Below are 144,179 nucleotides of genomic sequence, written 5' to 3'. Positions count from 1 at the left end.
TGACAAGTAGGAGTAAAGCTATGGAACAGGGCTCTTCATCCTCAAAAACTGACAACTGATGAGGGACAGGACAGAGGTCTATGAAATTCTGTAGTCATGACAAGCTGAATAAGGAACAACTGGTCTTTCCTAATAGGGACATCAAATAAATTATGAAGTCACATATTCAAAATAAATGACAGTATATACTTCCTTATCACAAGTCAAAATCAAGTGTGGAATTCCTTTTCACGGGATGCTGTGGATGCTACAAGTTTATGCAGGCTGAGTGATTAAAAGGGTTCACCAAGTGTAAGAAAAATCCATGAAGGATTCTTATATCCAAAATCACAACCTAAAAATCAGGAGCTCCATTAGCTGCAGGTTGGGGGGGGGCACACAAAAGAAGTATATTTATATGCTTGTCCTCGTACACTCCTTCCTACACAACTGCTACTCTTGGAAACTGAATAATGAGCTAGACAGATTTTTGGCGTGATCATACACAAGACGTATTACCAAACAAGTTCCAGTTCAGGACAAGCCAAATATTTTGTTTACAAAAGAAAGCACTATCTTGAAGCAGATTTATGCAACCCCTTTTAATATATTAATCTCTGTATGGACTGAACTGAAAAGGTAAAAACTTTCACAAAAGTATAGAATCATAGAATATCTCAAGTTGGAAGGGGCCTATAAGGATCAGCAAGTCCAACTCCCTGCTCCTCGCAGGACTATCTAAAACTAAACCATATGACTAAGAATGTTGTCCAGATGCTCCTTGAACTCTGACAGGCTTGGGGCTGTGACCACTTCCCGGGGAGCCTGTCCCAGCAACAAACCACACTCTCCATGAAGAACCTTTTCCTAATGCCCAACCTGAACTTCCCCTGACACAGTTTCATCCCATCTCCTCGTGTCCTGTCGCTGGTCTCCAGAGAGAGGAGATCAGCACCTCCCCCTCTGCTGCTCCCCTTGAGGAAGTTGTAGGCTGCAGTGAGGTCACCCCTTGCCCTTCTCTTCTCCAAGCTGAAAAACGTAAGTGACCTCAGCTGCTGCTCCTAAGTCTTGCCCTCGAGGCCTTTCACCATCTTGGTGAAAGTATATATGTATAAGTATATATGATTCAGATTCAGATTTAACTGTAGTTTTACAAATAGATGAACCCCATGAGTCATTTCTAGCATTCCCTCCAGTTTACTTTCAGTGCTGTTCTTAAAAGGAGGAATAGCATGAAGAAATGATAATATTAATTTGTATTAGCAACGGCTTCCAATGCACAGATCAGTCCGTATCAGTGCAGACAAGTCAGTTATTTGCTTAAGGCTTGTTTTTCACTTATTCCAGAACATAAATCAAGAGTAAAGTAATGCAAATACTGGATTCACACCAGATTTATACTACTGTGATTGAGATCAGAATCTGATACCTACACTATTTCCTGCTTTAGTCATACAATTTTAAATTTAAATAAACCCCCTACAATTTACAGAAGTGTTAGAAGATGACAGGTTTTGCCACAATGAAAAAGTTATTTGGTACATTCAATCCAGCAGCATGTCCCAAGAAGTAATTAATAACTGATGATTCAAAGTACAAAAGATAAACCGAAACTGCTTACTTTGCCCAGCAATCTGTTCTTTCACTTCAATTTCTAAGCATAGGGAAGATTATAAAAAATGATGCAATATGGTTAGCCCTGGTTTTTTTCCTCCTAGCCTTTCAAAAAAGCTCTTCTGACCTCATTCAGCATCCCATGTGTACTCCTGATTTAATACATCATTTAGGTTAGGTGGGTAGCTCTTACAGAGAAAAAAACTGTCTTCCTATGTATTTTTGCATACAATTACAATACCCTTCTGCTTAACTCATTAGTTCACCTATCCAACCAGGCAATGATTTCTGGGAGTGGAAAATAGGAAGAAACATTTCTTCCGATTTCTTCCCTGGTGATCAATGTATGCTTGAGAATCTTCATTTATTCCTTGGTTCATACAATCCTAGTTACCAATCATAAATTTATCTGAAATAAAAAATTACTGATTTATCTGACAACCATGAAAAAGACAAAAATGTCTGAAAATCCATTTATTTTCTGTGTAACTCAAAACCATTTAAATTCTCCTACTACTGCAGTACACCAAAATAACTTTGTGACCCTTTGATGCCTGTAATGCTACATGGTAATAAAAAAAGAAGGGTTGATCCAGTTTTACTACATTTTACTTCTTCAGATGTCTTATCAGAAGCTCTCTACTCCTCTTCCTGTATGGGCCCTATAAATCCAACTTGTTTATTCTTCTAAGTCTTTTGATGTTCCTGACAGGTTTCACTGATATTCTCTGAAATATTTAATATCCAATCAAGAGAAAATACTAAAAAACCGCCGTATTTTCCTAATGAAAACAAAATAAAAAAAATAGCAAAGACAACAACAAAAAGTCACTGTAATGCAGTACTTGGTAGGTAGGTTGGGAAATTCAGATCTGTCAGCATCTTTGTAAATATTTCCTATGACTTGTTTCAATCTTTTGCTTCGTACTTTGCAAAGCAAATATTTTAAGTACCACATAACCACATTTGTAAAAAAAGACTTAAGGATAGTCAATACCCATACTGCGTAAATTTGCAAGGTTTTAAAAAAAAACCCAAAACAGGTACAACCTGGGCTTTTTTTTTTTTTTTTAAGAAAGGATCCTTCTTTAGGATCAGTCTAAAAGATAAACTTGTGGAAACATTTTTCTTAGGGGTATACTCATTTAACCTTTGCTATCTAATTTTTAATCATAAAAAGGAAGAAGATAAACTACAGATTTTCAGTTGAGATTTTACAAAGAGAACATATGGGGAATACATATTCTGTATCTATATATATATGATATTTGCATAGATCTAATAAGCATAGATCAATTACTCTTCTCATTCCTCTAGCTCTCCTTCTTTCTTTTAGTGAGACCAACTCAAACAATTGGTAGAGACCTAAAATGTGGAGATACAAATAGACAGTACATCTAAAAATAAAATCTTTTGCCTTCAGTCTATGATTAAGATGATGAAAATGATCCATGTTGAGAAGAAGTTTTCTTGGTTGGCAGAGATCAAAGAGCACACAGTTCTCTCTAACATGCCATTTAAACCACAAAATTTAAAGGGTCCAAAACAATACTGCTTGAAGTATGCTGTATTTCTGTCCACTGTGGTCTGCAATACTAGTGTGCAGGGAGGCAATGTTGGGTACTGGAGAGCAATTCTGGAGAAAGACAAAAGAATGTTAATTTATTAATTATTTGGGAGATAGAGCCCTGCCCAAAGAGTTAATCTAAACAGCCTGTGTGAGTGTCAGATTGACTATGCCTCTAAAATTTTCCAATGTCCTACACAGTAACAAAAACATGCTTTTATAAGCAGCTACATATAATCAGTGCCCTTTACAGACAACACAAGCAAATGAACCTTCTACCTTAGCTTCTTCATCTGCAAAACAAAGATGTGAGAAGTTATCTACCTTTTGCAGTGTATTTCCCAAAGGGAAAAGTGAAAAATATCAGCATTCTCTATAGTTAAACTTCTATTTATGATAATACAATGTAGAAGCAGATTCAGCCATATAACAGGGACAATATAATCACAAAAAGTTCCAAGTTTAATGACAACCTCCTTGATGGAAAAGACTGAAAAGCATGCATTAAGAAAAGCCACAAAACTCAGGGTGAATTAACATTTTAGATGGCTCACATTCTTCCCAGTGAAAATTAGAAACACATCTGAAACAAATAATAAACAGGTTCTACTACTTTGCAGGTGTAAAGTATATTTAGAGCTTTCAGCCAAAGGAGGAATATCACCAACATTTCCAGCAACACAAGTGTATGTGTACATTACACAACCTGGACGTCTAAATAGTTTGATACCTTGAAGCTTACAATGTATACTGCACAAAAGGATTCCCCAGATATTGTCTTAATAACTAAAAATTCTCTCTGCAGTTCTCAAGACTTCTATTTCAGTATATATTTTGTCTGACTATGCAATATCCCCTATCACTTATTTGGTTAATTCAATCTGATACTTAAATAATATTTAACACATAAATAATGTTTAATACATAACAGGATCTACATAGAACAAAAGTTTATTTCTCGTACCACATGGCCATCTAGGCCAAGAAACTAAGCAACCATGGGACAAGAGGTAAGATCCTCACGTGGACAGAAAAGTATGTAATTAAATGGGAAACAAAAAAAGTTTTGATTTCACACTGGAGAGTCCACCATTGGATTCCTAAAGGAATTTGTGCTGGGACCCATACTGTTGAACATATTCCAAATGACCTTGGAAAAGGGACTGAACAGTGAGATTACAAAGTCTGTGGAGGATGATGATGACAAGTTATTTAAAACTGACTGTAAAGAACGACAGAAGGCCCTTATGATACTGGGTGAGTAGGCATTAAAATAGGCAATGGTATTTAACATAAATACAGGTAAAGTGATACATGTATGAAGTAATAATCCTAAATTCACACATAAAACAATGACCTGCATGTCACCCATAATTGTCCAAGAGTAAAACTTGGGATCATGACAGATTGAGCTAATGCTTTTTCAGAATTATCTCAGCACTGGTCAGTAAGGGCAATAAATTATTAGAAAAGGACTTGTGAACAAGGCAACAACCTCTATGCAACTGAAAAACTGTGGTCTGGCCTTCCCATTTCAAAAAGAACACAGTACAACTGAAAAGGTTCAGAAACCAGTTGCAGAGTTGGGTAACATGCAATCCCTCATGATTATAATCTTCTGCTAGATGTACATTCTGCCTAATTAAATTTGTATGTTCTATGGAACTCCAAGGACTGGGCTGCTTCTATCCCCTGCATGACCAAAGGAAGGTTATTCCCATTTTGTATGATGTTGAGCCAAATGCAATCAAATAATCAAAACCTTATTGGTTTAATTGACAGGGGACATATCACTGTAACACAGAGTTTGAGTGCTTACCACTCAGACCTCATGAAGCATCTTGAGTGAAACCACATCATCTTGGGAGTTGATAGTATATTCAGTGCAACTAGTCTCTACCCGACCTGACTAGACATCATCTAAAATGCGGAACAGCACTACTGCACAGCACGTACCCACAGTGAGAAAAATTCAAACATACTAAAACACTGGATGAGACATAAATTCTTTACTAAGGAAACGCATCATCTGCTTTTGCTAGTAACAGTCATATTCCAACTGGACTAGATTACATTCTCTGAACAAATATAATCTTGGCTATATCCTCAAATTCAATCACATGCCATTTTTTTTTTCAATCACCAAAGATATTTCATGGAAAACCTCTACATTATTCTATCACTTTGTAAAAATCTTCTTTTAATAACATCTCAGCCCGTTGCTATCAGAACAGCTAGAACACCTCTCTGAGCTGCTGGTCCCCTGATGCCCTTACCCCTGTGTGATAAAAGAGATTTCATTTTGTCAGCAGGCACCACATAAGTCGCAACTGTCACTAAGACAGTGTTGCAATGAAGTCCTGCTTGTCTACAAAGATTCTTTGGAGGATCACTGGGAGTGCTTATGTCTTCAGGCATATCTCTGCTAACAGAGGCTGGAGAGACACATACGGAGATATAGGTGTGACAAGAGGCACCCATCATGGGATTCTGTCAGTTATGCCCTCAGTGCAAGGAACACAGCCATAACAAGGTTGCATCCCATAGCCAGAAGGCAAGAAACTACTGAACCTCAGAAACTAGTGGTTGCAGGAAGGCCACTTGAGGGAATGAAGACTGTCATTCCAGGAAGGCGGGCTTTCAAAAGGTAGCGTCACTTAGCAATGAGAAGTCTCAAGGGGATAAATGTTCAATTTAAAAATTTTTAAGTCTGCTGAGATTACACTCTAAAACATTATGAGTGATTCAAAAAGTTTCTTTACTTTGTAAAAATGTTTTTATTACAGAGGAGGGAGTAGAATTCTGCTTAATAGTTGAACCAAACACTGGGAAAAAAACCACTCAGCCTTCTTCCACTAGAACTTAAAAGCAATAAACAATAACTAGTATCGTTTTCATAGTAAGGCAATGCATATGCCTCCCTGCCTCTTCTGATCTGATTAGTACTCTATAAAAACCACAGAGGAGATCCCCAGACAGAAGTCTGGGACTGATGAACCAAAACCCACTTATATATGAAACCCAAACAGAAAGAGAGTATTTTCTAGTATGTTCATTATCATCTTTAAAATCAACATACTATTTTAATCATCCAAGAAATCTGTATTGTATTCACCAGCTTCTATATATTGTTAGAAAAATGGTAATGGCATCATTCTCCTACTATTTCCATTAAAATAAATCAAAGGTTTTGCACATCACAGCTTCTGTTCTAATGTAGATCATTTGACTCTATTATCAGGATTTAAAACATTTACTTACATGATGCCCATTAAATAGAAAAGAAAGAAAACCCAAGAAGTTCAAAAATCACAGGTGATTACTCTTCTATCAATAGACACTCCACATTTCTTTGAATCACCTTAGCCTGTTTTTGTGCTACCATAGCAGAAAAAACACAGACTTTCTTAAATATTATAGAACTCCATTTAAAAATTATTCTCATGAAAGCAGTCTTCAACCTCCCAGAAATCTCACTACATGCATGCATGCAAAACCTGCATGATTGACAAGCTCACTGACCCTTACTAACACTCAACTGTGGAATAGGTCTGTTAGGGCTTGAAAAAACCCACACTGAAACAAATGGGATCGTTTCCATTAATTCCAGGGCCCTCTGGTTCAGACTAGTTAAGCATCAGTAGTAACAAACAAGGAATTTATACCCTACCAACTTCCCTGAATCTAACAAAGCTAAGTTAAGATTTAGAAACCATTTATGTGAACATATTGCTTGATCTTCCCTGCAGCACTGAAACAGCAGAAGAAAGGCAGACTTCAGCTAACAGGCACCCAAACACTTGATTCTTTATACAAGCATGCAGCCGGAAAGGGAAACACAAAGTTAAGAAATTAACTGTAACTTCACTGCAGTAAAACTCAGGAAGCCACCATATAACTTTTCTTTGTGGTCAGCGCTGCTTCCCACAACCACATCTTCTGAACTTTCCTCCAACAGCATTTTTCCAACTGTCCAATAGTTTCCTCCCTAAAGGAGGAAATTCTCAGGTCACATCAAAAGCCCTAGCCAACTGCATGCTATATAAATTATTGTTTGTCCACTAAAGCAATTAGAAACAGATGCCAATTTGATGCTGAACTTACTTAATTTTCAGTAAACTGAAAATAAAGAAAAGGCTCAGACCAGTTAAATGTTTAACTTCCATACATTTTTAATAAAAAGAAAATTAAACTGAAAACTAAGGGTTAATTCACATGAGGATGTACCTGACAAAATGAGACATTTTCTCTCCCTTCCAAAAATCTAGCCCAACCCTGGAGATATATTCTGGGCTTGGGGGACCCAAATTCATGCCCTGAGTTACTCCAATTGTTACAAACGGTTTTGAACTGTGATCTCACATCTTTCAGGAGAGATTTGTCCCCAACAGACTGTATGAAACTCTAGGATGGAAGTTTTCTCCATATTTCCATTTCACATCATACAATACATACAAATATTTTGAGTGACAACACACAAGATAAGCCCTGAAATTGATGATGGGATATCCAAATGGCTTTGGGTAATTTCAATTTCCACTCATACCAAATCTGTACTTAAAGCTTTGAATTTATATAAGAAAATAAGCAAATTTAGTGGGTACACCATTTGGAAGAGATTCTTAACTTTTAACTATCTTCTAAATTTTAATTCAATGATCTATACATTTTTCTAGCATCCACAGATCCAAACTATTCTGTAGGCACAGGATGGTTTCCATTTGCAAGCAGTCTGCTCTACAGTTTGAGTTGCAGGCAGTCTACAAATACATCCAGATGAGGGACTCTACACTACACCATAAAAACCAGAACAGTATGTGAAATAAATATCCAGATTTCCTTTAGTATTTCCCATTTTGGAAGTACCTGGATCTGGAGAGAACAGACAGAAGATGGCAGGAAGGTTTAATGTGGGAACATAAGAATATATAAATACATTTCAGCATATACCATATCTAGTGAAGGCCATTTTAGCAGTTTGAAAACTGTACTTTTCACATTGTTCAGCTGCACACATAATAAAAGCAGTACAAATCTGTGGACTGGGTCAGAAATTACACTGGTTTTCCATTCTATTCAAATGTCTTTGCTTTATGTTTTTGGATTAAACACTAACATGCTTTACTTTAAGATAAGAATTTTTTCTTCCTAAATATCGGAAATAATATATTGAACATGGTTCAAGTTTTTAATATATACACTAGAACACAATGGTTATAGCATTGAGAGCAGTGAAAGTACTACATTTTTCATTTCCACTGATGAATATTAAACCAAGTCTCTTCCACACACTCTGAAAATTGTGACTGTCTCTAATGTAGTAATATAATCTATACAGTCCCAAAAATCTTAAACCAGTCAGATGAATCAACTACTTACATGCAAGATAAGACTACATTTTCTAAGAAAATTTTATTGAGAAATAAAAAAGCAAAAGAACAAAAGGCATAGTTAATATTTTTACAATTAGGAGAAAGACTTAGACCTTATATATCTTCTATTGATAAACGTATGGTCTTCTTAAATGTCTCATTTGTTTGTCAACAGTATGGAAACACATGGCTGTTCTCCATACATTTATAACCAGAATTGGAGAGGAAGAAGGAGTATTTCTCTCCCCTATAGCTACAGAAGCATAAAAAGTCTTTGATGCAAGTAGATGATTTCACAGGCAAAACTATCACTTGCCCATGAACAGAAAAATTTGCACTGTGTTCCACATAGATGCATTAGAAATTTTGTAGATGGTGCTGTACTGGAAATTTATTTTTAGCATTTTATACAATGGAAACTTCATGACAAAAGTTACCTTTTGCTAAACCTGATTCTGTGAAGGATCGGTTTGATCCTCTGCGAATTGTCTTAGGTCTTTATTGGTAACTGCTGAACTTCAGCACATCTTAGTCAATGAACTGTCAAAATGAAATTAGAGATATCTTCCACAAAACACAGGAAATTTTTAAAGCTTCCTGATTATAATGGATAATGCTATAATTGTCTAGCCTATTCTTTCCTGGGATATATGATTTGAAGAAACTTCCTTGTATTTTCTCTGAATTAATTCCTATTTCCATGACTGGGATTTTGGGAAGAGATGGAGACATGGGAAGAGATGGAGAAACAGGCAGGAGAAAATGTTACAGATACTTGTCGTAAAACTCACAGTCATCATCATCCACAATTAAGCCAATTTTAGAGCTTACTCCATGTCTCAGAAAATACACATATTTTAAAGTCTTGATCAACACTTGCTCTATTAGATTTGTAGCTGTTTTACATTCATTGCAAATTTAGTCTTTCTGAGAGAAAATCTACAGGGAAATACAGAAAAAAATACTCTTTTACTATGGGAGAAGTTAAATATCAAAGTTTCAGTGTCTGACTTTAAAAGATGAACACCACTCTGAGCCCAAGCAGATTATTTAGACTGTTTTAAGGAAAGTATTTATAGGAGTATCTTGCTTGTGAACAGACTGGTTTTGCATAGACATTGTTTGTTGTACATTAACCTATCATCAGTAGTTATTTAGTGCTTCTTAGACTTTTGACTCCTTATGAAGCACCAAAGACAAAAAATCTCATAGAACTCAAAGCTAAAAGTTACAAGGTAGCTTTGAATAGCACTGTCTAATTAAGTAGCATTTTCCCTCTTCACAATAACACCACTAATACAGAGTTGAACAAGTTCTTCATGATTATTTCAAGGGCTACTGCATTGCTATGGACCGCTGTTGTTACTGATGGTCTGTACTACAGAAGACAGACAACTCTTCTCCCTACGCGAGTGAAAATGTTGCACATTTTTTGAAAAGGCTCAAAGAGCACCTTCCATCTACACTTTTACTTCCTCACACAGATAAGGTCAATTCATTTTTGCTTTCTTTCTCATTCTTTTAAAGCCAACAGTTTTTCCTTCATGCTTATAATCAATAAAATAAACAAAACATTCTACAGTGTTTCTAAATGATAGCTCAATAGTCAGTAGTAGCCCTTCAAAAATGAAGATTTTTCCATTTCAGTTATGTCTGTACAACCTTTGTCTTTGCTCATCCTTACTTATAAGGTATTTTTTTAAGTTGCACATGTGCTTGTAGGTCCGATGCCTTAATTAACATAAGTCTATGAAAATGTGCCAGAAGGAAAGACAAGCTTGCTACAGTCACTCTGAAATGCAGATGGCTCTGTGGGTTAACAAGACCTTTGCATATATGTACTTTTAACTGATCTATCTTTTTTTGAACTATGATGTATAGAGCAATTATTTCACCTCAACAAGGAAACTGGAAATGTCAAGGGCTCTTCCAGCCTATAGTGTGACAATGAATAACTGAAGAAATAAGGGGTTTTGCTACTTCACTGAGGAAAGACATTTTGTGACCTTTTGCTGCTTTATGGCAATAATGAGTTTTCTACAAAACTCTGAGTCTTTCTGTTACTTTGTTACAATAAAAACATTTGAGTAATAGCTGTGACCTTAACCTTGGAAGAATGAATAGAATACTGATCTTGAAGAAACAGATGAGCCCTGAGACTGTATAACTTCCTACCTTCATGCTGCTGTAGCAAACTCACCCAGCGAAGCTCACCTATCTTAATTCACTTAGTTGAATGCTGTGAACATATAGACCCACTATTATCCCTTCTGTTTTCAGTTTTCTCATACTAATGTTTGATTCCAAAGGGAAGATTTATACTAGAGTATCAAACTCCGTCTCTTACCTTTCAAAATGCATAATCTTCTTAATGTCAACAAAGTAAGCATATAAAAATACTCTCGTTCTTCTTTCAAAGCATTCACATTCATTTTACAACAGATTATATCTTTACAAAAAAACACACCACACAAACAATTGACTAACATCCAGAATTAGTCGTGACAGCAAAAAATCCCTGTGAACATCAACAGGGCAAAGCATTTATCCAGATTATCACATTCTTATACAACTACAGAATAAAAAATTTAAAGTTATTCTAAATAAGAACAAACTTATTAATACAGCCTACAAGGTCAAACTACAAAATGAGAGATAGTAAAAGGAAATGCTCAACTTTTGATGGAAAAATAAGAAAAAAAAATTAAAAATCTTATTTTTTCCAGGAAACAGATTTGAACTGAATGGAATATTGGCTTATTGGATGAGGGAAAGGCTGTGGATGTTGTTTACCTTGACTTTAGTAAGGCCTTTGACACCATTTCTCACAGCATTCTCCTGGTGAAACATGGCTTGGATGGGCACACACTTAGCTGTGTGAAAAACTGGCTGGATGGCCGGGCCCAAAGAGTTGTGGTGAACGGAGTTAAATCCAGTTGGCGGCCGGTCACGAGTGGTGTCCCCCAGGGCTCGGTTTTGGGGCCACTCCTGTTTAACATCTTTATTGATGATCTGGACGAGGGGATCGAGTGCACCCTCAGTAAGTTTGCAGATGACACCAAGTTGGGTGGGAGTGTTGATCTGCTCGAGGGTAGGGAGGCTCTGCAGAGAGATCTGGACAGGCTGGAGCGATGGGCTGAGGCCAACTGTAGGAGTTTCAATAAGGCCAAATGCCGGGTGCTGCACGTGGGCCACAACAACCCCCAGCAGCGCTACAGGCTTGGGGAGGAGTGGCTGGAGAGCTGCCAGTCAGAGAGGGACCTGGGGGTGTTGATTGACAGCCGGCTGAACAGGAGCCAGCAGTGTGCCCAGGTGGCCAAGAAGGCCAATGGCATCCTGGCTTGCATCAGAAATAGCGTGGCCAGCTGGGACAGGGAAGGGATCTTGCCCCTGTACTCGGCACTGGTGAGGCCACACCTCGATGACTGTGTTCAGTTTTGGGCCCCTCACTACAAAAAGGACATTGAATAACTCAAGCGTGTCCAGAGAAGGGCAACGAAGCTGGTGAAGGGTCTGGAGCACATGTCGTACGAGGAGCGGCTGAGGGAACTGGGGTTGTTTAGTCTGGAGAAGAGGAGGCTGAGGGGAGACCTCATCGCCCTCTACAACTACCTGAAAGGAGGTTGCAGAGAGCTGGGGATGAGTCTCTTTAACCAAGTAATAAGTGATAGGACAAGACAGAATGGCCTCAAGTAGTGCCAGGGAAGGTTTAGACTGGATATTAGGAAGCATTTCTTTACAGAACGGGTTGTTAGGCATTGGAATGGGCTGCCCAGGGAGGTGGTGGAGTCCCCATCCCTGGAGGTGTTTAAGAGTCGGGTCGACATAGTGCTGAGGGATATGGTGTAGTTGGGAACTGTCAATGTTAGGTTAATGGTTGGACTAGATGATCTTCAAGGTCTTTTCCAACCTAGACAATTCTGTGATTCTGTGAATAGTACTTATGAATTACTGAAGATATCAAAAGTCATGCTGAGATGGCCTTATACATGAAACACTGAAACCCCACTTGCATCGCTGTTGTTCAAGGTAAAGACATCTGAGCAGTGTATAACCTGAGTCTAACATCCTTTGCACAATTAAAATTTTACAGGTTTACAGCACAGAGATATCTCATATGAAAAATGTAATCTAACATTTATGTCAAGATCAGTATAAAAATATAAAATGTTAGTGTTATGTTCAAATAGGTATTGTATATGATGAAGCATAAAAAAGAAGTAGTACTGAGGGATTTCTGAATTCCAGTCATGATACTGGCATTAGATGCTTTATCAAGTGACTTAACATTTCTAAATTCTAAAAGAGATTATCTACATCCCAAAGGAAACATGGGGATTAATATTTATGAGACTCACCAAACGTGCAATCCCCATACACTTAGTATTGAATACTGCAGGGATGGACAGTTCACACCGAGATGCAGGTGGGCTAAAAGCCAAGACAATGTATAACCACAGGCCAAACTTCCCGTCAGCAAGAGCTACACCCCAGAAGCAGCAACAGCCAAAAAAACCCCACCACTTATCTCTGATGTGAATGGCAGCAGAGCTGGTTGGAACGCTGGCCTCCCATTAGGGAGTGAAGCTGAGCTCTGGCTAAAACTGCCAGACCAGCACGAAAAGCACTGCATGAAGCGGTTGAGGGCCATGCTCAGCTCCAGGGTCATGTTGGCAACTCTTGCCTTATAAACTTACAGGGGGTCATTGCAATTTATGATTTTCTTGTAATGAAAAGATGACAGAGTCCAGATGGTCAGCACGCATATGTATAAGGGTTTTGCAGAGAAATGGAAATTCAGAGAAGCAAATAACGTATCTGTCTTTTTTCCCATTCTTCACATTCTCCCATTCCAGCTGTTGCTATGTAAGCTCAGTCAGCTAACCATACTGGTCACCTTTCTGCACATCTTTGACACTGAGAGTGGATTCTGGGTCTTAGCCTGGCACAGACATGGAGTATATTTATCCCATTCGAAGTCCACACAGCACACTCATGCATACCTATATCTTCTGCTGCTACTGAGTAACTCCATTACCAGGGATTGTTTTTTCACTTTCTTTTTTTTAATAATTCTAAACCAGCTACATAATTCTAAACGAGCTACATCATCAGTAATAAAACTGAGGAAAAAATCACTTCTGGCGTGCAGTCTCAGAAATCATCTTTAACCTGGGCAAAATAAGTAATAAATGAAGCCTAAAGGAGCCTAGAGTGTATATTCCTTAAACAAGATGAATCATTTTTGTATATGTACCGATATAATATATAATGCTACAGCCATTATAATGCAATTTTAATGGCCATGAATGATACATCAGTTCCAGAACTGAAATGGTTTCTCTATTGTAATATATCATATGTTCATTCTGCATATAGCAGATCTAGTCCCTTATAAACAATCATTTATTTTGGCAATTAATAGTGCAATATATGAGCTAGTGCCTTTTTTCAAATGTCAAGGAGAGCAGTGTAAAGTTTGATTAGTTTTGCTCAAGGCAAATAAAAGTTTCGAGAAAAATCCAAAATGTTTTTACAAGTTCTCTGTCTTGGATGTCTGCCTCTATGAACAGATATCTTCAAAATAAATTGACTACAATTAGAAGTCTACAATTTTATTATGCCTTTGAAGTCTTAGTTTATGGTGAAGTCTGGAATTTTAAATGAAGGTAAAAGTTTTTTCAGCCTAAAACAACCCCACCCAACAACATATTTATTTTGAATACATCTTTAATTTAAAGAAATTAAAATTCTTTTTGAAGAGAAAGTGATGCTACACATGTAGTCTATAAGATCATGTGAAAGTCACTAAATTCATTAATAAATTTAGCAAGTGGAATTAAAAAATAATACAGTGTGTACTGACAGATTCTGATTAACAACTCTGAATTAAAGGGTATATTTCCTTTCACCATGTCATTTAGTCCTGATTCTCAAAATAAAATTGCCTTCTGTGGGATATAAAGTTTCAATACTGCTTCAAGATAGACCATGTAGCAATGACTGTGTGGTCGGAAATATGTTTGGTTTAGCAGTTAGGGGAATTTAGACTTAAATCCAGTTGGTTTTTAATTCAGCTGAATCACCAAAACTTGATGAAATGCCATAAGGCTGTCTAAAAGAAAACAGATCTTTCACAATGGAAGAGCTGACGTCACCCACACAGCTGCCAAACCATCAACAACTTGGCTTTTTTTATTAAAGACAAAGTCACAAAAATGGGGCAAAACAATTTTGTTTCTTTTTCTTTCCAATGCATGTAAATCAGATTTTTGGTTTATGCAACTTTTAAGTTACTTTATGCATTTTATATGGACTTTCTTAACCTATACATTACAGAGAAAATGATACTCTGTTTCAACATAATTTTAGCTTTCTGTTTTTAGTTCTCCTATTTTACCACCAAACTCTTAAAACTAACAGAAAATGGAAGACAGCAGATCTTTCATACCAATATCCTGCTTTTTTTATGTAATTGCAAACTCTCTAATAAATTAGAAATCTACACTGAGACCCAGCAATTGAGACATATATTCATCACTTTTGAAAATAACCAACAGGGTGATGAAGAAACAACTAGAAAGACAAAAGTGATGGCTTTTAGCAAGGAGGGTGAGGAGCAACCACCTCTGAGCAGCCTGGGTCCAGCTCCATCTGCAGAGTTCACCAGACTGGTTTAGCACGAGGTCCAACCACTGCGGTTCTCCACTCCTTCCCCCTGGGGCTCTGGCTCCAGGAGCAGCCAGAGAGAACTTGAAGGGTTGGCTCTCCCTCTCTGCCTCCCCATTTCCAACCGCACAGCCCTCCTCGCCCCTGCCTCTCCTCACCCCTGCCTTGTGCTGCCTCTGGCATCCATCAGCCCCTTCAATGAGCAGATTCAACTTACCTGACAGAGTAAAACCAAGGCAGCAAGTTGGATCCGTCCATGGAGGTATCTAAGAAGCACCAGCATGGACGCAAAGTAAGCATCAGGAGTAGGCAGCTGGGAATGGGGAGGGGAGGAAGCGAAGCACATCCCCAGCAGAAACCTACTGGATCACTTCATCACATATGAAACAGAAACCTCAGGGTTTAATTTCAGAGACAACAGAATCAGTCTCACCTGTCCCCCAAAATTCCTTCTAGTCCCATCCTTTGTGCCAAAATGAGCACTTGGTTATCCAACACACATCCAAAGAAATAAAAAAAAAAAAGGGTTATTAAATTCTGAACCAGTATCCTGACCTGGCTCACAGCCTGGCTCTGTCAGTGGTTTTGGTGACCTGCGAGAGAGGGGAGTGGTGGTGAGGCACTGCAGGAGGCAGGATTTCCTCTTTGGTAGCAGAAGCAACTCACACCAGCTTAAACTCCATGAAACTACTGCCTCTGGCTGAAGTTCCCTGGTGGCCTGAGCTGATCTTAGCTGCCAGGTCCTGTGGCCTGTTCCTCCATTGGCCACCAACCACAGACTCCCCCACCACTCCCAGTCATACAGCTACAGGGCAAGTTGATTCAGCCGGCTGATGTGGTGGAAACCTTCACTACTCTTTCCCCCTGCCACCCAGAATAGTCTGAAAGCTGATAAGGCAGAAGACTCATCTTGTCGCCATGTGATTTCCAGATGCAACCCAAGGGAAGGAGGAAGGATGGGAGAAAGGGAGAGGACAGGCTGGTAATCTTGGCAATAGCTCACCACCAGACTGGCTTTGCTACGAAGACCGCAACCCACTCCCTCCTCATCCCAGTTTTTGGAGATCCCACCCTGGTTTTTCGCTCCACTGACTCCTCCATTACACCACCACAATTGTTGTAGGTCTGCACTGCAAGCCAGATCAAGTTCATTGAGAGAAAAGATTGTTTTTAACCCCAACCACTCCACTGGGCTGCCACAGGTCAGAGGGAGCCTGCAGGCAAAGTCTGCTGTTAGAGACAGGGACCCCGTTAATAGCACTGAAGATGACAAATAAGAAATTTCAGTCTGAAACACTGCAATATGTTTCAGACCCTGGAAAGATTTATATTTGAATGAAGGAAGTCTGCCCTCTGAGAGAGGCTGATTACTTCAAAGAGTCAGTGAAATAAGACATGTCAACATGTTTTTTGTAAAATGAAACTGCAGACAAACTAGTTTACAGTGTCTTCCCTCTTATACTGTTTCGTACTAACAATAGGAGAGAAGTACAGTACTTTGACACAAGATTACTGCAGAGCTATAGTATTTACCACTGGACATGAGCTTCTGAAAAAGGGTAAGTAGATGATGATCGGTAGATTCATCAGATCTGCTGGAGTAACCCTGGCTGATGCTCAGAGCTTAGAAACCAGTGCTCACTCTGAGAACTTGAAAAGCTGTATGATGCTACCCCACAAGTGGTAAAGATGCAGGTCAAGGTCAGTTCTAACAGATCACAGCAGCAAAGATGTAGTTAGCTTAATCAAGACAGTACGTCCTACCTTTAACTTAACATTCTGTTGAATACTTGGCTGTAACAGTTGAATTGACACTAAATCAATTAATGCATTTTGCATAAGTTCTCCCCTAAGGAATGCTTATTTTGATGTAAAAAATCTGAACAGAACAAACCTCAGTTTTCCTACTTCAGTAAAAAAAAAAAATCAGTGAATTGCATGAGACATCCCACCGTTTATGCTACTTAAAATACATAGTACCAGTTCATTCAGACACAGATGAAGATAAATAAAAATATTATGTTGAAAGAACACATACATTATATGCAAAAGCATTCAAGAGTTCAGGAGCACTGAACCTGCACTGAATACAACAATAACTTAATGCCCTTTGTATGCACAACTACAACAGTACAGTGTCTTCCTTAATAATAATATGCTCAGAACTGCTACAACATCCTGGAAGTTTTTTTGATTATGTTTAACAGTACCTTAAAATTTAATTTCCTCTTTGCTCTTCCACAGTACTCTGCAACCCCAAAGATTTGGCTAATCTTCCAGTCATTATTTTACATTCTAATTCAATTTCTACAAAAAAGAAAGTATTGGTATAATAGGAATATTTCATCTGAAACAAGATGATTTAGGTGATGTGCTTTTTTAAGTGGACTAGGACAAGGGCAAGATGGGCATAAAGAAGGCCAAAGACTACAGAGGAGGTGAGAAAGAACCCAGCAAAACTTACTTACATATATTTTAGCACTGTAGGCAAAAGAGTACTCTGATCTCAGAACGATTAGGACAAAGAAACAATTAACAGTCAAAGAAAAAGCAAGCGTCCAGAGTGACACACAATTTATCCCCTTGGTAACAGGAATATTGTATGGGCAGTTTATTTTAAGACATTTTTTTTTAAAACATGAAGAGAGTCATGATTGTTGAAAATTTGGAAGTACTTACATATTCCAAGCTTTGTGCCTCCCTAATCTATCCATACCAACATCATTTATATTAATTCTAAACTTATTACTCAGTCTGCAAAAATGAAAAACAGACACTAAGTAGAAATCAGCTGAGTTACATACATATACAGTTACTCCTAATAACTTATATTGCTAAATAGAAATTTTAATCCTTATATGACAAAGCATAATTTCACTAGCTGGGTCAAAAACAAAGTCATAAATAATACAATGATTCATTCTGCAAAGCACAAAACCGTTCCAACTTCCAGTTAACTTATAAGAAATTGAGCACGTTATGACAATAGATGAAGTACAAAGAAAGCTGGATTTCTTGTCCCCAACAGTGGACTACAAATTAACATGTTCTGTTGCATTAGAAGTAGTATGTTAATTAAAAGAACAGTGATCTGAAAAAGCACAGTTTAATGTATATTTTGGCATGTAAAACAGTGATACCTCTTGTCAAACCTATAAGAAATACAATTACTTACTCTCAAATCCTTTAAGAATGGTATCATAAAATCAAAACTAGGAAAAATGTATGGCATACTAATTTAGAGGTCAACTCTACCTGTTCCTGACCAAAAGTGCTATTAAGGGAGAAAGCAAAACAAGTGGCACAAAGTAACTTGCCAGAATTATAGGCCTTTGCTGAGAAGAGACAGGGAAATCCTCTATGATGCATAAGGACATGTGGGTGAAGAGCAATGTTTTTGTTTTTAATGATTGCAGTTTTGAAAGGTACATAAAAGCACTGTAAATTTACAGGCATGCATACCCCTTCCACTGTTCACAATGCTTAAAACTCACATCTCATCCAGTATAAAAGTTCCACTTACAACAGCTTCTGCCCACCTGCCCTGCTCCCTGCCCCCATCTCACACGATGCACACAAAAAGTAAAGACATGCTTTATGTAGCAGTGAAGTATCATCAGCGCATGGCATCATGGAAGCAATCTGGGGAAGTATTTTCTGAGCTTAGGCTCCTGAAAACCTCCTCTGCTCATCCCCCTTCTATTTATATCAGGAGTTTGTCTACTCAAACGCTTCTGCTGAGCTCAGTCATGGCAGTTCCCACAAGGAAAAGATGGTCCCTGAAGTATGCCTGAGAATACCACATCAGGGCATAACGTCATACAGGAATGCTATGATTCACTGAGCATCCTTTAAATGGATGTTGGAGTAGCTACACCTTAATTCCATCAGCATGTCGGAACTACTTGCAGGCAGTGCTGTCCAGCCAGCACTAAATAGGCACAATGTTGCTCCTTCTGAGAAAAGCATCACAGAACGAGATGTGCATCGCAGAAGGCCACCTTACCCCTTTCTATCCAGTTACTACAGCACAACGTGAATCTGCGTGCAGGCCACAGATCACTGTCCCCACTGCATTAGTTTTCCTCTGCCTGGATTTATTTTTTTATTTAATGAAATACAGAAACACTTTAAAAACACTGGAAGGAACCTGTTCCAATATTCTGTATGAAAAAAATGTCTGCTTGAAAAGTTTGTAGTCCTTAGCAAACTAATAATATTGAATCATAAAACAGATGGTGCTTAAAGAGCTATAGAGTTGGCAAACTTAAGCTCCAATTCATGTGATTATGGCATTAAAGATCCAACCCACATGATTATGGAACAAAAGCAATCACAAGGCTTGGAACTTGTCTGCTTCTCACAAACTCAAGTTTTCTGTTTGCAAGGTCATATCATATAGATGTATTAAGATGTGTTAGGGTGAGCAGCTCATTGGGAGCTACCTGCCAATCTGGAGCACTGAAGACTGAGTTTCGTAGGGCTTTTTGGTGGTGTACTTCCCTGCGCACCTCAGGCACATGGATGCTCCTCAACATTTCCATGTCCCAAAGTACTTTATTCATTACTCAGCAGTGCTCCAGAGCTCTCTGAAACAGGAAGTGTGTGTTGGTCATGATTCGGTAAGTACTTAAAGCACCTGGGGGATGATGTTTCTGTATTTTAAAGCTATTTACTTAAAACAGAAGGCATGTGACTCTATTTTGTTTCACCTAGAAGGAAATCCTTCACTTAAGGAAAACAAGGAGTGTTCATAAGATAAACTATATGTTTAATAAGACATGAACAATCAGTAGCATACTCACATGGGAAGTCATCCACAAACATGGGGTCTATGTTATGCAGCAGTTCCACTCTGGGGGAAGGTCTTCCTTCACTAGGAGAGATTTCAAAATGAAATGTTAATTTCCTTTTAGAGCTCATTAGGATTCTGCACGTTTTATTTTAAGACTTTTTGTCATCCTAATACAGAATGAGCTCATAACCATAAACTAGCTGCTATCAACTTTAATTTGAATGCTCTTTTCCAGTCTAGTAGCAACAGCTTTTGTCCCTATCAGTCTTCCGTGCCTTCAGTGGTGTTCACTGCGATTATTCATAAGTTTACCAAAGCAGGGTTTTACAATAATCAACTTTAAAAATCAAATTTTGCAGTGTAAGCTGGCATGGCACTTGCTATGCTCTCTGCATACCTGAATGAATGCTGAAAGCATATTGGCTAGGTGCCTCAAAAGACACGAGAGGCATTGGCTACCACTCAAAGAACCCACCTTTGATTTGTAGTTGAGGTCACAAGAATTATTTAGATACTCTGAACATTTTTGTGAGAAAAAAAAAAAAATCACCCCTCTTTTTCTAGCCATTGGCTACATAGGGATGGTATGGAATGAGCCTCTAAACTTACCCATAAACTTTCTGAGTTAAGTAAATCTCAGTCCTAAAAAAATTAGTAAAAGAAATATACTTATGAAGGGCAACATGAGTAGGAAGACATAATTAGAAAAAACCTTGGCTACATCATGACACAATACTATTTTATTATTTCACAGCAAACCAAAACACATCTTTTCAGAAACTTCCAAATAACTTAAATTGTTTTCTTTTTTGTTAAGGTTCTTCATTTAAGACTCAAGAAGTCAACCATGGCCTCTAAACCACTTGACATTAAGAAAACAAAAAATCAGGTGATATAAAACTTAGCGGAAACCTCAGAAAGTACTGTTATTTTAATATGTAAAATATATAATTAAACAATATTTTCAGTAACAACTAATTAAAATGAATACCGTTCTATTCCATTTCTAAACCATTTCTGGAGGCTATGCATTTTGAATACAAAATTAACAAGGAGAATTGGATGAAAGATTCAATATGTTCAGATAATACAGTCTTGCAATTAATACAGGTGAAGTACAAGAATTAACCTACAGTGTTAGTAATTCAGTGTATATAAAACTGCCACAAAAATGTTTTTCCCAGAATGTGTGTGAAAGGTTAATTCCCTGCTCCACCCCTAGTCTCGATAGCAGTCATACTCTTAACTAAGGAATGCCTGGCCTTATTTAATCAAATTTTATCTTGGATTTAATAGACTCATACTGTCTCTAGGTACTCCATACAGCTATGGTCAAGTGTGCCTTTCACCATCTGTTCATAGGTAACAGTAACATGAACCAGTTAGTACAAGTTAAACTAGGATGCGAATGACTCTGCAGTAACTGCTTGGAGAGATATTCTTATTTTGCCGTTTCTGAGCTGCATCTACATTTTTCAGTATCCTTTCACAAGAAACCAAACACCAGACTTATGCAAAGTAATCTAGTATCTTCCATCAGGGCCAAATACAGAAGAAAGAAGTTAACTTACTCTTATGCATTTCCCCTGTTTATATATCCAGTATTCGTACAGTACCACAGTAGGTAGAAAGTCAGAACCAAGGATATTCATGCTGTTTGAGCAGACTAGTATTACTATCGTATCATTAAAGGTAATTTCCTTTATGGCTTTTAATCTGGAGGGTGGAAACTGTACACTGAACATGGCTATGAACATTGTTGCACAGCTGGTAGAACACAAAATATGAAGACTTCACCTGCATTAATTTAAGCTTTTCATGCTGTGGTTGTCATTTTTATTGAATCCATTTTTTTCTTGGGATAGAATATTGGTATTAATAACTTGGAAATGTGATTTATATATAATTGTGAGATACACCTCCTGAAGTTTACAGCATTATTGCATTAAGCTCAGTAGCACTACTAACTGGTAGTGAACTGCTTGTTCAGTTTGGGTGTTACTCCAGTAATGCTGTTGCAGGTTGCTGTTGAGGTCTTTAACCAGCATGTATTATTCACAAAACAATAGCCAGAGAAAAGAAGATGGCATTGTACATTGAAGAAAGCAGCTGCCTGACAGAAAAGGACATCAGGAAGACAGACACAACATCCTGGGGACAAGAAGTAGAGAATTTACACTTGTAGCAGAGTTCTCTTGCCCTGTGCCTAAACTCTGTCCTCCTTCCCATTTATGGAGCTCCATGCTGACCTTAGTCCCCTCAAAAGACACAGTCTTTGCATATTTTGCATCAGGAATATGGTCTAACCAACAGAGCTAGAATAAGAAAGCAGTAATATTCTCTAGAGGATCCTGCCTTTGTAATTTAGTAGCTTCCAGTGTAACCATATCTTACAATGCTCTAATTTTAGAATATTTATTTTTAGACTCAAATAATACATTGGTCCTCTCCCTAAAAATAAGGAACTTTTTCTTTTGTCTGGATATTATTCTACATGTCTGACTGACTATTTAATTGAGCAGTTAAAAGGTATTGTTCTCCAAAAAAAGTCCTGTGTGTAAGAACATCCTGATGAAAGTGTCCAGACTAACTTTAGAGTTGGTATGAGAATCAGCTAGTTTATGCTGAGAACATTGCTCTATCTTCTGCTTTGCAAAGTTTTTAAAACATACAGAAAGATCTACTACTCTTTAGTGAATGTAAACAAACATCTACATGCGATCTTTTACTTTTGTTGTTGTTGCTAAATAGGCAGAGGTGTCCTTGGGAAGGAATCCAAGGTTTTTCAGGGTAAATATGTTTACCTTGCACAAAAACATCCTCAGTGTCACTCAGCAAAATCTGACCCTTTATAACCTTGCCATATATTGTATTTCTTTGGGTCATATCTGTACATGCTTTCCAAAAATAATTATATTTCAGATATGCTGGAAATAAACATTACTCTCAGCTTTAGATTGCTCTTTCTTCAGCTTTAATTTATACCACAACAATGGAATTTTTTTTTCAAATGGGAGTTTAATTCCTTAAGTGAATGTAACCATTTGGTACACAAGAATTCAAGTTGATCTTGCCTCATTTACTTCATCCAATCAATTCTGATATTTTCAACATGACAAAAATATAAAAATGGAAGTTACCCTGCCAAATGAGTAAAACTTGAAAGCCTATGCTTGCTAACAAGCTCTGAAGAAATATCAGTTATTTCATATTAAAGTTATTCTGACTGCAGGGCATCGTTTTGTGACCCTCTGCACAGACCAAGGGCACTCATCCCGCCTGACCCTGAAGACATGCTGGCAGGCACTCCTTTGAGAGCAAAGGCTGCAGCTCTCACTGGGGCGTCTGCACCATCCACCCCAGCAGTGGCCGATGCCTCCACTCAGACGGAGCTGCTGAAGGGAGAGGCTGCAGCACAGACCTCGGACTGCAAGAAGGGCCTAGACCTTTCTCCTGGGGCAGGGATAGGCAGCAGGCTGCCTGCTGAAGGTGTGCCGAGCTGGAGGAGCTCCTGTAGCAGGCGGCTGAGCTGCAGGAGGCAGTAAGAAGGCTCTGTAGCGTCAGGGAGGCTGACAAGGAGTTAGATAGCTGGTTCCAAGTGCAAAACATCCAAAAACTCCCCCACCAGCACACACAGAAAGGAGGGGAACCAATAATGCAGAAGAATGGAAGCTTGCAACGGCAAGGACCTGCAGGAGCAAGAGACCTCCCTGGAAGCCTGAGGTTGCAGAACCAATTCACTGCTCTGCAGACTGAAGAGGAAAGACCCATCACATCAGGAGAGATGCTAGAGCTGAGTAAGGCAGCCTGGTCTACTCCCCGTATAACAACCAGTGCAACTAAGAAAAAGCAATGGGTGATAGTAGTAGGCAACTCTCTTCCAAGAGGTATGGAGGGACCCATATGCTGATCTGATGCACTGTCCAGAGAGGTGTTCTGCTTAATGGGGGCTTGAATCGTGACATCACCAAGAGACTACCAAGCCTTGTACAGTCCACTGACTATAATCTGCTGCTGTTGTTTAATTTGGACACCAATGATACAGTCAGGAGCAGTCTGAGGAGTATCAAGAAGGATTTCAGAGCCCTGGGATCAGCACTGAGGGACTCTGGAGTGCAGACAGTTTTTCCATCAATCTTCCTGGTCAAAGGGAAGTGGTTTGAAAGGGCCAGTTGAATCTGTCAAATCAACAAATGGTTACAGGACTAGTGCCACAGCCAGGGGTTCAGCTACTTAGACCATGGGATTCACTTTGAGAAACCTGGTCTACTGGGGGCTGATGGGGCCCATCTGTCAGAGAAGGGGAGAAGCCTCTTTGGTCATAGGCTTGCCAAGCTGGTGAAGAGGGCTTTAAACTAAAGTTGCCAGCAAAGGGAAACCTTGATCCAATCCACTCCTACCAGTTCGATGCTAGTGCGAGCAATAGATGCCCAGAGCCTGGAAAGGGATCATAGGTTAGTGGGAGAACACCTGAAGAGCAGCACAAAGGAATTCCAGCCAGTAAGCCAGCTTTACGCTAAGTTTAAATGCCTGTATGCAAATGCACATACAGTTAGAGCTAGAGTGCGCACGCCTGCAGGACTATGACCTTATTGGCATCACAGGGACATGGTGAGATGGCTCCTATGACTGCAGTGTTGGAATGGAAGGATCCAGGCTTTTTAAGAAGGACAGACAGGGGAGATGAGGAGAGGGGTCTCCCTCTATGTCAGTGACCAGTAGGAGTGCATGGAGCTCTGCCTGGGGATGGATGAGAAGCTGACTGAGAGCTTATGAGTCAGGATCAAAGGTGGGGCAGGGACAGGAGATACTACAGTGCGGGTGTGCTACAGGTCACCTGACCAGGAAGACCAAGCAGATGAGGCCCTCTATAGACAGATATGAGCAGGCTCATGTTCACAAACCCTGGTCCTCATGGGGACTTCAACCACACTGGTATCTGTTGGAGGGACAACACAGCAGGGCATAAGCAATCCAGGAGGTTCCTGGAATGTGTTGATAATGATTTCCTTCTCCAAGTGATAGAGGAACCAATGAGGAAATGTGTTATGCTGGACCTTGTTCTCACCAACAAGGGAGGGCTCATGGGGAGTGTGAAGGTCAAGGGCAGCCTTGGCTGCAGTGACCATGAAATGGTGGATGTCAAGACCCTTAGGGCAGCGAGGACGGTGCACAGCAAGCTCGCTACTCTGGACTTCAGGAGAGCAGGCTTTGGCCCCTTTAGGGATCTGCTTGACAGAGTACCATGGGTAAAGCCCCAGGGGGAGGAGGGGCCCAAAAACACTGGGTAATATTCAAGGATCACCTCCTCCAAGCTCAGGAGTGATGCATCCCAACAAGGAGGAAGTCAGGCAAAAATGCCAAGAGGCCCATATGGATGAACAAGGAGCTACTGGACAAACTCAAACACAAAAATGAAGCTTACAGAGGGTGGAAGCAAGGACAGGGACAAATACAGAGAAACTATGTGAGCTGCCAGGGATCAGGTTAGGAAGACCAAAGCCCTGACAGAATTAAATCTGCCCAGGAATGTCAAGGGCAACAAGAAAACTTCTATAGGTATGATGGTGATAAAAGGAAAACTAAGGAAAATGTGAGCCCTCTGTAGAAGGAAACAGGAGACCTGGTTACTCTGGATATGGAGAAGGCTGAGGTACTCAAGGACTTTTTTTCCTCAGTCTTCACTGGCAAGGGTTTCAGCCACACTGTCCAAGATGCAGAAGGCAAAGGTGGGGAGTGGAAGAATGAAGAATCGCCCACTGCAGGAGAGGATCAGATTTGAGGCCATCTAAGGAACCTGAAGGTGCACAAGTCCGTGGGACCTGATGAGATGCATCTGTGGGTCCTGAGGGAACTGGTAGATGAAGTGGCTAAGCCACTATCCATCATATTTGAGGAGTTGTGGCAGTTCGGTGAAGTTCCCAGTGATTGGAAACGGGGAAGCATAAGCTCCATTTTTAAAAAGGGAAAAAAGGAAGACCTGGGGAACTACAGGCTGATCAGTCTCACCTTTGTGTCCTACAAGATCATGGAGCAGATCCTCCTGGAAAATATGCTAAGGCACATGGAAAATAAGGAAGTGATTGATGACAGCCAACATGGCTTCATTAAGGGCAAATCATGCCTGACAAATTTGATGGCCTTCTATGACAGGGTTACAGCATTGGTGGATAAGGGAAGAGTAACTGACATCATCTGCCTGGACTTGTGCAAAGCATTTGACACTGTCCTGCATGACATTCTTGTCTCTAAATTAGGAGACATGGATTTGATGGATGGACCACTTGGTGGATAAGGAATTGGCTGGATGGTTGCGCTCAAAGAGTTGCGGTCAGTGGCTTGATGTCCAAGCGGAGAGCAGTGACAAGTGGTGTTCCTCAGGGGTCAGTGTTGGGACAGGTGCTGTTTAACATCTTTGTTGGCAACATGGACAGTGGGATCAAGTGCACCCTCAGTAAGTTTGCTGACAACACCAAGTCAAGTGGTGTGGTCAACACGCTGGATGGAAGGGATGGCATCCAGAGGGGCCTGGACAGGCTTGAGAGGTGGGCCTGTGCAAACCTCATGAAGTTCAACAAGGCCAAGTGCAAGGTTCTGCACGTGCATTGAGGCAATCCCAAGCACAAATACAGGCTGGTCGATGAGTGGATTGAGAGCAGCTCTGCGGAGAAGGACTTGGGGTTACTGGTGGATGAACAACTGAATATGAGTCAGCAATGTGCACTCAGAGCCCAGAAAGCCAACCGTACCCTGGGCTGCATCAAGAGAAGTGTGACTAGCAGGTCAAGGGAGGTGATTTTGCTCCTCTAGTCTGCTCTTGTGAGACCCCACCTGCAGTGCTGTTTTCCGCTCTGGGGCCCCAAACATAAGAAGGACATAGACCTGTTGGGGCGGGTCCAGAGGAGGGCCATGAGGATGATCAGGGGGTTGAAGCACCTCTCCTATGAGGACAGGCTGAGAGAGTTGGGGTTGTTCAGCCTGGAAAAGGCTCTGGGGAGACCTTATAGTGACCTTTGAGTACTGAAAGGGGGCCTACAGGAAAGCCAGAGAGGAACTTTTTACAAGGGCATGTAGTGATAAGAAAAGACTTAATGGCTTTCAACTGAAAGAGGGTAGATTTACATTAGATGTAAGGAATTTAGATTAGATGTAAGCAAGAAGTTCTTCACTGTGAGGGTGGTGAGGCACTGGAATAGGTTTCTCATAGAAGCCAGGTTGGATCCCAGGAAGCTGTCCCTGCCCATGGCAGGGGGGATGGAATCAGATGAACTTTAAGGTCCCTTCCAACTGAAACCATTCTATGATTTTATCCTGAATATCTCAGTGCCTATCATACTGCTTCATGTGCTCTACCATTTGGTTTTCCATTTTTCTGTTAATCCACAGTAAAATCCTCTTTCTGAGCACAGACATACTAGATATTCAGTACTGAAAACCAAAATATATCAAAACGATGTATCAACCAGGGCAAATTTCTACATAAGGAAAATTATTTTGCCTAGTGTCTCAATTTCAATAGAGTACCAAGCATCTGGAGAACAGATGTTTCTTAGAAACACAAGTGTTTTTTGAAATACTTGCTTGGAAAAATGAAGTACAGTTTAGATTCCTTGACTAGTTGCATTTTAGTATTTTTGTAAAATATATTGGTGATAATATCACTATATTTTCAGAAATAATTTCTAATATGTATATGGTTTTAGAGGTCCCAGATATATTGTAGTGTTACCCATGGTAATCTAAGGTATTAGAAAAGTGCCATCTACTATGATTTATGTAGAAGGTTTATACCTGAGATTGGAATGGTCTGATGGATATCCAAAAATGGGTTGGTACAGTGATACTATCCTAAGTTATTTTAAAAAAGAAGTTAGAGACATTAAAGGGAAAGTTAAATTTCATTCCAAAGATACTTGGAGGAAAATAAAGTTTAGGAACTACAGGTTACTGTAGAAAACTTTAGCAGAAAGGCCAAGATTGGTATGAACAGAGAACGTCTGGGAAGATCTGTGTGTGGAGACAACAGCATGAACACGCAGCAGCAAAAAGGCTCTCATAACAGCCTGTGTTAATGACATCCAGATTAGCAGGTCATCAAGGCCCCAAAACATCTAGGCCAGTTTCACAGGACAGGGACATCTGGAGACAAAACAGTGATGGCATCTGGTGACTCATAGAGGTGGGACAGGACAGAGAAGCAGCACCAAAAGTGTACATAAAGGCATAACCAGAACCTGTGCATGGTTATCAACCTAAGAAGAACACAGAAGATGCTAGAAGGACTTCACAGCTGGCATCCCTGGACATCTGCAGGTTCCTAACATATGGTTAGGATTAGATCCTGGGTCTAACATCTGGTCACAACCACCATGGTGCCTGGCTGCCAGACAGAAGCTTTGAAAAGCCCTTCCCTGGTGCCTAGCTGCTGGGCAGACTTCTTAGGCACACACCTGCTGGTGAGTGAGAGTGTCAGACCAAGAGTGCAAGTAAAACCTGCATTATTTCAGTTTCTATTTTAAGCATAACCACCTTCCTCTTCTTTTAGGTGTCTCATTGATACAGTGTTGCAGTGTTCCTACACTAATAGGTCAGCAGATCAATTTGGAAACGGAAGACAAGCTTTTGACTTCAAAGTCCCTGACAAAGAGCTCTAGTAGCATGCAAATTTTTACCTAAAAAAAGAAGTTCAAACAGTGAGAACAAGAACATTGCATTTTCTCAGTTTCATGCATTATATGAAAGAAACTTAAAAACATAGCTAGCTAAAAAGAATGCAAAAGAAGGTATTTTTGTCCACAAGAAACATGTGCTCCCGAACTTTATCTTTTCATGCCATTTGCTCCTAACCATTAACTTTTTTCTGGTTCTTCAAGTCAAAATTAAATAGAGAAGGCATGACATGAACAGTTGGATGCATGTGTGGTCTTCAGCACTTCTATTTACTACAAGAACTTAATGAGTGTCATGTTAATGCAATTCCTAATTTGGACTACCAATCATTTTAAAATCATGACAGAAAGTTCATTTTGGTTTAGGATTTCAGAATTTATGATTTCAAAATTTACATCTAATTTCTAGTATATAGCATATATCTATATAGCAAAGCTATATTAAAAAAATATATATATATTGTTATTTTCAAAATTATTTATATTACATAAATAACATATTAAGAACACATCCTTTGAATACTGATCATTTATGGACAGATATCAAATACGGGAATGGATCCAATATTTTTGTGACTTCTGAGAGTATCTGCATTGTCCCATATATTCTTTTGAATATCTAAATCAAGGTTGTAAATTCATAACTTTTTTCCTTTGGATTACACACAGAAGAAACTGTAGGCTCAGGATAAAAGTCCACAAAAAGAATCAAAAGAAGCATATGCAGCTATTGGTATTAGACTGCATTGAAAAAATACAGGTGTAACATGATGATTGGCTATTAATTTCCTTTTTTCAAATGAGGTAGAATCTTAGCAAATTATAATTTCACTCATTGTGAGCCATCTGTTCCAAGAAAAGCAACATATTTGAACCTTCCATCAGATGTCACCAAAAGAGCACTGTGCCTTTTTGTTTGCTATCCAATATTCAAGTGACCTTTTGAGTTATGATCGTGAAATTTAATACACTCATTTATCCTGATTACATGGGTAAATCATGTGAAATTTGACATTTTGGCTGCAAGGTCAGCCAAAGAGCAGCCTAACAATTCACAAAATCTGACGTTTTTCCTCTCTAGACAGAGGCCCTCCAGTTGGCACAACTGAAAACATTGGAGGTCACCTATTCCTTAACAATGCCAGTAAACGCTGCATTCAGTTCCTCCACAAAGAGTTAAGATACCAGTGCCAGGAGCGTGCAGGGCATGCACAGGTGTACCTATCTTTCCTCACATATAATCCTTCTGCTAAAGTAACCTGATCTGAGAAGATCAGCCCATGACAAAGAGTATCTGGTTGAAACTGAACCTGAAGAAGGCGGGAATTCTGCTGGTAGCAGGAAGAAATGTCTATGGTTTGGGAGTACTCCAGGATCTTGCTGATGCTAAGTTTTCCCACAGTAACACTGGCATGTAAAACATTTTACTTCCTCTGGCTGGACAGGAGTCTCCATTCCTTCCTGGCAGTTAATGGTCCCTGGCCTCAATTATACACATTGTTATCTTCTTCCACTTGGAAGAGAGCCATACAGTACACCTGGGCACAACTGCAAACTCCAGCTAGTACAGAAAATTACCCCACAGCTCCTCAGAAACAGAGGCAGCGTTAAGAAAGAAATCAAGCTTATCAGTTTCAAAGCGGGTAATCCTACTAAAGGTACAAACAAACCAATTCTGAACTCAAGATATGGGGTATGGCTTTTTGGGGGGTGGGTTTGGGTTTTTGTTTTTGTTTTTTACTTCAAGGTCTATATAGGGGGTGGAAGGTTCAGCTCTGCCTTCTTTAACTCTCAATTTCTCATCTCAGTCCCCAATCCAAACAACACTCCTGCTCACGCTTGTTTAGGAACTAACTCCTGTAATTCACAGTCTAGGATGCTAAGACACACAAACCTCACTGTTTACTGTTATGCACTATGTAGAAAATTGCAGAAAATTCAGCAATTGTTATATAAATAGCTGCATTTCTCCTGCAAGCTGGGGTGGGAACACTGAAAAGGTCACAAAAGGTCATAACTCACAGAATATAATATTGTTATGACTGCTATAAAAACAGAACAAAGACTATCAAAAGAAACAAAACACTAATTCTCAAATGAACAGCATGTAGAAACAGAATTGCTAGTCCTTCTATTTTGCTTTAGCAGTGTTAAACTTTCCATCCTAAACGATTCTTACACTAATTAAAACTACATTCAAAGACCTACTAAAATAACTATAACTTCCAAGAACACAGACAATAGAATTTAGCCCGTCAATTAATACATTAGATGTAACACAGAAGAGGAAGAAACAAAGGAATTTAAACCAATGTCACCATGCAATTTTTGCAAGGTTGGTCACAGAAGTATAAAATTCTGCAGAAACTCAGGTTTTAAGGACTTTGTAATCCATTTTAGTAGAATAAAAGAAAATTAGAATAAAGAAAATCTTTGAAAGATGAAGAACTGACTGAATATAACTCTTGATTGAAGATATAGCAAAGGGGCAACACCAGAGTTTCTTTTGATAGTTCCAGTGAAAAAAATCACCTTTACCAGATAATACCTATTTAATTTATTCTTTCACATTTTATTCTACTTACTCTGCTGAGTCCAACATTCAGATGTGTCCAGAGCCTCCAGTATCCAACATCTGTGATACAATTTTTATTATCCTTTTCCAGAGGAAAAATATATGGGATTTAACTAATTTTTCTTTTAATGCACAGAAGACGCTCCATTATCTGAAGTAATGGGGTTTGGGATATCCCAGTTAATCCAGACAGCATGAGAGGTGCACAGAGTCAGAGATAGCCCAGTAAAAGTCATTAGTTTGGTCTCAGTGTCAACCCAACTGACCTAAGCTGCCTCTTTTTTCCAGCCATTTAGGCATGTCTGTGATCCTTCCAGCATCTAAGCACTGCACTCCTAAGCGTTCCAGCTTGCTTAAATCAGGCACAACTCATGACCTCTCAGGAACCAAGTCAGGTCTACTTTTGTACTCAACCTCACAGGTTTTTTGAGACGCTGGACAGCATCATACGGACCTGTTCAAATGGTTACACTTTGAGCCAGCCTGACAGGTCCTGTACTGAGCTAATAAACCACCAAAGTGGAATCCATACTCAGTGAGTTTAATGTCTGCAAAGATTTCCCACATGTCCAATTCCAGATGCATACTGCAGAGACACCCAACTGGGCTCTGTAGAGAGCAGGCCGGGGTCCATAAAATTTACTAACTTGTACTCCATGCTGTGCAAAATCAGTTAACGTATTTCTGAAGCACAGAGCATTCTTGAAAAAGTATATCATATTTCTGCATTGTTGTGTCCATACTGATAAAATGAACATACCAAGTTAAAGCTGTATGGAGGTTTTGCATCTGTCACCGGCATTAAATTTGAAACCTGCATAATTGTCTCATGGGTAGCAAAGTTAACTGCACTTATACCTTCCCTGTATTTAAGGAAAGGAACACATAATATTTCCCTCCCCAGTTCCAGCTCTGTTCTTTGGCCTGATTAAATTCTTCTCGTACCAGAATGCTGACTCGGTGATTTGACATGCAAGTTACCTGATAGCTTTCCAAACATCAAAGCCATCCAAAGGCTTAGTGCCATTGGTATGTCCTCTAGCAAGGTGCACCAGCGTTGGCAGCCAGTCAGAGATATGGATGAGTTCATGACTTTCTACACCTTTTTGTTTCAGCAAAGGACTTGCAACAAAGCCTACTCCTCTCACTCCTCCTTCCCAGAGGGTCCATTTTCTTCCTCTCAGTGGCCAGTTATTCCCACCTGCCAAAGTCTGTCCTCCGTTATCTGGAAAACAAGTAATTAAAGGGAATTATTGGTAAGAAAGAAATAGAACAATCCTCCCTACAATATTTATTCATCCATTGGAAAAAATATTTTCACAACATAGGTGTGTCATGCAAGTACTTGCATAGTGCTGTTCAGTCGCATGTTCAGAGCATGTAACAAACATACTTTAATTCTTGTCAGTCTTACAAATTACTACAATGAAAAGTTACTGCTAGGCAGAAATGATACCATACTACAAGCCAATGATTTAGAAAGACTTTGTTAAGAACAACCTCTGACATTGATTCTAAATATCATTAGACATCCAAAGTTTCCAGAATCAAAGACTTTAAAATTTTAGTTCCAACGACTTTACAGACCACAAGAAGAGTTGCTATCAGTGCCATCTATTAGTACTCAGAATAGACTGTCTTCCAAAGCAGTATAGTATACTTAAAACAGAAAACTGTTATTCCAGTGTCAGAATAATACCTGTACTCCTAGTTTAGAACCATTTTTTCCTAGATTTTTAGGCAGCCACATTGATTTGTCATGTCGCACAAACCAGACAGTTTCTCAGGCAAAAGGAGAAAGCCCTAACAATATGAGTCGAAACTAGTTAAAATAGTTGAAGCAATTTGGAAATATACTGAACTTATTGTGTTGAGATGGTTACAGAAAAGCTGAACCATGACTACAGTAACTCAGAAGTATCTACATGAATCAGAGATAGCTCATGTAGCTCTTTTTTAACTCTCTCTGACCAAGCTTCTACACTTAGAATAAAATCCACATTCCCGAAGTTAACAGATTTAATGAGTCTTTGAAGTTACTTTTAGTACTGCTGTACAGTTGTTCTTGTTCAAACCAGTTGTAATGATCTCGGAAGAGTCACTGATGGCAATTCTTTAAAGTGTAATTTTTCTGTATTTTAATGAGGTTAAAATAATTTCAAATAGCAGTTGTTGAATTGGCATTCAGTATAATTTGACATGTTGATACTGTATTTTCTGATTAAAAACCAGGAATTTCAGGGAAGAAACAAGAAGTACATCTCCAACACCTTACAGAAGAACTTTACTGTAACCACACCACAACAAAATGATCTCCCTTCTGTTTCATTACTTAGGGATCAATATAAACCCCCACTGTGAACATCGTTCCACTGCATGCAGAAGACCCTTTCTGTTCTACTGAGGAATAAACTAGTGCATGCCTCTGTGAAGACATTAAAATGTGGAAGTCTAAGCTAAATGAAGTACTTGGAAAAAATACCATTATTTGAAAAGTGTAAGTGTTCTGTGGCCCAACTAGCTTCCAGTAGGGCTGCTTGTGTGTCTTGCACTCTTGCGTTAAAAATAAATAAAGAGCTTTATTGTCTTCAATATGAAATGCAAGCAACCAAATACTAGCTACCAATATTTCTCACACAACAGTGTTGAGCACTTAGATCTGAGAATTTAAGCAATTGCCAGTTACCACCACCCCCCCCCCCCCAAAAAAAAAAATCAGTTTCAACAATTCTTTCTACTCTTAGAGTAAACAGGAATTCCTGTCAGGAATACTCACAGGACAGGGCTTTCAGTAGCTTTTAGCATTTGCTGGCCTTAAAATAAAAGGTAACTTATCTACACTATACTAGAGCACAGCTTGGACATACAGTGGGATCAAACCTTAAGTACTTTAAATATCTTCTTCATATCACAGGCTACTTACTGTCCATATCAGTTTAATACCAGCACATGAGATTTCTTCTTAGTCCTAAATATCCGCAACAAAGTAGCAAGGAAATTATAGAAGTAGACTGTTTTTTTTGAAAAATAGATAAAGTGTGCATTTCCTGGTTACAGTCAAATCTTTGTTATACTTACTTTTTCTTTACTTTCTGTAGTTGAGTTGAAGACATTCACTTTCCGGTTTCATTAGAAAATAAATTACCTGAGACAAGGAGTCTATCTAACATATATCCTGTAAAAACTTGTGTGTAATATCAGCATTCAGATATAGTACACTAAGTTTAAAAAGCCACCCAGGCATTGCCATAGTGAGGGGATGCTTGGCTACATGGATCCTTAATCTGTGGACGTAGAGCCATTCTCATGTTCTCCCAAATAAGCTATTCCTTACTAACTCCTCACACTACTTTTACCTTCAGCAAAGTATCTCGGATATGGAACAAACTCCAAAGTCCATATGGAAACTCCCACTAGTTTAAAATACATACTTAATATCCACTTAGGTAAGAGACAAATAGGATCATTGTTGCTTCATTTTCTACGCTGGCTTCATATTCAATTCTCAATCCACTTCAAAACATATCTCCTGAATGATTTATCATCCATTTTTGCAACTGTTTCTCTCTGTGACTCATCCTAATATCTAATCTCAGCAGAGAGTCTCCAGAGCAAAGCTTTTGGAATCAAGGTACCTACAAGTAGAGGCCCTGGTTTATAACATTTCCTATTATTAAAGCTTCAGCCTTGCTACTTCAGCTGAAAATGCAAGCCTCCCCCAAGCACGATACTTCAATTATCTCTTTCCTGAAGACAAACATCAAACATGATTTTCATTAAAAATAATGGTGAAATCATCTGGAAAATGTAGTGAGCATATTTTTCCTATCTGTAAGAATCATTTTTGTAATTACATCTATATAATTTAGATTTCAGTAATATCCACAACGTATTATGTGAATCAGAAAAATCATAAAACAGCTCTTGTCCCTAAAGAAAGGATGAAAGGGGAGAGAATAAGGCTATACTTAGACATTAGAGTATTTAGCATAAGCATTACAGAGACAATTTATTCAGTTTTGTATGCTTTCTTAAATGGAAGCATCATACATTTTTAAAAACCTTTGTTGTTTGCTTGGTTTGGTTTGTTTTGATAGGTGTTTAGCTACCTTTATTTTCTCACAGTATTTTTATCACTTTCATCATTCTGTGTTATTTTAAGGAGGGGGGTACCAAAATGTCTTTTTTTTCCATTCTGATTGAGTTTTATTCTACAAGCTAAAATCTGTAACAATGAAAGCGAACACTGTGGAGAGACATTCTCACTGATACAAGAATGGACTGAAACAGAGTTTGTAGCAGGCACTACCACCACCAATGAAAAAATGCACAGACAACATATGCAGGGTAAATGGCAAAACGACAGAACAAAGGAGAGAAACAGAAGCATCCTGGCTACTTGAAAAGGTAGTTTCAGTCAAAGTGTGCACCCTTGAGCTAACATCAGTCTTGTTGACTATGGAGAAATCTGTATAATGTACTAATTGTATCATAAACACAAATGATACACTGCACTGATTTGGGAAGAGGTGTCATTCCTACTATGGAAGAGAAAGCAAAAATCCTAAAGAGAAAAGGAAGCACACTGACAGTTGTAAGCACTGGGAAGCCTGCAGCAGTGAAATCTGAGGGAACCACATAGTCACTGACAGAACGGTTTCTTAAGGGCTATAAATATTTCTGAGGGTCAAGAGTAGCATAACTATCTTTTAATTTTGTGTTGTCCTTCAGTATCCAAGGAGTAGGAATCTGACAAGATCTGAATGTATCTTAAAAAAAAAATAAATTGCCACACTGAATAATTTCATTGGAACTGGTACTAAGTAGGTCTAAACCCCCCACAAAACCAATGCAGTGCTTCCAAACCCAAAACACTATCACATTTTATGTTAGTTCTCCATACCAGTGTATCTGTGGGACATGCATCCTGATAAAATAGATTGATATAAAGGTCTCCAGATTAAATAACTTTTGTCTTCAAAATAGTCACGCACAGTACCCTAACCCCTTAAATACTTTTTGAAGTACTGGCAAAGTTGATCCTCAGTAAATACCATGCATTGCTATAGCAAAAAGAGAATTTTGAATTGAGAACTTCTGTCTTCTGTTTTGATTAAAATATCTACAACAAAATCAAATATTTTTCTTCTAACTCTAGCAACTACTCAAATATGCCTTCAAGAAAAAAATCATTTCTTATAGGACTATTTCTATATTCTTTCACTCTCATACACCTATTTACATCTAACCACTTTCTCACCCATCTTAAAATCCATACAACGCTGTTCTCATCAAGATACTTTGATGGAGCAAGTTAAAACAAGAAAAAGCTGTGGTGCTTCCCTCCCAAAAGACTTTGACTGAAAATAGGACACATTTCCCACACAGAAAATCAAATACAAGCCATTTTCAAAAAGAAGGTGACTGTCTTTTAAACTATTGTGGGTTTTTTGTTAAAGGTAATGAAGAGGAAGGGTGCTTTTTTAAAATTTATTTAATTTAATAAAAACCTTTCAACATAAGCAAAATAAAAGCAAAGTAAAGCTTGTGCATCTTGAATATATCTTAAAAAATGAAGGCCAATGTTTTCTTCTCACAAACATCTGCTTTTGTAATTAATGTTCATTGTCATATACATGAGAAAGAGTTTAATTTGTTAAATTTGTAATTTGTAAACTGTAAAAGACATTCTGCTGGAGTTCTTAAAGGAATCAATAAACAAAACTAAACAGAGAAGCCCTTCTGTTTCTCCCAAACACTTCTCTGAAGAGTTGCCAGCTGCCAAACAATTTGACTAGGGCAGTATATATATGCAGTGATGTGGGATGTAACTAGTAAACAGCTTAATGACTAAAACCTCTTTGAAGAGCAGTTGGACAATAAAAACCAGAATAAAACAATTCTGAGAGGAATAACTAATGAAGCAGGTGTGGATTCAAGTCTTCAGATGGACTCTTTTTTTATTGAACTATCCTAGAACTGAAGCAACAGTCTCCTTCATACCATGAAGATAACCCACACCGGCAATAGGTACTCACAACTACGGGAAAAGCTTCATTTGGGATTTATACCTCGTTAGACAACAGAAAACCAAAAAAGACAAAAGTGTTGACTTAAGAATGAACTTTAGCAAATGTCCTTCCCAGGATCATAAATATCTCTTGCCCTTGTGCATTCCTTGCCAAGACAAGTCCACAGTGGTTACTCAACTCGGGCAATATTAATAGCATTAATAGGTTTGTCTAAACTTCACACATCAGAGCTCACTCCTCTCACAAATTTCATTTAATTTGATCAACTGGCTTGAAAGTTATTGTTGGGAGAAGAAATTAGATGGAAATAAGTCCTGTAACACTGTATAAGGCCAGTTTTCTAAGAAAGTAAGCTTAATCTCCCCCAGTTGTATGCACAAAAATCATTATTGCCTATGTAGTGGAATGAAAAACTTATTAAAAAAGCTATAAAGGGATCTTTGTGTTTTACTTTTTGGATGGTGGGAAAAACACTGTAACAGAGTTTCCAAAGAGCACTTAAGTACAGTATGGCCAACATGCTAACTTTCTTCACCATGTAGACAAGTGGCCCAAGGGACCCCCTTTCTGTGACTTCTACTACCTGCACACACTATTTTAGCAGGTTCTGTTCATGATACTGCCTCATATTAATGCTCTAGAATAGAGGTACTATTTTCTCTGCAAATAGGCCAGAAACTGGTCTTCATTTTAAAGATTTTTCAATGGCTCTTACGTAGGATTTAACGACTTAACTAAAAATGGTAAATAATACATAAAATAATTTTGCATTTTTTTTTCAAAAGCAGCAGTGTGCCTTGTTGTACAGCTACTTATTTTCTTCTAACAGACTAGATCTTGTTCCAGTTATACTATAGAAAAGTAACTCTTTTGGCTTTTTTTAAACAAAGCATCCTTTTTGTCTCCATTGTGACCACTCAGGTTGCTGCATCCTTCTTACAACCACAATTGTGCTACACCCTGCTGTCCTGTTGATGTGCCTGGCAAATTGTTCTAGACAAGCTCCTCAGAGAGGGCTTCCTGGAATTTCAGATTCATCCAGGACTGTATTTGGTACTGTTATTAAGCAGTTTTAACTCCAGTATTTCTTTTCAGTCTTTGTATTTTCTTAGTTCAAATAAGGAGCTACTCGTAAGTCTCTTTACAAAAAAAAAAGAAAAAAAAAATCACCCTTCCTGACTACATTTACTGTGCAAATTGTGTTAGACAGTGAGAATACCTCATAAAAATATGCAGAGTTTACATAAATGGTTCTTAACTTCTATTTATTCTAAACTTTCCATTCTCATAAGATGATAAACCCAGACAGTTTAAGTTTGTGGTATTACACAACCTTCATTACAATGGCAGAACTGTAATCCTATGTGTCCTAATAATCCTAACTATCCTGGTAAGTTTAACAGCCGGTTTTGGCATTTGTAGAACAAAAGGGTGATCCAAGAATATGGAAAATATTTTCAACAACTCTGGAAAATACAGCAGTAATTAATTATTTCCCGTAAGAAAAATAATAGTCTTAACAGAAAATAAAGAAACTCCTCTGAGCACAACAGTCCAATATGGTAAGTATTTCTGGACTGTTTTGTATTATATGTCTCACAGCACAACAAATTCTGCATAAATAAATTTTAGCAATAAGGAGCAAAAGACAAAAACTGCTTGATATCACAAAAAAGAATCAACATGCAAAATATTTTATGATACTGAGGTTAATAAATTTAAATACGTAACTTCTCTTAGATACCTGGGTTTATTTTTAAAAATAGCCACCCAAAAGTTTAACAGATCTGTATGTATATAGCTCATATAACCACAGAGCAAGAAATAACCAACCAACATTTAAAGGAAGGATTCAATTAGGAATCAGTCAAAAAAAAAAAAAAAAGAGAGAAAAATGAAGTGCTGTGTGCCAAGAAAGTATTTGACTATGCAACCACTTTTTTATCCTATTCAGAACACAGCACAAAGAAAGCATTTGAAGTAATACACCTGCAAGGGCAAAGTAAGAAGAAAACATAACTTTAAGCATCTAGGATACAATTAGATATCACAACTCAATCCACTTGTCACTTATCATGTACTGCTGCTTAAGAACTTTAACCAACCATTAGTCTGTAAAGATCTAACCTAACATTCCTGGCTTCTGGCTACAAACACCTAGGTCTCCTTTCTTCCTGAAAACAGTTACAAAATACTTGCCCAATACTCCTACTGTATCTAAAGTACTTTTCAAAACCAACACTGGCATGCCCAAGTTTTTTTTTTTTTTCTGTTTTCCACCTGTGCTTAAGCTCCTTTTGAATATATGAATTTCTCTGAAGCTGCAAGAGAAAACTCCCATACCCTTTAATTTCTCCTCATGGGCCCCTGCAGTAAGCTGATCTAGCACACATCTGTCTGATATGTAAACCATGCCAAGCTCTGTTTGAAAGGCTCATCTAAAGCCACACAGTATTTTTAAAGTGAGTACAGACCAGGAAAAAAAATAACTCTGATTTATTTTATAATTCAGATTTGGCCATTTCAATACATTATCAAATTAAAGCATCTTCAAAATAATGAGAAAAAGGAACCTCTTAAGCTCCTGCTACTCCTGAAACTAAAGGCTGCCAACATACTAAAGCCATCAACTGCATGTAATCTAGCATGAAATATGTGTACAAAATGTTCGAAGGGGAAATATGGTCAATAATAATTCCTGGTACTTGCTCCAGTTTCTTGCTTCTGATTAGTAGATTAATTGCTTTGTGAAGATGAGAGTGGAAGTAAGGTGGTTACTCTTTGCTAAAAGCAATGGAGTCCCGTCCCTCCTATATGCTCCCTCTTCCCACTTAAAATAAGTGTTGTAAATGTAACTCAGAAGAATGGTTAGTTTCCAAGTGCATCCCCCCTCTTTCCCTACCAAACAGAAGAGGTATAGCCATATGGTAGACAGACACTCAATAAAAGGAGGACTGGATAGGACTGACAAATGACCACAAGTATGCTGGGAAGCACTGAATTTCAAGCATTAAATTTTCTAAGTGCAGAGACTGTCCAATAGTTGGCAACATCTAGGTGTTTTTATTCAGTAAAAGCATTCAGCAGTTTATTTTGAATACATTTGGGCTTCTTCCTCTGCTTCTGGAAGCAGTGTGACTCTCTTACTACAAACCTAGTGCTGTTATCCAAACACTGTTATGGACCTAATTAGGAGGCATATTTATAGTAGCTTTTGGAGGAAAAAAAGCAGGAAGTCAGGCCACTGTTACTGTGCTTGCGGACACCCTGTATAAGCAGCGATCATCCAAAACTAATGCACCCATACTTCCAGATGTATGGAAAATACCTGACCTCAGGCCTGCTGGTTTCGTATTTTATGTTGCAGCTGTAAGGTAAGAAAAGAGGATCCAGTTCCAACCATGAGGACAGGAGCTGGAGGAAAACTAGTTTTACATCTACTGCTAATCAGAGTCATGTACAAGGAAAGATGTCCCTGACTTCAGATGCAGCAGAAGTGTTAAGGTGTGCAGGGAAGCATGCCAGCCTTCAGGGATCATCATTCCACTTTTCTCCAGTTCTGTCTTTTGAGGAGGAGGGAAGAAATGACTACTTGACCTAACACCTTTTTTTTTCCCTTTAAAAAGAAACAACAAAAAAACACTTCCAGGGATATGAAACTGCCAAAACTTAGAATTATATGCAAACAGCAGAGACAAATGATCTAATATACAGGCATTAAAGCCTCAGGGTTGTGCCCAGAACCCATTTTCCATCCTATAATCCTGTACCCCCTCTCCATTGGTGTTTACTTGAGGGTGCACTGCTCTGATTGCCTTCTGTCACTTCTCTGTCACACGATAAACAGAGCATTCTGGAGCTAATTTAAGTGGTTTAGCACATCAGGATACAGCTGGGAAAGGTTTCAGGAGAAAGGCTGGGGAGGAAGAATAGGGCCGTGTGCGGTCCAGCCGAGCCTGCGCACAGGAAGGCAGTGCAGATGGGCACCTTCCAACAACACCACCTGCAGCCAGGGAAAAGTGCCCCATGTCGAAACACTCCAACCAGTCCAGGAACAGCAGAAAACTCAACTCATGGAATTAAGAAGTCTGCTCCTAACAGCCAGAGTGGCAGGGCTGCCACTCAGTGTCAGGAGCATTTCAGCCAACCCCAACCCATCCAGCAGTAACCCAAACCCCTCACTTTAAAAGTCTATGACTTCTATATTTCATCTGCTGTGAGCCAGATGTCTTTTTTTCTTCTTAATATTAAGGGTAGGCACATGCATTGGCTTTACACACTGCAAACTATGACTTGACTCCAGCAACCGGACAAATTTACATCTGTTTTTCACATCACTTTTGTTTGAGAGGAGTAACTCAAGTTTTTAATCACCTGGGGCCCTACCTATACCCAGAATCTATTGGGTCAGTTCACCAGCAGAAAGAAACACACATCTGCTGGCATAAAGATGTAAAAAAGAAACAAAACTCTTTAGTTACTACTTACCACACCAGACATTTGAAAAAAGGGCAGCACACACCTTAGTAAGAAGTATCTGTCCCTAAGCTAACTCTCACACCAAGCAGATAAACCACATGAAATGCCATCTGACAATTGTCTAAATCAAATACATCAATAAAAGAGTAAATAAAATTAAATTCCTTACAACACTAGTCTTGAACTTCAGGGGTGGCAAAAAAGGTTAATTATTTTGTGATCCGTTGCAACTATTCTGTCTCCTATAGGCTGTTTCATTCTTCTAGAGATGACAATGAAATGAAACAGGTAAGTTTATTCGGCATGTATGGACCAGGTGGAAAATGCATCAGTCTTGTATAGGTATATTGAGCAATGTCCAAGTCTCTCCCAACAAGTATCTCAGCGTTTACTAAATGCAATCAAGCTTACAGGGGAGGAAAGGGATTAGCTGATAAGGTAATGTGGTGACATAGAAACACAGGTAATGAAGAGAAATGGAAGCTTACATAAATAATTTTCTTTCCCTTTAATGATCTAAGCAGTGTTTTTAACCACTTTTCATAAATCTGTTTTTCAGCAATGGATTATGTTTTCCAGGTGGGGAAATGGCAGAGAACATACTTGCTGAATGAGTACTTCAGAGGAATTTTTTGCTCGTTATTTCTTTCTTTAATATCTTTGCTGGGTGACAGGTAACAATGGCCTAATAATACACCACTGGCTCTAAGAAAAAGGATGTTAAACTGGATAAAACTGAACCTATTTTCTCCAAAATCCAGTGTTTACAGTGTGCCTAATATTCTCCTCCCTCTTAATTTTGTCACATCAGTGCTACATTCAAGTGAGTGACAAGAAGGAGCACTTAAACTCAAAATTTTTAATAACTATTATTTTATTTCAACTTTGTGATTCTTTTTTCCCAGATACATGCTAAAACATGACCTCTTCTAATTGTTCCCATGTGTGAATCTCTGCAGTACACCTGCAAGACACCACAGTAGTTCAATAAGGTCACCAGCAATTTCCTCTTGGCAAGATCCAACCTTTCTCCAACACCATCATCCTTGAACTTTCTGCCACTTTTGATCATGTTTCCTGAATCCTGAAGTTGTAAAATCTCTTCTCTTGGCAACTATCTAGCTTTACAGAACACGTTCAGTCCTCAGATATACACATATAATTCTCAGTGATTTCAAAGGGGAGCTGTTCATATGCACAACGGAAACAACTGTAGACTTCAAAGGAATAGTCAAATTGCATATTTTGCTCTTGGTGGGCATTTTGGTTTTGATGGTTTTGTGCCTGATGATAATTCCTTAGAACATTTATCTTGGAAACTCTATCCTTTACAGGTTAACTGATTCCCTGTTCCACTCCTGATACTGGGAAAGAAGCAGAAAAATCCATAATACACTAACAGATTCCTTTGCTCAAAGACAGTATTTCACTATAAACAGAGCTTTAGCCCTGGATGGCCAAGTGTTTCCCAGTAAGCACATACTTCAGAAGTAAGTTAATCCTTTTGTTTTTACAAGACATCTTGCCTTCTTTTCTCTGAAAATTCCTTATTGAATGTAGTGATACTAAAGCCTTAAAGCACATCCGCACTTTATGGTGCAACCTCTGCTTGCAAAAATTTGTCCGCTACTGCTTGTCATCCCTGATGCCACCAACAGTCAAAACTTATCATTTCTTTCATATTATTGACCAAACCACTCACCCTCAGCCTGTTTAGTCCAAACTTGCATTAGCAAAGATCTACTGTTTCAGTCAAATGAGCAGGGTCACTGTAAACAAGGGTGAGACAAGAGGGGATAGTGGCATCCTGTATGGAGAGCTCCCCCAACTTCCACAGTTATAGATGCAGTTTTATCTTCCTCATCGGGACTTCTGCTCTTCTGAGTAACCACTACCTGACTCGTATAAGTGAGTCCAGAAGTCCCATCTTCCCCCTACTCTCATTCTGGCAAAGGAGTTACTAATTCTTCAAAAATCCAACTCCAAGTCTCTCGCAGGATTACAGAATAAGTGACCCATTAAATTGGTCAAGGTCTTCAGGTCCATGTTTTCCAAAAGCCTCTCTCCTCATCTGCCTTAGGCTGCAGCAAGATGTGCTCTTTTGACTCTGACTAAACTGCCTTAAAGAGTTAAGCTATTTAAAAGTTCTCAGCACAAGAAGTCAACAGTCACTAAAAAAGGCTGGTATAATTGCATGCGTGCTTACTCTTAACACAGTTCCGTCAAAATTATCTGGATTAATAAACTGAAACCACTGTAACTATTAAAAATGTTCAAGCTACCCAAGGTCCCTTGGAGAGAATCACAGGAAGCCACATGCAGTCCTCAAACGCAGCTGAGAGACCTCAGGGCAACTGCCTGTGAAGGGAGGCACCTGTGGGCAGAAAACGCCCTAATCTTAGTCCTACTCATCAGCATCACTGTCTACACAGCTAGTTTTCCTCCTGAGGCATGTATTTTCCCTTTTAATTTTTTTGCATTTGCATTCTTTTTGCTACCTTTGACTTTATAATGAACTATAACTGTTGTCCAGCAGTATCTCATAGTCAATGTGAACGATTCGTGGTCAGTAAAATGTAATTATTAAACTGCTTTAAACAAAGGCTTTGCTTTTTCAATCCATTGAAGTCCCTGGAATACAGCTTGATGTCAGTGTAATGTGTGATACATTCAAGTAGGCAGTTATGAATTCATATCATCCACAGCCACAACTGCAACTATGTACAACTTTCATGAGAAAAGTAATGGAAGCCACTTTATTTTTCTACCCTCATGAGAACAGTAATGGAAGAACACTATTGAAAAAAATCAAACTTGACAGAAAAGCACGCATGGGATGTCATTCTTAAGATCCACTTGTTACAAATGCTTATTTGAATGGAAAATTGTTACAGTGCTGCAGTGCAAACAGAATGCAGACTTAAAGAGATGTAACTGTCATTAAATTTTGCTTATCAGATGTAACATATTCATTAATTCAATAAAGTATCGTCTTGCAAGATACCAGAAGCAGTGCAGTGCTCCAATACAGCAGTTCTCTGCAGTGACCAGTAATAATCTTTTGCATAGCCTAAACATGTACATTGTATATAAGAAGTTAAAAATTAAAAACATGCACTACACTTGCTGCATTATTTGTTTTAATATGTAGTTGGTTAAAGGCACTTACTCTAAAGCATAAGTGAAAATAGAGCTGCAGATTTCTGGTTCTTCCCAATCAAGTTTAAGGAACTCTGGAATCTCAATTCAAAATTCAGGGTCAGCTCACTTCAATGTACACAAAGCTCTGGCTGTATTTTAACTTGAGAAAATGCAATTAGAGGTCAAACCTTAGAGCAGGCACAGGCAGCATTCCACACGGCACCAGTGCTCAAAGTTCAGATAAAAAGTGGGGGTGTTTCTTCCTGCTTAAAGGGAAATGTAAAGATAGATGCTGTATAGTAAGAGACAGATATTCCAGTCATAGGAGGTACTTGAAGTTATCCAGAGATGCAGAGATTTGCGAAGGGCATAAAGAAAATTAGTAGGAATGTACAGAGAAAACAGAGGAAAGATTAAGACTGAGCTGTAAGGAACTGAAAAATACAAACAAGGATCCTTACAAAAGGAGGGGAAATAGCTTATTAGTTCCAGTGTTAGTACAAAGAGGTAAAAAACCTGCAACAGCCACTGCAGGCAAGAGCTCTCCAAGTCATTTTCACAGCAGACATTTACATGATCTGATACACACACCCATGGCCAAATATTAACATCCACGACTAACATACACAGTCACTTTCAAACTCACCCTGCTCAACTTCACTAGCTCTGAAGACGTACACTTTCCATCTTCTAGCTTTAGCTATTTTACAGATTTTTTTCCAATATTAAAACCTGCCAATACAGTTCCCAACCCTGTTTCATAAAAAAATTCCTTCTTTTCTGCCTGCACAGAAGATGGGCAACACTAGGCCCATCTAAGCTTAAATCCCTTCTAAATCTTAGCAAAACACATGATCAGGAAAATCTACAGCACAAAATTATGATACAAAACTTTTCTTCCACTTTTAAAGTCAACCAACTTTTAACTGATACAATATTTTACTAGAAATCAATAGCAATTTGGAATAACTAACGTGCATTTAAGGATTTCAGTGTTTCTTTGGGTTTTTTTAACTCAAAAATCTGCAAACTGTATGGCTTCCTTGGCACCTATATTCTGACACTCAAGTAAATTCTGCTGGTTTTACTCTCTCATGAATTAAGGAAGGGAGGGGAAATCTTACTCCTTTAATGCATGCCAAAGTGAAATCATCCACAAATATATATCCACTATATTCTATGCATAAAAATAACATGGAATAATGGAAAGTGAGAGAGAGAAAGGAATACAAAGGACAGTTGTGCAGAGCTTTTACTTGGAAGTTCTCCATTTCTTCTGTAGAGTTTAGCCTTCAGTCACATGACTATTTGGAGCATACTTTAATTCTGGAATATTCAAAAATATATGAAACAGATGTACTAACCAAACCACAGTTTATGTGAACATATACGTACGAAAAAAATGAAAAAGCAGAGAAGAAAAACATATCCAGAACATCTCAGCAGGGATTCCAAGTAATCTTTTTCAGTTATTACTTATTTGACTAAGGCCATCTTACAACACCTGCAGCTTCTTCCAAATTCTTAACCCAGTCCAGACAACACTGCATGTGTCTTTCCCAAATGAATCAATGATAGATTTTCCCTATGTTTCTATATTGATTCATAGAAGCAAAGGCTGTCCACGACTGACAAAGTAAGTCTCTTGGAGAAGCATTATTTCTAAATAAATATGAAAGCTTTGTGTGAGACAGTTCTGTGTTCTTCCAAACAACATTTATCAATTACAAAGGAAATCTAAAAACTTAGTATATAAAATGTCAAATTTCAGTACATTTGCATTTGTTCTATTAAACAATTATTAAATAAATACTGAAATACAGAATTCTGAAAAGCTAAGTATTTCCATTTTGATCATTTTGTATGATCTTCTATGACGTAATGCACTGGGAGTGCATATAATATAATGACTGTGGAGTTCACAGTCCTGAGGGATATGCGACAGGCAGAGTCAGGACCCTGAATTTTAGGAAAGCAAACTTCCAGCTTCAAGTCAATGGGACCCCCTGGGAAACTGCTCTCAGGGACAAGGGAGCAGAAGAGAGCTGGCAGATCTTTCAGGACATTTTCCACAGAGTGCAAGAGCGCTCCATTCCCAGGTATAAGAAATCGGGAAAGAAAGGCAAGAGACCAGCATGGCTGAGTTGAGACCTGCTGGCCAACTAACAGGCAAGAAGGAAATGCACAGACAGTGGAACTGGGAACAGGTATCCTGGGAAGAGTATAGGGATGTTGCCTGGTTGTGTAGGGACGGGGTCAGGAAGGATGAGGTACAGCTGGAGCTGAACTTGGCAAAGGACGCAAAGAATAACAAGAAGGGCATCTACAGGTATGTCAGACAGAAAAGGAAGTCAAAGAAAGTATACAACAGACGAGGAAAAGCCTGAGGTACTCAACAACTTTTTTGCCTCAGTCTTCACTGGCAGCCTTGCTTCCCACATCTCTCAAATGGATGGACCTCAAAGCAGGGATTGGGGGAGCAAAGTCCCTCACACCGTAAGAGAAGATCAGGTTTGTGACTACCTAAGGAACCTGAACACAGATCAGTCTATGGGACCTGACAAGATGCATCCCACAGTCCTGAGGGAATTGGCTGATGTAGTTGCCAAGCCACTCTCCATGATATTTGAAGTCATGGAAGTTAGGTGAAGCCTCTGGAGACTGGAAAAGGGAAACACATTGCACCCATTTTTAAAATATAGAAGCACATGGAGGACAGGGAGGTGATTCGAGACAGCCAGCATGGCTTCACCAAGGGCAAGTCCTGCCTGACAAACCTAGTGGCCTTCTGTGATGGAGTGACTACATCAGTGGACAAGGGAAGAGCTACAGATGTCATCTATCTGGACTTCTGTAAGGCCTTTGACAAGGTCCCCCACAACATCCTTCTCTCTAAATTGGAGAGACATGGATTTGCTGGGTGGACTGTTCAGTGGATAATGAATTGGACAGATGATCACATCCAGAGAGTAGTGATCCAAAGCTCAATGTCCAGATGGAGATCAGTAACGAGTGGTCAGGGATCTATACTGGGACCAGTACTGTTTAATATCTTCTTCAGTGATATAGAGAGTGGGACAGAGTGCACCCTCGGCAAATCTTCAGGTGACATCAAACCGAGTGGTGCAGCTCACATGCCTGAGGGACAGGGTGCTATTCAGAGGGACCTGGACAAGCTCAAGAAGTGTTTAACCTCATGAGGTTCTACAAGGCCAAGTGCAAGGTCCTGCACATGGGTTGGGGCAAAACCTGGTATCAATACAGGCTGGGAGATGAATTGATTGAGAGCAGCCCTGCAGAGAAGGACTTGGGGGTACTGGTAGATGAAAAACTGGGTATGAGCTGGCAATATGCACTTGCAGCCCAGAAGGCCACCCCTGTCCTGGGCTGCATCAAAAGAAGCATGGCCAGCAGGTTGAGGGAGGTGATTCTGCCCCTCTGCTCCTGTGAGACCCCACCTGCAGTACCGCATCCACCTCTGGAGTCCTCATTACAGGAAAGATACAGACCTGTTGGAGCAGGTCCAGAGGAGGCCGCAAAAATGATCAGAGGGATGGAACACCTCTCCTGTGAGGACAGACTGAGAGAGTTGGGGTTGTCTAGCTTGGAGTTAAGAAGGCTCCAGGGAGACCTTATTGTGGCCTTTCAATACTTAAAGGGGGCTTAGAAGAAAGATGGCAACAGAATTTTCAGCAGGGCCTGTAGCAACAGGACAAGGGGTAATGGTTTTAAACTAAAAGAGGGTAGATTCAGACTGAATAGAAGGAAAAAAATTTTTACAATGATGGTGAAACACTGGAACAGGTTTCCTAGAGAGGTGGTAGAAGCCCCATCCCTGGAAACATTCAAGATCAGGTTGGACTTGGCTCTGAGCAGCCTGATATAGCTGAAGATGTCCCTCCTCACTGCAAGGATGTTGGACTAGGTGGCCTTTAAAGGTCCCTTCCAACCCAAACCATTCTATGATCCTATGAAATCAAGCTCTTCTAAGACAACATAGTACCAGATACTAAAAAATACTACTGCTCTACATGACAGAGTAAGTATATACCTACTCCACTGAATGATTCCTAGTGATACTAAAAGCAGTATTCTTCTTTTCCTCGCATATTCAAAGTTGAAGAGTTTGCTATAGAAGAAATTTAGGTTCTGAAAGAATAATGGCAATATACGAAAGAGATGCTCTATCAATCTCCTTTTTAAATGTTGGTTAAGAAACTAGTTGATCAGTAAATGGCATATGTTTGGCTATATCTTAATACTTACTACCTTTAATAGTTTTTGGTAATTTAATAGTACCCAATATATATGTAAATTCATGGTGGTAGTCTAAAACAACACACAGGACAAGGAAGAAATACTAAAAGTCATGCAAGGAAGAGTTGTGAATTAAAACAGAGAAAGCTTATTCACTCAAAGTTTTTCTTAAGCTTTTTTGCTATCACCAGCAGTGTTACATTAAAAGACAGTCTGCCACAGAAAGTGGAAGACATTTCACCATGTGGATACCTAAGACAGGCAATCAGGGAAATGGACAGAAACCCATACTTACCAGGTCCTAGTAAAATAAGGAAGGAGCAGATTCCTTCCCTCTCCTCAAGTTTCTGATACATTTCCGCTGTGCAGTACCTGAGCTCAGAATGATGAAAGCTTAAAAAGAAACTCAAACTCACATGGTTTTGTGACTTTTTTCCCCTTTTCTTGTTGTGCTACTGCATTAGGAGAGTTTATGACTTGTAAACAGCAACAACAGAAACACACTTCTAATCCTGAACCTCACAGCATCTAAAGTGATCCTACCCCTGTGCCACTGTCAGCTAGGCAGCACAATTCACTAACAGAGGATGAGTTACAGGGGATGATGGATTGAGGACAGATTTTCAACCACCTTTGTCTCACTGATCCAAAACAGCATGAACCACTAAACTGGATGATGGAAAATGTTGCTTCTTTCTCTCCTTTGTGTAATTCTGGCTTTGTTTTCCAATACTGAGTTTTTTATTTTTCTCTCTGATATTGTAATACTGCGTTTTAAAAATCAAATGCAATTCAATCTTGAATACTAGTGACCTTTAGGTTCCTTTAACCCACAACAAACTACACAATAACGGGTGTAAAAATAATGGGTGAAAAAGATGGCAGAAATAAGATGGCATATCCAATTCATCCACAGTTTAATTCTGTAAACATTTGTTACATGTTATATATCTAGTGCTCCTTTGAAGGGCTAGGGCTTTATGAGCAATCATGCTCTTATACTTAATCAGAACCATATGGAGGTCAGTGTGAGGGTCCATCCAACTGAAGCAGAACTGGAAAGTCTATTAAACGTTAACTGTGAAATTATTTCATATGTAACTTAGAGTTTAAGAAGCCAATTTAACAATGCTAGTGTCTTGGAGTTGTTGAAAACAGAGTATGTCAATGAAGTAACTCACACTAGCTACGATATTTCTACAAAGCAGATTTTTGAAGCTTGCAACTAAAAATAAGTAAGAGGAGCAACATGCAACACGCAAACAACCTCAAAGATAAACAAAAGACAGAAGATGGGACAAAACCCCATATCCCTATACCTTTCTTGCTGTTGCCTATTTCTGATGGGGAGACTACAGAAAAGCCAAACCCCAACAGTTCTGTTTAAAGTGCCGACACCTCTTTTCCATAATGCAGAACTGGTCATTGTGTGATTTTGTTTTAAATACTATTGAAATTATGGACGCATTCAACAGTTCGTAGTAGTAAAAAGCAAAGAAGGATAACTACAAGCAACATTACTACTATAGTTTAAAACCACCACAGTTATTTAGCAGACACAATACCAATACGTACCATTTAATATGTACTTATTTAAAAATGAAATGATGATATAAGCAGAAGACAAGTCTACATGCATAATTCTCGTACGCAGAAGTTTGGATGTAACACTAGAATCCATTGCCAGTATCAACAAAACAGGCAGGCTGTTAGCTGTTGTTTTTTAAAAAAAAAAAAAAACAACAAAACCTTTTTTAATTTTCTGTGTGAATTTAGTATATATGAAAGGGAACTAAATAGCACTTACTAGTGCCAGACACAATACAAGCAAGCACCAGACAGCTTCAATGCACAACTCTGTAAATGCATCTCATTTTTGACCTCCAGCATTCTTGTTGAAAGTCTAGGTCACAGAACAGGACTTCAGAGACCTTCCTTTGTGTGATTTAAGCTCATGGTTGTGACTCACAGTTAAACAGAGACCACTGTCGATAATAGTGGTAAAGGATCCCATTTGGGGAAAATTTCTCCCCTCTGATCTTCACAGCATGAATAATGCTTATTCTGTATGTGTTCCAAGTGCGGAACTCCCATTGAGGTTTCATTTTAAAAAAAAAAAGTACAGAATACACAGCAGAGATCTACACTGTGGATAAGAGACTCGCAGCATGAATTAGAGAATAACTTTGCCCTTAATTTGAACTCAAGTTCTTCCCAGCTTCCCCATACGGCATCTGAAAGATCCATTCGTTGCTGTGTGTTTCAATTACACTGCAAGTGTGAGAAATGCAAGTACATTCCCTCTGATGGCTAACACGAAACATATATCGCCAACGAAACAAACCAAAATAATTTGCTTAAGATCAGTTGATGAAAAAACACCTGTTGTATACTTCAGTCTGATTCTGTATACCCTCAGTGGAAAGAGTAACCTTGAAGGTTCAATATAAGCAGCAGAAAAGCCACTCCAGAAAGTGTCTTCAGAGTGCTGACGCATTATTATGTTTTCAGTGCTCAATACAGATTTTTTTTCTGTGTGTGATGGAAGAAGTACTGAGAGCCTTTCCATTAAAAGGACAACAGAAACACAAAGCTACACCTTCTACTACAAAATTCTGCTAATGTAATTCTTGTATGCTTTAAATACACCCATAGGGCTTTTATTTTCCATCAAGGGAACATAATACGTCTTCTGCATCAGAGCACCTTTTGCTGAGCAACTTTACTGAGCATTTACAGAGCAACTTTTACAGAGTTGTGCTAAGATAAATCAACTTCTACCTTTTTTTTCTAACTCACCAGAACTGTCTCTTTATTATTCTGACTTTTCTAAAGTGGAAAAAGAAAAAAAAAGGGAAATTTGATCTCATGGAAAAAAAATGCATTTGATGTACACAAGATTCCAATAGTTACAAATTTTGCCCTACAAAAGCTGCATGAACAATGCCCTTTTTCATCCTATTGAATTTTTTTTTTTTCTTCCCCTACCAGTACAGTTTTCATGATAGGAGCAATCCTAGAACAGACAGTTTCAGGCGACTGCTTTCATTGTAAGCAGTCTCAGTAATTAAATAGGTCTCAATAATTACAGACCCTGCTGTGTCAGGTCTATGCTACCATTTACCATCACCAAACACAAGAGAAACACAGAGGGAAATTTTAAGCTATGAACAGTGGGAATAACCTGACAAACTCTCCATGTCTGTAGTAAGCAAGTAAAATGAGATGTAGTCAAGAAAACTTTGGACTTGTCCCAGTGACAGAGCACTGAACCTGACCACTGATTTGGGTGTAGAAGATTCTGACACAAAGAATAATGGGTTCTTAAACACTATTATGGAGAACAAACTAATATAGTTTAATAGTAATCATAGTTTAAGACAACCATCTGAGAGCTGTGGGAAACTATTATATGTCGTTAACATGTAAAATGAGTTGTTTTCAGCATCCATCTCAGTGAGAAAAAATTTGCTAGGTTAACTATTAGCATGCTTAAGTCAAAGCCTCGCACAAAAATGGCCAGCTTGCAACTCTGGGCAAAATTCACTTCTGAGTTTCATTTACAAGTGAACTTCACTTTAAGCACTGGCTAAAAACAGCAAGAAAAACTCAAGATTCCACTTATGTTGGAATTTTTAAATACAAAGGGAAAAAAGAAGCATCTCTGGCACAAGGTCTCCCTGTGTTCAGGATCTCTGGTTTGGAGTGCTAGGTTTTTCACAGAAAAAGCAGGGTGGATGGGAAGGGGTTAATGCTAGAAGGAAGGGAAGATAAATAAACATTTCCTACAAAACATCTTTGGTTTTTTAAGATGGGGGAAAAATAATTAATATGTTGACTATCAACACTTTCTCAGACTTGATTTTGAAATTAATTTCCATCATAATATTTCTGCCTTTCATAATATATTCTCACAAATCAGTCTACATGTCTCATTACTATTATCTGCATCATATGGCAGAGAAGATATTCTTTTATTTCTAAAATATTTATTCTTACCACCCATACTTTAACGTGGAAAAAGCCTAAAAAAAGAGTAAAAGCCAACACTGGAGTACAGAACACCAACCACATGCACCTTTCACTATTTATGATTGACATGCAACAACTCTGACCAATGGAAGTACAGTGATCAGCCACAACCTTTGCCTGTATAACAAGCTGAAATAATCAAGAAACAGAAAAGTAATATTTGGGAATATATGGATCCAAATAACTAGTTTGATTGAAGGTGCTTGCAGCTAAGACACCTGTGCTTATTTCCTCTTACGAAGCAGCAGATGCTCAGACAGTAAATGCCCAGACACCTTCCTTGCTGGCAATGCACCAAACCACCCAGAACCTCCTGACAAGACCAATTAAAGCAAGTCTTCAGATCTATGACTGAGCAGGTTTACTAAAAAAATTTGACAACACAACCTCCAAAATTAGCACCTCTGACACCACAGCCAGAGAATAACTGCTCTAACCAATCTGTCCTTCAGTTGGCTTCAACAATCCGCAATTAAAAGTCTCTCTGAAGTCCCTTACCAGCAAAAGGGAAGGAGCAGGAGTTTATTCAGGGAGGAGATAAGATACTGCCCTTAAGGAACCAGTGAAAGTCAGATCCCTTGTTTCTACCAAAGCAGGAGCTAGAAGTAAGCAAAAAAAAAAAATCATTTTATTAGACAAAAGCCACAATATACTGGCTGGAAGGGGGGGGGGGGGGGGGGGGGGGCAGAAAGACTGAGAAAAAGTCTTTATTAGGGTAATATGAAATTTGGGGGGGAAAAAATCTACGGGGGTGAAAAAGACTGTATAAACATCAGTAAGTATGTCCAAAACAATCTGTGCTCTTATTAATCATAATTCTAAAATGATAAAAAGACCCTCTTTTGGAGCAAAAACAGTCATCACTGTCCATTATGGAAAGGATTTATGTGGTTTCCTCTTAGAAATGTAAACCAAGGCTTGAGAAGTTCTACATATTTTACTGCTCAAAGCCCTCTTATGGCAACTACCAGACACTACAGTGCTAATCCACACTTAAGAATTAAGAGACATACTGGAAGAAAGAGCGGTAAGGAGTTTTGCTCCAAAATTATTAATATATATTAATATATTAAAAAGCTGAAAGTAAATAAAGCAAGGGGCTGTAGCTTTAATACAGAACTGAAATTAGAGGTCAGATTCTTTTGCTCTAGTGTGCTAAGTTTCCACCAAAATTACTTGTAATATGTTGCTAAAACTATAAACACATGGTATTTACAGCAAATCCCTACTTCTTATCTCAAATCGTAGGTCTATATTTGAAGCAAAATTTGGACTCTAAGTCAGTGTTAATAGCACTGAGGTAAATTTGTACCACTTGAATGCTTTTTATGACCATTATTTATTTTAAATCAAGGCCCTCTTCAGGAAAGTTAGTAGTATAGCCTCTTCTGTTTCCTCAAAAGAAAAATAAATCCTACATCTCATTTTTTTTGATTTCAAGTGTACCCAAGCCAGTGCAGCAACCATTTTTATCTGTTTTGCTTGAACAGGCAACGACTTCATTTTCACCACTGATTTCATTAGCGTAGATTTACTTGTATTTACAGTATAAAAGGTGGTCCATAAAAGCAAATTCTAATTCGTATCACATCAGTCAAGACTTCTCAAGCTACTACTTGATACACAAATACAACCCCACATACCACTGAATTAGGTCATCTTTTTTTTTTCTTATTCATCTGTAGAAACAGCTTGTATATCTGTTCAAAAAGACACCAGAGATGTTGATTTACATGATATACTGATGGAGTCAAACTTGACCAGATTACTTCATTTGTGGCCCAGTGTCTCCATCAGGCCACTTTAAACAGGAACTGGAGTTCTTCTACACATTTTACAAGGCCCTCTTAAAATCCACAGTATTTCCCTTTGCCAGCTGGAATGTTTTCAAGGCAATCCTGGTTGAGCCATAACATATATAAATAGGAAGAAACACAAAAGAGTTTAATAAAAAGAAATCTATCATGAGAGCAAAGATTATATTATGTTCTAGAGTGTTTCAGTGAGCACTCACTAGAAAGAGATCTCTAATTTGGGCGTTGACACTTCACAGTGAAGGAATCAACCGGAAGACTATGTTTGTTGCAATGCACAATAGCAAATGATCACTTGTAAACTATTTTTTGGGGGGGAATTTTGAAGCAGTGAGAGATGCAAAGATCCAAGTGTGAATTTTGGACACAACTAAACTGGGAATAGTAATGAATCTAGTAATATCTACCATAAAAGCAGGGTCTTCACTTCTTTTTCCTCTACAGGTTTCCAACACCACAGTTATCAAGACACAGGTTTACAACAAAACAGAGTGCTTTTATGATCCTGTGTCTTAACTGTTATGCTGAGGAGACACATAGATACTGCTCATTAAAATTATGGACACACTTTACCCTTCCCTAGATTCTCTCTTGCAGTCTTCATTTAAATCCTTAAATTGATTCTTAACCCCACAACACAGGAAGAACTTTCCCGGAGAGAAGTCCTGATTGTAGAGGAAAATGTGTCTCTCTTGCCATACTAAGCAAGAGGGTCTCCCAGTCCCAGGAGAGCACTTGGGGCAGGGAGAGGGAGCACCACCTCCTCGAGGAGGCATGTCCTCAAGAACTGAAGGTAGTATCATACTATAAGTATATAACCATATTATAGCTACCAGTGCACACTACGACCCCCAATCACAAAGGACTTCAAAGCTGTGCAGAGATCTCACACAGCACAACTCTTAGCACAAGATGCTCAACTGCAGACCCTCTCGTGTTTCTTTTCAATCATGTTCTAATGACCATTTTAAAACACACCATCTGCAAAACCAATAAATAGATTTCACGGGGGGGGGGGGGGGGTGGGGGGTGCCTTTTTTCTTAATGCTTAATAGTTTCAGCGTTTGGTTTTTTTGGAAACTGGGTCTTTAATGTATGCAATGTTTTAGGCCTGTAAAGAATAGTTGTTTGAAGTGAAGAAAGAACACTGAAAAAACCCCAATCACTGCCCCCTGGTTTGCATGATCTAGGTTCAATTTCCCTGCACTTCAAGCATATTAAATTCCACTCCTGGAAGTTTAAAATGTCAATTAACTCAAGATAAGTCCCATTAGATAGGGCAGACACTGGATTTTCCTGACTGACTCTTGTTGAATTGTACCTGTAATTGATTGCAAGATAACTACTGTTAAAAGCAAGGTATACTGTCATAATTTGAAGAAAAAAAAAAAAAAGTTTAAAAACAAAAAAATTAATTTGCCTTTTTAATTCAGTCATACCCTGTAATTCCAGCTCAGATGTCTTTAGTTTTATTCCACAATGTATTGAACAAACATCACTGAAATAACTCTACTAGGACCCCATCAGCAAAGACTGGATTTTTTCCATATGGAATAAATATTGGTATCATTTTCCATACGGCTTTGCTTACTTTCAGTTCTAAATATGAAAACATTGTAAACAGAAACAGGCATAGAAGAGTTATCGAATCCTCTTAGAGCCAAAACCTGGACACAAACGTAACACCATAAGGCAAACAGGTTTGGACTCAAAATGAAATTCCATGATTCCAAGTGCTATAGGAAGCAGCTGCTAAACTCAAAACACATCACCTGCATTTTCATCAAACCTTGGGGTTTGAGGTTTTGATGTTGTTGCTATTGTTGTAGGGTTTTCTTTGAAGTTCACAGAAAATTAATTTGCCATTTTGACAACCCTAAAACGTAAAGCCTGGGCAAAAAGCAACTGTAAGCGTTGAAAGGCTACTTCACACTCCCAACCAAACAAGAACAACTGTGTTCATGAAATCCAGCCAAGCAACTGTATTACAAAAAGATTGTTTCATTCCTAATCTGGAAACAAAGGCGACTGCTTTGTAATGTATTATTTGAATTACCCTAATAATCTAGAAACCAGATCACATGCTAGTACGTACAAAAACTTAGCCTGTAATTTGGCAGCCTAGACTGTATCATCACGTATTAAGCTTTTTTATTAACAGACTTTTGCTTCACGGGAGTAAAGTGCCAGTGAAATACTTCAAGCAAGACAAAAATTACATGTTACATGAAAGCAAGGGAAAGAAAAGAGTTTTGGCTTCAAACTGTTTGCTGTCTGGCTGCTCATGTTTCATGCAACATGTGGCAATTTATAGACTGATCAGACAGCTACCCATAGCTCAGGACAAATTAATTTGGTAGATCACTCTCATTAAGGATTCAATTCTGACAGATATGCGGTAACCACAGTGGCAAGTAAGACACCTCCAATTTCACTGCACTCCTGTTTTTACAATGTTGTTTTTACTCCAATAGGAGTAGCCCCTATTTGCACAGACACTTCTTCAGAGTTGTTTTTGTCATGCTTGAGAAAGCAGTAAGAGGGGGGAGAGAAACTGCTCCTTCTCGTATAAAGTCCTGTTTCACTTTCATTGCTCTTCTGCAGTTAGAAAATACATGGAAGAAGGAGAGAGCGGCCAGATGTCTCTGCAGTTAGCTTGTTAGACACTGTATCAAAGTTATTACTGAAAGATTATTTAAATGAACTTACCAGTAGAGAAAATAAGAACTGTGTTGTCCCAAAGACCGTATCTTTTCAGAGCATCAGTAAGATTTCCTACAGCTTCATCCATAAGAGTCACCATCCCTGCATAATGGCGCCTCTTTACATCTTTAATGGATGAATATGGTTTCAAGTATTCTTCAGGGACCTCAAGAGGTTCATGGACAGACTGAAAAGCAAGATAGAGAAAGAGGGGCTGGGGTGGAAGGGATAGAGTGGGAATTAGTTGAACACAGAGTACTAAATACAAAAGTTACTGCAGCAAAAGCAGCCCTGATTCATCAACAGCTGCAGACACTGCATTTTGATTTCTTTTACACATCTCTCTTCCAATCCCTAAATATAAACTAATAAAACTTTCATAAAGGACTTTTGAAGCTGTGGAAAAACATCAGGTGTATTTTTTCTTCATAACACCATTGTTAACAGTTTTCTTTCTATGAAACTTTGCCCATTAAACTTTCCATTTGCTTTTTAGAAGAGCAAACTACATGCTAAATAATTTCTATAAATTCATTACTTGTATTATTAAAAAAGAAGTGGAGAAGGGTAGCAGGCCAGGGCTGCGCAGCCAAAGCTGATTCTGACAGCAGACAAGGCAAGTCTTACCAGCACTACTTCTCACATTTATCTCTATGCACCCTGCTGAATAGCACTGAGTTACAGCTCAAGCACAGGTCTCTCCATTAATATTTCATTAACTTTTGTTAAACATTCTTTAGACTTGAAGTTATCAAAGTAACAGCTGCTGACTGTACCTTCTCCGTTTTGTGATTGGCTATAAGATCTACAGCTCTTTCTGTGAATAAATTAGTGGAGTACATATTTTTAAACCCAGTTGCAACTTCTTCTCCATCTCGAAAGTCCAGAGCACAGCGTGTTACGTTCTTTGCTTTGATGAGGACGCAACGGTCATGAGAATAATAATCCTCACTCCCCAGAAGATAGCCTAGAACAGGAAAAGTTGTCAAATAAGCAGGCCAACAACATGTCACAGAAACAGATACATCAGGGGGAAAAAAGGTAAAAAATAAATATCAAAATGTTAGTGGTTTTGAGCTGAAACAGTCATTCAATATTTGACTGTCTATAGTGACACCCCATGACAGGTCTAAGTAGCTCAACATTTAATTCTTCACAGACTTTTTATTGCCAATGCAAGTAGTAATTTCAAAACATATGAACCATCTTGAAAGCAGTTCAATGACTTTACAACTTGATATCAAAGACATTAACATTAAACTAATGCACTGATAGCAAAGGCAGTGACCTATCTGTGTAATACTCTGATTTTTAGCTAGTATGATTTTGTGTATTTGTATTTTCACATACGACTTCTGTCTCTATTAGAAAGTTTGGAATTTTAAAAATTTATTTATTCAAAAACATCCAAGTAAAAAGCATTTCTTATGTCAGCTGTAAAGTAATTGCTGATGCACTGCTGACACCAACTGGTGAAAAAAAGACACTATTATTTAAAGATACCCAAAAGAAACAAACTATACAAAAATTCTACAGGTATAGAGTTGCTCCTATCAAGGGCTATCCTGTTAAGCATGGAGTGCCTTTGTTTTTTATCGATCAGAAACAAAACTCTTAAAAGTCATTTGAATCTCAGTAATTATTTTTAAATTACATTTCAGATTTATCCCCCAATACCCTGAAAAAACAGATGAATCTGCAAAAATATATTCTTAAGTTCTGCAAAATCAAACTAAAACTGGGGACAAAAATCCAAAATGGAGGAATTTCACTTGAATTTTTATTCAGCAGCTTCAACTACATTTACTTGTGCAAAAAAGTAGGTATAGAAAGAATGAAGTTCTGTTTTAAATACAATATAAACTTCTAATATGTTTTTATGAGGAAAAAAACGGCTTTTCTTTCAAAGCATAAAGACTGATTTTGTGGGTAAACTGCCTACATCCATGTACTCAGAGCCGCAAGTTGCATTTTTCCAGTTTGAGCGCCCGCTTGGGGACACACTGCATCAAGTGTGCCAAAGAATCAAATGTCCCTAATTGCAATAAATGCCTACTGGAATAACATGAACATTATAGGACATTAAACTCCTACATTCTCTGAAAAATAATATCACACGAGGCACCCAACGACCATACCAGAGCCAGCCTGTATTAAGGCTCCTTCATTGAGCTCACTTGGTCCCAGGGTGACATTTCATGAGGAGTGCCAGCCTATCTACATCTATACCGTCAAAAAGATCCCAAGCTCCTGTGAAGAGATGGGAGGAGGCCTATTTTGAGCAACGAGCTGTTATATTCTGATCCATATATATTAGCTTAATTCAGTTGTGAAACCATGGCCCCAAGCTCTCCAAAGAGTCAAAGGAGATAAACAATCTAAGGGAACAGTTCTTCCCACCTAAAGTTTGGATCCACATTGTCTATTGCACGTAGCACAGCCAGGCTCTTTAAGTACCTAAGGTTAGAGAAGAGGAATGCAGGCTTCTGTATCTCACTTTCTCAGCTGTAGAAGTGAGCAGCAGTACTATCAACAGCTTGCAAAGTTATTTTAAAGTCAATGAACTGTTTTGAAATTCTCCATTCAATGAAAGTGTCTTAAAAACAACCCAGTGGAGATGGACCTCTTTGCGTTCAGTACAATGCAGAATGAGATGTATTGCAGACAGCCCCACTCACGTAACATCTGTGACACTTGTGCAAAACTAGTAAATGTCAAATCAGTTTTGGGACAGGAGCCTTTGCAAGAGGAAAAATAAACAATGTGTAGCTATAAGTTGTCACACCTGGACAATCTAATTCTGGCATTATTTTTTTAGCCTGAGGGTTTGACTTCATAACTTGCAAGTTCCTGCAACAGACCTTCTGGATACTGTTTTATAGAGGCTCTCACACCATCTTCCTTGCCACAGGCCCTGGAAAACCTATGCTACTCTATTCACAAAGCATGAACATAGTGTGGTATGATGTCTGTTTCTCTCTTAAACGTACCAGCTTTTAGAAGTGTAACATTATTTGCAGAGCAAGCCATGTCTACTGTCTGGTCTAACACAAAACGTTCAGATTAAAGACGCTTATAAAAACAAACCAATCACTACACCTTAAACCTTCTAACTATCATGGAACCAAATTAAATGCAGTTCATAACAGAGCAACTCAATAATTACAATATTTTCTTCAATAACTTGTAAGGCTTTGACATGCATTTAAGGCCTTATCTTATTTAAACAGTTGCACTTTGGAAATATGCATGCCCAGGTATTGATTTATTTATACACTACTAGTAAATCTGCTGTTCTTAAAAGAATGGGTCAGTTTCCCATAATTTTTAACACAGCATTTATTGCCCATGTTAAATCTAACCATTACCAAAGTAAGTGTCAAATCCTCTGCGTGTTGGAAGGCATTCTTTTCTGTACATCCCTAAATGCCACTTTCCCACCATATGAGTAACGTATCCTGCCTCTTGAAGTAGCTCTGGGAGGAGTTTCTCATCCAGTGGCACACAGCTGGGCTGGCATGGCCAAATTATCTGGTGTTGTAAGCCTGTGTGGATCTAGAAGAGAAAAGAAAGATGAGGGATTAGTTATAATGCAGCAATGTATTCCCATAGATTACTTTATAAGCAGGTGCAAAAAGAAACACAGCTACACCAGATGCTAGCATTAGTTTTAAGGGGCTCCTGCTTTTACCAATGTGGCACCCAGAAAGATGAGGAAGCCACAGGGGGAGGGCAGGGGTAGCATGGAGGAAGACAAGGAAACAGCACCACAGGGGCTAACAAGACCTTTCCAGGTATAAATCAACCCCAATTTAAAAAAAGTGCCTTTTCTGTTTTCATCTGAAAATCTAATAGGTAACAATTACCATTATGGTCTGTTTGAAGGCTAGGTACAACATCTCAACATGGAGAGAGATTTTAGATGGGATGGAGATGGACAAAAAGGTGCATGGCAGGTGAAGCTACCAAGCTCTTGCCTGTATCACAGAACAGTCACTGGAGGAAAGCATGATCAAAGGTAAGAAAGCCATTTTTGCATTACTCTTCTAAATGGACATTATATATAAATATTTATACATTTATTTGCATAAAATGAGTGCGAGCACTATAAAAACAAAGGAACATTTGGATACTGGGGGTGACACAAGTTTTAAACACTGACCTTTAGATCTGACCTTTAACAGTTCCACATAAGTTGCTGATTTTAACAAGTGGTGAATTTTGTATATCTTTACAAAACCATGACTGACAACAATACTGCAAGTAGTATATTTTGCTCAATTCAAGGAACCTCTTCAATTACTGTGTACTAGAAGCTGACTTTTGTCAACTCCCTTATCTCCTCCAGAAAAAAAACAGGCACTACCCTAAACCTAGGCCAGCAAACATACACATACAAGTATAAATACCTGGTTTATTTACTAAATATTTATAGTAAACTGTCTCCATCAAAGCACAAAATCTCTAAGACCTCCTAGAGCACAAGACACCAGATTTTAAAACTCCACTAAGTACTCTATTGTAGCAAGTGGCATAGCTAATTTTTAGAACATCATTTTAGCAACACTTTTCATTGACTTTTAAACCAAATAAGCCCTGATCTTCAGCAAGTAAGAGTCTACTTACAAAGGGCCTACTAGTTACTAATTATCTTTGAAAGAGGAGCTGGAAAAAAGAAGGAGTTTTTTTTGTAAATGCAGTATTACAAGAAAGATTAATAATATAGTGAAAGACACAAGCTAGCAAAGCATTCCAAATTCTTCCACTGCCTCTAGAAAGCAAAAAAAAAGGGGAGGGAAACAATAATAATAAAAAAACCCCAAACCTATAGCTTTCATAAACCAATACCTTTGCTCTTCTTTCTTTACGGACTACAAGGTGACTATCAAAATTCCAGCTCCACACAGGACCAGATTTAGGTTACTTTCTTAAATCTCTGAGCAATTACTAATCATATCAATGGGTAAAACAAAACAAAATCCTACATATTTGATACATAATTATTTCCTGCACAGAGTGTCTTTGAAATTTTATAAAAAAATTTCTTCCATTTTCATAGAATCATAGAATGGTTTGGGTTGGAAGGGACCTTAAAGATCATCCAGTTGCAGCCCCCCTGCCATGGGCAGGGACACCTTCCACTGGATCAGGTTGATCAAAGTCCTGTCCAACCTGACCTAGAAAATAATGTTTTCTAATATTATTGTACTCATTTGTAACAAGGTCAACACAAAGATGATTAAATTACTAAGTCAGAAGCATACAATGAATTTAAATGAACTATGACCATTTCCAATTTCCACTTTTAAGATCAGATGCAGCAATGTCCATTTCTAATAAGCATGTTCAGAGTATGAACTGTATTCTAGAAATAGTCATAATGAAGAAATGTTTTAGGTTATTTAATAAAACAATTTGAAGAGCTGGTAAAGAAAAAGTCAATTACATCTTCCTATTCATTGATTCTTGGAGTTTCTAGGAACAGAACAAACGTTGCTTGGAAAGAGTACGTATCACCTAGAACAGCCTTCCCGCAACAACAAGAGATAACATCCACTAATACAGGATGACATTTATTTTCATTCTGAACAGTTTCTTTGACAAATCACTATGGTTAACATGCTGTGCAGGGCTTTTTGTGAAAGAGGGGAAGTTTCTGAAATACACTTAACCCTTTGTGAAAATACTCTTTCTGTCCATGCTGTATTCTTCTTCCCCCCCTTCTCTGCCAAAATTGCAATAAGGGGGGGAAGGGGGAGAAGTACATCAGTATGATAAAGTCCAATTCTTACACCAGTGCAACAGAAAAGAACGGGAAAAATCATGACTATGACTACAAAGCAGCTAGACACCCAGACTAACCATCAAGGGGCGCATAAATGTCTACCCCCTGTGGTATCATACGAAGGAGAATGTACAGGTTAGGACGTGTTGAAACACTGCACTGGAAAAGATGCTGCACAAACTGAACACGTGGTGCTGACCCGCTTCTGGCTGCACCTTGACTGTGTGTCTGTCCAGATGTACCAGATGACTTGGACAGAGATATTTTTAACAATACACTGCCACGCCTGTTGACCCAACTGAAGCATAGAGAGAACTTGGGCTTTCCTGAAGCAGAACAACTTGCACTAAACCTACCTCTAGTTCATTCCCGAGCTAGCACGCCAAAAGTAAGCGAAGTAAGTTTGCACAGAAACGCGATCGGGTTTCACACAGCAGCCTTCTTCCAAGCGCATCTTTACATGAGATACAAGGAGGCCAAACTGTTCCACAGTGCTGCTAAGATCAAGCAGGACAGCAGGATCCCACCAGTCACCCGCCGACACTCCGCGGAGGGCGGCGAGAAGCGACCGGGAAGGCGTCGCCGCCGCCGGCGAGGGATGGCGGGAGCCTCCCGCCGCGCCGCGGCAACAACTCCGGGGCTGCGTGCCCCCGGGCGTCTCCCTCGCCCCGCGCCCTACCTGGTAGCGGCCGCTGAGGAGCTGGCTGCGGGAGGGGGTGCAGAGCGGCTGGGTGTAGTACCGCTCCAGCCGCACGCCGCCCGCCCCCAGCGCATCCAGCCGCGGCGTGCGGATGGCCGAGCCGTGCCAGCCCACGTCGCCCCAGCCCAGGTCGTCGGCCAGCACCAGCACCAGGTGCGGGGCGGGCGGCCGCGCCGCCGCCCGCCGCGGCGGGCAGAGCAGCGGGCAGAGGAGCGGGCAGAGGAGCAGGCGGAGGAGCAGGCGGAGCGGCGCAGGGACGCCCTGCCGTCGCGCCATCCTCGCCACCAGGAACTGGGCCGCGGAGACCGCCTGGGGGACGGGCCGCGCCGGCGCCCGGCTCCTCCCGCCGGGCGGGCCGGGCTGAGGGGGCGTGGGGCGCGCCCGGCCGCGGGCACCGCCCGGCGGGGCTGGGCTGGGCCGGGCTGGGCGGCCCCGGCCCCGGCCCCGAACCCCTGGGGCCGGCACGGCCGGGCGCCGGCGGTCCCGCTGCGGGGGCAAGCGGCGCGGCTCTCGGCCGATTAGTTTCGAAATGAGCTTCAAAAAGAGATTGTAAAGGTGCCGCCGGTGTTAGCAGAGTGTCCAGCTCAGCCGTGCTGGAGAGCCCGTGCGATTTTGTCTTTTAACTCCCACATTAAACACTCAATTTAAACCGTGGAGCCTGCCTTTCCCCGGGGGACCAGGGAACTATTTGCGAGCTGGTGTTTCCGAAGAAGCCAATAAAACAGTTTTGAGTAGAGGGGACAATGGATTCTGGTACAAGTAACTGGACTGTTCCTTCTGTCTTCACACGTGAGACCATAGCAGCTCATCCACATTTAATACTGCCAACAGTTTATTCTGTGCATAAGCAAAGTGGGGCAGCTGCAACGCAGCCATGGCCTCGCTGCTTGCCAACCTGGGCTACAGCCAGGGAAAAACAACGTGCCACCATCACTGAAGATGAAGCTGAGTTGTGCGAGATGGCAATTGTTCTGTAGGCGAAACTGCATGGCCCCTCTCCTGCCATCAGCAGCTGCTCCTCTCGTCCCCACCCGTCTGCCCCTTCTGCAAAATCATAAGCGACCCAGTGCTTTTTTCTCTTCATTTGGTCCATATGGATGAGAAGCCTTGGTCTAGGTCTGGCTGTAAGATGGTGCTTGTGACTGTTACTCTGCAGGAAGTGAAGCAACCTAGAAGCAGAAATAACAGCTACGTCAACAGGGCTGTTTCTTCAAACCATGTAATCTTCTAAAGCAATATTGTAACGACCACTATCTTAGTTACAATCTTGATGTAAAATCTAAGGCTGTGAAAGGACAGAAATAGCTGTCAACTCTGATCAATTTTGTTCGTCCACGGAATACGTATAAATTTCAGTGCCCAGTTAAAGGTCAAATAACCACGTGTTTCACATTTAGCTGGAATGGTACATATGTGCATTCCCAAATTTATATAGCCATTTGGTAACAGGTGACAGAACAATCCACATTAAAAACTGTATTTCTTGGTAAGAAAGACAAATATTGAGCATGCTAGACTCCTGTCTACTTTCCTTTTGATTGACAAGTCTCTGTAGAAAGAAACTTCCTGCTCCTATGAATTAAGTCTAGTGGATAAGCCTGTGAAGTTACGAGATATTTTTCTATAAATCGCACAGGATTCCCTGCTGGTTTGAAAACAACAGTGATGATGAGCGATTCCACATTTTTTTCTGCAATAAGAATGTGCTATAGTCCACAGCTGATATTGGAATAAAAAGCAACAATACTGTCCTGAAGTCAGTTTTCCCTGAAGTAAATTCCAGGATTGCTGACAAGCTGGTATGTGACTATGAGTTACATTTTCTTTGTTGAGATGTGATTCATACTGTTCAAAAGGCTGCAAAGTTCCGATTTATCTTGGTTTTAGTTCAGATCCATCACCAGTCACAGCTGTCTCACTGAATTGTTTATTTTACTAACTTCTTCCATGTCCTTATTATAGGTAAAGTTCCATTCAAATGTTAGCACATCACCATGGAAACCATTCTTTTTCATTTAGAATAATTACTTTGCAAATCTATACACTGCTGGTGAAATCAGAAATGGATAAAAATTTTGCAGTAAAATTCATATCCACTTGACATGATTCCAAAGTTACCATAGCATTCAAGTGCAGTGGAAATCATATTCCCTTCTAGAGGAGTGTCAAGCTATTTGCTGGTTATCGTGCTCCACCAGAACTGGATAACCTGGTTGCCTAAGCTGCCAGAGTTAAAACATTAAATTGAACCATCTGAAACATACACAGCAGATACTGCACAGTCACAGTCTGGGTGTTACTGCCTGTCCTATTTTCTCAGTGGTTTTCTTTTTTTATTAGCAGTTGAGGCATTTGGAATCCCAATCAGGAAATACTGTTTACATCAAGAGTATTCTCTTGAGTCAAAAGAGTAAATCCTGGAAATGGTCTATATTCAGTCCCCTATGTTTCAGTCTACCCTTTCTGAATTTGGCGTTGAATAATTTGGATGATATTTTGAGGTCAATGATTAATGAAGTCATGAGAGTGACACCAAAGATCATGGTATCCATGTTGATTTATCATTCCAGACGAAGTATGAACACGGCACTTCTTGCCATAGCACATGAGAACTTGGAACAAAAATTCTAATGGTAATAGTAACATCTACTCTGGTGTACTCAAACTCTTTGGAGATGTAAGAAGAATAAAGGAAAATGACAAAAAACATGTCTGAGAAAACTGCCTTTTGACATGTCCTGATATCTCCGCACACAGAAATTTGAGTATTTCAGAAAATTTCCTAGATGACCAACTGTCATTTTTTCACCTCATTACAGAGGTGTCTCCTCTGTTAGCTAATGGGCTTGTGGAAGACTCAAAAATGTCCCTGCCAGTCTTTCTACATGGTATTTCTGTTTGATTGGTTAGAAGCCCTCTTAAAACACATGTACTACTTAAAACATTCTTGCGCCTATTCACTTCCTCTTGCTGTAACTTGACACCACAAGTTTATGCAACACCATATCACAACCTGTAATGAAAAGAAGCAGTGACAGGAAACTACGAAAAGCTGCTGAACACTCCCCCTTCCTCATTTCTCCAGGTTCATAATTTTTTTATCACCGTGAAAGATTGACATACATGTGAACCTCTCTGTGGTCATGATTTGTAAAGCTTCATCCCGTTACAGTTTAGTTTATCCATGCTGTGCAAAGTGCTGCAATGTTGAGCTATCCTAATAAATACTCAGTAAGCTGACTTGGATATCAGAGTGGTAAAATAGCAGCTAGGTCAAGCCCTGTCAGACATACAGCTCTCATAGGTGCAGCACTTCTAACACCCTGTGCTTAAAACTACTTCAGACATCTCTGCTCCTGAATGCATTGTTAAACAGAAATCAGAGCAATTCTTAAGAGGTAACACAGTGCAACAAGCTCTCAAGATACTCCATTCATCTATATATGGTCAGTGATGAACAGGGAGTTGTCTTGGTCTTACAAGTTGGCTGCAGGAAAAGAAACTTTACTTTGCATTGCCATGTCCCAGAAACAGCATGAGACCTTTTTTGTCAGCTTCCCTAAATCTTGAAATGAAATGAAAATTAACTGGTCAAGGTTCAATTGTGGTGAGACTTGAGTGACAACAGCTGTCAATGAGAAGCCCACATGGAAGTTAGTGTTTGGGCCTGTATAATACTACACTGTAAAATGGGACAGGTAGCTGTCTACATCAGCTACAAGGAGAAATTAGCGGTCGGGAGGTTACAGCTGGAAATGCAGTACAAGCCCATGGAGGTACAGCTTCTGATTCACTTGATGGTAGGAATTACATCTGTGATTCATTACCTTTTGTTCAGGCTGCAGAAAGCCTGCCCCTTCTGCACAGTCAGATTGATCTGTTTGACATGTTAATGAATAGCATTTCTTTCTTTCAAGATGGAAAAAGAGTTACAAACCTGATTCTAACTTTAATACTGGGATATGGAAGGCATTGTTGAAACAGAGTTTTGGCATAGCAAAGCTTATTAGGAAAGTGTGTGTGAGAGCTTGTCTCAGGATAGCTGTTACTGTACACTTCAGGATATGGTGTCTAGTGAATTTGCATGTTCTTGGGAAATACTGAAATTCAAAACTATGTTCCTAAAAATTGCTCTCCTCCTCCAATAGTCTAAATAAAACCATATAGCATTGTGTTTTATTTTAGATTTCTTAAATGCTCAAGGAAACATAGTGGCTAAGTGCCTCATTACAAATAATGTCAGCTTTAGAGAAAGTAACATCTCTGATTGGCTCAGCAAAGTAGAACTAATCACTTATGAAAGCATAACAGAGAATAATTCCTGAATGGATTTTTCACTCAAGACAGTACTACATGCAAACCTGCCAAAGCTTGGTATTTTATTTTCACCTGCTTTATAAAAGATATGCAGAACAGCACAATGTAACATCAGCTTACTTTAGCAAGAGTAAGCATTCATTACTCAAATTGTGTTTCTCCTGGTATATTCTATTTATATGTTTGTTTCTTTGCTGAAGATTTAGAGGCACCATCTCCTTTGGAGAAAGCACATTTTGGACATTATTCAAACATACTTAAAAAATGTTTATCTATAGCCTAAAGGGAAATGTTACTCTTTGTAAGCTGGAAATTTTGACATTGTTATAAAAAAGAATTGTTGAGTATATTATGGAATTCAGAGAGTGATTTAGTAATTTAGGGTATTCCCATCCCAATATGCATTATCCCAATCTTGCTTATTTGGTTTATTGAATGTTTAACACTGAATAAAGCTCCTCTGCTGTGGACTTAATTATATTTTTTCACTGGTAACATTTCCATGTAAGAACATATGGCTCTTACTGCTGTTCAATCTATAAATAACAAGAAAAGGAAGAACTGACTTTCTCTGGTGTCAGTCTAGCGCTTCAGATTTAGAACAGTAAATCCATGACACAGTACTTTCTGTTCAGAAACTGAATAGTAACATCCTGTGTTTGGTAGAATATTACATGTAATCTACCAGATGACTCATATAAAATAATGAAAAATGGGCTTCCTAGAACTGTTTCATTAAGAAGAATTAGATCTTGATCTTCTGTGAGAATTTCTGCCAGGTTGACACATTGAGAAAAAATATTAACAGTTCAGTTTGCCTTTAATGTTTCCTTTATTATTTTTAATCATTGCTGGAATGTATTTCAATTCATTAGGAAGCATTTTTGTGCAGAACTAGTGATACCATTTTAACGACAAGTTTGCGAAGTCATGTTGGAAGGAGCCAGGATAAGCTACTTTACCTTGTGGGCAGGCAAAGGAGGAACTGTGAAGAAGGAAGAATTTGCTATTGGCCAATACCAAGACCAAATTTCTCCTCTGCATTAATTCAGATCTGCCAGTCAATGTGGGAGCAAGCTGAATCAAGAATGTACAAATTCTCTGCCACTTTCTGCTCACAAGTGCTAGTGAGAAGGGGAACACATACTGGTTCATGAACTCTGCTCAGGTCTCTAACGCGAACAGTCCATACAAGGAAGCAAGAGGGTAACACCTTCGAATTTCTCACTATGTATGGCAGTGAGGATCCTGTGTTTAGTAATTAGCAAATCTGAGTAGTCTGATTCTCTTAATTTCATGCATATTAACGGAACTATTTCCTACTGCACAATTTGCTGTATCCTCATCTGTGTTTATATTTTGGGACTTTCACCCTTTTTCTGAAGGCGCATTCTTGTTGGTTCAGTCAGCACCAGTGGCTCTTGTATAATGGTTGCTGGATAATTTTTTCCTAAAAGTTCAACTTCCAATTTCTGTCCAACTTTGCTGAGTTCTATGGGAACATAGGCAAAAGCCAGACTCTGCTGAGCACTGTAACTGAAACTTCCAGACGTGGTGTTGCCAATAACCTGAAAAAAACCACAAACATTTATCTTTATTTTCAAGATGCAGTGAGGTTTTCTTAGAAAAAAACAACAACAACAACCGAAACAACTACACATCTCATATACTAGTTTTGGTTTATACACTTCAGACATCAAGTACGTTTCATGCAGTTCATAATATTCACTACTGTGGGTGACATCACCTTAAACTGGGAAGTTTTTGCTCCTTGAGAAAACAATCTATTCCTATTGTGTTCAATTAAGTTTTCACTGAAACATACACTGTACACATGCATATGTTCATTATATACAATAATTTAACTGCTAGTGTGTGTTTCAACACATAATCTGTGCTGAAGTGTGGAGGCCCAAACTTTGCTGTTGTTTTGTTTCTTTTAAGTGAATAGCAAAAGTGTTGTTAGGACAATGGTGAATTTGCAGAAGAAGAGAATGGATGACAATGCTTTAGTCTGTTCCAACTCCAGCCTCTGTGACTTGATGGTATTTCACGTTTTCTCTGTAGGTAATTAGTTAGTCTTTGCTTCCTGCTTGAAGACTAGACAGTGTTTATCATAGCTTCAAATTGTTCTGTGCCAGTAAAACAAAAATAATGCATTCACACTGAAACAGAAAGTTAGATTCTGTTCACGGAGAATTAACATTAGTTTCTTGTAACATGATCTATAGTTCTTACCTTGCCATTATGCCACACACTTTCATTTCCCTCTGGATCCACATTATCTGTTTCCAGGGTGAGATACACCAGTTGTCGTTTGAGACCCTTTTCTTTAATCTGCTTCAGTGCTTGCTTTCCAGTAAAGTCTGCTGGCTGAAATAATAGAAGATAATGATGACATGTGGTTATTTGGGTTCTGCAAAAAGTTTAGAGATATAAGCATTTAAATTTACCTTAATTTGTTTTCCTATCACTCAAATATTCTGTATGAAATACAGATGAAATAAAATCTTTGACAGATATTATATCTTCTATCTTGGTATTTTTATATTTGGTACATTATATCTTAGTAACTTCATTCAGTATATTGTTTTTCTAGATCTCAGTCCTGTAATATCCGTAATTCCAAATGTAGTAAAAATACGTATGTATGAAAAGTGTGTTACAAGACTGCCTGTCTAGTTAAGGCTTTGTGCCAGAAGACTGTATATCATTTCAGTTTTTACTAAAAAACTTGAATTCCAATAGCCAGATCCTAAAGTCTGGGTGTCCCTCTGTGGACACACGTCCTTTTTGATGCTATCATCAACCATGACAGTAACTTGTTACTGTTCCACTTCGCTGTCTCTGCCAGGCTGCAGAACTGGTAGTTCATTCCATATTCTTGTTTTAAGGGATGTATGTTTTTTCCCATATCTACCTTTTATGGGATAATGCAGCATCGTAGTTAAAGACTAATACTATAATTTGGAGTTCCCTTTTCCAGCTTGCCTGGAAAGGTATGAACAGGTTCTCATATTTCTGGAAGCAGACTGCATAAATGTGTGACAAGTACGGGAGGAGCCATCACTAAACCTCTGTATCTTCCAAGGTATATAGGACAGTATTTATTGAATATGATAACATTGAGCTGATTCCACTGAGCTAGCCTGATTCTACGGCCAGGTTCACAGATATGAGCTTATTTTGCCTACCAGTAGTGGTGAACCTGACTTGTCTCATACTGTTATCTCCTAAGTCTTAAATGTAACTCAGACAACTTCCTTACTTAGTTGGCTGGGTACAGAATAGATTGGAAAAAGAAGCCATAGAAAAAAGAGTTGTTACAAACTTTGTGATCCTGAACAGAATGCCACAAGAACCAAGACAAAGACCCTTTCAGAGATGCTGACAGTTCAGACAGAGGATAAAATAGTAATCAAGCTGGATATAATTAATTCTAATAACTGTGCAGTAAATATTAGTGAAAACTATTTTAAGGCAGTTGATCTTAGGTCTGAAGCAGGAATTATATTAATTTGATGTTTAAGAGAAAAGGAGGGAAATGTTGTTGAAGACATCAAAAATACTATTTCTGGTAATGGTCTTTAATTTCTGCAGAGAACTACTGCACTGTCAGAATTACAAGCAGCACATATTGTACTTGGAATAGATTATTATGCAGTTAGTTCATGTGTTCTTCTTTCTGTAGTTCTTGTTCAGGTTCATATATGTGTAGGCTCAAAAGAAATTATTAAAGCCATGAGGAGTTTTTGACCTTTGAAAGATTAGACTCTGTAAGCAGTTGTGGAAAACAGCTTATGAACCAGTTAAGGGCTAGTTAGTCTGAAAATCAAGGTGGACCAACTGAGGATAAAGAAGGTATTGCATATAAGGATCACAGATGGTGCCCTTTGGGGAAAGACAGCGTGAAATATAGCTCAGATCGAAGACAAAAAGACTGTGTGGATTCATTTCAGAATATAACTGCCCAGATGCTGCTGGAAAATATAAAGCAAAGATCTCAGACAATAAACAGCTACTGGTAGTTCCCTCTCGCTTTTCATAGAATTACACTTCTACTATGCAGGAACACTTATGAAAGGAAGTATCTACAATTAGAATCTCAATTATGACTGTATACCATAGCATGACACACAGACTAAAATATTTGCATGAGAGACAGAAATACCAAGGAAGTAAATATTCTACAGGCAGGCTTAGCACTGAATCAACTCTTTCCTACACATGCTACTGTAACAGCTGATATTTAGTCACAAGGAATGTAACTGTAGAACTAAACACAAGTATTCAAATACAATGTTGTATGTCCTAAGGCCTTCTGACTGGGCTCCAGCTGCTGCTCTGGAAGAGGTTCGGTCTCCGTTCAGTCCTGTGTCATATTTGCCAACCCAGTGTGGATGTTAGTGATACACTAAGGCATCTAAAACAGCAGTATGAATGTCTGTAAATTCCCATCTTTAGGTCTCTTAGCAATAAAAAATTGGTAACAGAGAGGACTCTCAGAACCAGCTTCCGACAGCATTCTTCTTCCATGCCCTTTTCCTCAGTTGAGTCACCATCAAGTTTTGCAGAAGAATTGTAACTGGAGACTTTGAGAATGTTTTATCACACAGCACTAATGTAGCTACTGCTAAACTAATAGCATGGCTCCTTTCTCCTGGTATATTCAGATACTTGCAAGTGCATAAACGTAGAGAGAGATGAAAGCCTTTAGGTTGTTGTGGGGGTTTTCAATTCAAGATTTCTGGTTAATTTTTACTTCTATGAATTCCTCATTTAGAAATGGAAAAACAATTTCCATAAAAGTTAATACAGCAGTCTTAATCAGAGCCTTGAGTATGACCTGGTAACAGATGTGTACTCCTGTAATGGGTCACTTCCAGATTAACTGTATAGATCACAGTTAACTCCTGTTAATATACTAGAACCTTGAGGTTGACAGCAAAAACAATTTTGACTTCCATTTCTTAGTTACCTTTCAGATATGGAAACCATTAGAGCAAGCAGCTAGCAGACTTCGGAATCTGTGTATCTCTGGATCATTTTTTACGTATTGGTTACAGATACAAAATTAAATTCCTACCCAATTAATTTTAACTGGGTCAGGCTTTTGGCCACCTGGAATAAACCACTACACAGTTCTTAATATAACTGGAGATGGATTTGGGGGATTTAATGTAATGGGTTTGTTCTTTGTTATTTTATGCTCCTTGAAGGTTAAAAATATTCTTGTCTTTTTAGAATCATGGCTTGGAAAAATAACCAAGAGGTAACCTAAAATTCAAGCTCTCCAGAATATACACAAATATATAAATATATATATACACACACACACACACTCTATCTGCAATAATATGTGTGTATGTATGTATATGTACATACATAAACACATACATACATATGAACCGTACATAAACATGGATGAAAATGTGAAAATATATGTATATATATAATGTACAACTGTAAAAAATATGTGTATATATGCATTTTTTAAACTTTTAAAACAACTTCTAAAGAAATTCTAATCATATGAATCTGACTGGTTAAGGCTTTTTGTTTTATAGTTTTTGGGTACCCATGTCAATTGTACACTAACATATTTCCACCATTATTCATTTTTGATTTATGAGTGTGTGTGCATGAGTTTGTTCATTCCAATCAAAACAGCATTTTGGAAACTGATTAATTCAAGCTCTGTCTGGCTATAAAAACTACTTCCTGTTCCTAGGAGAAAAATAATCAGTTTGCGTATTGCTTCTACTTGTTTTAGCTTGTCACACTAAATATAACGCAAGAAGAAAATCCCATTCAGCACAGTATAATTCAATAAATTAATATTAAAAAAAAAAAAAACACAGAAGAAAAAGAACAGAAACAAAGGAAAACCCTAAATAATTCCAATCTCAAACTTATATGAAATTTAAAGCTGCTCTTATTGTCCTAGTTTAAAAAAAAATAATCACTTGACATGCAATAACAATGTAAAACTTTTACTGCATAGAGCAAGGACAGTCCTAATAAGCTAAGCCTAAAATACAGACTTTCCATTACCTTGACATGAGCTCCCAAAGCATTAAGCTTTGGCAAATGTAATGTTTTCAGATAAAATAAGAATACTTCTTAGATAAAGACAGTATCTACTGCTTAGCTTCATATTCTTTGACTGCAGTTCACCAGATAAAAAAAAAAAGATGAGTTTTATCTTAAAAAAGATAACTTTTAACTGGTGCTACCTAACACACAGATTATGATGGAAAATCACAACACAAAGTCAAATCAGTTAAGTTTTTTAAACAGCATATAGCTAAAGGGAGCCTATTGATTATCTTCTCTGTTAACATATTGGACATATGTATTTGCCTTGCCCTTCTCATTAGGCTTTTACCTTGTATAAGTTACCATGTGTTTGCTAGCACAAGATAAAAACACCTTTTTTTTTTTTCCCCCAAAGAGTTCAGGAGACAGTAGTCAATGAGGTGATTTTCTAGGCACAGTGATGTACCCTGAAAAGTTTAACTTACTGTGTTTCAAGTGTGCTTGGCTTTTAATGGCATACAGATCGTAACTCTAATCCTCTGTAAAAAACTTTTGTGGCTTAAGGGAAGCAGGGGAATACAAATTATCTATAAAACTTTCAATTTTTGTTTTTTTTTTTAGATTATGCAGTTTAGCAGAATAAAATCTGGGTATCTAGGAAGAAAAATGTCATATCCATTCCACAACTGGCAGCAAAGATATGCAAATCTCTTAATAATGAAACGTTGTAATTTATTTGAAATGTTACTTATGACTGTGGGCATACAGCCAATTATGTACACAAAGCCACCCAACTGAGTAAGGCAGCACCAACAGCTGCTGTGATCTGCTATAACCATCACGTTACAACATGATGGGGACAGCATCAGTGCAGTATTTGAAATTTAATTATTCTTAGTTGGATGCTCTTGAATAATTTCAGGGTAACACTCCAAATGATATCCCCCTCACCAGGGTAATAACTGAAGACCATTTTCCTCTGTAGGTAGCAAATATTTGACAAGTTTCTTTTCCTGTAGCAAGCCCAAGCTACAGTTTACACTGCACAAAATGGTTTTCTAAGGGAGATGTGGCCAGTCAGTATGTATGGCACTGCATCACTGCATCTTTCATTCAATCTACCTAAGCCCTTATCGTATGCAAACAGCCAGCTTTAAGGAATTAATATGATACAAACAACTGATGAATTATTGAATTTTGGCTCAAAATTCCTAGCTTAGTGGGTGCTTATTGCTTCACATGACCTAACAAACACACTGGCAATGATGTAGGTGTGCATTTTATACAGATAACAAAATCACTGCAGATTCTTTCCAATGTGTTTCATACTCTGTATAAATTTATAGAATAAATCCTCTGGTTTATGACCCTCTGGTCATCAAATGAAGTAACCATAGAATATGGCTTCACTCCTAAATTTTAATTTGAATGGGGACAGGATTTAGGTGGGAAAGTACACTGAATAAGTATCTTGTAGGCATAATAAATAGGGATTGAAAGAAAGAGGGGAAAAAGGTACCCCTCCCCACTCTCAAATACCTAGTACTTTTCCATCACTCCATCCTTTTTCAGATCCCTCTGCTTTCCCCCAAGTTCTTTATCCCTTCTTCAGTAAAGCCTGTGCTCTTTCTTCTCCCTCCTCCCTTTCTTGTGTGGAGTAGAGCTGACACAATATGCAACCTTATACCAGGTTATGGAGTGGGATCAGCAATCACTACTGTAGTCATTCCTCTCAGAACAGGAGGGATGCAAGCTGCAGAAGTGAAGGAAGGGTGGACAACGGCAATAAGGGGGAGTTACAGAAACTCTTGAAGGTCAGCCTGTCCAGCATCAAGTTGGAGCACTGCTCCCAGCAGACCTGAACAGCAAGTGCCAGGCATTCCACCCACTAAGCCTGCCCTATACACCCTATACTGGATTTTAGAAGTGAGAAGATTAAAATTAATCATTTACTATGGTCCTGCAAACACAGCTCCCATTTTAAAATCAGTGACTGTTTAAGGGGGGAAAAAAAATAATAAAAAACCCAGCAAATAATTAAGAAGTGGAAAACATAAGCAAATGGCTACAAGCGGTTGTTTTTCTGGTTGCCCCTACTCACTCCTTGCCTCCATGTTTCTGAAAGCATAGGGTGCTACCAGATCAGAACAGTACCATTTTACATGGATGATGATACAAATGACTACATACGCTGCAATGCTGTAAAGACCCAGAGTCAGCATGTACATCTCTTCTGCCACTTTCTCCACCCTCTCTCTTCACCTAGTGCTGGGTGGTGTTTGTGGCCAGAGCACCAGATGATCATGGCAGGTCTGATAATTCTGCTAGTGCTCCCTTTTCTGAGGGCATGTTCTCTGCAGTTGGGTCAGTTCAAACTTTTTTGGTGTTCTTTCTCCAAACTGCATTTGTGAAATGATAAAAAAAATCATTTTCCCAAAAAAGATTTATTGTTTTGTGCTTCAATAAAACAGGACACATCACCTTAGACCATGGTAACACGATGAGTTGGACTGAGGGGCATTTCAGGCAGGGTGGCCAGGGGGGAAACAAATGACTGGAAAGAGGAGGGCATGAACTATAAGTTTAAACCTGCTTCCAAGGAATAAAAGGGTGGAGACGCAGCCTTAGAACTAGTTTCTCGTGAGATAATAACTAAGGTATAGTTATGCTGGAGGTTAGGTCAATACTTAGGGACTGTATCTTGTCATTCACCCACCTGTGTGAAGCTGCTGGGCATGACACAACTTCTATTCATAATGAATAATGAAGGAATTAAATGCTCATATGTCTAACAGATGCAATAGTAAATGCCACCAAATGCCACAGTGAGAAAAAGAGGTAGGAGTTGTAGACTAAGAGGCTTTTTTTGACATCGAAAATGAGGCAGTCACTGAGTAGTGCTGGCAGAGAAGAAATACAACTATCCATAAGCAGACAGGGAAAGGAGCAGGAAACAAAGGATAAGTATGGGCTGGTAGAGTAGACCTAAGAAAACGTGAGAGATTCTGAGTATTGTAAAATCTGGAAAGAGGCTTGGAATGGAGAACATAGAAAGAGCCCCAGTAAATAAACAGGGCTGCAACAAGGAAACACTGCCTCTGATAACGGTATTTCCTCCTAGCGCAAACAAGCACTCTTAGCTAAGCGCTCAGATCCCGGCCTGGAAGGGCGCCCTAGAGCAGTCCCAAAGGGTTTCCATCATCTGACGCACTCTCTTCCCAAAACGCAGTGAGCTGTTGCTTCAGAGGGAGTGGCCAGGAGATGGCAGTCTTGGATACAGCAAAACAAGTCACAAACCTACAAATAGTTAACCTCGGGTTTTTGTAGCTGTACGCTCTTGATGACTGTTGGTACTACTGGATTCACACGGAAAACCCTTCTGACAGAGTTCATTTCTGTGAGCTACTCAAATTGAATGGAGGTTTTTCACCCTAACATCAAGTTTTATCGGGACTTCTGGTCCATTACGCTCAGGGAAAAAATAGGCTGTTTTAAGAATACTGAATTAGCTAAAACTAATCCACCACTTCAGAAGACCAAAAAGACACATGCTAGCAGGTTTTGAAGATGCAATCAGCTTCTGAAATAAGGAAATACTTTTTTTTGTATGTCCAAAGTGAACACAATAATCATTTAATAAAGTTTAAAGTGTAGCAGGAAAACATTTTCTAACATAAAGACAGTGAATCACCTGAACAGACTGCCCAGAGAGATTGTGGGATTCTTCAGGACTGAGAGGTCTTTGTAATTTCACACATGAAATTTTTATACCTATGGCAAGGTAAACACAGATGTAGTTGATTCTGCCATAGTACAAAGGTCTGGAGTAAATTAACATCTGGTGATTGCTTATCTTTTTGCTATTGTAATATCTTAAAAATTCATTAAATGTAAAGCAGGGTTTTGAAAAATAAAAAGCATTCAGAGGTGATATACTATATTCTTGACCACTTAGACCCAAGAAAGTGCAGAGTGCAGCAGAACTAAACCGGTATTCTGGGATGTGGAGAACAAGAATTGCAACTTTTTCTCTTTAAAGATGTTATGTGAATTTGCTGCCACAAAGACCATTAGGATTCGATGAAGTATTTAGTAGTAGAGTGCTTATTCATGAAATCAGGCTATCTAAATGTAATTGAAAATCAAAAGAAAGACTACAAGTGTTAGAAAAAATTCCACCTCTAAAACAGACAGATTTTGCTGTGAAGTTATGAAGACATTGTATATTCTAATTTAGAACTTAATCCTGTTACTGTCCCTCCACTTTGGTTTAAACACAGACCATCCCACTCATCTGTGCAAGGAAGCAACTAACACCAACATTAGAGAAAAAAGGAGTATCAAGCTGAGCCTAGACAAAACCACCTACTGATAAAATGAAAGTTGCCACAGAAATCTTGAGGAAACAGGTTACTTATTGTCATGCTAGAATTTAATAGACTGTGGGGGAAAAAATCGTCAACTTGAGCTTTTAAGAGTTTTTCCTGTTGCTCATCACAAAAAAATTACTAGTCCGTATGTACCTAAAGATGATGCATATACTAAACTTTGTAAACTTAGAGAAGTATCAGGATTTTATTGGGAATTTGCATCTCTTCATATTTATTGCACAGATATTTTAATGTCCTCTCATGGAAATTAAAATACTTTTTGATTGTATTACCTTCACTGGCATTTGGTTGTTCATTCACTTTAATCTGTTTAGAAACTGGTTACATTTTCCATGACATATCACTGGACGTTCACTTATGTTGAAGTCTTTTTGCCCATTCTGTGAACTATTTCAGCTGCTTGTTGCACAGTAAGAAGCACTCTAGTAATTGAACAGTGCATTTCGGTTTTAATTTACACAGAAATCAGCACTTTACCCAGCTGGGGGTGCATGCTTAAAGGAATAAAGCTTGTTAGGAAACTAAAAGACCAAGATGTCAAAAAGAAATATTAGGTATCTGTTTCTTGTACTTTTTATCTCAACTGCCCTTTTGGGGGAAAGTTTTCTTTACAATAGGAACAAATGATAACAGGGTATTTTGCTTGTCTTCAGTCACAGTGGCCTGTAAGGAATGCTGAGGTCTATGCCGTGCCAAACGGACACCAAAACCAGAGGCATGGAACTGGGATTCACAGCCCCAAAGTGCCAAGAAACAGAGTAAATAATCTCACATTGCACTTCATGCTACAATGTTTAGTCTGCTTCCAATATCTGAGTTAGCTCAGGTACCTCTGCAGTGTCAACATACAGTCACAACTGCCCTCATTTGAGTTAATAAATAAACATTGATTATTTCCTTTTTCACATCAGATCAGCAGAACTGGCAAATAATTTAGGGTGACATCCTGCATCTATGCTGGAGATTCATTCCCTGCCCATTTGTCTGAAATGTGAGTATCTGCTCCAGAGAGCTGTTCCAAGCCTGCATTTCAAACATGCAGAGAAGAGTGCGGAACAATAAAGAATGCTGTGCTTCGTGCACATTAGTGCCTTCATATGTTCTGCATGGGCATCTTGGCAAGAAACAGCTTTCCCTGCTTATGGCTGCTTTCCTGCTTATACTAAAAAGAAAGAAAAAGAAAACCACAGATATTTCAAATGGAAGTGGAAAGAAAAAACAGTAATAGTAGCATTATTTTTTATTGCATTCCCCCGTAATCCTGCTAATGCTCTCCTCAGGATGGGAAAGTCTTTCATGAGTAAATACAACAGAATCCTATTCTATAAGTCTGTATTTCTTTTGCATGTGCCATTTACTTTGATTAGGGCAAAATTACACTACCCAATGGAGACAGCTGTAACTCCACTACATGTAGGAACTGACATTGACACCCCTGGGAGCACCTTGCCTCAATCCTGCATAGGCTGAAGAACTTTAACACCTATAGACAGGTTCAACAGTTGGAGAGGAAAAGCATCTTCCTGGGCTTGTTATGATCGGTGAAACTCCCTCATAAAGCGCCTTTTTAGGTTTAACATGCCTCCATAATTCTTGCCTACCCAAAGTTTAAGATTTGTTTATTTGGAGCTATAACAAAGTTTGGGATTTTTTTAATCTGCTCCACAGTGCCTCCACATAACATGGCACAAAATATCAAGAGTCATTTATTATCTGATTTACTACCATTTCAGGTATAAAGGGAACATAAATAAGAACAGAGTTTGTCCCTGTATCACATCACATCATTGTAAAGATGAAATGTTTCACAAACATTAATTTTTCTTCTTGATCTCCCTTATGTAAAAATAATGCCACTTTATTTTACAGATGAAAATCTGAGGCAAAAGATTAAGTCAGAAATAGCCCCTCATTTAGGGCACCTAACTTGAAATGTCTAGGACCTGAGTTTTTACATTAGAAACTTCACATCCACTACGCAGTCAACTGCTGTTTGAGTTGATGGGCTAACTGGTAGCAACAGACGGCATTAGAGCTGCACAGGAAACTATTTCACCAGGTTTCATGGAAAGGTCCTCAATTTGACAGAGTTTGGACATTTGGTTTGGGATTTACTTGGACTGGAAAAGAGAATTACAAGCAATTTCTGTATCTATTAGACTATAACAGAGTCTGATTTGCTAAAATATTAACATAAGAAAATCAGGATGCTGATAAAAGGAATAGCATGTTTTCATTTTTACTGCAAATTTCAATTCAACTAGTCCCATTCTCTAAAATTCAAATCAGGCAGGAACAAGTTATGAGCAGAGGACCTCTTCAGAAATTCTATGAATTAATTATTTTTTAACCAATATATTAATTTAACTTATATTTGACTTACATCTAAGTTGTCAGTCAGCAGTTCTTCTAAAAAATCTATTGTTTTTTTCAGTAGTTTCTGTACTAGAATGGTAGCCAGAGAAATGATCCTACAGACAACTTCTTTAGTGAGAATGAGCAGGTGAAACATTTTCACAATATGAACAGGCTTGTTCAGTTTGTATATACATACTATATGTTTACAAAAGCGCATAACTCAAATTTCTCTATGAAAATAAATCACAAAGAGTTATTTTTCATGTAGACAACATTTAGTATTTGCAACTTCCTGATCTAACATATAATTCTGTTAGCAAAAAACATGGAAACATATGAAACATTTTTTTAAACAAATCAGTATTTATAAAGTAATTATTCTTATAATTGCTCAGTTTATTTTCTAAACCTATTTTATTTTACAGATAATGATATTTTTCTTTTCAAACACTTAAAGGACTAACCTTGGTCATAACACAACAGTGAAAATAGTAAGAAATACCTTGTTTAGCTTTACAAAGTATTCCAGTCCAGCTTCCAAGGGATTAGTGTCACAGTTCATCTGTTAAAAAATATAAATTCACTATCCATACATGATGGACCATCGTAGCTTTTGGGTTGAGGGTTATTTATTCGTTCTGTGCATCCTTCTATTTACTTCTGTGTCAATGTCTTCCAAGTCGCATATGTGCAACTTCCATTTGAATACACTGTAAGCTTCAAACATGCAATTTCAACAGAATATCTACTATTATGCCTAATGTAAAGTATAGATATATAAATCATTCATCTCAGTTTCAATATGCAAAGTAAGCACACATTTCAGTAAGAAACAGGATTTTTCCTCAAAGCAGAATGGAACCTGCAGAAGAATGAATAACTGAGGTATGCACATTAATTCCAACACAGAAGAATGTCATAGCTAGAGAGGAAAATAAAACACAAAGCCAATTGTCTTCACCACCTTCCCATTAGGTACAGGGGCAAAGATCTGTTAGGCAGCATTTGAAGAAAGAATGAAAATAATTGGCATAAGACAAACAAAAAGGACCCCTAAAATCCCAGCATTTCACCTTTCTGAGTTCTTTCATTTCCAAAGGAATTAGGAAAATTTCAGGTAAGTAGAAATTATACTGATTTTCCCCAAATCCTCTAGGGCCCCTGAGTAGCTCTTTATTGTGAGTGAGCAATTTCGGCAGAAGCAAGCTAACAGGAAATTAAAAAGTTCCAAATACATTATGAAGCAGGAGTAATTGGCCTCTCATGACATAGTTATTACAGAAACAAAACATTTCCAGAATCTATCAGCCAAACCTTTGATTTCAAAACACTAGAGCTCAGCAAAACCCTCGTAATTTTGTTATATACAAGAGGGAAAAACATCAGTGAATCAAAATAAGTGTCTCTTTGCCAGCAGTGCAATTGATTATACTAGTTATTTTTATTTAGAAAATACACTGTTCAGAATTATAGCAGCTTTTTCCTGCTCAAGGTGAATTTTCTTTTCATGCTAAACTAAGAAACTGCAACAAATACTATCTGTGCTAACTCTGACTAAAAGCTGTATATTCATAATTAAATAAATAAAAAAGAAACAGAAAGAATAATAAAGAATTTATATTTCTGACCTCTGCCCCCCAGGCTCGGAAACCCTTTTCCAGTCTTAACGCATTCAGAGCGTATGTTCCAAAGTTATCAATTCCCTCTTTTTGGCCAGCTTCCATGATTGCACCGTAAAGAGCTACAGAATCTTCTTTTCTATGATAGAGCTCCCAGCCCAATTCACCTGTTATACAAACAAGATTAATGGTTTCATCAGCTCAACAATGAAACAGTCCTAATAAAATACAATCCTATCCTTGGTAAAAAGTGGGGATCAATCCTGTAAGTGTTAATTCACATTTTAGGGTAAATTCTGCTATCATATAGCAAGTCTAATTCCCTGCAAGAACCACCAGAGCATTTATGCCCTAGATCTTAAGCAGTGGTACTATTATTCTAATTGAAACAGTTAACTGAAATTGGGGAGGAGGGGAGAGGGGAAATAATCAGAATAACCAGTAAGAAAGGTCATGTAACAAAGTCACAATGAGAGATGAAGCTTAAGGGCAATATAAACAGATGATGACTTGGCAAGTGAACAGCAAATCTAAGCACAAAATGAATGTATTGTCTCATATTTAGTAGAATAGAAAGAGAAAATTACAAGGACTTCAGCTACTTCAGAATGCTCTAAATTCAGTCTATTGCAGTAGAGATGGACATAAAAAGAAATAATAAAAAGTGAGAAAAACACTCAGCACTACAGCATTATATTTTCAAGGCACTTGACAAACACTAATATACGGTAATCCAAAAACAATTCTTGACGTTGGTTTTGCAGCAAATACCACAGAGGTTATCAGACCTGGCCTTTTGTTCTGTAAAATAAATATTTACACTATAGGGTATTCTAGAGAAAAAGATCTTGGAAAACTCAGCACAGAGTCTGACCATATCACGTTTGAAAATCAATGTGCTGTTTCCTCACACATTTATATATAAATTGTAATTAACCTATTGCTTATGAATACATGATGAGATTTATTTTTCAATGTAATTTTAGTTATACTTATTATTTTATTCATTGTTTCTTTCCTTAAGAGTCTGTTTTCTCTATTGCTTACCTGTGTATGATATCCTAATGGCAGTAACAGCAATATCAGAAAGTTTCAAATGTCTAGACTGGAGAAACTTAAATGAACCATCACTCAGATCCTCATTTGTCAACTTCTGGAGGACCTGTCGTGCATACGGACCTGCAACACCAAGTACTCCCATCTCATCTGTCATGTTTTCTATTTCAACTTTGTATGCACCTCTCATTACCTCCTCTTCTATCCATCTGCCCATAAAACACAACATTGATGTTAAATTTTTAATGAAAAATTACTGATTTCAATAAAATTTAAAAAGGAATAATTTTTGATTAGTATTCATCTTCCCAGTAGCTCCCAGTCCCACACCTTCTAAAAACAAATAAAAGTATGTGCTACAATAGTCAAATCCCTCATTGGTGTTAAACGGTGTTTTCTGGTGAGATACCAGTATAGGAACACAGGTATCTGGGATACAGCCAGGAAATGAGAGAATTTAAACAGGTGGAACAGTATTTTCAAGATGAGAGAAAGAAGTGATCGCATAGGACTGAACACAGATTTGCCTTTGGATCCAGAATGTGTTAATAAAAAGTCAACATACAAAAAGAGTAAGCAATAAACACAGTGAACATAAGAAATCTTCAAAAAAATTCCTGTGTCAACAGAAATGTACGACCAGGTTCATTCCCTCCTGAATACAGTATGTGAAGTATTGGGAGGAAGTTCAGTTTTGATTTAATCAAAAACATCAGCTATGTATTGTCTTTCAGGAAGTTTACAAAATAAATTAGTATTTTAAAATTTTATTTTACTACTTTCTTAAGCAGTGTTCAAAGATCACAGGCACAGCGGAGTACCAAACAGGACTGTAGAAATTTTGTACAATCAAATGCATTAGATCAGATTCTGCCATTTGGGTCCTGAATGTGCCAATGGTCCTACTGATTCCCATGGGACTGTTATGAAACAGTATATTATTCATCATGTGTTGGGGTAGCAAATTTCAGTCTTTTATGTACTGGCTCATTTTGAATAACTGATTTGTCAGCAATCTCCAGTAAGAAAAATTCTTTTCCTTAGTATGTACATACAGCCACTAATAGCACTAGAAATGTCACTACCAGTGCTCATCTATGAAAAGCATTTTAATGAAGTTATCCTGCAACTGCTTCTATTTCCTTTCTTTCTGTTGTTTTACTTTGTGACCCCAGAGCCCAAAGCAGAAGACATTATCAGAGTATCAGGAAGACTGCACTATCCACCTGTATCAGCCAGGTCAGTGCCTCTGGGGTCATCCATGTTTAAAGCCAATTTTCTTTTTTGCGTAAGAGAAAATACTAGAAAGGAACAACTGTGTTGTGTTCCATCATACAATGGCAAACACAAACAGGTTCAACAACAAAACAAGAACTACCTCCATTAAAGTATATTACATAACTATCAGTAAATTCTCCGTCTTTTTACATCAGCAATAATCCAGTACGCAACTGCTTATACTTCAGGATTCAAGTCAACCAAGTTTCTAAGAAACCAAATCAATAAATAAGTAGAATTCTTGTAAACTTAGTGGAAGGTTTGTTGAGTAATAATGAAGAATTTGGCACTTAGTAAAAAGAATTCTATATTAATGTGACTGTACAGCACTATGTACTTACTGTATCAAAAATAAACTAACCTCAGATCATGGAGTTCTGACCCTGAGCCAGTTACAAGCATAAATTCTCCAGGATACAGTTGAGAGACTGTTAGCTCAGCATAAACTTTTCCTCTCGGTGTTAACATATGGCTTATATTTGTGGAACCCACCTAAAGAATAAATTTGCAATTATTAAGAATGAAAAATAAAATTTTAGAATTCCTAAACATTTCTATATATGGAAATATGTCTTCACTTGAAAAAAACAATTTTTTTATGTTTGTCCTGCTATGCTATAATAGGAGTGGACAGATACACAACTGGCCAAGCTTAAGCTCTACAGTAGAAACTTCACATTTTTCTTTATAGAAAAAATTGAAATTTTTGAAATAAGATAAATTAAGACCTTTACAAATATTTGTTAATTCTGTATTAGACAAGGCATTCTTAGGCTACATTTGATTTCAGAATGCATTTTCAATGCAAATTCAATTTTAGTTTGTCCTCTGATCATCAGAATAAAAGATTGTATGTGTTATTGACATAAATATTCTTTTTCAGTCATGTATATAAGGTTTTCAAGATCCAAAAAGGATAGCATTCACTTTGACCCTTACTTTAAAGAAATACTGAGTTGGCTTATGCTTTTGTGGCCCTGATTTATGTATGCTTTTATATTTTATGAAGTTGCTGACTATCAATCTGCACCTCTGTACATTTGAATCAGGTTCTGTGTAGAAATATGATCTCCAGAGGCAAAATTTCAAGTAGCAGTTCTTTAGCTGTGACCATAAAACATACACATGGTCATACAGGTATTTTCATAAGAACCTTGTCAATCACCTAGTCAGTGCCCAGATTCCACACATGGAATCTGAATGGAATGGAAATGGATTCACACATGGAATCCAATTTCACACATGGAATCAGATTCCACACATGGAATGAATGGAAAAAGGAAAAATATTGCAGATATTCTTTTGTGAAGTCATATTACATTAACATAGTTATTGGCATATTACAGGCACATAGCTGAATTTTCAGGATCTGATATAGTCACACTCAAACTGGTTGTGATACAAGTATATCTCCAGTAACTTCAATTATTTTATGATGCAGACAAGCATGAATGGTACCAAAAATCAGATGACTTAAATAACCACCTGTTGTGAATGCTGGATTTTTAAATGGACTCATAAATTTTTCATTCTACTTTGCTGTCTAGCTTCCTTTTTCCCCTTAGCAACATTGATTAAACTCCATAGAAAGCACTTGCTTTGTTCTCATAATTTCCTGTTTAATCTTGCTTTCCTTCCACCACAGAAATATATTCAGCAAGTGTTATCCATGCCCACTGATGACACAGTTACCCTGCTGCTACCCCAAACTAGAAAGAAGACAAACTTTTAATCTATCACAATTGTTATCAGAAAATTAATACAGTAAAAAAAAAAAAATACTACATGGCATCAGATTCTTCTTTCTCCTAAACCTATAGGATACCATTCTTGTGTACAGCCTTCCCATTCAGTTGGCTCTGACCTCTGAGAAGAAGTCTGAGTACTTACCGTTTCCCTGTGCTTCTTACCTCTGGTGTCTAAAGCAGCTAAAACCATCACCTACAGCAAAAACTTAATGAAATTCTGTGCTGAAATGAGCACTTCAGAAAGGAACAATCTGCTTGCTGGAGGTGTATCTTTGAAGTTAAAGACACTACATGAGAGATGTTGACAAAGCATGAAGATACAGGGACTCATGGAGCACCACCATAAACTGAGGACCAAGAATAAGAAACCTGGGGTAGTTTGTCACAGTATGTCATTTTGGAAACAGGATCATATTCTAAGGATCTGTGAGCAGCCACACTTATGGAGAAAGGACAGGTATGAGCTGAAAGCTGAATATCCTGAGTATTTGCAACCTTGCCTGCTCCAGGCGGGCAGCTGGAAAACAGTCAGTATGAGAGGGTGGAAAACAAGCACAGGTCACATTTGAAAAAAAACCCAAACAATAAAACCATTCCCTTGGGCATCCAAGAAGAATACAACAACCAGCTATGGTCAGGCAAAAGCACCTTTCACTGCTCTGCTGCTTCAAGCTGCCCCAGTACAGCACAGTTTTAGGCAGGCAGTTGCCAAGCTATTCTACTATTTATTACTCTAAAAGAATTCCAGGTCAGATTCACTTGGACTTCTTTAGAAAAAGATTGGAAACACAGGAGGTTCTGTCTGAACATAAGGAAGCACTTTTTTTTACCATAAAGGTGGCTGAGCACAGGAACAGGTTGTCCAGAGAGCTGGTGGAATCTCCATCCTTGGAGATACTCAAAAGCTATCTGGACATAGTTCTAGGCAATGAGCTCCAGGTGACCTGCTTAAACAGGGGGTTGGATAAGATGACCTCCAGAGGTCCCTTCCAACGTCAACTATTCTATGATTCAATGATCTGTGCCAAAAGGTACTTCTCCTTGGGTCTGCTCTAGTATAAATTCCACTGTTTGTGCTCTTAACTGAGTGAAATACATCTCCTGACACAGCAATTCCTCCAAAGGATCCAAGCATTTTGTATCTCAAAGACACAGCAATAATATTATCCTTCATTTTTCATTTCTGAAACAGATCTTGTTTGTCTAAATCCTACATTAAAACAGTTACCACTGTCCCATTTACCTTTGGAACAACATTTGCAAATAGATGATCCAGCAGCTTAACAGAATCTGTGCCTTTTACTTTAAACTTGCCAAATGGTGACAGGTCAATCACACCGACTTTTTCCATAACCTGTTTATACTCACGACCCACAGGGTCAAACCAATTTGTGCGCCGAAAACTGGGTCTGAAACAGAGCATTTACACACATAAAACACAATTTGGAAACTTTGTGCTCTTTTCAGCAAAATGTAGTCTTCAGTTTCTTCAGTTGAATAATAATGCAAAAGAGATAGACTTTCCTAATTGTAGGTAGCTTACCCAATATTTTCCTTGGTCTAACATTGCTTAATTATTAAAATCCTTTAACAGCAGAGAAAGATATGAGTTGATATTTTATCAACCCTTTTGTACAATAAACTCTGAACTCTCACATGTTAGAAGTAGTAGTCTGTCATGTGTAAATTTACAGCATACTTTGTTGCTGAATCATTTATTTGAGTTTAAGGCAAAGTGCATCTCTACTCCTTTACGAGCTTCGTATTAGATTGGGACTCCAGTATCCCAGTGGAAAACATTTGTTGGATGCTTCCTCATGCAAGCAGGTAACTAGGTGGGCAGGCACAGAGAAAAATAAAAAAAAGGAAAGGAGGATTGTGCTTCTCCTTTCCTGAGAAATATACAGAGAGGAATGAGCTTTTTATTAAAACATTATACTGTGCTGCTGATCAAATAATAAGAAAGGGATAAAAATACAAATTAATAATGAACAAAGTGCTCTTTCATCTCTTCCTTGAGCTAGGCTGCTCCCTCATTCCCCAAACCTAGAAGAGTTACAGGATACCTTGATGTGTGTTTTGAAATGCCTGCATTGTCACAATGAAATGGATTCTAAACTACGGAAAAAACAAGAATGAAAGATCTACCTAATAGATTCCTTTAGCCAAAATGAATGATAAATGTATGCTTCTCATTAAATTTAACTCAGCTGGCCCTTGCTATGACAATTTATCAGGAAAAAAAAGAAGGAAGAAATCTTTCATTTACTTGTATCCAGTCACATCTCCAGGTTTGTAGAACCAATGAGGTTGCTCCCATCCTGCATGGAAGCCCATTGAACATTCTGACTTCAGCAAATCATACAGCCCACTGGTTCTCTCTGTTGGTCTCCCAGCAAACCTTTCTTCTTTAGGGTAACCAACTAGAGGAAAAAAAAAACAACCCAACAAAACAAAGCCATGGCATACTAAAATCATCACCAAGATAGAATATGTGTATATAAACAGAGAAATCTAGAGGCAGGCTTTGTTAGAATCCACTTTCAGGACATAAATGTATTTTTACAAATACTTTCTTACCGATGTTATTAAAACCGTAAGATTCTCTTGCTTTGGCTGCTGTGTATTCTGTGGTGGTCCACTTTCCATAGCGGTTGGGATCTAATTCTATCAGATCAAATGGAGGTTCCCCCTCAAGGATCCAGTCACTGAGGTACTTTCCTATGCCACCAGCATGTATAATGCCATACCTTAAAAACAGGAAAAAGTCCTGCAGTGCCAAGTCTTTTTTGTTTTGTTTTTAAAAATCAGTACTAGCATATACAACTAATACACCCTCTAAAGTATTTTTCTTTCTAGTTTTTGGCTTTTTCGTGGTTTTTTTTTTTTTTTGTTCTGTTTTGTCTTGTTTTCCAAGATTACATACTTTATTAACAGATATTTCTACTGCCCCACTGTCAGCAGCAGAACTCCATTGCTACCGTACAGCAGTTGCAGTGCATGACATTACAGCAAGCTCTTTCTTTCTCTGAAGTTCAGAATTTAACAGTCTTTTCTAGGGACATTAGAATTCTTTAACAATTAATACAAAAAAAGTTCTCAAACTTTTTATATCCATTAAATACACTTTCTAGTCATAGAGTACCTCTTCTTCTTCAGTCAGGTTTGATTGAACCAGACTCAGATTTGAAAACCTGACTGAGACATTCTAGCAGCTGCAGTGAGTATTTACATTACAGGACAAGAGCAACAGCAGCAAAAGTCAGGAGGCAATGCTACCAAGATAGCTTTAAAGAAGCTGAAATACCAGCAGTACTTTTTATATTGCTCCACATAAAATCAGGGAATGCAGAGGAACTGGGGATAAAACTAGAAGACTTGTTTGCAGTGGTGCTAGATTTTGAGAGCTGCCTTTTCTCACCTAGTTTACCTTGTCTGTTCTCCACTACAACTACAATGGGAACTGGTTCCAGAAAGCTTATGCTCACAAAGTAAACATGTAGAAATTTTCTGCTACCATGTGTAGGAAAAGCCTGTCCTGTTTCTACATAACAAGTGTGTGAAGGATCAGACTGTAGAGAAGATGTCTTGTTAGAAACCTTCCTGAAAGGAACCACACCAGACAGCAAAGGTAGATGCTCAAAAGTTATGAAGTGATAGATTTAAGGTTTCCTTACTTAAATATTTTGTACATAATTTAACTTTCAAAATGCTTGACATCTTGACTTCCATAGGGAAAAAGCTGTGTCTGAAATGTACTCCTGCAAGTTACCTGGACAACTGGGGACAAGGATCTTTGTTGTGCTGAGATATGCGTATGTTGCTACTCAGTCTACATACAACTGAACAGTACCATGTAATGCTAAATTACAGGCACCTCAGATTTGACACTGACACAGTTAATGACAATTATTAATACCACATGATTTAAAACTTTTTATTTTAATGCCTCTGTGAATTAGTTTGCCATGTTTAAAAAAAAAAAAAAAAGTGTTAAAATAGCTTCCTGTCTAGGGAAAATGTGAAAATAAATTCTTTGTTATTTGTGAAATGCTCCAATGAGCACAACAGAAAAATCCTTGAAGAAATATTAAGTCTGTCCAAAACCAAGTTTAGATTAGCATGCAGCTATTAAATCAGACACTCACACTGAACAGCAAAGCTAAAATAAACTTGAATTGCTGCTCATCAGCTCTGCATTCTGAATTCTATGTCCTCAATTAAACAGGCAAGGATCTTATGAAAAAAAATGTAATCATTTAATTCTAATGCATATGCATAAGAAGAATGAATTCAGATTACAGAGACAACTTAGTTCTGGCACTTGTAGAATGCCTGATTTCATAATATTCATGAGATTACTTTGATATAGTGGGGTTTTATCTGTTATTTATTTAAATAAAACAGCAATATCTAACAGCTGAGTACATGAAGTAAGTCTGCCAGACACACTCCTTTAGGCTATTCTTCAGTACAAATCTTCAGACTCTCAGCACAAGGTTCTATCACCACAGCTGATGCAGTAAGGACCAGTGCTTGTAAACTGCCACTCTGCAAGTGGCAGAAGTGCTCTACAGAAGGGTTACCCATTGCTGGTGTTAACTAGGCAGCTCTTAGTTATTCATGGGTATAAGTTTTCTGACTATGGCTATGATACCTTCAAGAACAGGTCCAGAAGTTTTAACCAGTTTAAGTCTCCCTGCATCATTCACTGCAGCCACACACACAAGGGAACACAATAACAGAGACCATTGCATGACTGGGTGGCGACAGACCAAATACCATGAAGTTTTTTAGCTTCATCTGAAGACTGTTGAGCTGATGCCAGGTTAACGCCAGGGGCAAGACAGCACAGGAGGCTGCTCAGCGCTGTGGAGTTGCTACTACAGGTACAGGACTGCATCTGCACTGAGTGCTCTCTGCAGATCTTTGCAGCACTGACTGCACAACCAGTTGATTACGGAGCTCATAACTGAGCCTACATTATCAGAGATTTTAAATGTTGCATGGTGCCCTAATCCCTCATTACCTCAGATAATGGGGAGCTGATTGTATTAACATGTCCACTGCAGTTCTGCTGCACAAGAATGAAACACATGCTGTGCAGTGATAGGATAGTACAAGTAGCTGTTAAAAAGTGGTATAGTTTAGGAATCTCAGTCTTCATATGAGGATTTAAAGAAAATCTCCTTAATGAACTGCCCTTCTCTGTTTTTCTTGTCTCCTCTCAATCCCTGCCAGATTATCTTCCACATTGTCCCTGTTCTATTCTTGTGTTTTATCTGTACATGAGTCCTTGCTTCTCACTGATTTTCAACTCATTCCATGCCTTTTTCCTAGGAAATCTGAGTCCCTGTACATCATGGTCCCTTTTCTAGTGTCTTTGTCCTAGGTTTAGTCATTTTTCTATCCCATTTCTGGAGGAAAACTACTGTTCAGTCTCTGGCTGTGGAATACTACTGCAGATAGAATGCAGGAATCTTAGTGCAAGATTTACTGAGTCTCAATATATATTTATGAGCTGTAACATTTATAAAGGCTTGTGAACAGGCCTCATGGATAGATTTTGTGAAGAATGGCACAAAGGTATATCTTTGGGAGAAAGGTCACCTCAGCCAAAAGCGAAGTTCATTCTCAGAAAATGGGGAGGTTAGAGCTTTTCAAAAGCAAGACTTCACCCCCAAAACAACATACCTTCCAACAATCTTCTTTGGAATCGTTACACTGCTTTGATTTAAACTTTTTTGAATAAAATTCTAGCCTACTATTGTTAACATTTTCAAAGTTATAAGCAACTGAAAATGGGAAGCATTGAGCAACCTTAATAATAAACAATGCTACAAGCTCTACTAACTATACTTATTAACTTCTTTGCACATTAAAATGCCTAGCAAGCTGCTAATTTTAGATAATACAAATCCTCTAAACTAACAGCACTAAGTCCTCTGTCACAATGTCCCTGCTAGTTGACTATGAGATAAGGATTTGCTAATACACACAAAAAATTACAACACTAGTAGAAACACTGCAGTGACCCAGAAGCATAGAACAGAGTCAAAAGTCCCTGAAAAGCAGAAAAAGCAATCCAATGACAGCAACATAATTGTGACCTGTGTCTAAGCATGTAGAGATTAATCAAATTTATGAAATAAATTGTTTAAAGAAACTTAAACATGTAACACTGGTCTTTAGTTTTTCCTATATGGAACTTTGATTCTGCTCCCATTGACATCAGTGAAGGAAAACAGGCTCCAAAGTCTGGCAGCAGAGTAATGAACTTAGTCTTTCTGTTGAACAAGGACTAGGCAAACCACTTTTGTAACTATAAGTTCTGCAAATGTTACTAAAAGATAACAATATTTTTTTTTAATCCAAGCAGCAAAGGTGAATACCTTTCACAATGAATCATTGCAAAATTACCAAACCTTTTTGAGGGCCTCAGAAACCGCATTAGTGATACTGCCTTATCTTACGATCTGAGGGTTTGTTTGGTTTGGATTGAAATACAACTGGAAAAAGCTGAGCTGGATTTTGAACAGCAAATTAGGCAATTGGAAAAACAATGTAAACAGAATGTGTTCAATAACATGAGCCAGGAATTGTATTCAGTTCATTCTATCCATCTTGAATCAGTGGTCAAATGAAGACAATTAAAGAGAAGGCAGTAGGAGTTTTACCACTGACTTCAGCGTGGCCGGAGTACATAAAATGAAAATCACATTCAAAGAAAATATCATGATGGGCAGGAGAATGACAGCAGTAAAACACTCATTTCTGATGTCACACTGCCATCTTCATTTGCTTTCCCCCAACACCCAGCAACATAACTTTTCAGTTCAACCTACAACAGTCAGAACAATTACTGTGCTTGTACCCCCAGAGCAGACAGTCACCCAGTATGCCAGCAACGCCTTCTGCTTAAAATGCCTTCAAACTATTCACCCAAAAGTTAGTACTTCATATTAAAAGTTGTTCCCGTACCACTCATTCTTGCCCAACTTCAGTGACACCAGTTTCTGCACATGCCAAACAACTGTTGAACACAACGTAATTCAAAGCAATACATAAAATGAACTGGAAAGTGTATTGTAGAATACACAACACTTTCAGGACTTTAACTTGCTGCACAGACAATACCAAGTACTACCCATTACTGCTTCATAAAGTGTCACAGATACTGGCCTCCAGAATAAAAAGAGGAAACAAACTGAAAAAAATAGTGAGAGTTATGAAGAAGAGTGACAGATGAGCTTCTATTATGTAGGCAGTGGTAATTAAGACTATTTCCAATTACATTTTACATAAAATATGTGCAAAACAACGCCCAAACCCATAAAAATGTGGAAAGCTTGAGCTGACTGCCATTTTAACAGTATGATAGACAAAAGTTGTCACAAAGAATTTACTCACCCGAAACCAATAGCTACCCAGTAATTTCTGACACCCTGATGTGGTCCCACCATAGGGAGAATGTCTGGAGAATAGGTGATGGGACCCGCAATTGTGTTTACGATGTCTGCTTTTTTCAGAACAGGGACCATTTCCATAGCAGCCTCAACATGCTCCATAATTCTGTCTAAATCAGACTCAAAAAGTTCTTTTCCAAAACCTGCACAAATATTTGACTCTTATTATATACTTAATTACACTGAAAATACTTACATTTTAAATACAGTTATGTAATCTACACATATAAAACTTACATGGAATTAATCAGTGAGTATGTTCAAGCCTTTGCCATCCTACATGAGAAAAATGGCATCCATAAATTCCTAGTTATCTGCAGGACCAAGTTTATTGTCACTGCAATTATACTGTCCTTTATACATATTTGTTTAACCCGAAGGTCACAGAAATTCAACAATGAAGTAGAAAGGAAGTGCAGAAACGAAGAAGCTTCCTCCTATGTTAATAAGACACTCTTATTTTTCTCAATATGCCAACAAATTGGGGACAGGAAGATAGAGATTGCCTGTGTCAGCTTACAGTTTCCATGGTATTTAGTGAATTCCTAGATATATTTAACCCTTCAGTTTGGGCTTTAAGCATTATTGAACATCATTCTGTAGAGGGACTTGACACTTTCTGGAGGCAATGACAGTGCAATCCAAAGGCCAACAATGCTGATTGCTCTTCCTTAGGAAACATGTCATGGTTTTATAAAACAGCAACACTATTGACTTAATATAACTTCTGTCTAGAAGTGAATGGAAAGCTGGAACCTAGATATAACACAGCATATTTTTTTAATAAGCAGCAGTATGACATAGCTAGGATTTTTTTGTACAAAAATTCTGTACAAATCTACAGCTGTTGCACTTATATCCAAGCACAACACTTTATCTAAGACAGTCCTTTGCTATACACATGTTCCTATTTGACAACCACATTATCTCTGGGGGAACAACAAAAATCCAGAGACACTGTCAGTATGCTGGAAAGAACTGTAGCTTAGAAAAATCCCTATGTGTTTGCAAAAGGCTACATAATACAGATTTGATGACTGGATCAACACAACACACAGGCACTGGTTCAGAGAGTAGGGTAAGACTATGTTGCAGATATGTATTTTGTGCCTATTTCAAATAGGCTTTTTTTATTTTACATTTTTATTTCTATTCACTCTTATCATTGGAGTTACAGCTGTTCCTTGAAAAAAAGTTTCTGCATTACAATAGTGCACTTCAAATAACTTCTATTTTCCATCACATAAGGCACATAATGACAGGCTGGGATTTATACATATTAAAATGTGTGCTAGTGCTTTAATTTAGTTCTTAATTACCTGGTGGGACTCCATTTGTTACCCATGAGTCCTGCAGCTTCATTTTTTCCTCGCTTTCATATGGACCAAATAAAAGACCATCCCTTTCTTGCCTTAGATAATATGATCCTTCTAAGTCACGAATCACAGGCAATTCTGTTTTTAGGGCTTTCACTTCAGGGATAGTTGATGTCACAACATACTGATGATGAACAGGTATGAGAGGGTGCTGCATGCCAATCATCTTGCCTATGTCACGGGCCCAAAAGCCTGAAGATGACAAAAAACAAGCTAGAAATATTCAAACACTGATTTCAGTGAATGGAAAATAACAATAAAACATTTGTAGGAAGCACTGCACTTCATGGAATGTGAGAAAGAAATTTTTTTCCATATTTTTAATTATCAAATTATCTTTCATATTATACAGCATAATTTTCACTCTATAATTCCATGTCCTTGTTCCTAATTAAACTATCATATATTATTCTAGTATACAGATATCAAAAATATATTGTTGGTAAAATATAAATTACACTTCTAGAAGTTCAGATTATTTGACAGTCCCACAAACCTCATGGTTTGTTTCAGTAAAGTCAGTCTGCAATGTAGTCTTAGTAAAGTCAGAGACACTTAAAAATCAGAATAAATTAGCTCACATCATAGGTGTTAACCTAGCCTCTTACTATCAACCAAATGAGCTAGTATGTTTTCCCAAGTATTAAAGTCCTAACATGCCAATAGAGCAAGGCAGTACTTTGAGCCAGCTAACCTCAAGAATTTAAGTTTCTCTCCTCTTTCACATGCATCACATGACTCACATCTCTCACACAGCAGTCAACTAATTGTGATATTTTTATTGGTGAGTAGTCACTGTGCTCTTCCACAGTTATCCAATTAAAAGTTCTGATACAGACTGTGACCAGAAAATGCAAGCAACAATTTCCTGTCCCAGAAGCCTGCTCAAGTTTCTTCACGTATACTACTAGGCATAAGTTAAAGAAGATGTAATTCTTCTCTGTTAAGATTAAGCTGGTAGGACACATTCACTTAGTCAGTTACCTGTGTCAAAGTCAAGGTGTGGAAGTCACTCAACTGCCAAACTTACTAGTTTGGGCTCTGCATCATGGCTTACATCTGCTGTGAGGTTGGAACATACAGACCTGGGAATTGGACAGGTAAAATTGACTGGGAAGTTTGGAATATCCCTCAGCCCTACTCTCCTGACTCTATGGATAAAGGAACAAAGGTATCAGAAGTGGCAATGAAGGGGAAATATTCAGTGAAGCTGGTGTTTCAGGGAGTCTGGGTTGGGGGAAGACAAAATGGAAGAGGTAGCAGGGCCTTCCAAATAAAAGGCTATGTGTTGTACGGCACCCAGGAAAAGAAGGCAGGTCAGCCTGGTTCCTGTGTAACTAACTGTCTCCAAACTGTTAATGAAAAAATATCTGCAGCAAGATTTGCTACCTAACACAGCTACCCCTTCTCCTAGGACTTACACTCACGTTGCCTAGCTTAACATAAAACTTTTCTTCCTTCTTGCTGCTTACTCATCTCAATCAAATGCTCCTACCTCTCTCTTCAATACCATGCCCTCCCAGATCTGGCCAAAATTTAGCTCTCAGGGCCCTGAGGGTGCTAACAGGCATTAATGATCCTGAACAGCCTCACCTGGGACTTACACACACACCCCTGCTGATGGGCCCACGAGCCCCATTTCAGGTCAGCTCAGGGCCTTCAGAACCTGTCTAAGCTGGATTGATTGTTGGTGTGCCTGTTTACAGCTCTGTCACAACTATATCCGTGCCTGGCCATGGACCTCATTGATCCAGACCCTGATCCGTGGACTGCTTCCCAGCTTGCCCTCAGCCCAGTCTTGTCTCTATAGTCCTGCCTGTTGATCACTGGGCAGTATCTGACCCTGATTACCGTCACAAGACCTGTTCCTGACCTGTGGATCAACTTCTGGGCTTGGCCTTAGCTGCCTGTGCCTCATCCCCACAAGCTTGTCTGGAGATATGGACTGTGGGCTGAGCCCCAGCTGCTGGGCCTGGGCCTGCCCTGCTCCCTCCCTTGTGCCCTGTAGGACGGAGCCCTTCCTGGCTTGGCTTCTGCCCTGGCAGCCTTGTTACCACACTTGGCTCCCTGTCCTGTGGGGAGCAGCTGGCCCGTGCTGCTTGCTGACATTAAGTTGGGAATACTCATCTCTGGCATGGCCTAAAGCCAGGGTAATTACAAAAACTGAGTTGGGTTGTGCTGGCCTTGTACCATTCCCCCACACCAGGAGGCCTGTCAGTCTCTTATTTAATATTACAAACCAGCCTCAGGGTTTAACACCCATGGTTTTTAAAAATGCAAAGTTACAGAGGAAAACATTTTCTGTGGTGACTCACTTGACAATTGGTGACAGCCAGCTAAAGCAAGGGAGCAGGAAATCCAGGATCATGATAGAGAGATCTGATCAATTAAAAGCCCCCACCCAGTAAATACCCCAGTATCTGTTGCTCTGCAAAAAAGAAAGGCTTTTTCTTCTTAATGGCAACCTCACCACTTGGAGGAGACTCACTGACAGAACACATGTTAAGTCAGTTAAATTGGCTCAGGGAAGATTGTGCAGTGTGTCATACAGTGAGTGATCCAAAACATCCTTTAAGGCTACTGAAACCTGATTTATGCTCCCTTACACCGCAAACAATCAAAAAATTCTAGTAAAGTTGAATTTCTAGCACATCTGCAAAGATTTCCTCCATTACACATGACAAATACAAATATGGATTTAAGTGGAGGCTAACAATCTTTAAACTTCTTTTGATTTGGGCATTTCCATGTCACCTACAAACAAAACTATTTTAAGGCAGAATAATGACTCACAGAGGGGAAGGAAAGGTGAAGTAGCAGAAAATTCCATCTCTAGTATCATGCACTGTTTTCCTGCCAAAATTGCTTGGACTTAAAGAGATATTTGGAAAAGAAATAATGCTGCAGGGATACGGTCCTATTAAATTCACTATTTTGCTTACTCATTAAAACAGAATCTGTGGGAAAATATAGAGAGCAAGCATATTCAAGCTCCTCAAAGAAAATAAAAATGGTAGACTTAATTTTAGGTCTTTGAAACTTAACTTTGTTTCTTTCAAAATAATATTAAATTTCTTAGCCATTAAGTTTGCAGAAGTACATTACAAACACAGCTGATTTTAAATTGCTTTTGAATCAAAGGCAAATAGTTTAGGTTTGCTCAAAATCAAATCTTAAATATTGTACTAAAAAAATCACACATAACTGCTATTTAATTGCTTAGAATAACAACAGCTGACATTTACTAAATGAAAAATACTACAGTTTCTTTGTTTAAAGTTTTTGAAGCATGTGCAAAAGCTATTACAAACACAAAAATGGCAAAAAGAAGAATATGTTCTCTGAAACAAAATTCTAATTGGAAGCAGATGTCAAGCCCTACCACACATAGTAGCGATAAATGAAGGCATATATTATATCTCTAGGACATTTGTGAAGATTAAATTGTAGAGATTGCAAACATCTGATGCTGAAATATTTAGTGGTGGTATTACTTATCTGCTGAACTATGTAATCTGACTATCTCTTGTTTTTAAAAAAGAAAATCTTCCATAACTACATATATATAAATGGCTGTATATACAGTGGCTGCAAATGTGTGCTTATATACACACACACATATTATATATATAAACTAAATTCACTATTTTTGCAAACTTTAATTAAACATTCCATTATAAATAGGCTGCAAATCACTTGATCAGACTCAGTATCTGTTAGTTCATGTCAGGGATTATTTATTAGGCATCTGCTTTCTTCCAAAATGGAAACCTCACATAAGGAACAGCTAAAGATTGGTTGAAACTAGTTTGTTCCAGTTCCACAGCAGATGTCAGTTGGGGGATGAGGGGGGAGAGAGAATGTAGAGAGCCTTCTGATATATTTTTCTCTGCTTGTAATGCAATATGAGCCTAAAATATGAACTCTGAATTATACCAGTCATAGTCTGTAGTGGAATGAGGCAAGGCTGAGAAGAAGAATGAATGTTAGCTGAAAGAACATTTATAAGAGATATGTGTTATACAGTATTGATTTCACATACTTAGCCAGAATATTAAACAATATGAGCTTCAAATGTTAATTTTGGCCGAACAGTTAACTACACAAGAGAATTAACTAAATATATTGTCGGTTTAATACCTTATTAAATAAATAAAACTTAGGAAAATTTCACAATGGTGCACTCTAATTTTTGCAAATTAACTTTGAAAAGCATTTACTAGAAAACTCTGCCTAATGTCAATTTGATACATAAACCAAAGAAAGATAACTACACTACAAAAATATAAGTAAATTACTACATGTGTGATACTTTATCCATATGATGCAGAGCTAATAGTTAGTAATAATGAGTGGCTAGAAGTTTACGGCCTAAATAAGAAGTCTGATTGCCAAAAGAGCTGTCTTTCCATTACATAATCTTGGATCACTCCCAGACCACTGTATCCATACTGTGTAACAAATGACATATGGATCCTATTAGTAAAAAAGCTTATGATTTTGTAGCTGAATGCTGTCCCATAATTCATGCCTGAAAGCCATGAACTGACAGTCCAAAGGCAATCAAATATTGACGCCTATCATCTTCTAGACTTTGCTGTCTAAGAAAAATTCTTTTAATTTTGTTTCCCTGTTTGTGTGGTTGTTTTCTTTCTAAAAAGCACACTGAACTCTTCTAGTTGTCTTTCTCTCCAAAATGTCATGTGGCACTCATGAACATGCTTAGATCCTCAAGGTGAACTTTTTCAGATGCCTGGTATTTTAGCTAGGCTTATACTAATAGCTGGTGATCACCTATGTATGGGAGGCATAAGATAAGAAAGCACACTTTTCAATGATTTTCCCACTTAGTCTTTACTGAAAGCCTGGAATGATCTAACACAGGGCTGTCTACATCCCAGACACTGAAAAAAGGCCACCCAGAGAGGCCACTCCTCTCATGAGTTCAGCCCTTTTATCCCATTCCCTCCAAATTTCTTTCTATCCCAGTCTTTTCTGTTCCCCATCCCTGCTTGTCCCATACCTGCTCTTCTTTTCCACTGTCTCAAACTCTACTTTTCTTACGCATCCTTACATCCTTCTTCAGCTATTTTGTCTCTGTGTGCAATTCAGTCTTCCTTGCTTGTCAAATCCTGTCCCACCTGCCTTCACTTCCTTCCAATCTATGCCCATCTACCTCTCCCTTGCTACTCCACCAGTCTTTCATGCTCAGACAGCTCAGGCAGTCTCAGTTTTCCAGTCTCAGTTTCACACACCACCATTCCTCAAGTATACTTCCTAATCTTTTTGTCCAAAAAGCTCCGCTCCAGCTCCAGTTTCCTTAACGAAACATGTAGATCCCTTTCCACTACCCCTCTCCATGATGACATTCCCACTGTTGTCATCCCCACAGTCCCTCCCAGTTTGAGCTTCCTTGTTCAGCAAGTCGTCTAGCACACAAGTGTTCCACTTGCTGCCCACTGCCCAACTACTAACCACCTCCAGGCACCTTTCCCAAGCATTTCACTCTCCCAGTCTACTGCCCTTCCAGTACAACTCACTCATAATTTCAGTTGTAAGCCATGGTTATTCTACCCACCAACAAGAAGAGACCCTGTCTCACTCAACTTCTTCATTTTTTCTGCTTTGCACTAGAAATAGATGATTTCTTCTTTTCCACTGCACAGATGTAGAAAGGAATTATAAAGACATACCCTTGCTCTCTCTCTGTTCACTTGTCCCATCTGAGCGAGAAAGTCATCTTGAGACATCATAGCTTCTTACTATGCCTGATTATTCACTGAGATGGGATGTATGAAAGACTCTAAATGCCTTAGAAATGCAGACAGGATTCAGTTTGAGACAGAGTCTGAAAATATTTCATCCAAATGGTAAATATTCAGCATGTTTTCAAACAACTGAAAACAGAAAGTCTTCTACTATGACGTAGAAGGCACACTTCGCAATAGGAGGTGCCAACAGTTTCACCAATAATATATTTTTCTATAACTTGCATGAAGCAGCATAAAAATAAGTGAAGTTTAGATGAATACAGGTTTTTAGATGTATCCACTTGTTTAGAAAACAGACACAAATCCAAAGAACTCTTACCCGAAAGCTCTTTGAAGCACAAACATCAGTTTGGTTTCTCTAACACAATGAAGAATAAAAATTGCATACGTAAATACAAGCTCCTTTGAGTTAGGAAATTTTTATTACATGAAAAAATGTATTGTTAAGCCAAGTGCATGTTTAAAATACTACTCAAAGGGCAACAAAAATCTTCTGTTTCAAGGATATGCAGATAGAGTTAAATCTTAGAGAAAGATAATACCGAAACAGGTAGGGTTATCTTACTTGCTGCAAATCCTCAGTCTCTTTGAAAAACTAGTGAAGACATTTCTACTTCATTTGTACATTCCATCTCCATTCATAAGTAGCTTTCATAAGATTTTAGAGGACAATATGTACAGACAGTAGCTCTTCTACACAACGACCAGTAAAGGTCTCTTCTGCTACTAAAATCTGACAACACAGTCTGACTAGTAACTGCTGGAGACAAATCAGAAAGAAATAATTTTAATGCCTAGTCAAGGACAACTAACATAAGAGCTAAATTTTCACAATATTGTAAAGTAGTATGTGCAAAGTACATTTTACCACAAACCAAGTGAGTGTTCAAAAACGTGTATTACTTATTCCTGTAATACACACAATTCAGCACAGATGCTCCATGTCAGCTAGTTTGCAAATCTGAAGAGTATACAAATGCTTATGTTAAATCCTACCTGCAGTATTCACAATTCTGTTTGCTTGAATTAGTCCAAGTGGAGTTTCAACTTCCCATGTCCCATCCAATCGGGAGTTCAGATTAGTCACCTGGACAGGGTAATTTAACTGGGCACCATATTTTCTGGCTCCTGCAGCCAAGGCCATAGTGAGAGAATAGGGATCAATATGACCATCTCCAGGGTTATACAGGCCAGCTAAAACCTAAGTGAAGGTAAAATCCCAAAAAATGAAAGAAATTAAAATTTATCAAAATTAACTAATTTTTTGAATGCAATAAACACTAAGGAGTCAAATCAAAACAAATTTTTAAAACATATAGTAATATCAGGACTACAGCTATCCAACTTAACAATGGTCTAAGTGAAGTTTCTCAGTGCTCTCATGCAATAAAAGGTTGCAATGATTTAATATTATAATACTATACATATTAGAATTAATACTATGCACACTGGCATACAGTATGTACTAAAATGCATGTGAGTGATTTGAGTTTATAATGCTTTTTTTTCCACTGAAAACCAAGAATTTTTTGTACAATTTGTATAAAGAAAACAGATCTTATGTCTACATATCTGATAGACTGATATTTAATTGCAATGGAAGTTATTTTTCATAAAATTAGGTTCTTTACCATATCCATGTTCAATAAGGGAAATAGCTCTTGTACTTTCTCAGGCGTGATTAGGTACTGCTCTGTTGGGTGCCAACCAGCACGAGTCATTTGGTATTTGAATTCATCCACCCTAGTAGGGGTTGAAGCAATTCTGATGCTGCCAGGCTGGTGAAACCCCACAGCCTAAAACAAAGAGCAAAAGTGAATTACTGGAAGAACCTTTACTTATCTCCATAAATACATATTCCTATGCTATGGGAAGTCTAAAGGAAATATTCCACTAACATCACTGAAAAGAGATTCAAATAAGTTAGGTGCCCTTGAAGGAACAGGACTTAGATGTAAACTCCTAGAGAAAATAAAATTTTTTAAGAAGGTATCATATTAACTTCCTACCTTAATAGATACTATCTTCAAAACAGTTGTAAAAAGCTTTTATTGAATGTCATAATACTGTTATTTTTACTAAGATTTAATAAATATTTGGATTTATGCACTCATACACTTCCAAAAATAGAATCAGATACATCTCAAAAATAAATATATAATAGTTTATATTAAAGTCTATCACCTGCATAATTTTCTATCAAGATGCTGCAGAATGAATTTAACTGACTAAGCACCTTTATTGACACAATGAATAACCATCTGTCTTCCTTTGTCTTTTCAATAAAGTAGAAAACCTTATATAGCTGGACACTGAATGCTCACTTTCTGGTATACACTATTTATTTCGCCTTTTCTATGTTAATTCACAGGACTGAATAAGTCTTTTAGTGGAACTCATAATGATAATCTGCTGTAGTATCTTATCTAGCTGAGCAGTAGAAAGAAGAAAAAGGCATTTTATTACAATTATCAAGTTTATAGACTACTACAGTGAGGATCATGCGATTTCTGCTGCAGTCTGAAGCAAGTGTGAGTTTAGTAAATGAAATCTGTATGGCTGAGTGATGCCAGATGAAAAAGATGACTCCTGTGTTTTTCTGCATACCCATTCCTTAAGTCACTAAATAAAAACACATCTCTGAAAGGGATGGGAAGAATTGCAGCAATCTTCTCAAGTACAGACAGCATCATATCATATGAATTTTTAAGTGGACATGTTTAAACCAGGAATGTATCATAATCAATCCATTCATTCCAGATCCTTGATACTATTTTAACTCCTATATCAAGCTAAAGTTGTAGACTCTCAGTCTGCTAAGCTTCTGACATGTTTTCTGAAAACCATTTTGTTAAACTTTAGAGGGATCTGGGAAACCATCTAAAACATGTAGTGACTAAGCCCAACTATAGCACATATATGCAGGCAGGAGAATATATTTCAGTAAAAAGGGAGCCTTATGGTAGTCAGGAAGACACACATATTCAACTTGCCAACTTCAAACTTTTTGGTAAGACTATTAGTAAAGTTAGTATCAATCTGAATTAATACTTTTAAAAGTTAAGGAGATTACCTGTCCAGTCTCTTCTTCCAGCTTTTCATAGAGTTTGATACTGTAAGAATGGATTTTCTTCAGGTTTATTCCAGGATGGAAATAAGTAGTTAAACCAGCCTCAAATAAGAAATAGGAACAACAACACAGAGATATGATTAGAAATGCAGTGTTTTCTTTCCCTCCTTCCAACTGTCATTCAAAAAAGAACTGTCAAGATACTGTAAAGAAAAGCAACACATGGATGGAGGCAACTGCTACAAAAATAAAAATAAAATCCTTTCCTTACTTATGGCATTCTTGTTCTCTGCACACATGTTTTTCCACCTGTCTTTCTGTCAACTCATGATACTGTTGCAGTTGTTCTCTCCTATGGTTTCCTTCTTCAAATTATTCAGTTGTCTGTTTCAAATCTTTTGGAAGAGACACACAACTGATTAAATGCGCTGTACTAGGATCTTCTCCTTCTTGCACATGGAGATGGGAGAGAAGCAAAACCTTCACAAAGGCCAGATCTTAACAAGAGTTATTACTTTCCTGGGGTGTGAACAGCAGTGCAGTGGAAGTCAATATTCTCAATGGTTGTCTCATGTGGCAGTTAAAGAGCAATTGCTGCATTTCAGAAGTAGTTTAAGAAATTACTATATGTATTTTGCACATCATTTTACCAGGTCTGACTTTAGAAAGCTGTCAAGCCCTTTTGGGCTGATGCAAAGGTAAAATCAAGAAGTTACTACAGCCTATTTATAATTAAGGAAATTGTTCACCTGCCTACAATAGAGACAGCTGCATCAATCTAATTACATTCATAACTGCAGAAATTTAGCACTTAAAAAAATACAGAAAATACAGAAATAAAGTGTTACTGAAGTTAAGCATATGTCTTTGTATCTCCCGAATTTGACATCTCACTAAAACCCTTTCAAGCAACACAACAGAAATGCAAAATTACCTTCGATTTTCAAGATAAATAACTACACTGATTTAAATACTTTATATATATATAATGCATATTTTGCTAACTAAAATAGAGCTTTTTCGTAGATTAAGGTTGCTTCAGTTAAGGGAGCTAGACACCAGAGTCCACCTTTGAGTTCACTGCCATTCTGAGAAAAAAAGAGCAGGAAATATAAAGGTGAAAAGTAACACATATAGTAGAGTTTTGATAGTTTTAAGTTTCCTAATATGCATATACATAAACTACTCTTGATTTTAACTTGTTAACTGTTCTGTGCTACATATTTTAGGGCTTTAACTTTTAAAGCCAGTGGAGTAACTGTATACATATGAATAACAAAAGCAAGATGTAGTGGTATTTAAAGATATATTTTAATTCAAACTAATTTAATTATGCTAAGCACCTATTAAATGTTACAGTTCTTTGCAATTAATATCAACAAATATTGCATGAATTAGATCACACATCTTTCTACTTTTAAACCATGGCCTCTTCTGACCCATCTTTCTTGGTGCAGCTTCAGATTTAAGGCTGGATATTTTTCTTCAGAAACAATTAGCTTCAAATTGCTCTTTGCAAATAGCTTACACTCAGACACCATTTCTGTCAAAAACCATAAATCATACTCACTGCCTGAGATGACAGGTACCCAGTATCTTCAGAGCAAGAGTATGATAACTGTCTGGCATTACTGATTGTATGTCTTTAGGCTAGCCACGGTGTTAAAAAGTTTTTCCTACCTTTCTTTGTGAAGGCTTTATCTTTCTGGTATCTTAAAAGTTTATATACAATATCATAGTCTACTATGTGACTGAAATGCCAAAATAAACCAATAAAGTGCAAAATTAATCATTTACAGGTAGTATATTTTTCAGTTGCATTTTATTAATAAATTTGGCTCTAGTTCCCTAAGTATGTTTAGTATTGTTCATTACCCCAACAATCTGAGTTTAAAAAGTGATCACACAAATCTGTAAGAGGGAAATAAATCTACTAAAGACCACATTAAACACAAAGCATGTTGGATTCAGAAAGTCCCTGGGCTAAATTAATAGTCTGGAAAAATATTGCTTGTCCTTTTCTTACTATCATATCAGATCATCATCATACTGAACACTGCTGGAGACCAGATATTTGACTAAATGCATTTTTTATCTCATTTGATACATGTGCTTTTATGTTGTTGTGAACACTATTTTAATTACCTCAGACTAAAACCCAGGGCTGTTGCACTGCAGAACTTGTAATTAAAACTTGTTTATTAAAAAATAAGTCCTAAGGCCTTTTTTTTTCTGTGTATACAGAATAAAGAAATAAATCAGGCATTGAAATGTTTACATTTCTTTAGCCATGTACAATAACCTATGAATAATTAACTTGTACCTGCAAATGTTGTCATCTCATATTATTTTTACTGTCTTATTTATGTAAACATTTTCTAGTCTTCTGCTATCTTTTCCAAATGTAGTAATGTATTTTCCAGATGTAGGGAAATTCCATTTTAGTGGTCACTGTTAGTAAAGTCATTTTGAACCAAATGAACCATAAATCACTTATGAGTTAGCTATAAAACCATATATATTCAAGAGCATTTAATTGCAGGAATTAAAACATCTCTCTGACATTTTTAAGGGAAGAAAAGAATTTTAAACACATTTGATGGCTTTTGGCTTCAGATAACGAATGTTTCTGATTTCAGGAGAGCAGCTTGGAGACAACTATAACCTGACTGGACTTTATAAAAATTAAGATCATAGAATCATAAAATAATGATAATAAACAGACTGAATGGGACCTCAGGAGGTCTCTACCCAACCTCATACTGAAAGCAGGGTCAGCTGTAAGGTCAGATCAGATCGCTCAAGATTTTCTCCAGCTTGGTCTTTAAAATCTCCAAGGACAGAGACTGCAGTACTTCCCAGGACAAGTATGGAACTTTGCATTTGTCTTTGTTAAATTTCATAAAGTTCCTGTCCTTCCATCCTTCCATCCTGTCTAGGTCCCTCAGCATGGCAACCCTGCCCTTGAGTGCACTGACTGGTCCTCCCAGTTTGGTGTTAACTGCAAACCTGATGAGCGTGTGCTTCATCACCTACTCCAGATCAGTGAAAAAGATACTAAACAGAACGGGTCCCAAGACAGGCCCATGCAATACTCCACTGCCAGGCTTTGGGTAGAGTATGACCCATTAACCACTACCTTCTGAGCCCCACCATCCAGTCTTTTAACTATCTAGTTGTGCAGCCATACAGACCATAAAATCTTCAGTTGAATACATTATGGGAGACAGTGTCTAAAGTCTTGCTAAAATCTAGGTAAGTGACATCAACTGCTCTCCCCTCATCTACAAGTTCAGTCATTTTATCACAGAATGAAATCAGGTTTGGTCAGACATGATTTACACTTGGTAAATCTATGCTGACTGTCCCCAATCACCTTTTTTCTCCTCTATGGGCCCAGACCTGAGACTCGCTCCATGACTTTCCCAAGAACCAAAGTATGGTTAGCTGGCCTTTAGCTCCTCTGCTCATCCCTCTGGCTTTTTTTTAAAGATGCATACATATGCCCTTCTCCAAATATTAGGCACCTCCACCAATCTCCACAGTCTCTCAAAGGTGATAAATCTGCACCCTTGCAATGCCATCAGCAGCACTCTTGGATGCAGCCCGTCTGGTCCAATGTATGTGCATGAGTCAAGTTCTCCAGTAATCCCTGGCTTGGTCCTCATCCACTGTTGATAGTTCCTCTTCTCCTTGAACCCTGCTCAGAGCACAGAGGCCTGAGAAACCTTGCCAGTGAAAACTCAGGCAAAGAAGGCATTGAGTACTTCAGCCTTATTAGTGTACACTGTGACTAAATTACCCATCTCATTCTGCAACAGTCCCACATTTTCCTTGTTCAGCCTTTTACTACTAACGCAGCAGTAGAAACTTCTCTTGTTGCCTTTAATGTTCCTTACAAGTCTTCACTCTAGTGGAGCTTTGGCTTTCCTAACATCCCCTTCACATGCCTAGGCAATTTTTCTAAATAGGCTCTTTGCAGCCTCTTCCTGCTTTTACCTCCTGTATACTGCATTTTTGTGCTGAAACTCAGTCATGAGCTCCCTATCTGGCCCAGTTGGTCTTCCAATGTGTCTCCTTGTTTTCCTGAGTTTCAGGGTGAACCATTCTTGAATTTGAAGATTTGCTCTAGGTTTTGCTCTGTTTTTGTAAGACAGAGATGTTAATGTAGGTGAACATGATCAGGGAAGATAACTTTAAGAATGGGCACTTTGCTATGAAAATTGACACAAGAAATATTAAAGCATTTTTACAGCTGAAATTTTTATGTGTTGAAATGTTCATGTATCAGTTTTGTTCTGTTTCAGATTTTATAATAATGCCATTATTAAATTAGCATTCTGGAAGAAAATGTTATTAACACTGTTACACCTTATATTCTTGCTCTTGCAAGTTTGACCAAGTCATAACAAGTTTTTATTTGTCTTGTTCTGTTCTTTATTGTCAGCAGAAAAATCAATTCCATGTTGCAAGAAAAAGTATCACATAACAGAATGATATGCTAAACATTTTCTTAGGAAAGACCTTTTAAAAAAGTAACAACACAAAAAATCTATTTGCTGAATGAGTTATATATGCCTTGTTCAGTCCCTAGGGCTTCAGTGAGATTGCAAATGACCTAACCTGCAGAATAGTACAACTTAAAGAGTTCTTCAAGCCTAAGTCTTGACCTAATTTACACACATGTAACAACCACTACTTTGTCGTGGTTATAAAAATGAGCAGCACTTGCTCTGTCATTTATATCTTCTTATTACTGGTAATATAAAAATGTGCACACTTTCTGTGGTGTTTTAATAACACACATGAAAGTCAGCCAAATTTATCTCAGACCTGGGAAGTGGAAGAAAGTTTTGGCAGCAACACTAGCAGGAATATGATCCATATGAAACACGACCCTGAGTTCTGGCAGGACTTACTGGATGGTGAAGGAGGGAGAGTGTGGTACAGTACAGCAACATCTGAACCAGACTTTCAACAAGAACAAAGGAAATATTTAGTAACAACCCTCTCCACTCACGATTTTGGCCTCTTATTCAATTAGGGGATTTATATAATTTTTTACACACATACTGTTCTGTATATGCATTGGGTAAATAGAATTCAGTCTGTGCCTCACTCATGTACTTAAGTATTTCTTTGAGCATTTCATAGTTACGATTCAACACACAAGATGCATGATCTGACGCTATGCATGGTGTTGCTGTGTTTGCTGAACTGCATCGCTTGGTATGACTTTCTAAAAGAGACACAATTACCTTTTTTTTTTTTTTCCTAACCCTATACAATGCGTTTTCTTTTGCTTTGTTTGTTGAAAAGCAAGTACAATTAAGTATAAACCTACGTATACATTTCAGGCAGTGACTTTTTTACATTTAATTTTTTAGTATTGTTCTCTCATAACACCAAAACATCTGCACTAAGATGAAGCATTTCAAACTTCAGACTTCTCCCATGGGAGAAGTATGAGAATACAAATCAAATATAATCCACCTGAGTCATCCTCCTTAATTTGCTCCTGAAAGGCACTCAGATACTACAGTTGTAAGTATTGCATAAATGCTCTATGGCATTAACATAGTACTTCTAGAGACAACAAACTGTTGCGTTTTTACTCTTTTGTATTGCTACACACAGGAGTAACATTCTCCCAATTTCAGCTAGCATAGCTGGAAATGAATGGGAAAAGCATCTATTATTGTGGCAAGCTTTATTTCATTTAGTTACACTACCTACTCCAAACACTGCCATAGAAATTATGTAATTACATACATGCATGTTGTGCACCAGTATGTCCATGAGATTAGCATTATTACAGGAGGCATCCCCACCCTGTCATTATTACATGTATGTCTTTTCAGTTCTCTTCCTTAGAGTACAGGCAAACATTCCACCTTAAAAAACCCCACAGTGCACAGTTGTTAGCTTTGCTCCTCTCAAGATTTTGTGCAAAGTCAATGGTGGCAGGAAATAAAGCTCTTGTCTCTAGTAAGAATCAGTTTCTGGGACAGTGATATTCTCTGGACACTGATGCTGTTTCTTGATCACCTCTTTTTCAGGATGGCACATATATAAAAATAATTACACATACAATAATGCCAGATTTCACATTTCTGGTTTATGCATGCCAGTGCAACCACTTCCAATGATAAAGTCTGCAGTATAAAGCACATTACCTTAGAAATAAAACCTTAAATTTTAAAAGTCCAAGTTAAAATAAAGTTTAATGTCTAAACCCAGTTAACGGCCAAAAATGTGTAATGAGACTAACAGTTACCTTCCAGTAATTTCAAAATACAGTATTTGTGCCAATTTTTACAAATGAGAAAAGCGTACTATGGATAGCTGAACCAACTTTTCAACACTCATACAGCCAATCTATAAAGAACTCAGTGCTAAAGTTTGTATCTATAAAATAACCAAGATAGTTAATCTCTGGAAAGTCAGGGATATTAGGTAATGAAACTTACACCACCATTAGATATACAAACTGTTGTTAATCTGAGAGATTAACAAAACACATCTTACTGCATGCCAAGTAGATCCTGCAGTGAGCTCAGATTTTTCTAGCAGAACAACATCCTTCAAGCCAGCCCTAGCCAAGTGATAGGCTAGACTCACACCAACACAGCCACCTCCGATGATCACTGTGTCTGCTCTGTCTTTCCCCAAGGAAGGAGATGGGGTTTCTTTCCTGGGGGAGAAAAAAATTACAGACAGTTAGAAAAAGACAATTACACTTTTGCTCATCTCTTTTGTTTACTGCTCATAATATAACTTGGTGCCTGATAGGGAGTCTAGACACACCTGACTTAAAAACCTATGCTGTTCACTCTTACCTTCTTCTAAAGTAAATGCTCTTAAAGAGTCATATACATAAACAGTAGTAATACAAAAAACAAAGCAAGTTTGCTCCCACTCACAATTTTAAATCTGTTATCTGTCCGATATACCCTTATGTGTAGATCCTATTTCTAAATAAGAAACTGTACCCCTCAAATGACAGTGTCAAAACCTGACTTTTCAAAAGTGCTATAGTACATGCAACACAAAATCTTTAAAAAATGTCTACTTAGGCTCCTTATTAAATTTCTAAAGCCAGTGTCAGCAGACTACATAAGTGTATATGTTCATCAACGATGAAATTTAACATGTATTTTCAAGTTCTATTTTGACATGTTCTACTTTGCTGAAGTCAAAACATTATAGACAGGTTTTTGTCAATGGCTCACAGCTGCTACTATACCACACTGCATTTTCACAACCACTTTAAGCCAGCATAAACCAGAACTGCTGCCATAGACAGCCCCGTTCTCCTCCATCTCATCTGATCCTCCTCTCTACTGCCCCATCCACAGACAGCCAAATAGCAAGTCTGATCAGGAAACTTATCCCAGTTACTAAAAAGCCAATTTTTTTGGATGTGAGACTGCTCTTAGTACAGCAGCAGTACAGACTACTCTGAAACGCCCAGGGAGGTGGTGGAGTCCCTATCCCTGGAGGTGCTTAAGAGTAGGTCAACATAGCGCTTAGGGATATGGTGCAGTTGGGAACTGTCAGTGTTGGGTCAATGGTTGGACTGGATGATCTTCAAGGTCTTTTCCAACCTAGACGATTCTGTGGTTCTGTGAAACCACAGTATCTCCCTGTTCAGGACAGTTAATCAATACTCAATTTTATCTCCCCCCTCCTTGTACATCTGCTTTTGCAACTTCTCTGGCATAAGGCTTTCTAATGTGTAACTAGTCTTCCACGCATCCTCCACTCAGAAATCACAGCTAGTAGTTGTATGTATTACAAATAGAGATCTTATAAAATAAGATGACATCTTAAACACAAATGCAGGAGGAATACGCACCATGCTTAGTCACTATGTGGCAATGAATGAGAAGTAAAATAAATGGGAGCACTGGACACCACATGTTTTCTGTATTTGGTGCACCACACACCTGCACGTGTTCTTGTTTGAGATTACATATTAATTTTTGCAAGTTAACAGTAAAGCGTTTAACAGCTAGATGTGAGAGACTTGGACCAGCTCCTCTATTGAACTTTGAGGTACGTGGCAAACAAGGTCAACCGTAGAGGCTTTTCTCATGCTTTTCTCATTCCACATAGTGAATTTGAGCTTCCCTCACCCCATTTTCAGCTCTTTACAAACCTTTTCTTTCAAACCCAGGAGCCTGGTAAGAATCCAGGGGGTACCTTCCCCCGGGTGAACTACAAGGTTCACCCCGACGTTTGCTTGTGCCAGTTAAAACAGGTCATTTTTGCTCATCGACATGGCCTAAGGGACACCAGGAGGGATCTCTCCACACCAGGTCGGCGCCTCACCCCGCGCTGGGTCTGGGCTTTGATGCAGAAATGCGAGGCGCCGGGGGAAGAGGCACCTACTGCCCACGGGGAGAGGTCTCGGCGGCCCGGCGACCCCGACCGGCAGCTGCAGCACCGCGGGCGGGCAGAAGGAGCCCGTTCCCCGCACCACCGTCCCCTCACGGCCCTCGACAGGCGGCTTCGCCCTCGGGGGCCGCGCTCTGAGGCGGCGCGGAGGCCACGCGCTGACAGCCGCGACCGTACACGGCTCCTCTGTCCGCGCCGCCCTCCCGCTCACCCGCCCGCCCGCCCGGGCCACGGGCCCGCACTCACCGCCCCTGGGCGCCCGCGCTGCCACCGAGGGGCCGCAGGGCAGCTGCGGCGAGGGCGTCGGGCCGGCCGCCGCGGCGGGGGGGCCGCAGCCGCCGCAGGGTTTCCCGCAGCACCGCGCTCATCCCGCACGCAGCCCGCCGGCAGCAAGGATGGAGAGCGCTGGCTCCGCGCCTCTCCCGACGGCGGCCCGTCCCTGCCCGCGCCGAGGCCACCCCTCACGGAGGAGGGGGCCGGCCCGCCCCTTGAGGGGGCAGCCCGGGGGGGAACAACCGGCCGCCTCCCGACCTCGAGCCGGGCGGGGGCGGCGGCAGCGGCAGGGCGCGAAGCAGCCCCGGGCCGTGCCAGGGCGCCCCGCGGGGTCGGGGGCCGGGCCGGGCCGTGCGGGGCGGGGCGGGGGTGTCGCCCGCAGCGCTGCCCACCGCGGACCGCCTCCTCCCGGGCTATAAAAGCGCGGCCTGAGCGCTTGGGGCATCTGGAGTTTCGTGCCGAGCTGCGGGGGTGGACTGTGGCAGCCAGCGTGTCCGGGCGAGGAAGATGCTGCCGATTGGGAAGACCACGAAACAGGGCAAAAGGGTAATTCCCCCACCTCTCTCCCCGGCTCAGCCCCGGCCCCCTGCTCCCCGTGGGCCCCGTCCCGCGCCGCGGTCTGGCGTGGGGCCTGCGACGGGCGCCGGGAGAGGTGCCCCCTTCGCCGTCCGCCGCGGAGCGGGCACTGCCCCGGTGGGGCCGGGTGGTACGGGAGAGGCAGCCCCTCACAGGTGCGGCGGGAAGCGGCGGCAGCCCCGCAGCGGCACCGGGCAGAGCTCGGCTCTGGGCCGGGCCGCGACCCCGCTGCGCCCGGCCGCCGCCTCTCCCGCCGCCTCGGGGTCCTGCCCGGAGGCTCTCCTGGGGACCCGCTGCTGAACTGACACAACCCGCCAACTGCGCGTTAACCTCCCAGTAAGGTAGGCGGTATTTCTGCAGGTAAGGTCCTATTGTGAAAAGCTAAAGTAAAGCCTTAATAATAACTATATCTACTCAGCATCGAGCCATTAAAGATATTTGGACACCGTTATGAGGTAGATGATTAGGCTGGTCTTAATGCTGTAACAGCTCACAGAATTTTTATTTCTCTGAGCACACAGGCTGGAGCCACCAAAGTTCAAACCCATTTTGCTTAATATTTTTTGATGTGCAAACTAAGCTGTGCTCGCAACACACTAAAACTGTAAATATTTTAATCATAAACCATCAGTGGATGGGATTTCTGTCTCCAGCATCCTGCCAACTCTATTTAAAAGCCCCAAATTGCTCTTCTCTTGATTTATATGACTGAATACCAACAGTGTTTGTAATATGAGCACAGCCTCCAATATATGCATGCCCTTTGCACCCTCATTTAGCTAAAGAATTAAGCCAGTATAAAAAGTTACCCAGGCACCAGCCATTCTGACCATTAAGGCAAACATACAGGCAATGTCTAAATCAAACTCTCTTGACATATACCGGTACTGCTACCCTGCACTGCTACTTGGGATGGTCAGTGAAATCATGTATTCTCTCTACTGTTCAGGACACTGTTATCATTAATAGGATGCTTCTTACTCAGAACTGGTTTTACTTGTTTTATGTGTAGCATATAAGTCTAGAATAAGAGAACAGAAGGATATGGGAAGAAGTCTCTGAGCTCTAGACCTTTCAGGTAGATCGGTAATAAAGGAAACAGGTGGGAAGGTATTTGCTCTTTTTTGGCACATACTCATGCTGTGACTGTAAAAGCCAGCAGAGGAGCTCTCTAAGACTCATTTTGGAGTGTCAGAAAGCAGCATTCTTTATTGCAGCGCTGAACACACATGTGAATGGCTTCACAAAGGTGAGCGACACCTGTCAGTGCTAGGTTAACGGTTGGACTAGATGATCTTCAAGGTTCTTTCCAACCTAGATGATTCTGTGATTCTGTGACACCCGGATCTATAAGCAGCATCTTATACAGTGAGATCATGCATATTCATAACTTGTCTGAGAAATGAGATACATATGCATTAGATTTCCTGGAACTAATTATAATATCTGCATCCTAATTACGCATGCACTTTCTTGCTGGGTGGTGGTCTCAAGGGGTCCCTGGGGGTCATTGGTAGTCTTCCTCACCGTGTCTGCTGGTTGACCTCCGTGCTCATGCATGCGCACAAAGGTCTGTTTAGGAGGTGTTGTGCAGCTGTATTGTGTCTGGAGCTGGTTTGTTTTAATTTGTCCCATCCTTGTTCCTGTCATCTTCAAGAATAGGCCCCAGCTGTCACAGAATCACAGAATTGTCTAGGTTGGAAAAGACCTTGAAGATCATCCAGTCCAACCATCAACCCAACATTAACAGTTCCCAACTACACCATATCCCTCAGTGCTGGGTCAACCCAACTCTTAAACACCTCCAGGGATGGGGACTCCACCACCTCCCTGGGCAGCACATTCCAATGCCTAATGACCTGTTCTGTAAAGAAATGCTTCCTAATATCCAGTCTAAACCTTCCCTGGTGCAACTTGAGGCCATTCCCTCTTGTCCTATCGCTTGTTACTTGGTTAAAGAGACTCATCCCCAGCTCTCTGCAACCTCCTTTCAGGTAGTTGTAGAGGGCGATGAGGTCTCCCCTCAGCCTCCTCTTCTCCAGACTAAACAACCCCAGTTCCCTCAGCTGCTCCTCGTACGACATGTGCTCCAGACCCTTCACCAGCTTCGTTGCTCTTCTTTGGACATGTTCGAGTAATTCAATGTCCTTTTTGTAGTGAGGGGCCCAAAACTGAACACAGTCATTGAGGTGCGGCCTCACCAGTGCCGAGTACAGGGGCAAGATCCCTTCCCTGTCCCTGCTGGCCACGCTATTTCTGACACAAGCCAGGATGCCATTGGCCTTGGCCACCTGGGCACACTGCTGGCTCATGTTCAGCCAGCTGTCAATCAACACCCCCAGGTCCCTCTCTGACTGGCAGCTCTCCAGCCACTCCTCCCCAAGCCTGTAGCGCTGCTGGGGGTTGTTGTGGCCCAAGTGCATCACCCGGCATTTGGCCTTATTGAAACTCCTACAGTTGGCCTCAGCCCATCGCTCCAGCCTGTCCAGGTGTCTCTGCAGAGCCTCCCTACCCTCGAGCAGATCAACACTCCCACCCAACTTGGTGTCATCTGCAAACTTACTGAGGGTGCACTCAATCCCCTCGTCCAGATCATCAATAAAGATGTTAAACAGGAGTGGCCCCAAAACCGAGCCCTGGGGGACACCACTTGTGACCGGCTGCCAACTGGATTTAACTCCGTTCACCACAACTCTTTGGGCCCGGCCATCCAGCCAGTTTTTTACCCAGCAAAGCGTGTGCCCATCCAAGCCACGAGCAACCAGTTTCACCAGGAGAATGCTGTGGGAAATGGTGTCAAAGGCCTTACTAAAGTCAAGGTAGACAACACCCACAGCCTTTCCCTCATCCAATAAGGAGGTCACCCTGTCATAGAAGGAGATCAGGTTTGTCAAGCAGCACCTGCCTTTCATAAACCCATGCTGACTGGGCTTGATCATCTGGTTGTCCCACATGTGTTGTGTGATGGTACTCAGGATGAGCTGCTCCATCAGCTTCCCAGGCACCGAAGTCAAGCTGACAGGCCTGTAATTTCCTGGATCATCCTTCTGACCCTTCTTATGTATGGGTGTCACATTGGCCAATTTCCAATCTGTCGGGACCTCCCCGGTCAGCCAGGACTGCTGGTAAATGATGGAAAGCGCCTTGGCGAGCACCCCAGCCAGCTCCTTCAGCACCCTCAGGTGTATCCTGTCAGGTCCCATAGACTTGTGTATTCAAACCATTTTCTTCTTCACAAAAGCACCAATCTTCAGCTTTGTCCGCTCATTGCAGAAGCTACATTGACATTCATCTACTTTATTCTCAGTAAAAAAAAGTCTTTAGCAAGACGAAAAAGAAAAATGTTAGCAAAGTGTTTTGATTTACAATACCACCTAACTTCAGACACCTCGCAGAAGGCAATTGCGGTAAGTTCCCCCTAGAGGGAAGGGACAGAGATAGGCTTTCTCTTGAGAGCTCACTTAAGATCTGAATAGTTGTTTTGAGATTTTTTTTTTTCTCTCCACTGATGGAAAGGTAGGATATAGGTAGACCAAGTAGGCTTTTCGCTTACATGGTTCAGTAACATTCCTAACAGTGGTTGAGGAAATATCTTCGTACAGATATCTGTGCTCTTTCCATGGATAGATGTATGGACTATCTGGTGCAACTTCATTCATGGTAGCAAAAGTAAAGCAGTGAAAATATGTCTCAAAAAAACCTTGGTTAGCTTTTTACAGGTACTATTTCTTGTTATTTAATACCAGATATGTGTATTACACGTCACCTGACAGTACAATTTTGATCTGGATTAGACATGAGCACACAGCTCTAGGTCTCTGGAGCAGAACAAAACAATATTGATGCTGAACTTAGGATACCTATATGATGGTTGAACCAATGGTATTTTACCCAGTACAGATAAAGTAAAAATGGTTTGAAGGAATGATATCGGACTTCTAATAAAGTTTGCAAAAAAAGTTATTTCCATTTTAAGTCAATCTGACCTGAAAAGTAAGTTTATATTAAGCACTTTGTGCTTTATAGTTATGTCACCTGCTATTACATGCCCTGATGCTAGGTTTAATATATCATAATATATTAAGATGCTGTGGTCTATTCAGTCATGGCTTATGCTGCTTCTGTGTATCAAAAGTGAAGATTATTTTAAAATGCAGCTTAAAAAAGCTGGAACTGTGAAGGAAAACTGCTGTTAAATGCTAGAAATGACTTGTTAAAAGAAAAAAATCTTTGTTGGCTGTGGTGCATTTAAATATAATATCTGTAGATGATGTCAACATGTATCTATTACTTAATGTTCAGTTAATAAGCAATGACTGAGGCTGCTTATATGTTAAAGATTTTTTTTCTTCTGTGCTCCTGTTCTCTGCATATTAAACTTCTGAAGCAGGCTCTGTCTTGTCACAGATGAGTGGAATGTACCCCACTCAAAAGAGAGAAGCAGGAATATATTTTATTGAGGTAAAATAATAATTTGACAGAGTTCAGTAAATTCAATGGAATTTAACAAAGTTTAACAGTGGTTTACCAAGGTTCAGTAAGTTTGATGGCAAGGTTCACCTTATTCATTATTGCGTGGAAGAAAAATGCAAAAGAAAATTGAGTTAGAATCGAGTTAGAATGATTCACACAGAGACTGGAGATGCAAAGGGTAAGGAAGACCCACCTGTTGAGTCATGAAGTTCAGAGTGGACCTTCTTGCCTTCTAAACTACTTAGGGAGCCTAGGTGCAGCCAGGTCCGATCTTAGTCTCAGACTTGGAAAATGGCTTATGTCTAATGGAATTACCTATACAAAGTTTATAATAATTAATATTGAGTAACTACATGGATTAGTAATGTTTTGTTAGTATTACTTCAGCATGCTATCAGTCATGCTGAGGGTCTGTTGCAAGTAAGGGGTTTCTCCACCTTGTGCAAGGCTCTCTTAATGTCAGGTAAGGAATCTCAAACTTTGAGAGGCATCCCTCCTCAAGAGGGGAGAGTTATCTGGTGTGCAGTTCAGTTGCAGTTCAGGGAGGACTCAAACTGGGGTCATCCAAAGATCTGTCAGTAAAAGGTCTCTCTGCCTCGAGGACCAATTTAGAGAGGCGTCCCAGCCAAGGGGAGATCACTGCCATGCAGCCATGCTGCCTATCAGGGAGAGCTCAAAGGTGACTCACTTAGGCTGTCGTATTTATGGAATAAAGTGATTGGCTCAGTCAAATTGCATACAATGGGAAAAGTATGCACAAGAATCCTTATAATCAGTCCTTATCCGTTGTTCCTTGATAAATGAGTCTTGGGAAATCCACCTGCATTCATGCATTAATTGCATGATACATGTTCCAAACTCATATGCATGGATGCTCACTGTGTCACTCTGTTCTTTTGTGGGGGGCAGGCAGAGGAATCTGGGACTCAACTAGTGATCTCTTGGGTGCCTTTCCCTGGCCCTGTTTGAGGCATTCTGTTACAACTGCAAATTAGTTATTTGCAAACACAGTCTTTACAAAGCCTCTTGACATCTACACTTAGAACAGAATTGCTGTAATAGGCTTGACTAGTAAACTCACTGAAAATTCTGAGTGTATGAGATTGAGTATTGCTGATTGAGTTTTGTCCTCGTCCTGCCAAAATAAAGCAAAAAGCTTGCACACTTTATTAAAGTCATGAAGTTAATCGGGTCAATATTTTGGCAAGCTCACAATGTGCAATGGAATATGATGCAGGGATTTGCAAGCCAAAACTTGGCCAAGCTCATATATGTGCACAGCAGCACTGTACAGAGGAGTCCTGCCACCTTGCTGCCATGTCAGTGCCTGAAGCCAAAAATGCCAACCCTCTCAGCCAGGCTTCATAGCCTCCAAGTAGCCTTACAGTGCTGTGCTTGGTACTAGAACTGGCATAGTTGGCACAGTGCTTCTTCTTGTTGGAAAGGCATACTCTCATCCCACCTAAAGGGCTGTGCTGAGACGTCACAAGTGTTTGCCTTTTCTGGATGTATGGTGTGAGATAATTGAATTAATGAAGGAGAAATTATCAAGAAAGATAGTCTACTAAAGGTTGGAGGTTAAAATCCCCTTCCTCTCTGCATGAAAACCACACTCAACTCTGTGTCCACACGGCTTTTGTTTTTCCTACTCCCTCAGATTTCATCTGCTGAAATGCTAGGGTGCCAAGAAGAAAAGATAACCCTGGAAGGAAATTTCAGTCTTGCCTTTGATTAATTCTTTTCCTGTACCCACTACCTTTGTTAATGTAATGGGTCTGCATTCATCCACCTTTTAAAGTAAATGGAATTATGGTTGTAATCTAATTGCAGAAATTAGTCCTATTTAGTGTAGTATCAAGGTACTTTTTGGAAAATTTGAAGAAGCCAATGAAGCAATGAAAGGAATACAAAAAATAATATGTATTAGGTGCACCATTATATGTTGTTCTCATGTTTCTCAATTTTATTAAAAAAAAAAAAAAGTTACCACATTCCTTGTATTAGCATGGAGTTCAAGACAGAAGCAAAGTTAATCACAGGGTGCTGTAAGGTTTGCAATTTGTCATCTTAAAACATTTCAGGGCTGTGCAAAACAAGCAGAATTTTCTTTCATTTTGTAAGTCTAGGTAAGCAAACCCAGGCCAGTAAAAAGTCTGTCAGAAAGTGGAGGCCAGCATGTTGAGATGTGTCTTACTTGGTAGGAAAATGTTACATGCTTACTTTTTCTATGATGGCTGTTTTGCCATCTTGTGTCACAAGCTAGGTGTGCTGAGGCTCTGTCAAGATGACATTTGTAGCTAGAGAGGAAATGAGCTAATACAGAGGTCAGTGATAATAGTGTTTCATTTTAAGAATTAATTTCTCATCTATTTCAGGGAATTTGAGACACTGTTTTACTTTCACAGGAATGGAATTGGACCATTGACTTCTAGTTCTGGGGACTATACCTCTGGAAGACAACAAAAATGACTAATGAAAAGTCTTACATAATATATATGCACATAATATATATGCACATATATAAGCCTTATGTTGCAAAACAGACCATGTACTATTCTTTAAAGAGAATTTCAAGAAGAAAATTTATTACTTTGTATTATTATGGCAAAGATGTTTCTGGTAGCCCACAAATATTAGTCCACTTTGCAAATACAGAAGATTGCAACAAAGGCAAAGGAAGCCCACAAAACTGAAGAACTGTAATTGTTAACCTTTCATCCTGTTTTTTTCAGGGTATTCTAGAGCGCTTAGATGCTGGAGAAATTGTGATTGGAGATGGAGGATTTGTCTTTGCTCTTGAAAAGAGGGGATATGTAAAAGCTGGGCCTTGGACTCCTGAAGCAACAGTAGAACACCCAGAAGCAGGTCAGTTTTACTGGGAAATGGTAATCCTGTAATGAATGTAAACATGGTTGGCTAAATAATAAATATATAGGAACTTGTAGTAGTTTTTTAAATAGAAGTGTTCCTTGACTCTTCAGAATGACGCCATTAAGAACAGTCTAAGACTGTGCAGACCAAATGCTCATCTTACCCCTTCTTCTGGCTCTAATACTGGCCAAAAGCAGTTGGCTGGGTAAGAACATGAGTAGTGCATATAGTGACACCTCTCCAGAATGTCCTCTCAGTCTTTAGTTATTTGAGCACAGGGATTTTTTGACCCAGATATGGTATCTTTGTATTTAATAACAATCAGTGATGTCTCTCTCATGGATTTGTCAGTCTGTCCTTCAGCTGATATAAAGCTGATTATTTAAAACAATGTGAAAAAGAATTCTGCAGTTAACTATCTGTGTTGTTGTGTTCTAATCATTCTGTGACTTTTATATTGTTATAAATTAATATAGCTTGTTTATTAATTCTTTCAGGAAAATAGCTTTTAATAAACAATGGAATGGAAGAGGAGTATTTAACATATTTGGCTCCACTGTGAAATGGGGAATGATAAACCTCATAAGAGTCTAAGAATTGCAATAAACATTTAATGGAGTAATTCTCTTAAAGAGGACAGAGACAAAATGAGCAATCATTCCATGTCTTCCAGCATAAAGATTATAGTGTTTAGCATAAATAGTGCAAAAGCAGATGGTATTATCTATTCATGTATGCTTCATTACAAGAAAGCATTTGCCCTAGTAATATCATGCACACTAATCCCACAAGCCAATTCAGAATATCCTTGGGGAAAAAAAAAAATTCTTTGTTCTAAGTGTTTGCCTTCCAAATTAGTCGCTTTCCTCTATACAGGGGAAGAAGGAATAGGAGAGGGAGATCTTAGCCCTCTCTATTACATTGCTTTGTACATTTGCTCGCCTGTTTATTCACCCTAATCCTTCTCAGCCTTCAAGTGTCACTTCAAGTGTAGCATGCTAACTTAGGGTCATGGAGATCCTTGGATAATGCAGAGCTCCAGCAAAGGTTTAAAGGGTGATGACCTAATTTGCTGGCTCTTGTCTCCCAAAAAGACATCCCATCACCACTCTCCCTGTTTCTCTCCACCTCTACCTTTGTCTGCCCTACACATTCCATCTTACAAATCATAGCACTTATCCCTCGCTCTTTATTTCCCCTTTGCTTACTTATTTTGCACATCAGAAGCCCTTGACCACATGTCCTTTTGGGAAGTGCAGGTCTCAGTCCATGGAGAATGCAAGACATTGCCTTACATAGGGGTAATTGCAGGTAATTGTTAAATTGGCACACAGATTTGCTTTAAATAAGTGATCAGTGGTCATAGATTAGAATCCAGCTTTCTAAGAATTGCTACTGATTTGCTAGAACATATTGCTCATGGCCGTAACATAGAAAATTTTATAAGCTTATAGGCTATTTATAAATACAGACTTCACTGGAAATGTGTTAATTTCTTTTCATGCAGTGTGCTGCCTCCCCTCTATTACTGCTTTTTTCTTCTGCATGCTCAAGGGTCATGTTACTTTGAAAGCAGGTGTAAAGAACAGAAGGAGCAACTGGCTGAGCCAGCTGGTGTAAGAACCATACAACTACCAGACGTTCTTGTCTTTGTAAGGAAGGAGGGAAAAGGAAGGAGGTTCTGAGAATGCAGCAAGGACGGGAGAGGGGAAAGAGTGAGTTGAAGGCCGTTATCTCCATTACAAGAGAGAAGTTTTGCCAGGCTGACAAGTTTAGAAATGAGATCTAAATATTTCTTCAGACCCAGATCAGGTTTTGCTCTGTAGTGAGCAATATGCATAGGCACTTATTGCCCCTAGCTCCGGTTATCTTAAGTCTGTGTCTTTTGTGAAATATCCAACTCATGGCGGATTGAAATGAAAACTCGTTATTATATATCTGACTCCTAAAATGCATCGAACTGTTAGTAATTGTTTAGCCTCATATGTGGCTGTTATCCCCATTTCTCAAATGCTGAAGAAACCACTGCTTCAGTAACATACTGAAAGCTACACAAGAAGAAAATAACAGAGTGGTTTGCATTTTTGGTAGTGCAGACTGCTGTGGGCTTGATAATAGTAGCAGTTTATTCTACTGGTTAAAAACATTTTGCCTGGGATTGAATGAGATTCAGGATGATACTTACAACACTATTCTTTCCCTCAAAATGTAGACCCATTCAAGTCTCCTGTTCACATACCTGATAGCTTGGGATATAAAGTTCCTTATTCATATGTGTTAATGTTTCATTTGCCTACCTATGTCACCATCCTTATTCACATAAATCCCAGGCATTCTTCTAGGAATGCAAGAACCATATTTAAAGAGCACTAACCATGGGAGTAAACAAATCTGGTTTATTATGGAAATGTCATAGAGCATTTGTGAAAATATTTGTGGATTCTTTTTTCCCTTTCCCATTTCCTGACTAGTTTTCATCAATGATTTCTCACTGATGAAAACTAGTCAGGATGATTTCTCATTTCTTCCCACAGAACACTAGAAACATAGAGAGACAGCCCTTTTAGTTGGAATTAATAGACTATTTTAACGCTGTAGGGAAAAGAATACTCACTGTACTAGGAATGTTTAGACTCTGCATAAAGATGGTAAGACTGAAATTTGATCCTGGTAGTTCGGGCAGATTCCAGGGACTTTTAGAACTCGTAGCTACAGTTGTAATCTATGTTCCTGGATAGGTCTTAGTGACTGCTCAGAAAAGAAGCATTGTGTTAAATCACAGTGTGGTTACCCAAGGCTGTAATTAGAAATGAATTACTGTACTAGTAGAGAAAAACAAGGGACACTACACTGTTCCTTCAATGAAAGCAGACGTGCTTGCATGTATGCAGATTGACTCTTGCTACTCAAACTGCTGTTTGAGCTTCTCTGGCATAGAAGGCTGTGTTTGTTGCAGCTGAAGGGAGTAATCTTATTCTCATGACAGATTCACACTTTTCAGTAATGACACAAGTCGCCTTGTAGACAATGAGGTATGATAAAGCAGGACTTCAGGAAAACTTTTCCAAACATCTGCCACAGAAACTGCAGTGTTCTTGTGTCTGTGTACGGTATCTATTATAATAAATTCCTGTATTTGCTATAAGCTGTTGAGCATTTCAACACTGTTTAACATGACCGGTAGTGTTCTAGAAATTATTATAATTATTGTTCTGTGGGTAGACGTATAAAAGCAATTGACCACTCCTCTTCTGTTCCTGCTGTGATGATTACAGTGTACTGCTTACAGCGATGAAGGCAGAACTACCATTACAGAGCCTGCTCACAAAGTCTTAATGTAGGAAACCTGCCCATTAAAAGTAATGCCAACCTTTCCTTCAAAAGAAGTGTTGGCCCTGTAGTAAAACCATCATGTGCTGACTTATGAAAAGAATTAAGTCTGTGTTGAGTCACTTTTCCGGAGCAACAAATAATCTTTTAATTAAAGGTGTATTTAGCAAAGTAGAGCTTTGGTTTTGACTGACTAGACTCAGCTAGAGTTTTGTAGGGGGAGAAAACTAGAAAATACAAAATAGAGGTAATGGAACACCATATTCTTCCATACAAATATCATCTTGCCCCTTAATTTGTTACCACGATACTTTCTTCTGTCTTCTTTTTGTAGTCTAGAAGCTAAGAAAATATGGCTTTTTCATTTGCTGATTTTCTTGTCTGGTATTCCTTGTTATGCTTTCATGTTCTTTTGTCAGATGTCTTCTTTCCCTTCCTAAACCACTGTGCAGTTCTATAAAATGAAATTGGGAGGTCTGAAGGACTGCAGAAAGCAGAGGATAGGCAAGGTGGCATGCAAAACTGAATCTGCTGATAAATTCAATAGAAATCGTCAGTAATTCTTAGAAGGTAATAACTAAGGAGAAAGTTTTCTACCTAATGTAGAAAAGAAAGAAATTCTATGCAGACTGGAGTACTGCTTCTACTCTCTTGTAATGGGTCTTCTAGTAAACACAGTATCACTTATTTTACAGTAACATTACTTCAATAAACATTTAATTTGGGGATAACAACAGTAGTAACTATACCAAACATCTCTTCTTTGTCTCTTTTAATTCTTTGCAGTTCGTCAGCTTCACCGGGAATTCCTCAGAGCTGGATCCAATGTTCTGCAGACATTCACCTTTTATGCCAGTGAGGACAAACTAGAGAACAGGGGCAATTATGTAGCTGAGAAAATAAGTGTAAGTAAAACTCTGTTTTGATGGAGATGTGAAATAAATGGATCAATTTCAGAAGGTTTAGTAGAGAGATTATTGAGTACTTTCACATTTTGTCATAATAGTTTTGGCTGTATTTGAGGACCAAAGAATGAGATGATGCCATTTCAGGGTTTGGAATAGCAAGAAAGACAAGGTTAAAGGACGCCCACATCATATTTTTCTCATCTGAAGAGATTAGTTTACTGGAGTTTTGATACAAAGGATATAGAGAGGACTAAATGCACAGAGAGCAAAATCAGTGAAAAAAAGGAAATGCTTTAACATCCAGAGAAACAGATCAACTGCAAAAATGATGAAGAATCCTAGGGAATAATGAGTGGCTAATGAGAACGGAGTGTTTTTTAGAACCATGTCTTCAATAAAATAACAACTAAAAAATCCAAGGTATACACTGTGGCCAATATTCCCCTTCTCATATGTAAAGGCAACTGTTACAGCAACAGAAGTACCGTGTTGGTGTTTTCTTACCTCTTACACAAAGGAGTTGTAGGATGTTGGGTGTGTTCACTAGATGCAGGCCCCAGCTCCACTGGGACTTCTGGCACAAACATTTTTACGTAGCTCCTTTGAGACTAGGAGGTTTGCCATTGAGTGTTTTTCTTTGATCCTTTTCCCTTTGGTCCTATTTCCTATTTCAACCTCTGCAAAATAGAGAAGATTCGATAGGGGGCAGGGAGGAAGGAATATCTGTGTGTCTGTGAGGATATTCCAAGTCAGAAATTTGAACGATCTGGACACTAGGGAAACACTGGAGTCTTAATTAAGAGGTCTTATCAAAATGTCATATGAACAAATTTATCTGAAATGCTGTATCTTTACATTCAGTAGATTCAACATTGAAATGTCTGAAGTGGTAGTCCCAGAAACACAGTGCCTCTGGAACAAGGCATGCTGCAACTCTTGCTGCTATGCAAAATTACAAGAAGGGCTGGGAGAGCACCTGGTATTGGGAATGCATTGCAGAAAAGCTTTCAAGATTTATTCGCTGCCAGTTCTAGAAGCAGGTTCCCCCAGGCTTAAAGTGGTTTATGGCTCCACCTCCCAGAGTTCCCAAACATCTACCTGAGTACAAGCGCTAATAGAAGACAATCTGTCAGCGATAGCCTTAAAAATCAGCTGGGTCTTTTGACGTAGCCGTGTAAAACTTCAGCTGAGAGAAACCTATGCAGATTCTAAGTAGTCCATGGGCTGCAGAGAAACCTGCTCTAATCAGTACTTGTTATCTATCCCAAATAATGATTCTTTCAAAATCTTTTTTTTCTAGCTTAACCTCTTTTTCACAAGCTATTCTAGTCATCCTGATTTAGGTATAGAGGGAATGTGTCTTTCAGTCTAGGTGCTTAATTAATCATGTACAGTGATAAGTTTTTCTTTATATTCTTAAATTGGTAACTTTAACATCAGATAATTAATGATATACTTTTAATGCCTTAAATAACTCTGTATGATTATTATATCTTAAATTTTGAAAATTATCAAAATACTAAAATATGTTTTTTTAAACATTTTTTAAAATTAAAATTGAAATTACTACATATTTTGTTTTCCATGCTCAAAATGTCAGAATAAAAGCATACACCTAAGTGTAACTAACTCATTTCCTAATAGGCAAAGAAAACTACTTCACACCAAATACTTGCTTTTTATAGACTATTTGTGTAAGGTGTACTAAAGGTAATATGTTTTTGTAGTATTTGATAATACGATAACTTAGAGGTGGCAAGAAATTTGTTTCCTAATATTTGATATATTTTTGAAGAATACTGATCTTCCTAATGGATATTATTTAAAAAATCCATTTAAATTATAAAAGAATATGAAGAAGACATTATGGCTTTTGACTCTTTTTGTCCTTCTTGTGCTCTGAAATTATATGCATATCTCTGACCTCATAAAACTGACATAATCTATATTTGCATAGTGCCAGAAAGTGAATGAAGCAGCTTGTGACATTGCAAGAGAAGTGGCTAGTGAAGGTGATGCTTTAGTGGCTGGAGGAGTCAGTCAAACACCATCATACTTAAGCTGCAAGGATAAAGCAGAAGTTAAAGCAGCCTTTCGAAAGCAACTAGATGTCTTTATGAAGAAGAATGTGGACTTCCTAATTGCAGAGGTAAATCTGTAGAAAAAGTACATGCCTTCAGCTGGCACAGTGTTAACTTTAAGATGTTTAGTCTACTTTAGGGAGTACAAGTATATGTTGCTTCCTCCTTTAAGTTTTTCTGTTATGCTTTTATGCCAGTAGTATTGGGTATTTTTCTACATGCCCAGCAGCATCTGCAGGCATCCTAGAATAGGACCTTGAAACCTAAATTTCTACCTCAGTCAAATCAAATTCTTCACTGGTAGAAAGAAGGTAGATAAATGTGATCTTGACTGGTTCCTATTTCCTCCCACACCCTGTAAGCAATCAACCTAAGATAACTTTTCTAGATTAAAATAGTTCTTTGGGGATAAATCCCCAATTAACGTCCTGTATGGACATTCTTATTCTGAAACAAGAGTATCATTATTTTGTATTTAGTTTTACTTACTAACTTTTTTAAGTCCTTTTTTAACTGTGCGGTCAGTGAACTCAATTGAATTCTGTTAGTGTAAATCAGAAAAGAATCAAGTCATTGTATTGCTGGTGAATTTGGGGTTTGGATCAATGTGTTTATGCTTCATCTCCAAGAAACAAAAGTAGTCTAGTTTTAATTTATTTCAGTATTTTGAACATGTTGAAGAGGCTGTCTGGGCAGTTGAAGTTCTGAAAGAATCTGGAAAGCCAGTTGCAGCTACAATGTGCATTGGTCCAGAAGGAGACATGCATGGTGTGCCCCCTGGACAGTGTGCTGTCCAACTGGTGAAGGCTGGTAAGAATCTGTTTTAATATGCCCTTTAAAAGTATGGAACAAAGTAAAGTCCTTAGGTATTGAGATAATCTCAAGTAGGCAGCTTCCCAGTTATATCTAATAAAAGTTTTGACCCTGTAGAAAATTTTTTTGTGTGCTTTACTAGAGAGGTCTTGTAAAAAACATATGAAAATGCAGCTATAAAATCCTTGTTTACCAGGATGGTATTGGGAGTAATAGCCACAGGCAGCTGATACTGAATAGAGCAAAATCCTAAATCTACTCAAATTTGGTTACAGAGCCAACCCCAAATTCTGAAAACATAAGCAGAATCCAAAGCCACCTTTGATTCTCTGCTCGTGTTCTTAGAAATGTATGGAGCACAGTTCAAACCCAGAATGAGAGAATAACAGGATGAAAAAATTAATCTTTTTGCCTATCAAAGGCTGTGTTTTCTGCAGGACAAGGGGAAGGACAGAAGAAATTAATCAGGGGCATGATGAATGATGGTACAGGGGTTTATTATATCTGTTCTGAACTACTCTTTTCCTTTGGAGTTAGAGTTGAAATCCAAACGCAGAATCTGTGTTAGGAATCTGCTAGCTATTTGCATATGTGGCTGTACATAATTAGTCTTCACTGATGAAGCACTGATAAGAAAAACAACTGTATGAAGGTGAGAGGTGTGATTCATCATCAGGAAGGTAAAGAGGAGTGCAAATGAGATGTAAATGGAATGATCAACCTCAGGAGAGTTGAGGCTGGCTTCAGCCCAACCATAATGCTGGTGTAAAGATGAACTGCTCTGCTTCTTGAGTGCTGTGGCTAAAAACTTGCACCTCCCGCTTCCTGGGGAGATGTGACTTAAAGTTATTTTCCTCCTCCTAGGTGCTTCTATTGTTGGAGTCAACTGCCATTTTGATCCAGATATTTCCCTGGAAACTGTGAAACTGATGAAAGAGGGCTTGCAGGCTGCTAAACTGAAAGCCCACCTGATGTCCCAGCCACTTGCTTTCCATACACCTGATTGTGGAAAGCAGGGTTTTATTGATCTTCCGGAATTTCCCTTTGGTAAGACAAGGATATCTCTGTTTATTTTTTTTTATAATTGTCTGTTCCTTTTTTCCCAGCTTTTAGTAAAGCTGAAGCTGCAATGTGTCCTTCTATACAATAGGATGGGTCCCAGTTATCCTGTCTGGAATTTTCCATTGGGGGATTGCAGTGTAATATTAGATTAAAAATCATCTACATAGAGTACTTCAGTAGTATCACAGCACGTGACAGAAAGTGAAATTATGATGAAAAGTGCCACAACCTAAACTTAGTTAAAAAACTTAGTTCTTCCTCATGCTATAGAACCGTGTGCAGGACAGATATAAACAGTCCAAAGAATTGAACAAGAGCAAATACACTAAAAAATCCCCAGTGTTTTGGGTTGACATCTATCCCACAAGCCCTATAATGTTTACCTGCATAGGGATTTAATGTACAATGCACATGCAGAACTGGATATAGGTGCATGATTATTGCACTAATAATGGTTCGGTCTTGCGAGTGTAACTGACTAATATAAGTGAGATTAGAGAGAAACCAGAAGAGGGAATATGTTCTTTGATGTTGCTAACAAATGGATTGGCAGTTTGGAGATGGATTCATCATATGTATGCTCAGGAGAAATTCTACAAAGACTGAAAGATTTATCCACTTTATGTGTATATAAGGCTTGTGTATTTAGGGCTTATTTCCACCTGGGATGTAGAAGATCACATCCCTTTAAAATAAGAGGACAAAATCAGCCTAAACATTTTAAAATTGATTAGTAAAATGCTTTCATTTTTGGGCATCATACACTCTTCTTTTCAAGATCAGATTATAAAATAAAGTATTAAAACATTTTAAACTTGACTTTTTAGCAAAAACTTTGAGAGATGTGATTTTCCGAAATATTTTTTTAATTCCTCTCTTTACATAAACGGATGGTAGAGAATAAAGCATGAGCCTGAGGCATTCATTAAATAATAATAACATGTCTGAGTTCTGAAGATATTCTGGGATGTTTAAAAGTGTTAAGAACTCATTTATCCTATTCATTCCTTTGTATAACTCCTCTGATTGCAAGCAAAAAAAGATAGAATGGATGCAGTAAGTAATCAAGTGAATTGAAAGACTCGCTCTTTGGTTTGTTATGGTTCTTGGCTTGTATGTTATAAGCAATCTGTATGAGATTTCAGCTTTCAGAAATTTTATGAGTCAGTTGGAGCAGTCTGGTTCTGTGAATGTTTTCAATACTCAGGAGTGACTGATCACTTGATGGCAGATAAGCAGTTTGGTAAATCATTGTTAAACTGACCCAGTTAACTCTTTTCTTGTGGAAGGCAATATGCACAAAGAGGTTTTTAGGTATTTGAAGTGTACATAACCTCTGTACAGACCAACAAGATCTCAGTTTCTAGGAAAGTGCTTATTTTTTATTGGCAAACTCCAGCATCTAGATGCCAGCAGTATTTATTTCTCTGTAGAACTTTTTCCAGTTTTCTGTGTTTTCCCTATGTGTTACTGCAACTGCTCTGAATTCTCGTAAGTTAAGCAAGGACAATGTTTTAGAAAGAAATGTCCTGGTCAGTCAAAGCATACCTAATTATCTCAAGAGTAGATATATAGAGGGGCTAAATCTAGGAGCAGGTTACAATCTTCTCATCAAAAATTGATGAAAACTTCAATCTCTCATTTTATTGTAAGTGTTAACAAACTGTTAAGCTATAGATATTTCATTCTGAATAAAACCAAGAAAAGAAATGCATTGACAGGCATGGAAAATAGAATATTAATTAGTTTTGGGAAGGGGAAAATCCCACAAAACATGATCTATGTAGCAACTTATTTTCATAGAATACTTTTTCTTTTCAATCAACATGTTTCACCACATTTGTGGCTGGTTCTTACGGCGGGGTCTATCCCTGTTTCTTTAGAGAGGTTATGTTGTTGCCTTCTTTAGACTCCTGAAGCACAAGGACTGATTCATAGACTCATAGAATGGTTTAGGTTGGAAAAGACCTTAAAGATCACCTACCAGCCCCCCTGCCATGGGCAGGGACACCTTCCACTAGACCAGATTGCTCAAAGCCCCGTCCAACCTGGCCTTGAACACCTCCAGGGAGGGAGCATCCACAACTTCTCTGAGCAACCTCTTCCAGGGTCTCACCACCCTCACAGGAAAGAATTTATTCCTTACATCTAATCTAAATCTACCCTCTTTCAGTTTGGAACTGTTACCCCTCATCCTATCACTACACTCCCTGATAAAATAGTCCCTCCCTGTCCTTCCTGTAGGCCCCCCTTCAGTACTGGAAGGCCACTATAAGGTCTCCCCGGAGCCTTCTCTTTGCCAGGCTGACAACCCCAACTCTCTCAGGGGAGGTGCTCCAGCCCCCTGATCATCTTTGTGCTCTCCTCTGGACTCACTCCAACAAGGCCCATGTCTTTCTTATGCTGGGGGCCCCAGAGCTGGATGCAGTGCTCCAGGCAGGGTTTCATGAGAGTGGACTTGAGGGACAGAATCACACTTCTTTTGATGCAGCCCAGGATACAGTTGGCTTTCTGGGCTCTGAGTGTACGTCACTGACTCATATTCAGTTTTCCATCCACTAGTACCCCCAAGTCCTTCTCCGCAGGGCTGCTCTCAATCCACTCATCGACCAGCCTGTATTTGTGCTTGGGATTGCCTCAATGCACATGCAGGACCTTGCACTTGGCCTTGCTGAACTTCATGAGGTTTGCACAGGCCCACCTCCCAAGCCTGTCCAGGTCCCTCTGGATGCCATCCCTTCCCTCCAGCGTGTCGACTGTACCACACAGCTTGGTGTCATTGGCAAACTTGGTGAGGGTGCACTCAATCTCACTCTCGCTATCCCCAACAATGAAGTTAAATAATATTGTTCCCAGTATGGGCCCCTGAGGGATACCACTTGTCCACTGGTCTGCACCTGGACATCGAGCTGTTGACAGCAATTCTTGGTGACCATCAAACCAATTCCTTATCCACCAAGTGGTCCTCCCATCAAATTCATGTCTCTCCATTTTAGAAACAAGGATATTGTGCAGGACAGTGTCAAATGCTTTGCACAAGTCCAGGTAGATGATGTCAGTTGCTCTTCCCTTATCCACCAATGCTGTAATTGCATTGTAGAAGGCCACCAAATTTGTCAGGCACGATTTGTCCTTAGTGAAGCCGTGTTGGCTGTCACCAGTCACCTCCTGGTTTTCCATGTGCCCTAGTGTAGTTTCCAGAGGATTTGCTCCATGATCTTGCTGGGAATAGAGGTGAGACTGACTGGCCTGTAGTTCCCCGGGTCTTCCTTTGTTCCCTTTTTAAAAATTAGGGTTATGTTTCCCCTTTTCCAGTCACTTGGAACTTCACCAGTTTGCCAAGACTTTTCAAATATGGTGGAGAGTAGCTTAGCAACTTCATCTGCCAGTTTCCTCAGGACCCTCGGATGCATCTCATCAGGTCCCATGGATTGTGACAGGGTGGGTGATGGAGAAGATGAGGAGACAGTCTATACTATTCCCCTGGAGTTTAGTTGCTTATACAAGTGTAAATGGAACGCAACATGCTGCATTCTTGCTGTTGCTCATTTTGTATCAATTTTGCATTAGCTTTTTAATGAAACATGAGAGACGGGGAAATAATGAATTTTGCTTCTGATGCGTTCTCTCACATCTGCAGGACTGTACACAAGCTTACTTTTATTTAAACAGCCTTCTAAGATAGCTTCATCTGGTTTTCCTTCTGATATTAGATCATCTACTTTTCCTTTTCCAGTCTTTCCCTCTGAGTCCAATAATTTTCTGTTTAAGAACATTTAATTTTTTTTCTTCTGCTTTTTATTTCCTGAACCTGTCTCTTAACTGCCCATTGGATTTAGAGTAGATCTGCTTTGTATCACCTTCTTGCACATTAGGCATTTCTGGGTAAGGACATAGGGAGAAGAATCCTACCTTTCTGCTGTGTTGCTGGAGCCTTACCTACCTCACCACGACTGCTTTGCCCAGAGGAGTGTTCAGTGCACAGACATCATGCTGCACTCACCTGATAACCCTGCTGGTTCGTGTCCTGAAGATGTGCATAAAGAAGTGAGAGGATTTTTATTCCTTTATCCCTGTATTTTTATTGCTTAAAATTTCTTCTTCAGTCCCTGGTCTTTTCAGTTCTGCCACTCTTGTGCCTCCTTCCATTTGAGGTGTACTTTTCTTTGTTCTTTTCACTTCCTATTCCTTCCCTTCCACAAGTACTTCCTCTCAGCTCTGTTATCCCTTCACTCTGCTCACAACCTGTAACAGGGAGAAGGGTTCAGAATAAAGATTACATCCTAACTTATCTACACACAGAACTTTCCACAAGGAACCAATGGTTTGAGGCAGCAAACTGCTTATGGCTGGGATTCTAAGTAAGGGATGGGCTAAGAAATCACTACAGATCCCAGCTGTCAGTGAAACAACTGGCTGCCACTAGCTAATCATGGGAAAAAAAGTTTAGTAAGCATTTCTGAGGAATAATGAGCAGGCTTATTTCTGTTGCAGGTAGGCTGATACCTTCTCCTTTCACAGATTAGAGTACTGTAATCAGATTTCTGAGATACTGATTGTTTATTAGGAACTCTTTGGAAATGTGGACGTAACATGGAAAGTACCCCAATACTCCAGCTAAGAACTCTGGCAGAATGGCAAGCATGTGACTTACGGCTTGATCAGTCTCAGCAGATATTAGGTGCTGTTTTGCAAGGCCGATAAAGCTTACAACAAGCATATCTCAGCAGAGCACAGCAGAATCTGAAAGCTAGACTTCTGAAAGTTTGCATCATTAATTCTAGCTCAGGCAGTTCAAACATGTACATGTACATCTACAACCAATTTTGCAAACAGTGTGCAAGTGTTTCCACTACGTGATTTCTTACTAAAAAATGTGCTGAATTTGAATATGGTGGAAGCTTACAATATGAATGTCTTTGCAGGTCTGGAGCCAAGAATTGTAACCAGATGGGATATTCAAAAATATGCAAGAAAGGCCTATGATTTAGGAATTCGTTACATTGGAGGCTGCTGTGGATTTGAGCCATATCATATCCGAGCAATAGCTGAGGAGCTGGCTCCTGAAAGAGGATTTTTGCCAGAAGCTTCTGAGAAACATGGTAGCTGGGGCAATAGCCTGAGCATGCATACCAAACCCTGGGTCAGAGCAAGGTATGTATATCTGACCTGGAAGGCACACCAACATGCTCCTTGCAAAGGCTTATATTGGTCACAGAATCATAGAATCACAGAATCATCTAGGTTGGAAAAGACCGTGGAGGTCATCTAGCCCAACCATTAACCTAACACTGACAGTTCCCAACTACACCATATCCCTCAGTGATGGGTCAACCCAACTCTTAAACACCTCCAGGGATGGGGACTCCACCACCTCCCTGGGCAGCACATTCCAATGCCTAACGACCTGTTCTGTAAAGAAATGCTCCCTAATATCCAGTCTAAACCTTCCCTGGCGCTACTTGAGGCCATTCCCTCTTGTTCTGTCACTCATTACTTGGTTAAAGAGACTCATCCCCGGTTCTCTGCAACCTCCTTTCAGGTAGTTGTAGAGGGCGATGAGGTCTCCCCTCAGCCTCCTCTTCTCCAGACTAAACAACCCCAGTTCCCTCAGCTGCTCCTCATAAGACCTGTGCTCCAGACCCTTCACCAGCTTCGTTGCCCTTCTCTGGACACGCTCGAGTAATTCAATGTCCTTTTTGAGGTGAGGGGCCCAAAACTGAACACAGTCATCGAGGTGCGGCCTCACCAGTGCCGAGTACAGGGGCAAGATCACTTCCCTGCCCCAGCTGGACACGCTATTTCTGATGCAAGCCAGGATGCCGGTGGCCTTCTTGGCCACCTGGGCACACTGCTGGCTCATGTTCAGCCGGCTGTCAATCAACACCCCCAGGTCCCTCTCTGACTGGCAGCTCTCCAGCCACTCCTCCCCAAGCCTGTAGCGCTGCTGGGGGTTGTTGTGGCCCAAGTGCAGCACCCGGCATTTGGCCTTATTGAAACTCCTACAGTTGGCCTCAGCCCATCGCTCCAGCCTGTCCAGGTCTCTCTGCAGAGCCTCCCTACCCTCGAGCAGATCAACACTCCCACCCAACTTGGTGTCATCTGCAAATTTACTGAGGGTGCACTCAATCCCCTCGTCTAGATCATCAGTAAAGATGTTAAACAGGAGTGGCCCCAAAACTGAGCCCTGGGGGACACCACTTGTGACCGGCCGCCAACTGGATTTAACTCCGTTCATCACAACTCTTTGGGCCCGGCCATCCAGCCAGTTTTTTACCCAGCAAAGCGTGTGCCCATCCAAGCCACGAGCAACCAGTTTCACCAGGAGAATGCTGTGGGAAACGGTGTCAAAGGCGTTACTAAAGTCAAGGTAGACAACACCCACAGCCTTTCCCTCATCCAATAAGCAGGTCACCCTGTCATAGAAGGAGATCAGGTTTGTCAAGCAGGACCTGCCTTTCATAAACCCCTGCTGACTGGGTCTGATCATCTGGTTGTCCCGCATGTGTTGTGTGATGGTACTCAGGATGAGCTGCTCCATCAGCTTCCCAAGCACCGAAGTCAAGCTGACAGGCCTGTAATTTCCCGGATCATCCTTCCAACCCTTCTTATGTATGGGTGTCACATTGGCCAATTTCCAATCTGTCGGGACCTCCCCGGTCAGCCAGGACTGCTGGTAAATGATGGAAAGCGGCTTGGCGAGCACCCCAGCCAGCTCCTTCAGCACCCTTGGGTGTATCCCGTCTGGTCCCATAGACTTGTGTGTGTCTATGTGATGTAGTAGGTCACTGACTGTCTCCTCCTGGAATGTGGGGGGGGTCGTTGTCCCAGTCTCTGTCTTCTGGCTGAGGAGACTGGATTCCCTCAATACAACTAGTCTTGTTATTAAAGACTGAGGCAAAGAAGGCATTAAGCACCTCAGCCTTTTCCTCATCACTTGTTACCATGTTTCCCCCTGCGTCTAACAGGGGATGGAGGCTCTCCCTGGTCTTTCTTTTGCTATTGACATACTTACAGAAACATTTCTTGTTATCTTTGACTGCTGAAGCCTGATTAATTTCTAGCTGGGCTTTAGACCTCCTGATTTCCACCCTGCATAGCCTCACAGCATCTTTGTAATCACTGTGAGTTGGTAGCCCCTTCTTCCAGAGGCTATAAACTCTCCTTTTCTCCTTGAGTTGCAGCCAAAGCTCCCTGTTCAGTCAGGGTGTTCTTCTCTGTCGCCGGCTTCTCTTACAGCACCTGGGGACCACCTGCTCCTGAGCCATTAACACTTCCTTCTTAAAGAATGTCCAGCCTTCCTGGACCCCTATACCCTTCAGGACCATCTCCCAAGGGATTCTGTCAAGCAGTTGCCTAAACAAGTCAAAATCAGCCCTTTGGAAGTCCAGGATGTCAGTTCTTCTGCCCCCTCTCCTGGCCTCTCTAAGAATAGAGAACTCTATTATTTCATGATCGCTGTGCCCTAGTCATCCTCCAACCACCACATCATCCACCAGTCTTTCTCTGTTCACAAAGAGGAGATCCAGCAGGGCACCTTCTCTGGTTGGTTGTCTCACCAGCTGTGTCAGGAAGTTGTCTCCCACACATTCCAGGAATCTCCAGGACTGGTCCCGCTCTGCTGTGTTGTATTTCTAGCAGATGTCTGGGAAGTTAAAGTCTCCCACAAGAATAAGGGCAAGCAATCATGAAATTTCTCAGAAGTGCCTGTAGAATATTTCATCCACCTCTCTGTCCTGGTTGGGTGGCCTGTAATAGACTCCCACTACGACATCTGCCCTGTTGGCCTTCCCCCTGATTCAAGCGCAAAGACACTCCACCCTGTCTTCACTACAGTTGTACTCAAAGCAATCATAACAGTCCTTAACATACAGTGCCACCCCACCACCTCTCCTTCCTTGTCTATCCCTCCTGAAGAGCTTGTAGCCATCAACGGGCGCACTCCAGTCATGGGAGACATCCCACCATGTTTCTGTGATAGCCAGTACATCATAATTTTCCTGTTTCATCATGGCTTCGAGCTCCTCCTGTTTGTTACCTGTGCTGTGTGCATTGGTATACGTGCACTTCAGATGGGCTGATGTTCCCAGCACCTTTTTGCATTTAGAGGTCCTAAGTCCAGCCTGACCTTTCACAGGTGTTACCACAGTTAACAATCCTTCAATATCCCTTGCATCTTTGTTGTGCTGCATGTTTCCATCCCTTGCCTCTACCGAGACAGCAGGGTGAGGGTCGTCGCTGGCACAACAGCCCGCAAACTCTGGTAATCTACCCTGGGGCTTACCTCTGGGAGTTCCAGTTTTGCCCCTTCCCCCTTCAAATCTAGTTTAAAGCTCTGTCAATGAGCCCAGCTAACTCCTGCCCCAAGATCCTCTTCCCTCTCTGGGACAGGTGCATCCCATCTGATGCCAAAAGGTCTGGCGTCCTGTATACTAACCCGTGATTGAAAAATCCAAAGCCCTGCCAATAACACCAGTCTCAGAGCCACAAGTTCATCTGTTGAGTTATCCTGTAATCTTCCTCATCCATCCCTGCAACTGAAGGGATGGAGAACACTATTTGTGCCCCTGACCCCTTAACCAGTTTCCCCAAGGCCCTGAAATCTCTTTTCATTGATTTTGGGCTACTCCTGGTAATATTATTGCTACCTACCTGAAAAACCAAGAGAGGGTAGTAATCCTTAGGTCTCACTAGAAAGGGAAGTTTTATCGTGAGGTCCTTCACTTGGGCCCCAGGAGGGCAGCGGACTTCCCTATGAAGTGGGTCTGGTCTGCATATTGGGCCTTCGACACCCCTCAGAATGGAGTCACCCACTACAATGACCTTTCTGGGGTTCTTTTTAGAATTGGTTTTAATACATGGTCTAGAACGACCTGGCCTTGATGGATCTTCATCTTCCTCCTTACTTTACTTATTTTCTTCATCCTTCTCTGCTTCATTCATAAGTTCCAGAGCCCCATATCTGTTGTGAAGGGACATCATGGAAGATGAGGGAGGTCGGGAGAGGATTTTCCTGCCTCCCTAAGCAGGGACCTGTTTCCAGCCTCCCCCATCTCTTAGGTCCCTTCCTCTGCCTGGTAGCAAGAGGGTGAGGGATCGCCTGCCTTGTTTGGAGCCTCCATTTGCTACTTTTGCTTCATGGGTGCCAAGGTGCTACTCCACCAATCAATTTCCCTTTCGCACTCACTAATACTTCTTAATCTTGTGACCTCTTCTTTGGAGTTCTGCCACCAGGCTGAGCAGGTCATCCAGCTGATCGCAGCACACACAGGTGCTGTCACTGCTGCCCTCTGGCAGGATTGATGGGCTCAGGCACTCCCTGCAGCCCGGGACCTGGACCGCTGCGTGTTTGCGTGGCAGCTCCGTCTGGGTCACCACGTTCTTTCTGGTGGTGGTTTTGACCCGAGTGGAGACCGGGTAGCTCAGTCTACTTGTGGAGGACGATGAGATGGCAACTAACTAAGATAAGATCTAGAGCCAGGAGAGGGACTATGCCTTGTCCACACACCCTGCCTGCGCGAACTGCTGCGCCATGCCCTGTTTGCCCGCCCTGTTCCCCGGCTCCCTGGGGGCTGCTCTTGTACCTGAGGGGTGTGGGGCGTCGTCACTCTGGTCTCTGCCCGCCCTGAGTCCCCGCTGCCCTCGTTTGCAGCTCACTCTTCCCACTCAGGGGGTGCGGCTTGAGGCTCTCCCCCTTCCCTGGGCTTCTGCCTTCTCGGTTTGCGGTTTTGCCGTGGGTTTTTTGACGCTTTCAGAAGGGTCCCCCGCCACTATCCTCTGCTTCGGAGCCCCTGTCCTCAACAACATGCAGCAGACTGGCTTAACTGATACAGAGGTCTAAATACCACTGTAAACATTCTATGTGTTAATAATTTTGAAGAATTAAATCTGATCTGGGAACAGGGGAAGGGGTGAGGTGGCAGTAAGAGAGCTCCAGAAATTTTCATCCCTATTTAAGATGAAGATTTGGCCTGAATTAATGTGAAAGTAATTCATGAAAGTTAAGACCAAAAATTGACTGCTGTAAAACCACCCTTAATGGTGAGTGGCTTACAGTGTTCCTTTCAAGGATGAAAAGATACTTTTTAACCATGTAGCACTTCATTGCATGCTTTCATTCATATTTCTGTATGTAAATATAAAAGTAAGTCGGTGCAAGCTAGATGACTCTTTGCAATGGTCATTTAAGCCACCTTTCCTTTCATATTGTGAGGTGCTGGAAAAAAACCCTGAATTTCCTTTTCCTTCTTTAGGGCAAGAAAAGAATACTGGGAGAATCTGAAGCCTGCTTCAGGCAGGCCATACTGTCCTTCAATGTCAAAGCCAGATGGCTGGGGAGTGACCAAAGGAGCCAGGGAGCTGATGCAACAGAGAGAAGCAACAAGTGAACAACAGCTGAAGGAGCTCTTCCAGAAACAGAAGTTCTAATCCACTGCATTTGTGTAAATTGGGTAGACATTACAATGTGTAATGATTTATCTACAGACCATCTCATGCTTCACAAGAAAATCTGTGAAAATGAGTACCCTGTTGATTTACCCATTAACATATAATGAAAGAGACAAAATGCAGAAAGAATATGATTACAGATTAAATTTGTCAAACTTTGATAATAAAATTCTCTGGACAAATAGTTTAGAGAATACAGTCGGAGGTTTGGATTCTCATAATTGAGCTTCTGTTAGCTAGGTGCCATTGATTGGGTAGACACAGAAATACATGGAAAGTAATAATTGGCTCAACTCATCTGTGGAAAGAGAAAAAGCCATCTATAAATATGGTATCAGTGGATTTGCGTTCCTTAGTCTGTTTTCAGTTTGGGATTATGTAGGAGCTTTCTCAGACCTCCAGATTTCTTAAGGACTACTTCAGGGACATGCAAGCTGCTTATGCTTCACACACAGTTACCTATAGTTGCTTTCTTGACTTCAAGAAAATAAAAGTAAACTGGAAAATACATCTTATAATTAGAATCAAAGGATAAGGAGAATGAGATCTTGCAGAAATTTCTTATATGCAGGAGAAAGGTTCAGAGAACTTTTAGGAAAGAAAAATGACAGGTAAATAACTTGCTGGTTTTGTCTCAAGGTACGATGTATTTACTCCTAGGTACGATAATATTTACTCCTCTGAAGACTAAAAGGCTTAAGAAATTATTCTGAAATTTTAAAAAAATCAAATAAATGACAAGTAATATGATGGAATAGTATTATATTATCTTCACACTTTAAATCATAACAGCTCAAAGAGAATAACATATCTCCAGTAAAGAATTAATTTTCAGATGATCCAGCTGGTTTCTGGATATCTCATTGGAAACACTTGGTTATCTCAAAATAGCACTTCAAAACTGAAACTTCCTAAAATATAACTCCTGTTTATAAGAGTAGTAGATCATTTCATGATTTTTTTTTAAGCTGGCTGATTCACTCTAGAATCTTAGCTCTAAGTCGACATGAAGAACCTTCTTAAGAAATAGATCAATCCACCTGAGAAAACCCATGGACATTTCTACACTGAATTTATTAAGAAGGGTTTTCTTAGGAAGGGTATCACTATACTTGGAACCCATAAAGGACACATTTCCATAGTTTATTTTTGTGAAATACCACACAACTTGAATTTCTCTCTATAATCTCATTCCCACCCATCCTACATTAAAGCCACTACCTTTATGAAAATGTCATTCTCAAAGTTAGCTTTGAAAGCTTTTGTTGCACTACTTTTTATATATAAGCTTATTTCATTATTTCTATCCATGTTGATATTCTGCAGTTCAGGAAATATTAAAATATGCAACACTTTAATGGGAAACTTCAGGTATCCATTTCATCTGTTATTGGGAGACAGATTTTAGAAAGACCCATCTGCCTTCACCAAGATTATAACAGACTGAAATAGCTACTAGCTGGAAATTTTGCCTGAAAGCCAAAAGTAGACAAATCAAGAAAGGAGATATTTTACAATGTAGATTATTTGGAAAGCATCCATGTAAGTGTATCTGCACTACATTAAACTCCTTTCCTTCCTAAACCCTTCTGAACACTCCCCCTGCAGAAAGTGGAATAATGCAAAATCTGTAAAACGAAACGACCATGTCTTTGATCCAAAATGAACACAGCATTAAAGACGTATGCATGATAAAGTGGCTTAAAATGCAAGCTACAGTTGATAAGTGTTTTGAACAATCATTACCAGTTTAGGGACTTCCTGTGGCAAAGGATGCAGCTTGACCATCATACTCTACAGAAGCAGCTGGACTGATTTTTTTTTAAACTGTCCAAACATGCAAAAAGTTATATTGAAGTGAATGAGTTCACCACACAGAATATTGAAGAACCATGGTATTTAAGAAGATGATCAAATATGATTTTAAGCATTTATTTTTAGATACCCAGTTTAAAAAGGATGAATTTTAACAGACACTAACAATTACAAGAATTATTTAAAAGGCTATTTGAAGCCATTCAAAATGAGAACTGACCCAAGGGGGAAGCTATACGATCCCTGTTCGATTCATATCACAGGCTGGGCTTAGAAAAGAATTGACAGTGGGATGAGAACAAGTTGACAGGGTGCTTTACTGATCACTACAGAACCTCAAACTACCAAAAAAAAACCCCAACAAACCAAGACCACCACCACCTTCAAAAAAAAAAACCCTAAAAATACCCCAAGCAGCAAAGCCAACAAAGCTTTATTTCCCATTTCTTTCTGTGTAACATCTTAGGGGTAAGGGAACTGTTAAGATTTGTGAAAGCTTTCTAATGGTTTAATACATGACTTGTTAAGGAAATAATACAGGCTGACAGCACAATCCTAGGAAATTTGTTTCATTAGAAAGCCTGTCTGAAAACTTAGATAGGAAGTGAAAGGAGCTTTAGAAGGTCAACTCCTGTATTTACTACCCTAAGGCAGGATCAGCTATTCATAGGGGAAGACATTTGTTTAACCTGTTTGGAAACACATCTAATGGTGGAGCTTCTGTGCCAACCTCAGGCAGTCTGGTTACTTCACTCTTCTTAACAATTTCTTCCTAATTTGAATATTCCTTGATGGAATTTAAATCCATTGTTTCCTTCCAGCTCATTACAGACATGAAGAGTGTATTCCTTTTATCTTCACTGAAGTCTTTTATATGTTTGCAGATGTACATACATTCATTGTTTCTCTCTCAGCTGAACAGACCTTATTCTTTCATTCTTTCCCTATGGCCTTTGAGTCTGTGATTCATCATAAACCCAGATATCACCTCCATCAGATCTTTTTCCAGAGCCTTCTACCTCTATGGTTTTTTTACCTGCAACCAGAATTGAAGTGATCTGAACCTTGGAACTTCAGATCCAGAAGAGAAAATCCAAAGTCTTTGCTATCTAAAGAATAAACCTTTACTCATGAGGCTGAATGTCAGGACAAGAGGGATCTGAACAAACCATAGACTTCAGAAACTGCAAGCTCTCTGTGTTGCACATGAGAAGATAGCTACATTTTTAGTCAGCTCTGAAGTTTTCCAGAACCCCATGCAAAAACCCCACTGTTAAACAGTCAGGTGTTGGTAATTTATCTGTAAACTGCATGAAAGCAAGGACGGTTTTTTCATAAAGAAGGAAATTTTGAAGTAAGGTACAAAATCACAGAAAACCTAGGGTTTTTCCCTGTTCTTTTGAAACGAGAGTTTTCTAGGAATCCTACCAAATCCAAAATCTCCATGTACCACAAATTTCTTCCTAAAGTGGTTTGTAGCTCATGCCTTCTTTTGCAACTCTATACACAAAGACAGTAGCAGATTCAGTGACATTTTTTAACCTGAGCATTAAAGGACCTAAGAATTTTAACCTAAGCATTCATATATCTGTCTTGTTCTACTCCATTGAATCTATAAAATATCGAACATAAACTAATCTCATTTCATCCTGCAGTGCATTAAATTATTTGAAGACAACATTGAAATAGGATGGGCACAATATTATCATAAAATATATTATCTCAGCATCTTGCTGAAATTCATTACTTTTTATGTTCCATTTTAGTGAGAGGCATGGTATCAGGCATAAGTTTTATATGATATATCAACCTCCACTACATACAATTTCATGGAATTATGATACTAAATTTGGTCAATGGTGTACGCCTCTGTATATACACAACCCCCGACACAAACAGCAATCAATTACTTCCCAACTTTGGGAATCTGAAGATGGACTTTCCATATATTTTGGTCAACTTCACCTCAGAGCTCCTGTGTCCAGTAAAGCTGTAAATCGGAAAAGAAAAGCAAATTTGGGTAACAGGACTTGATGCAATCAGAGTGGAGAGCAGTTCCTAAGAAATTCATTTCAAAGCAGATTGAAGAAATGCATGTTTGGAATAGCAAGAAGCAGCATGATTATATCTTACCATTAACAACGCAACAGCAAACATCCATCACTCAAAAAAAAGCTTTACAAGCATTATCAGTTATAGATGGGTGGTTCAAGAGTGTTTTGTAGCATACATTTACAAACATTTGCATGCCATTGTTTCAGTGCAACTGAAGAAAGAGATCAAGTGACAACTGAAACACGGGAGGGAAATGGTCAAAAGCAAATAAGCCCTGCTTTGCAATTTACCTGTTTGCAAATCAAAAGAGCGCTAGAAAGTGACCAAACCTGTTCAGCCCAGTAGGCTAATCTTTGCCTTTTGGCATACAGGGTAGCAAGCTTTATAGTAGGTGTTATGCA

At 39.3% G+C, this 144,179-nt stretch overlaps 3 protein-coding genes across 3 annotated transcripts in view; 1 reads left to right on the top strand and 2 right to left on the bottom strand.

Annotated features, from left to right (window-relative positions):
- Positions 1–64,459, bottom strand: part of ARSB (arylsulfatase B) — a 69,618-nt gene extending 5,159 nt beyond the window's left edge. Inside the window, exons 1-6 of the mRNA XM_074812196.1 lie at positions 64,163–64,459; positions 61,067–61,253; positions 58,475–58,665; positions 57,705–57,912; positions 32,222–32,465; positions 20,007–20,077 (exon numbers count right to left, since the gene is read on the bottom strand). Of these exons, the coding sequence (XP_074668297.1) occupies positions 20,007–20,077; positions 32,222–32,465; positions 57,705–57,912; positions 58,475–58,665; positions 61,067–61,253; positions 64,163–64,459 (1,198 nt within the window). The remainder of the gene's footprint in view (positions 1–20,006; positions 20,078–32,221; positions 32,466–57,704; positions 57,913–58,474; positions 58,666–61,066; positions 61,254–64,162) is intronic.
- A 4,854-nt stretch (positions 64,460–69,313) lies between these two features.
- On the bottom strand, positions 69,314–113,516 carry DMGDH (dimethylglycine dehydrogenase). Its single transcript, XM_074812090.1, has 16 exons — positions 113,319–113,516; positions 111,201–111,366; positions 104,676–104,774; positions 103,234–103,398; positions 102,599–102,803; positions 95,775–96,023; positions 94,400–94,598; positions 89,570–89,739; positions 89,259–89,412; positions 88,233–88,398; positions 85,603–85,733; positions 83,955–84,172; positions 82,917–83,074; positions 81,791–81,850; positions 70,739–70,873; positions 69,314–70,068 (listed from the first exon to the last, which is right to left on the bottom strand). Exons 1-16 carry the CDS (start codon positions 113,438–113,440, stop codon positions 69,853–69,855), a joined length of 2,613 nt encoding a protein of 870 aa, XP_074668191.1. The 5' UTR covers positions 113,441–113,516; the 3' UTR covers positions 69,314–69,852.
- Positions 113,517–113,801: 285 nt separating this feature from the next.
- On the top strand, positions 113,802–140,658 carry LOC141918587 (betaine--homocysteine S-methyltransferase 1). The gene is made up of 8 exons (XM_074813246.1): positions 113,802–113,891; positions 121,127–121,259; positions 125,382–125,500; positions 127,461–127,652; positions 128,247–128,394; positions 129,262–129,444; positions 134,385–134,613; positions 139,713–140,658. The coding sequence occupies exons 1-8, from the start codon at positions 113,853–113,855 to the stop codon at positions 139,885–139,887; spliced, it is 1,218 nt and encodes a 405-aa protein (XP_074669347.1). The 5' UTR covers positions 113,802–113,852; the 3' UTR covers positions 139,888–140,658.
- Positions 140,659–144,179: the final 3,521 nt, after the last annotated feature.

Source organism: Strix aluco, chromosome Z (genome assembly GCF_031877795.1).
Source record: "Strix aluco isolate bStrAlu1 chromosome Z, bStrAlu1.hap1, whole genome shotgun sequence".
Classification (NCBI taxonomy): domain Eukaryota; kingdom Metazoa; phylum Chordata; class Aves; order Strigiformes; family Strigidae; genus Strix; species Strix aluco.
This window is presented reverse-complemented; position numbering and strand designations above follow the sequence as displayed.

Coding starts and splice junctions, on each gene's coding strand:
- LOC141918587 (XM_074813246.1), top strand. CDS start 113,853: ATGCTGCCGATTGGGAAGACCACGAAACAGGGCAAAAGG. Junction 121,260..125,381: donor AGTAGAACACCCAGAAGCAG/GTCAGTTTTACT, acceptor AATTCTTTGCAG/TTCGTCAGCTTCACCGGGAA. Junction 134,614..139,712: donor AAACCCTGGGTCAGAGCAAG/GTATGTATATCT, acceptor TTCCTTCTTTAG/GGCAAGAAAAGAATACTGGG.
- DMGDH (XM_074812090.1), bottom strand. CDS start 113,440: ATGAGCGCGGTGCTGCGGGAAACCCTGCGGCGGCTGCGGCCCCCCCGC. Junction 103,399..104,675: donor TGGAAGAAGAGACTGGACAG/GTAATCTCCTTA, acceptor TCTTTGTTTTAG/GCTGTGGGGTTTCACCAGCC. Junction 102,804..103,233: donor CCTTATTGAACATGGATATG/GTAAAGAACCTA, acceptor ACCTTCACTTAG/GTTTTAGCTGGCCTGTATAA.